The 144,179-nt window shown below is 40.3% G+C and overlaps 1 protein-coding gene and 1 long non-coding RNA gene across 2 annotated transcripts; one reads left to right on the top strand and one right to left on the bottom strand.

Annotated features, from left to right (window-relative positions):
* The first annotated feature begins 54,613 nt into the window (after positions 1–54,613).
* On the top strand, positions 54,614–107,595 carry cntn3b (contactin 3b). Its single transcript, XM_076752890.1, has 23 exons — positions 54,614–54,987; positions 61,921–62,056; positions 64,199–64,334; positions 74,205–74,380; positions 78,249–78,347; positions 80,993–81,196; positions 83,451–83,553; positions 83,935–84,119; positions 84,548–84,684; positions 86,758–86,887; positions 87,525–87,675; positions 90,012–90,139; positions 92,411–92,586; positions 95,655–95,772; positions 96,617–96,775; positions 96,912–97,061; positions 98,292–98,362; positions 98,757–98,991; positions 99,411–99,520; positions 100,841–101,027; positions 102,919–103,031; positions 103,132–103,297; positions 103,830–107,595. Exons 2-23 carry the CDS (start codon positions 62,002–62,004, stop codon positions 103,919–103,921), a joined length of 3,081 nt encoding a protein of 1,026 aa, XP_076609005.1. The 5' UTR covers positions 54,614–54,987; positions 61,921–62,001; the 3' UTR covers positions 103,922–107,595.
* Positions 100,219–104,004, bottom strand: LOC143334224 (uncharacterized). Its single transcript, XR_013078323.1, has 3 exons — positions 103,649–104,004; positions 102,901–102,996; positions 100,219–101,173 (listed from the first exon to the last, which is right to left on the bottom strand). It is a non-coding gene; the product is annotated as an uncharacterized LOC143334224 (long non-coding RNA).
* Positions 107,596–144,179: the final 36,584 nt, after the last annotated feature.

Raw genomic sequence — 144,179 nt, 5'->3', positions numbered from 1 at the left:
TAGAGGGCCCAGATTTAATGAGGCACACCTGGCCCTCATTCATAATGAAAGGCAGATTTCATATTAATTAGGTGGCGGTCTCAGTGTCCAGGGTGATGTCGAACAGATGTACAGATCCAGTTACTGCTGCATAATGTATGATATCTCACATTTATTTAAAACCAAAAGAGTGAAGTCTTCATTGTTCAAGCTGTAAACAACACAAAGGCAGATGATTCAGTCAATGCTGAATTAAAGTCTTAATGCAGCAGCAACAACAACAACAACAACAACAACAAAACTTTAAAAATAAATACATACACCTATAAAGAAAATGTCTTTGAAATCTTCATGTTCTTGGAAAGTATGCTTTTTTTTTTTTTCTTTTTTTTTTTTTTTTTGCCCCTGAACAACTGCTGGGTGACTAGGTGAGTGTTAGTGTAGATGCAGAATTTAGATAGATAGATACTTTATTCATCCCCAAGGGAAATTCATTTAGGCATCACATGTCCTTTGTTGTGCATGTGCACAGATCATGTTTGTTACTCAACAATGTGCAGCAATTTACTGCTCTGGGCAAAGAATTAGTTTGGCACTGAACTCTTGGTCAAACCGCAACTTGACATTTTTACACTTCAATTTCTGATTGAACACAAGACACAACTGGTTAATTGGTGAGCTTTAAAGGTGGATGGGTTCTGCTCCAATTGGACGAAACCAGCCGAACTCTTCATTTTCCCTGTTTCCAGCGTGTGTGCTTATCTAAGCTAAGCTAACCAGCTGCTGGCTGTAGCTTGATATTTACCATACAGACATGAAGAGTATGGTGTCAACCTTCTCAGCTAACGCTCAGCAAGAATATGAATAAGCCTATTTCCTAAAATGTCAAAACAATTTCTTTAATATCACAAAAAATTTGAAACTTTTCCTGTCTTGAAGCTGTAAATGACATTAATTATGTTGACATTTCAGTAAAATAAAGAAATACCTGAAGTTACTGTTTCTTTCTTGTACAGTAAATGCTTCTTCTCTCACAGCCTACCTTCAGTCATAGTCACTTGAGTCTCTGTGAGGTGCAGGTGAGGTCTTGACAGATGGCACACAGCAACTGCAATGCACAATTCAAGTAGGATTAAAAAACGATTTAGTCAAAGCAGAAAATGAGAAGATGAGTGTTTAGTGAATAGACTGATTAGTTTTTCCATCTTAAAGAAGATATGTCTCTAAGTCTTGTAATATTCTATCATTTTCTATCTTGTTAACAAATCACTTGAAAAGTCTAAAACCAACAATGAATGATCTAACAAGAATTGTGTGTGTGTGTGTCCACAGACACAATATATCTTTTTCAACTACAACATATCAGTGAGCAACACGGTTGCACTGGGTGACAATGTATGGACATAAACAAATGTAAACATTACTCTAAAGGGTGGCGAACTTCCAGCCTCCAGGCCATATTGACTGTTTGATCTAGCCTGTGAGGCAATTCAGAAATACAGAAGAGCAATTACTTCTTTTCAGCGATAAAAGAAAGCAACACTAAAAGTAGATTAACCACGTTCTTCTAAGTGGTTTCTAAATGAAACACACGTAGCAGTTCATATCATGTCAATGCATCATAGTGACTGTCAACAAAATGTTGATACAAAGTGTTGTGCTTTCCAAGAAAAAGAGGCAAATCTTTTTTTTTTTTTTTTTTTTTTTTTGTGTGTGGTAGAAGGCAAGCCTGAGCCTGAGTGCCTGAGTGTGCCTGAGTGAATTTGTGTGGATGTACTCAGTGTCAAATGTTAACTTCATCAATAACTAATACTTACACTGAGGACTTAAGACTATGTTTAAAATACATGGGAACATACATTGATGCTAGAACATGTGCATGAAACTAAGGCTAGCAACATCTTAATAACATCTTAAAAATCCTATCGTTGTTATATTATGTTACAATATATTAATTGCCAGGTAATGCCTTCTCAAGGGCTATGAAGAAGGATGGCATACTTGATTTGTGTATGACTTGGTCCCAAAAGGAAATATAAGCAATCCAGATTGTTACTCCAATATCAACAAAGTGGTTAAATTGTCTATGACGCTGCCTTGAGCAGAGCAGCATGTGAGAGGGGATTCTCACACCTGAACCTCAACACAAGTACAGCTCTCATCTGTCACATACTCATGTCATACTCATGTTTCAGCCCTGATGCACATTCACCACATTTGACCCAATGCCAGTTGTCTACCTCTAGATGGAGACGGCCAATAAGAGGCTGAATCTTTCAACAGATTTGATTTTACCCCTGTTCTCACCCCCACCCATCAGAGCCTCGATCTGACAGCGCTAATCTGCACACCCTCTCCTTCCCCCACGAAGCGACCCTGACACCAGCAGCACCCTCCTCACATCACATCAGAAATAACATACTGTAACAGCAGATCAGGTGAGGAAGGAGCTAAGGAAGATGAAGTCGAGGAAGGCTGCAGTCCTTGATTACCTCAACTCCAGACTGCTCAGGGACTGTACAGATCGGCTCTGTGATGTCATTCTGCACATCTTCAACCTGTGTCTGTGACTGGAGAGAGTTCCAGCCCTGTGAAAATTTTCCTATGTGGTTCCAGTCCCAAAGACTGAACATCCCAGAGAGCCAGCCTCTTCAGGCTGATAGCCTTAACTGCCCACCTGATAAAGACCATGGAGAGGATCATACTCAACCACCTCTGCCACCTTGTAAGCAGTGAGCTGAACCCCCTACAGCTCACCTATCAACCAGGCATCTGTGATCTTTTTCCCACCTGGAGAACACTGGAAGCACTGTTAAGGTTAAGTTTTATGCTTTCATCACAATCCAACCATCACTGCTCAGGCTGGAAGCAGCTGGAATAGACTGCCAGCTGGCTGCACGGACCATCAACTACCTTACCAACAGACCACAGAATGAGAGGCTTTGTAACTGTGTGTCTGATGTGGTAGTTGGTAGCACGGCAGGTCCGCAGGGTACAGTGCTCTCTCCTTTTCTCTTCGCACTCTACACATTGGATCTCAGACACAATGCTGACAGCTGTCACGCCAGCAAGAGAAGGAGATGGTGATAGACTTCCGTAGGAAGGTGCCACAGATTACACCGGTGACCATCCAGGCTTTAGACATTGAGATTGTGAGCGAATACAAATACCATTTTGTTCACCTCAACAGTAAACTGGACTGGACAAACAACACAGAAGTCCTGTACAAGAAGGACCAACATTATTTGCATCTGCTAAGAAGACTGAGGTTCTTTGGAGTATGTACAATTACAATTACAACTACATATTTGTAATTGAGTATATAGGACACTGTTAAAAACATTTTATGACTCTGTGGTGGCATCTGCAATTTTCTATGCAGTGGTCTGCTGGGGCTGTGGAAGCTCTGAGCAGGACAGAAAAAGACTGAACAAACTGGTCAGAAGAGCTGCACCATAGCTAGTGTTCTAGAAATAATGTTGACTTCAATCTTAGAATTGACTCCTGTTGGTCAGAGGCCAGTTTAGTGCGATTGTCTTTCAAATGTAATATTTATTTATTTATTTATTTATTTATTTATTTTAATTTTGTTTTTTGGTACTTTGTTAAAGCTGTCACAGTATATTTAAAAATGGCTTCATTTATCATAATCACGAGTTGTGGGTCGTCTTTAATTGACGTGTGTGTTGTGGTGACCTTCTGCTTATATTCACATCATTTTCTGTATCAAGCAGATCCATAAAACTAGTACACATAGAGAAGAGAAGAGAAGAAGAAGAAGAGAAGAATCGGGGGGAGACATTCCCCTTTATTCGTCACACACATGTACATGCAGGACACTGCACACGAGGTGAAATTTATCCTCCGCTTTTCACCCATCCTGGTCGTCCCTCCTCCGCGGCAGACCAGGAGCGGTGGGCAGCCAGACTGGCGCCCGGGGACCCATCTCGTCGTCACCATTGGTCAGGTGGTGATCTCCTTTATGGAGGATACCCCAGGTGAACACGGGGAGAACATGCAAACTCCACACAGAAAAGCCTTTTTCCTCAAGCAGCAGGCACCGAAGGCATGTTGGAGGACACACCCCCGGTGCCCGCAGCAAGATATCGAACCCAGGAGCTTCTTGCTGTGAGGCGACAGTGTTGCCACCGTGCCACCGTACCACCCACTGTGCCACTGTGCCATGCCGTATGACATAAGAAAAAAAATCTTTCACCATGCTCTGAGAGTATTTGTTCATGATGAATCATCCAGAGTCAGTGTAAATACGTAGGAAGAGGTGTACATATTATGAAGGTATTTTTGTAACAAAATGTGTAACTCTACAGTGGAACCTGTAATTGTAACAGAATATCTAAGCTCAAATGAAAGTAGTCACACATGTTAAGTTTAAGGACACAAAGAACATTGTTGGAGGAGGTGTTACTTTTTTTTCCACACAAACATGCAGGAACTCTAAATTGCACCTTCTAATATCCTGCTGCAGCCTCTTAAGATTTGTGTTCACACTCAAGTGCGGCAGTGAATGTGGGACAAAACATTCACATTCGGATGCCCAGATGGTTTGCTGCAGATACAAATTCCAATGTGATTATGAGTGGTTTGTTACACAAACACCTTCAATCATCTATTAATTGCATTCTCAGAAGAATAAGGTATGGAATGTGGCATATTGAGCATATTTTTAGGCACTTAAGCTTCTAGTAACATGCTGTAATAATGCAGCCCTCATTGTGTATATAACACCTCAAGTTTCATGAAATTCCCTTTCTCAGTCAACAAGGACAGACTCTCCATTCAGATCTAGATTGCTTAGGTTGATATAATTCATGCTCATGTATTACAGAAGACTCAAAGTCAAGATGAAAAAAGCAATTGCAGCCTGTATTTATGTAATTTGGGCACTAAAGACATTGTCACACAAATCTCTTGGATGAGTAGATAATCAGACCACAGGCACAGATTCTGGGCAGGGGATGCAGGGGACATGTCCCCCTGAATATTTTGAATATATGCATTTGTTCCCCCCAAATAAAAACACGAAAGTAACAGTTTGTTTTGACGAACCGTGAGAATGCAACTTATAGATGCACCAATGCCTCCAGCAGTCTTGTGAAAATTCAAACTTGAAAAGAGTCAACTAAAAGTTCAGTTCACACAGATGAAAATGAACTAGCTCACATTCATCTCTTCTGTGTTTGTTTGATTGGAGGTGGAGGAACTGCTGACTCATGGTCTCACCCTTGTTAATCATTTCTTGTGATCATCATTCCCTGTATATTCCCTGACTGATTGGAGGCCTCAGCTCGATATGTTGTTTCAAATTCTTTGCTGGTGTGACTGACATTCAGACCCAATGGACGCAATGTGCAAAAACTCTCATATTTTCCATTGGAATCTGTACTGATTTGTTACTAAAGCTCCTTCAAATATTCATAGAAACTACCTTTGGCAGCACTCGTAGATGCCTCTCAGGTGCCAGTAGCACTAGCCATGCTGGATGCTGTCAAACACACTGCATGAGCAATGTTCACTCTCACGGGAGATAAAAATGCTCATGTTCACATGGTTCCAAATGGATATATTCAGTTCTTCATTAATCAAAAGGGTAAACACATTCAATTAACATGCTCGCTTGGCGTGTTAATCCACTCCAGTTTATGAAGACAAATGTATTTTTTTCAAATATATATATTCCATCCTAGTAATTGCAGTATTATTATTAATAACAATGAAAGGGATCCTATGGAAGAGGAAGGCTTTTAGATACAAGATCAAGAGTTGGCAAGTCTTGGAGAGTGTAATGATTGTTGCAGCAGTTCACTTCCACTACAGTTTTTCCCATTTCCTTCATTCATTTACTCATCTAGTCAATCATAATTAAGCAATAGATTTTGTCAATTCCAACACAGATTCACAGGAAAGCATTACTATATTTGACACAGTTATGAGTATTGAGTATTTCTTGACAAGTGAATTAATATTTGAGTTACAGCATGTTGCTTTTCAGCCAGTCAGCTACAACTTAACTACAGTGTGCAATGCGAAACTTTTATAAATACATATATCATATACTAAATTTCCACGGTGTGGGATCAATAAAGTCCTATCTTATCTCTAATCTTATCTTATCTTATACAGTAAGAGAGTAACAATATGAATATTTAACAACAAGCAAATCACAGTGAATGTTTGACACATCAACATATCCAAACATTTACATTTAGCTTAAAAAGATACATTTTGGTTCAAATAATTTGTGGTTAAAACTACGACACATCTGCTCACATTCTCACTGTTTTCTGTTTAGTTTTTTTTTTTTTTTTTTGTTAATCTTAATTAATTTTTCAGCAATATACTGTCCAGCCTTTCCTCATCTGGCCTTCATCTCTGTCTCCTCCAAGTTTGTCTTGACAAGCCAGTCCTTGAAGCAGACTGAAATGAAAGTTCCTGAGTATCAAATACGGTCTAAAGAAACTGATCAGTCCACATGAGCATGGCCACGGCCTCATACAAGGAAAATATGATACATTGGTTTAATTGGTAAAAATTAGTTTTATTTTTCACTTTTTTGAAATTACTTCAAGTAGTAGTTTAATAAATAAGGCCCAGGTTTCTGCAGAAGTGAATGAATGTTGCTTCTGTCACAACAGAACAAAGACAATTTTTACATTCCATATCAAATAACTAAAAAACCCAGTTCTTGGCATTGCAGATGGAAAATGTGCTTACTCCCACCAAGAATGCCATTACCTTTGATGTGTGGAATTGCTGCAGCGTTAAAGACTGCCTGGAATCTCGAGTGTTATTTTTATCTTGGACAAGACTTCTTTATGAACTCAAACTACTCCTCCCAAGAGAATCTGACAGAAATCCATAACAAAAAAATTATCAAGGTACTAGATCATACATATGTATGCAAAACTCAGAACAGCAGCTACAACAGGTGAACCAGAGGGACCAGGTCAAATGACTGGGATAGATGGAAGATGTGGAATTGGAGATGTGGGTTTGCTTCTCCAAAACTTGGAACCTGTTGGGAAGCTGGAGGTCATCAGTAAGACGTGGTGGGGGAATTTCCTCCACTGCAGTTTGACTTGACTTCAACTTGTTTTTCTCTGGCCTCTGATGACGGCCTCAGTTCATGGGATGTGGGGAGTAGAGCTGAGGAGCAGGATCACCCAGAAAATGGTCAACTGCAGATGTTTTGTCTCAAGGGATTGTGTTACAGGGTTAATGTTTGGTTTTTGGATAAATGATAAAAGTGATAGAAGCACTTACCTTTAAATTCCAGCTGGCATGTAACATCCGTCCATGACATGTCCGATGGAGCTCATGGCTGCCATTCTATTCAATTCCTGCACTTCCACCAGGCGTGTTCCACCGTCCTTTCAGAAGCATCCCACAAGCTCTGCTCCACAGAGAATATGCGCAAAGTCTGTTTTTCACAGACGATGTGTCAATCTGCACAGAGCAGATGGAGTGAGACACTAAGTCAGACACAGGAACGGTGTAGAGAATCCTGTAAATTTTCAAAATAAAACACCGTGTGCACCTTGACTCCTGATCGTACATCAACAATAAACGCAATTGAAACAGACAAAAACGGAATCCATTTAACCACGAAACCTTCTTACACATGGTAGAAGCACATAAATCAAGGAAAAAAATGAATAAATGTGCAAAATCTGAGCAAGTCATCAATCTGCAAGGCAGGTGGAAGCAGGGGGTCCAATGTAGCCACTGGCCCACTACTTTTACAACCCTGTTCACATTCTTTTTAAGTCGTGAATCTCTTTATCTCCACAGATGCCCCCATGTAGTGACACCCATTTGCGTCCACCCATTCCTAAAAATGAAAGAATATTTACTTACAGTGAGCATCAGTGTAAACCCTCAGCAGGATGCATCTCCACGCAGCCAGCTCCATCAGACAGACGAACATGATGAGATACTGCTCTGGATTCAAACTCACACAGAACCAGGACAGAGACATCGCTTTAAAGGCTTTAGTATGTGGTGCATGTGGGACCAATTAATTCTTGTGAGTAAAAGGAACCAAAGAGTTCATGCAAGCACAGTAAGGAAATAAACAAAGATATTTCGGTTTGCTTGCTTTTTTTTTTTTTTTTTTTTAAATAACGTTTGTTGCTAAATACGCCACCAAGACCTTTTTCTTGCTTCACTTTCTTCTTTATGCGAGGAACAGCTGCTGTAACTTTATTTTTAAGTGAAAGTTGGATGAAAAGCTTATCAGAGCACAGACAATAGCATCTGTGCATATCGTTTCAATCCAAATCTGGTTTTATTATCTATATCTATTTATTTTCTGTTCTTTTACAGGCTGTGGACTCCACTATGGTGCATGCATAGCTGGGACCTGGCATGCTAGTTTTAGGAGGAATGGAGCCTGGTTTGGTGGTGGTGGGTCTGCTGTATGTTGCTGTGGTGACTGCATTGCTGTGACCAAATGTGCTGGTTTCGGGAGGAATAGTGGGGCAGCTGTGCCTCATGAGGTAGAGTGGGCCATTCACTAATCACAAGGTTGCTATTTTGATCCCCAGCTCCTCCTGTCTGCACGTTGAAGTGTCCTTGGGCAAAATAATGAATTGCAAATTGTGTGAGTGAATGTGTTGTAGTGGTCGGGAGACCACAAAAGAGCTATATAAATGCAGGATATTTACCATTTGTTGAAAAAGTGCATTGACTTTATATTTTGAGTGAGAAGTTGGGTTTTGGACCCATTGACTTGCATTGAGTTGGACATCTTTTTTGTGCATGCAATTTGATTTGCAGTGGCATAAGTCTTAATAGATCCTGATGAGAGTTAGACAATCAATTGTATGCAACAGCATGTTACTTGAAATTAATCAAAAAAAAGTATCATAAAAATAAATAAAAATAAATACATTAATTACTGCCCATCAAAAGTGTAAAACAAAGATATATTTGATAACAGAAGCTGTTAATGTCTGTTGTATTCCAGGTTTGTTCAAGCTCTTTGAAGTCATAGACTCACATTGTTTTCAAAACTACATTAACAAGCAGACATTCAGCTCTATTGACAATCATGATGTGTAGTTTAACAGAATCAGTGCTGTTATTGTTATTGATATGATGTAACGCCACAGTCTTTGTCCTTGTTACACTCGTCTAAAATAGTTCCTTTGTGTCATAACTGAATATTAAGAACTCATTGTGCATACTCTGGCAACAAGCCAAAAAATCAATAATTCATAGTTCACCTGCTTCACGGATACTCACTAAACTTGTCTTAGATGTAGTAGATGTGAGAGGGGTCACTAGGGTTTATTTTTGTTGGCCAGCTGTATTGAGTCTTAAACTGAGTATTTTTGTTTGCTTCAAGGCATCCCGAAGAGAAGGTTTTTGTTGAGATAAGGTATTGTTTCATTGGTAGTTGAACTGTGGCTTTTGTATTGGGTGCTGACTGCGTCCTTGGAGGAGGTCTAAGAGCATTTTCTAGTATGCAAGTATCTAGTTATCATGAATTATCCATGTTTTTGGAGTCTTTGAAAACTGTCTCCTCAAAATACAAAGCTTTTTTTTTTTTTTTTCAAATGTAAGCAGAAGAAGGCTAGCTTAGCTTTAGCTCATCAGGACTAGCACCTTCAGCCTCACCAACGCTCCCTCTTGAGCTGCAAATTTCAAAATTTCATACAGATTAAAAAGACCAAGGAGACACAAATTATTAATTCTATAGTTGTGCATACTGGTTCATTTATTAGCCAGAGTCAAAGTGATAAAAACAAATTCTGTAAACTACATACCAGAATGGTGGCATCATCAAGAAGTTGGGACTTTTTTTCGTTTGTTTGTTTTTTCATGGATGACAGCCACTTTCAGAACTTTGGAAGTTTTTGGAGAGTCTTACATGTTGGGTTTGCGTATTCTCACACAAATTAATTACAAATTTTAAGTCCACTGTAATTTTTTCCAACAGTTTGAGCAGGTCTTTTTTGTGACCATCCAGCCGTTTGTAAATCTTTTGAACAATGATTGCTTGAGAGAGTGAGAGAGACAGATTGGCAGAGAGACGGTGATTGAAAGACACAAATGAGAGGAATCGAGAGTGGCTCTTAAAGGTGTTGCTTTTTGTGCGTATTTATATGTGTGTGTGTGATGTTGGTGTCTAACTGCTGGAATAAAGCTGTAAAGCAGGAAAAAGAAAAACATTATTAGAATGGCCTTTGACATAAATTGGCATTTATTATTCATATTCTTGTAATTATTAATGAAAACTTTATCTTGCCAAATAACCACTATACAATACAATAATACAACACAATATAAATCAACCCTTACTGTAAAAATATCACATCACAGTCACTGTGACAGTCACACACAAGCAAGTACCTACATAAAGATAAGGTATATGTGGGCAGAAAGTCCTGTTCTGTACTGCTGCATGAAGTGCTTTTTATGTTAACCTACAATGGAAGAAATAGCAGCAACATTATTTCGTGTTTTAAACAAATGAACTTCCTTTGTGTTGAGATACTAACTGCAGTCCAGCTGAAATGAGTGAAAGCACCGCAGTGATTATGGGTAAGAAGCTTGATGTGATATTGCCGCGGTAATGACCGAATCTTCTTCTGATTCATTGTTATTATTAAAAATAATATGAGTGCTGTGAAAGAAAATACATTTGAAAAAACTGTACATCAGCGTTGCAATGATGTACAGGCAACCACAAATATTTATTTAACACAAATGATGTTGGCGCTCTTGTATTCATGCGATTTCAAATCAAATCAACATGAATTATATGCAAATTTACAATGAAGCAAAAAGTCACATTAACCCTGGGTAAACACTGTCATCATATTCAGGGAGTGGTCTTCATAATCACCATCATCATCATCATAATCATTGTTCTTTATTTTTATTATTATTATTATTTGAGAAGAAATGATAAAAGAGAAATATAATTGCCTGTTAATTTCATGAAGTTAAGAAAACAATTCAACAATTCAATGTTTCTCGAGAATAAAAAGTCACAAACAAGGCACTGTAATACGTTCAGTCCAATGACAGTAAACACAATGATAAAACAGTCCTCTAAAGTAGAAAACAACAGAGAACAATAAAAACATTCATTTGTGTGTCCACCACATCAAAGGGTCCTTTGACTTTCCATTGGTATTGTTTCTGTGGTGCCACCACATTGCACTGTGGTGTTCAGAGATCCTGGTTATTTTACATATTTCTGTGAGATCAGGTTGGTTATTTGTAATTTTTACTGTAGATTTTATATTTTGATTTTGGTAATTTTACTTAAAGTTATAACTAATTTCTCAGTTTTCAGACCTGAAAAACCAGAAAACTAAAACAATGCGCTGAAAGACACTAAATGCTCAGCATACCAGAGGAAAACTGCAAAGTCAGGTGACAGTTGTGTTGATTCATTGCTACAAGCGCCAACCTTACTACTAATACAAAGTATTGATTTGTAAAGTTTTAAGTAATGCATCTGAATACTCCTTCCTCCACTGTTAACTTCGGACTTTATTGTCTGTGTGCAGTCATGTGTTTGGGTTTGATGTGTGTTGGTCTGTGGTATTGTGACAACGATCCTCAGGCATAAAAGTGTCAGACAGACTGAATCTGAGCAGCAGAAAGAGGACAGAGGGTTACAAATTCTCTACAAATTGGCTACTGTTCAGGACACAGAAGCCTGCTGATGAGAGATGTTCAGCCTTGCGGGCAAACAGGTAGAGAAGCTGACATTTCATGCAGATTTTTTCCACACCTTCTTCTTGTTCTTAATAATAATAATAATAATAATAATAATAATAAACTTTATGTGTATAGTGCAGTATCCTCCTGCCTGTCTCCTTGTGTTTCTTGTGTGTTCTCTCTCTCCCTGTCAGTGTCTCTGGGTGTGGTTCACCTGCTGCTGCCCATCTGCACACCTGGAGTTCATCAAGCAATCAACGCTGTAAGCCCTGGTCCTTCACTCCAGTCTTTATCAGATCTCATGTGGTACTTTGTCTCAGCTACTGTTCTGCTCTTGCTAGTCTGCTCTGTGCTCCTGATTTCACATCTGTGTTTTGTCTCCTCTGCCTAGAAACCTCAGGGCCATTCTCCACCTGGATTCCCTGCCATAAGTCAGGCAAACTCTCTCTGTCTTGTCTCTCTGATCAGCCTCAGTCTCCCTGCCTTGTCTCCCTGATCTTCCTTTGTCGGCCATTGCTCGTCTCCCATCCTGATCAAGCTCCATCAAACTGCACATTCTGAACATTGATATTGTACTAAAAAACTGCTTGCAGTGATTTCTGTCTACCGTCCTGCTTTTGGGTCCTACAAGCTCAGCCTTTATGACGCCTTCATACAAGAATTTTAACTTAAAGTGCTTTACAACAAAGAAATCACATGCACCAAGTGCTTCACATAAGAAAGACATAGAATGAACATAAAAACAGTGACAGAAAGCTAATGGAAAGATGGAGAAGAAAGCCCAGTTGAAAATAAATAAAAGTAGAGAAAGAGAATGCGTAACATAAGATGGAAATGAAAAAACACTAAATAACAGTAATAAAATAAAGTTAAAAATAGAGAGCTGTATCAGGAAATCAAGTAAAAGGTTGAAGTGAAAAGAGAAGTTTTTAGCTTTCTTTTGAAGATATTCAGCGAGCTGCTTCCCTGATATCTGTAGGTAGTGTGTTCCAGAGCTTGGGGTGTAATGGGCAAAGGCTGCAACCTTGATTTTCTTTGGGCTGTTGCTGGAAACCTCCAGCAGACCAGCAGGAGATGATTGCAGTGATCTTGAAGGCAAATGGTGAAAAAGGGATTTAGCAAAGTAGCTTGGTCCTCGTCCATTAAGGGCTTTGTGTACGAGAAAGATGACCTTAAAATCAGTTCTAAATGTTACAGGATGCCAGCGCAGAGCAGCTAAAACTGGACTAATGTGCTCTCTCCTCTCTCAGTGTTGTTGTTCTTTTTTTTGGGGGGGGGGGGGGGTTCCTGCATAGACAGCCTGAATATCCTGATGTAATGATGATGATAACGATGAGCACTGATGATTCTGCTTTCAGTTCAAGAGAAAGATGTTCAAATGATGTAAATTCACCCAGGTCAATGTCATTACACATGAACAGTGTAGAAAAATGGCTGCAATGCCTCCTCCTTTCTTGTTTTGTCTGACAGAGTGATAGAAAGGACGGTTTGGAGGACGAGCCTCTATTGGTATTGACACACCAGCCAGGCCTCAATTAAAAACATAAAGAGCAGGTTCTTCTCAATTATCAGATCATTAATCAAAAAAGATTTGTTAACCAATGATCTGACATTGAAAACAACTAATTTCAGCTGAAGGTTTCTTCTCCTTCCTCTTCTTCCTCTCAGTTTTCAGGGCTCCTCACTTTTGTTTGTTTGATGCTGTGTGCTCAGAAACACTTACCTGTTGTCAGTCTTGATTCAGCTCTCTCTCTCTTATCATTATTTCTTCCTTTAACTCCTTCATTACCTTCTCATTTACATTCTTTCTTTCCGCATTTCCCTTTTTCTTACTCCATGCTTTCTATATTCATTATATCCTCCCTTTTTTCCCTGTTTATTAATCACTTGACACACACCCAAAATGGAAGCAAAAAACACTTCACAACAAATGACCACAATATAAACTAAAACAGTAAAGGTCTTAAAATTACATTTCATAATGTTACTTTTGATTTCATAATGTCACTTTTCATGACAGTGGTGTTGTCACCATCCCTGTACCTTTCAGCCAATGATAGGAGGGCTAATAAATAATAATAATGATAAAGAATAAAACCCTACATATCTCAGATTCTTTTCCTGTACCAAAACACTGACAACATTTGTCTCCTAAAAGTAACACTTTGTCACTCATTACACTAAACAGTAGTTAATAATTGTACCTTGTATGAAAGGCTGCAGTCGGCAACCACGCAGAACACGCACAGCTTGACGAGTGAAATGCAGTGAGACTGGACAGGACGTCAGTGTCATTTAGAGAGAAACAATGACTCAGACGTATCAGCAGGATTACTGACAAGGAAAAGGAGTAGGAGGAACTGCTGTAAAGACGGACGGGTTAACAACAGGAAAGTTGAAATACCTGACAAGTTAAATTGAAGATACATTGTTTTCAGATGAGATCTCTTGGCAGCTAAAGTGACCAACAGTATTTTCAATGTGTCTCTGGAATTGTGAGTGTTGTTTTGAGACACGCTTGGAAAAAGTGAATATTTCCTTTAACTTGGATAGAACTGTGACTAAGCTGTTCGTGTTGGCTAGGGTTTAGGTGGAACGTGACACTTCCATCATCCCAATGAGTATACCAACTTCCAAAAACAATATATTTACTTAGGTAAGCAATATGAAAGTAACGCATTCATTGTGCTGCTAGAAATATTGATTTTAGCATTAACTATCTAACATTGTAAACGTGTCTGCGTCAGCATCTGCAGTTTCCCCTCCTTTTTGCCCTATTGTGCCTTTGTGTTTCCCTTCCCCTCTGTCTCATGTCTGTATCTCCCCTGTCTGTCTTGTGTGTGTGTGTGTGTGTGTGTGTGTGTGTGTGTGTGTGTGTGTGTGTGTGTTAAACTGCAGGGCTTGGCTGACAGGTCTGATCCGGGCTCCTCCTCTCCTGAACACACCTAGGACCAATTATTCAATCAAAACCCATCTGCTGACACAATATAAAAACTAACCCTTTCACGCAGTATTCGTCGAATTGTCCGTTCATCATCAGACTCCTGAGTTCTACCTAGTATTGTGACTATTTTGGCTTGTCTGCTTCTTGCCTTCCTGACTCCTGCCGTCTTGTGCCTGGGTGCTCACCCTGGTGCTCCTGGCTATGCCCTGGCAGTCTGTCATCATGAATAACTTGGAGCTGGACCCTCATCTGGCCTGTTCGCTGTCCGAAGACTCCTGACTCCCTGTGTGGATCTCCTAGACTCACCTGTCACACATTGTTGAATTAAACATTAAAGTTGATATACTACTTTATTGAACTTGACAAATTTGAACTTGACCCTTCCAGCTATTTCATAATCCCAAAACTGTCTGTGAACTTCCAAAAACAATAGTTTTGCTATTGTCAGCAAATTGAAACAAATACATCCACTGTATACAACAATTTTAGCAGTAATTATCTAACAGTGCCATTTATTCAGCAGAAAATATATCTGTCCATCAGTGGCAGCAACCTCTGATTTTTGAAGGTGACATATTACTTGAAGTTGTTGATTTGAATGTGACACTTTCCGGTGTTTCATCATTCCAATTCAGTATACCAACTTGCAAATTACATTGACTTCTATACGCTATATGAACATTCTGTATTCATTGCACTTTTTATTTAGTTTTAGCACATTTATTTTAGAACTAAATATCTATAACAACAGTGTAGTTTATTTGACATGAAACATTTCTATGCACAGGTGGCAGTACCCAAGTTGACATTTTACTTTGACCAATGAAAAGCATCACTGAGCTGGTTGACCTCTTGATATTGTTACCTAACAGTGGAAATGTTGCAGACACCCTCTTGACATTATAGAGTAGGATTTAAAACTCCTGTTGACAAAGCTTGCAGTTTGTGCTTGCTCAGGCTTACCTTGGACCAGCCCCTTGTTATGCTGCTGTAGGCTTAGACTGCCAGGGGACTGCCAATAATACACTGAGCTCCTGTCCGTCCTCTCCCTCTCCATATGTACATTCATGTCCCATTAAAACATGTTATCAATCATGTAGTCATTAGTCATACTATGTCTATTATTATTATAATTATTATTATATTATTGTATATTATTGTCACTGATGTGCATATTACTGTCCCTCTCTCTCTCTGTCTGACTCTCTCCATTTCTATCTCTGAAAACCCAGCCGTGTGAAACAGATGGCTGCCTACCCAGAGCCTGGTTCTGCTCAAGGTTTCTGCCTGTCAAAAGGAAGTTTATCCTCGCCCCTGTTGCCAAGCGCTTGCTCATGGGGGGATTGTTGGGTATCTACATTAAAGAGTATTGTCTAGACCTGCTTGATATGGAAAGCATCCTGAAACAATGTTTGTTTTGATTTGGCGCTATATAAATGAAACTGATTTCAAATGAATTCAAATTATTGAGTCTCTTTGCATAAGTGGCAGTATTCAGCTGTTACTGAAATGTGGCATATATCACTTTGGAATGTTGATTGAAGTTGATGATTTTGAAAGTCACTTTTCCAGGTCTTTCATCTTCTCAAATTAGTCTGTTAAGAGAAAGTTAAGAGAAAGGAAATAAGTAAAGTAAATAAAGCCAAAAAAGTTAGAGACAGGAAGTGTGCCTCTTGTCGGCATGAGAATGAGAATTTCCTCGAGTATGACAGGTTGAAAATATTTGAGCACTTTTGGTCAATGGGAGATTCAGCCTGGCAAAAAGACTTCATCATTAACCATGTACTGAAAACAGAACAAAGAAGGCTGAGAACTACAGGAAGCTCAAGGCACAAAACACAACACATTTGAAAATCATCTCAGTAACGATGGAAAGCAGATTAGAGTTTGCAAAGACTTGGAAAACATTTGAAGTCTCTGAAAAGTTTTCCAGGTGTGTGGGAAATCAGATCACTCATATACTGGAAAATTCCTCTGACAGCAATAGCAGATCATAAGCCCACAAACAAAATCTCTGACAAAAACAAGATCAAAATTCAGTCATTCCCAACCACTGAATCCCACTACAGCAGAAAAGATACAAGAATGACAAGAAAGAACTTCCATGTGCCAACAAACGATGCCTGCAAATATTGAGTGGTATCAACAACTGGAAGATGGACAAGAGGATAAAAACAAAAGAGAGTATGATGTCCACAAAGCATGAAAACTTCTTACTTAAGAGCATAAAGAACATGAAAATGATCTATTCAGGCAAATTGAGCACTTACACTTTAACAGTACATGAACTGGACACTAAAGATGTAGAATGCTACACGTGGCCTGACGGGAAAGGTGATTATGGATCATCCAAAATAAGGACTTGTGTGTTCAAGTATCTTTCTACTCTTTCAGATGTAAATTATGTAGTTCTGTATTCAGACCTTGACCATAAATACCGTAGATGCAGTCTGATCAGAGTCAGATGGGGTGTGACAGTGTCCATGAAAAGTTCTACAACCCACATGGTCACGTGCTTAAAGCACAAGGTTGTTGTTGTTTTTTTCTTGATCAAGTCTTTAAGAGAACATATTTTAGTCAAACGGGATGGATTCATAGATTTCATACTACTTTCCAACATTGCTAAAGTAAGCTGATGATTTTTATGTACTGTACATAGATCTGAAGACAGAACCAGATTCACTTGATGTCAACATGTTGAAACTGTGGATAAATTTAAATACCTTGGCACATTTTTAGACTCCCAGCTGAGCTTCTCTGAAAACACAGAGTTTATCTCTAAGAGATGCTCACATCAACTTCATCTTCTCAGGAAACCTTGTGGCCTTGGAGTCAGTCAGCAAATTTTGGAGCTTGTTTATAAAACTATGGTGGAAAGTGTTTTAGCCTTTTATCATCCTGCTTGGTACAGTCACCTAAATTGCAGACTTAAGAATAAACTTTCTAGGATTGTGTCAATAGCAAGTAAGATAATTGGCAAACCCCAGAAGCCTCTGATTCAACTTTTTACAGAGAGGACGAGGAAGAAGGCGAGGAGCATCCTGTCAGATCGCACTCATCCTCTCTCAAGTCAGTTTGAGCCTTTAAACTCCGGAGTCCCTCTGGCAACTAAAAATGTATTTAAGAAACCCTTTGTCCCTAGTGCTGTTAGTATTCTTAACTCTGCAAAATGACTGATGGGATGTGGACCACAGCCATGACATGAACTGCTCTCGGTACTTAATGGTTAATGTTTATAATGTATCTAATTTTATCTGTGTACATTTTATTTTATTGCATTGTCTTTTTTCTTATTATTTTTAATAATAATAATAATAATAATAATAATAATAATAATAATAATAATAATAATAATAATAATAATGTGTTTGGTGAGCCGAAGACAAATTTCCACCCCCGGTGGACAATAAAGATTTATTCTATTCTATTCTATTCTATTCTATTCTATTCTACTGTGTAAAGCCTTTAAGTTGGGTAGATATCTCAGCTGTTCTGCAGTCATTCACCACTTGATACGTCTACTCATCGCAGCATATTCGCACTAAACCTTTTACAAAATAGCAGTGTACTTAGAGAGTAAGGCTGGTTTTGTTCTGTTTTCTTTTTTTCTTCACCCTCCAGTCACAGCCAAACTTGTTACTGGGGATAGTGTGAACATTTGCCACAGACATTGGTTAGCTAAGTCCTTCCCCTGAAAGTCTTTTTTCTTGTGTTAAAAGTAATACAAACATCTAAGCTAAGCAGACAGTCAGGGTTACTTTAGAGCTATTACGTATATACCTCTCAAATGCAGTTCAAAAACAATGGTCTTCCTTTATTTCCATGTCCTCTACAGACAACCCTTCATGTTTGAGGATACTGACTTTTTGTTAGAGACCTGTTCATTTTAGCCTCAGTATTTGATATCTGTTATCGTGTACACAGCCTGCATATTTGCTGGGGGGGACAGCATTTTCAACCAACTCAAGAAGTTTACTTAGCTAACTACAGCTACTGAGATCTGTTAGAAAAAGAGAAGCCTGCTTTGTTCTGCCTCTGTCTGACATCAAGGACTCATTTAAATGACTGAGGATTTAAAGTGGTATGTATGCTTTTGGGACTGGGGATACTTGAAAGAAATGATCTTTGTAAAGTAGTTGCACCTGTGTTTTTCCACTGACAAGTCAATATGTCTGCTGTGAGAAAGGTCTATTATCTCCATCAATTAGGTTTGCACACACAAAGAGAAGAATTTTCCAAGCAAGGCCAAGTGGTTGTGCTTGGAAATTTGGCTAGTGCCCCATCTCATGTGGCCACTGACAGAAAGGCCAGATGAGAAATATCATTACCCAGCAGTACCAGGAACCTCCCACTTCCCCCAGCCTGTGGCCAGTCACTAATAATTCGCTCCTGACTTATTGTTCTTTGGGCACATAGGAGAAATTGATGCATTGGACACGTAACAGGTAAAACATTTATTTTGTTAGTTTTGCTCTCGGTTTCTGCTGCCAGAGAAGGTTGATGTATTATACAAAGGGCTCCACACAAGCAATGCACGGCAGTGTACAACAAAACACTTAATGTCTCAAAGTGAAATATGATGTTGATTGATGTCGTGGTGTGTTCACCTGACAGTTTGCCAAGGGGTGAATAGGAGAGGGCATCTTCTATTCAGAATAATGGTAACCGTCAGAGACTTGCAGTCAGCAAACACAAACTTACAAACACATTTCCCTGTTAACAATAAACTAGACTTTGTTTTGTAATATAGAACTCAAATGTCTGTTAAAATCTCTGAAAAGTGAGTGTGTGGGACCACTTGTACAAATGCACGTAATGCAGTTTTTGACATGATATTTGATGCTTCCAGTACTATGCGCTTCAGCTGGCAGCAGAGGACTCTTTCTCCATCATAATGAGTCATGTTACTGTATCATAATATGAGAATATTATTCTCGTCTCAACAGCCTCCTCAGCAGGTTGATTCACGTTTAGAGACAAGCTTGTAGAGCTTGAGTTTGCTATATTGTAACTGTTTTATCTGTGTAATAAAAATTGTATTAGCTATGCATACCAACAATATGCAGTACTTTGATGGCAGCTATTACCAACCATTATCTTTACCTGCATATTCCTCTTCAGGTTTATATGAGGTTGGACTCTCTCCCAGCATGCACTAGGTGAATTCAGGAGAATCCAGAGGAAACTTAAGTAACCCACACAGAACAGGCCTCTGGGCTTGGAGTTGAGCCCAGGCCCTTTATGCTGGGAGGCAACAGTGCAAACCAATGAGCCACACTATGGCAGCCCTGGACATTTTTTGATTTTCTTAATTAGCTTTTCTTCATCCATGTCATGGCATATTGTGGCCTACTTAGCATAATTATAAAGATGCACAGTGCCATGAAATACAGTAGGTCATAATGCGATCCTCCTGAAAAGCAGCTGTTTCAGCTGTTTTAATGTTTCAAAATCAAATTAAACTCATGTTGGAAGTGACAGTCAATGCATTCATTTAAAACAATTGCATTTCTGATGTTTTGCCCTGAAGCTGCATTAATGCGTTTCCGCTGCACTTCCAGCTTTAGATCACAATTTTCCTCCCAGTGGAGTTAGAGAATCTAAATCCACCACCTCCCACCATTCTGGCATTGGCTCAGTGATTGAGACAGTGAAAACAAAGCTACAATGCCCTGTTCTCAAGACAACAAAGCAGATCACAAGCAATATTATGATTAGATTGGTTTACATTACCACATATTACTGCTCCTTTGGAGCTTCTGCAGCTCGGAGGAATTACGTTAAGATTGGACGATTCCTTACAGCATGATTTCAGAGCCAACAGTGCAAGGAAGTAGTGTATCCTTTTGTGGCAAGCAGAAGGTACTTGTATGTACTTGTATGTACTTGTACAACACAATCTTTCAACTAACCTAACTTTCCCATACTGTAACCATCATACTGTTACCATGTTGTGCATACCTGCATTAGCCACCATGAGGCAGCAGAAACAACAACAACAATGATATATCACCTTTTAAGTGGATAAGACAAACATGATCGTAAAAAGATCCTTACACATCCTGGAGTAATGATGCAAAATTAGCATTCATTATGTTTCTTTATTCTTTTATACTCTTTTGTCTGCCATTGGATGCTGGGCAGGTAGTGAACAGTGGGTTTTCGGAACTGATTAAAAGATGCTGCAGAAAATTATCTGTGGTTTCATCATTTCAGGCAATCCCCTTTCACATGCATATAATCATTCAATCCATTGTTAATACAAAAACACTGAATGTAGAGGTTTTCGCCATCCTATAGATGCCATTAACAGAAATTGTAGAACTGTTTTTGAAACATTGTGGACTAAAAAGATGATTGAAAGAATTTTATATTTTGAATTGTCCAGCATCAGTGTTTTAATTATTTCTTCTTGCCATAATCTAAGAAAAGCCACTGGCTCCTTTCCTTAGAGGACATCATGCCAGTAATACACATCCACTAAATAATACTCTAACTTCTACTGATAGTGTAAATTCTACAAGGGCTGTGTCTCTGTGATGAGAAGCTCTGGACTGGACCCAAGACATCCTGGTGTTGTCTGGTGCTGTCTGATGCTGTCAGCAGTGCTTATTCAGCACCCTGAGACCAGTAAATCAATGATCCTTTAACTGTTAATCAATCACAACTCACTGCTATTCTCATAAGACCACCGTAGCTTCATTACTGTTCAACAATTAACACTGCCAGGAGAGTGATTCGTACACTGACTGCCATGATTAATGTGACTATAAAATGGGAGGGGGTCCAGTGAATTAAAATGTAGATGTCAATTAATTACAGGTTAGTCATTAATTAATTATAGGATAAGGTTTAGTGTTTGGTTGCTTCCCGCAAACAAATTTCAACGTGACTTTTACTGGCAGCAGCAGGATTAATAAAGATTCATTCAGGATTATGCAATTATGCAAAATTCACTGTCTTTATTTGTTGAAAGTATAACATTCTAGCTGTGTGTTGGCAGGGGAAGTTGTCTGTCTTTTCTGATGTTATTTGGCCTCTGCACAGGCTCTCAAATCACAATAGTGCAAGATCTGTCCTTTTCCGTCCTAAATCTTGTTAAAGTCTGTCACAAATCAGTGAGTCTGGTAATTGGTATTTGTACTCTCTCGTGCCTGGTATCAAACTGTTTTCAAGCCATACACTTTTAGAAGCCTTGGACAGTTGCAATTGATTTTTTAGTAATCAGCTGTTTATAAGCGAATAGACATATGGCTCCAAATGAGATCCTAATTGAAAATAATTAATGGAGTGACTGAAGAATAGCAGGTAGCAGGCAAATGGTAAATTGTGTCCCAAAGATGAGATGGCTCAAGACGAGATCACAGCACCTCCTACACACTGTTGTCCCAGATGGCAGATTTACAGTAGGTCTTTGCAAATACAATGAAATGCCTCTCATAATCTTTGCCTTCCCACTGTCCTCTCCCTTGTGCTAGATTTTGGCATTTGCTGTGCTCCATGTATGTTTGCTCAGTTAGTTATTTATGTCTTCATCTGCAGCAATGTGTCTTGCTAGTTGCTGAGGTTAACGTTACAGTACCTTAAGACTTGAAAGTGATCTAATAATAAAACAGAAAATAAAATACATGTTATGTTATCAGCTGTCATGTTTTCACGTTTTACTGTAATGAGTGAGATTTTATCTGTTTTGTTTGTGTTGGGGGGTGGGGGGGTGGGGTGTGTGTGTGAAGTCAATAAGTCTGGCTCTGTGTTCATATCCTTTTGCATCCAGGCTCAGTTCATTGGCACATTTAGAACTCAGTTTTGCAAATTTGCATCAATTCTCTGCCAAAGGACTAATCACAGGGGAACCTGTAACCACACTTCCTGGCAAAAAATTAAATGCTGATTAAATATTAATACAACATCATGCAACAAGACTGAAAATTCATGTAAAGGTAAATGCCAAAATGAAACAAAGAACAGTCAACAATAGCTGCTGTGTGCCTTGTTTGAAATGGGAATATGTTTCTGATAACAGATTTGATTCATGCAGTTTTTCCATAATACTGTTGACACCAAAAACACTAAGTCAAGGCAAGGAGCAAGAGCAACTACGACAGATGAATTTGATTTATCAATTTAGAAAAACCTCCAAATGTACCCCTCTTTAAGCTTTAACACTCCTGATAACTTGGTTTCAAAACTTAAAAATGTCTCTATAAAATTGTGTATTTATGACTAAATAAGCAACAATCAGTTACAGTTAAAAAGAACATCCACGTTTTGCTTGTTTGGAGTTTAACACTCAGGAACTCAGTAAGCTGAGTAAACTTCAGCAGGACTGTGTGTGTGTGTGGTTTGACTGACACCAGCTTACAACATAAGTAAACAACTGACAGATTTTGATTTAAGCATTGCTAAATCCTGACATCGAGCATGGAAGTGTGACAGCCCTTTTCCCAGCTGAGTTCCACCCAACTCAGAAACAGCACAAATGACACAATAAACATGAAATAACAAAAATTGTTTGAACAACAGGAAAATTTGTGTTCATGTTGCACCTTATCGCTCATCGTAAGGCGCTGATTGAGTAACTTTGCTTGCAGGGCCTTTAAACCTCCATGAAGTTGGAATACAGATGAAGTGGAAAAGGCTGAGATGTGACTTTTATTCTCTTTTAACGATCAAGCTTCAAAACCACTGGGCTCCTTTTCTCAACTAGTGCCTTTTCTCAAGTTCGGTTTGTAACGCAGGCTATCTGTTTTAAATTTGTAGTCTCCAAGCTGAATCTGAGATACCCTGCTATTTCTCAGACTTTAGAAGCTTCTCCACTGCCACTGAAGAGATTTCACAGATGATTTGGCACGGAGGGTACTACCCTTGTTACAAGTTAACTTGAGGTATATTTGCAAAACGTTCTTCGGCTTAAAGTTACTCCTAACTCATTGAGTAAGGAGAAACTGCTATAAATAATTAGTCCTGCCTTTAGGACTGCTAAGTGTGGTCTAAGAGTAATTGCCAGAGCATTTTAGAGGTGGTCCCTATGACTCCAAAGTAACTGAGACCTACTCACAATCAGTCAGTGGCTGCAGGTCATATGCCTTGTTGAGCCAATCTTTAACTTTAGGCATAATGTCGCAGCCTTTTAATAAGGATAGGGTATTTGATGCCTGATCTTCTTAATAAGTCAACATTTTACTTTCTATGAGACAGTTCTTAAAATATAGAAAATATTTCTATTGTTATCATTTTTCAACTTAACCAAACACCTATTCATCTACCCACACCAGTCACCTGTCAAACATCTATCTAACATAAAGTGGCGCGCATTTCAGCAAGTGCCATTGCTAGTTTCCGGCCCATGCAGTTGTTATACATTGTACAAGTAACATGTATGTGCGTCAGTGTGCTGGTCTGACAATGAGGTGTGGTCAGCGTCGTACTATTTTCCGGCTATTTACAGGGAGCATTATTCAGACAGCGAGACCCTCCCACGCCTGCTTCACCTCGAGGAGCTTTGGGGAATTGTTGCAGCTCCTGTAGATGGTCTGCTCACATGCTTTCACATTGTGCATGAGCAGATCTTTTTCCTCAGCAGAAAACTGCTCACTTCTCCAGCTTGCAGACTACACCATTTAAATAGCAGACACACTGAGTATTTAAAGGGAATGGGGGATGACACTCTGATTAATTGGTTTAATTCATGTTACACCCAGAACATACCTATGAATAATTAAGAGACTGCATACAACACCTTTGCGCATTATTTTGCACTCAAGCTGTGAACTGTATGGACACGCCATGTGCGATAGACAGTTTAAATTGGGACCAAGTGTGTTAATACAGCCCCTGAGCTTGTAAACGTAAATGTGTAAAGTCAGTGGAGTGCCACTTCAATGTCCTTTGCTGGAAAAACGATTTCAAAATCAGCAACAATACAGACATAAAGAGGTGAAAAGATCTTCCTCTCTTGTGGAAGGAAAATCATCGGTATTGTTTTGTTTTGAATTTGGAGCCTTTCCTATTGACATTCTGGCCCAAGTCATTCTTGTAGCCAACATCCAGCAGCCATTAGCTGCTTATAGCAAATTACTGGTCATTCTCACACTGCTAATCTGCAACAATATGACTGGCATGCGTTGTACAATGCACCTGTTGTGGGGAGTTTGCTCTGGTTTTGCTTTACAACAAGCCCCTGTGGAGATTGATCACCCTTTTATTCCTTCGCCATCAGATAATTGTTTCTCAGAGCAACCATTTGAGACTGCAAAACCATGTAATCCCCAGTGCTGCTCTGATGGCGCTCTGATGGTGCTACAATAGCAGGAGACTGCTGGAGACTCTAAGGGTCTCATTGTGAGCTTGTTTCTGAAAAGGAATGCTTTTCAGAATTGTTTATTGTTAAGACTGGAACTAAAAGTCATAGTGATCTTTCACAAAGACAAGATGCCTTTTTTCAAATGTTGCACTTTGATCTCGATCTGGAAGGTTGTTTCTGTAAAAGGAAGGAGTTGTATTGTCAGCTTTTGTTGTTGCTATAGTAGCTTGAAATGGATGAAAGGCCAAAATTTGTCTTCAATCAGGACCCAAAAATCTGTTTTTGCTACTATTTGATATCATGTTTGTTGCACAAGCACATTTTCCATCCTACACTGAGTGTCCCCGTCACATTTATCAGTACTATATTACCTGTCATCTCCCTCTGTCTCTGCCTCTGTCATGTCCTTTCTATGTCATGTGGGAATTTCCATACAGCATTTCCATGCATGTTCTACTCAATCCATCCAGTGTTGTCCTGTGTGGGCTGCTTTAATGATACAACTATAACACTACTGCAGATTGGGTGCCAGGATCCTCAGCAATATGGTGGCATTTCTCAGCGAGGAGTATGTGTTACTTGAAATTGTGAAAATCTGAGAAAAGAAAGAAACAAAGAGAAGTGAAGAGGAGAGAAAACAAAAAAGAAGAGAGAGGAACCTTTAGATTGACCTTTGGAGACAGACAGTGTGAAATCACAGTTATGGCATTTCAACTAAGCCAAATTATATTTAGAAATGAAATGACTAATTGCAATAGAGAGCTCCAATTCCCACCTCTCATTATTTATTTCAGCTAAATCATTACTCAGAGTGAAGAATTGATTGAAATGTATCAAGGATTTTTTTTTTCTTCTCAAAGAAACAACCTCCCCAATATATTCAGTTTAGTAGCGTCACTCCCTGAATGCGTCTATTGTGTGATCAAGGAGGAAAAGAACAATGAGAGTTTGCATTCCAGTATAATTTTCCATCAGGCTTCTTGTATGGTGAATAGTCTATTTATAAACTGAGCAAACATGCTGGCTACTTTTCAGCTTTGTTGCAGTTTAAAGTGTTGTTATTCCCCATGGGCAATCAATTTTTCATGAGAGCTTTTGGTTGCAGCCCTTAATGCTTTTAAAAGCATAGAGGGACAAAAAGCTTCCCTGCACACTGCTTTTGTATTCTCATTTAAAATGTAATTTAAAAGAGGGAAATTTGCTGACTACTGGCAGAACAAATGTTTAAAATGATGAGAAGTGTTAGCAGTAATACTACGGGTCTGTGCACAGATCCGGTGGGACTCTTCCGACTTCTGAAAAACATTAAGTTATCCACCCAAATAAATTATTTCCAAACAAGTTATGTCATGGTAAACATGTATTTAATAGAAGCCGACTTTCTTTATGTCCCCCTTTTGTATCTTGCTGAGTGGTCTGAAGTGTTGCATTTATGAAACTATGTGGAAATTTGGGACATGAAGTTAACAATTTACTTCATCCTGATACCTTTGTTTGCTACTGTACTATCCAGATTCCATCTCTGCAGCATCTCTGTAGCACATGAGTTCAAGTGTAAGTGTATTGTCTGTTCGGCAAGTTCTATGACAGATGCCTTACAGGTATTTTGTACTACTACCCATGACCAGGTTTAAATATGCGAACAGACTAAGTTTACTAACTCAAGTGAATGAACTTATCCCCAGCCAAATCCATATTTAGAAGTGCCAATTAGCTAGCTCATTAAGCTAGCTGGCAAGCTAGCTTGCTAGCTAATGCTAGGCCTACATTGATCATCATGGTTCTCCTTTAAGTTGTGCGGCCTCGACCACTGGCATACAAGTAGTTTTTTTCAAATTTCATTCAAATTACCAAAGCTAAAGCTCTATTGTCCCTTAAATGCAACTGTGAGTTTTTGTAATTTGTAACCATCTCTTGATGATTTTGATGCTTGTTGGCCATGACTTGACATTTAAAAAAAAAAAAAAAAAAAAAAAAGTATTTTCTTTTTCAGCTGCAGTCAAAATATACCCTGCATGTCGAACTGAAGCCAAACAATTTCAAAGGCACCACTTTCAAATCAGCCAAGGCCACCGCCTGCAGGTGTTGGTTTGTTCAGCAGTAATGATGAGACACGCAGTGCTGTTTGCACGTCTCAAAGGTGTCATTCATGTTAGAAAAGAACCACTGTCTGGATGAGTCCTATTCCCTGCCTGGAAGCCTTGGGCTCTGTGCCTGCAAGGTTGACAGACAGGTGCTCTGAACATGGAGACAATTAGAATGGCCTCTAATTTCCTCATACGCTTACGATCCCTCTGGATTATTTTGATGTTAACTAAATATTTATCAATAGGAATCAAGGCCACACCTGGGAAAATAAGACCCAAGATTTAATGAACTGGAATTACTTTTAAATATGGTTGGGTGCATATGCAGTAATAGAACTCTTTCTTTTATAAGTCAATGTATAATGGTGGTGTTATCAACTGCCCCCAATGCTGTCAATTCATATGTACGTCACTTTGGATAAAAGTGTCCGCCAAATTACTAATTGTAATTGTAATTGTCAAAGCTTAGCAACACTGACTGGTAGCAGAGTCTATGATCTGCGACTGTTTCCCCACCTCAAGGTTCCAGACGTCCGATGAGGCAGACCATCAGCAACACCAGGCACAGAAGCACAGTGGAAGGACTCAGGGCAACTGGCCTGGAAGCTGAAGAATGGACATCCAGACAGGGGTGGAGTAGGAAACCTTAGGCAGATGGACTGGGGCCTGAATGGAAGGGTGGGGCAGGTCTGCAGGATGACAAGGAGACTGGACAGATTGGTGGAGCTGCTCTGGAGGTTAACCAGTTGCCAGAAGGCATGGCCAGAACCACTAGTTTGGGTTGAGTTTGGGTAGGAGGCTAGACAGGTGGGGGAGACAGGAAGTGAAGGTAGGATCTATGTGAGGACCGGCTAGAAGACCGGCAGTGAAGGCAGATCACCTCTGGAGGCCAGCACAAGAGTTGGAGATCTGAACTGGGTGCCAGTGACACGACAGCAGAGCTGGAGGCAAACAACAGGGCAGCCGAGCTGAAGGCCAGCAAATGGGAGTCAGGGAAACAGGAGGCACTGTGTGCACCACCCCAAGATCTTCGGTGACCCCTCTGAAAAAAAGCACAGACTCAGCGGATTGCAGCAGCACATGAATTGAAGACAGGTGTGGCTCAGAAGCAGGTGCCTGAGTTTGCTTTGGTGCTGTGGTGCGAATTAATGCTAGCATTGACACTGGTGAGGTTGTCAGTATACAAGGTGCAACAGTAGCTCACCTGGTAGAATGCATACCATCCATCAAACTCTGAGTCCTTACTGCAGCAGCTGGGGTTTGATTCCGGCCTGGGCCCTTTGCTACATCCCTCTCCCCTGCCTTTTCTGTCTCTCGCCACATGTCACTATAATAATAAAAGCAGAAATAAAAAAGTACATATTTGTACATCTCATGGACAAGAGTTACCTAACAATTGTCAACACTTTGTTGTTTCACTTCATGATGCTTGCTGAGCAATATCACTTTTCAAGACATCAAGTTCACTGATAGGTTCAAATTTATTTAGCCAGCCCAACCCAAACCCAGCAAATGTTGGAACCACCGGGCTTTGCACCTTGAGGCTTGCAATTGTTTAAGTATGGGTGGAGGAAAGACTTTTGGTAATGTTAGGGAAGTTAATTGTAAGTAAGTGAAAGTGTTGTGTGTCCTGCTTGTTGTTGCTGCTGACATTTTCTATATTGCACCAAGAACACAATATTTTCCTGAGTGCTAACACATTAGCACGTGTGTGTGTGTGTGTGTGTGTGTGTGTGTGTGTGTGTGTGTGTGTGCATGTGTATGTGTGTCTATATATATATATATATATATATATATATATATATATATATATATATATATTATTGATTGATATTGATATTGTAGATCAGATATTTCAGTGGAAAACAAATGGAATACATTCATAGTGAACCTTGTATACATATGTTCAATGTCAACACTTTGCAATTTGCCAAATTCTATAAGAAGTGAAAATGTTTCTTTATTAGATTGAGGATCAGCTCGTCAGGCTAGTCAGCTCTCACATTTTCAGACAAAATTCCTCACTACATTTACAGACCTGTATTGCAGGGGAAAGAGAGACAGACTGAGAGAGAGAGGGAAATGAAACACAGACAATGTCCTGAGTGGTACAAACAAGTTACAGATGCAGCAGTGAAGTCCTGTATTCTCACCTTCACAAAATGTGCCCAGGCACTAAAACTAGCACCATCCTTTCCTGTGAGGAAACCAAGAGACTCAAAGTCTTGATAGGCTGGAATTTGTGTTGCCTGCACATACATACGTGCAATAGTGTATCAAGATGAAGAATTTTGAAATGCAAGCTAAAACTCCGAAAAAAAGACAGAGTATGTGACATCTTCCCATATTCTCTATAGCCCCCTGCTGCACATTGTGCTATAAGGTAATTGACTCACATAAGTGTATATATAGTACATATATGGTATAGTAGATATGCAGGCTATAATATAATCCTATATCGTGTAAAACATTTCATATATTAACTTTTCAAAACATAACTTCAATGTAAAATGTATAAATTCAGTAAGAAAATTCACCTTACAAGCTGCTCTTTCACCAGCTGTTTCTGTGACTTGTGGCTTAATCCAGGAACTCTAGTGTCTAATTTATCCTGTGACTGTGAATGCCACTTTGAGTGGGCGATGATTTGTATCACTTAAAAATGCCAGCAGCACTAAAGCATGCTGTGATTTACATCAGAAACATCTTGAGATGAAAGTGGCGGTAACACTGGGATGTGAGATATCGACATTTGATCAGAAGTGTGGAGGCTCTGAAATGTTTATTTGGAGTTCTGTGTGGGTGTGATATTTGAAAATCCCACTGCAAAAATGAGTTTTGTGTTGTTCTTGTGAATCATTCCAGGCAGGCATTTTTATTCAAATATGCCTATTGAGGCAGTCATATTCAAATGCTAAAATAAATCTTCCTTGATAACATAAAACAGCATGTAACCATCATGATGATGTAAGTGAAAGAGATTTGGCTCCAAGAAAAAGAATCACAGGTGTTTCATTTTTCAGGAATCTTGCCAGATCTTAAGTATGTGTACTGCATGGGCTGTACCTGATAATAAAATGATTAACACAGGTAATACAGTCAGTTGTGATTTATGTGCATTGTGAAAGGAACAGAGCAATGGAAACCATGCTAATCTTTCAAAAAAAAAAAGAAAAAAAAAAAAGACATGGATAATGACAAAGCAACGTGGTGTAAGTAGGCATGGTATATGGTTTCATTTAGAAGTGCTCAAATGGATCTATCATTCCATTCTATTGTCTCTTCCCTCCATCACCTCACTTTTGCTATGAAAAGGAGGACAGCTCTGCAGCAAATGCAGTAAACCAGTGCATGCTACCCAATGCTTACTTTCCTGCTATCCAGTTAAAATTGTAGAGCTGTTCCTCTATTTCGCCTTTCACTGTAAATTCATGTGCATAGATCAGAAGGCTATCTGGCCCCAGCTCTGTGGGTAAAGATTGTTGTCCAGGCCTACCGATCTTATCCGGGCCACTCTACTTGTATGGTAAGAATAATGAGCAGATTCTTGGCTGATGCTGTGAGCATGCCAGAGGCAAATCTGCCTTCCATGTGTCTCTCCAAGCATGAACACTGTGAACAGGGAGACCCCCAAATTTTCCAAGTGCACAGAGGGATTATGGACATAAGGGAGAATGATTAAATGCAGTTGAGACATGTTTAAGTACAGTAAGAAGCTATAACCGGTATATTGCTGCATTATGAGACTTTCTTGGGGTGAGTATAAAAAAAAAAACTGTTTAACCTTGAGGAGCAACTTACAGTATACGCATGTGCCCTTGACAGCTACAATTACAACCTTTGACAGCTAAAGTTAACACTGATAGATTTTATATTGTGGGAGCTACATGCTAATCTTTAAGTGTAGAAAATAATCCTTAAATATCAAAATATTCAATAATTGTTGCAATTTCTCTCCTTGCATAATCCATTGGTTCCCCCAATACTGTATTAAAAAGTAGCACATCATGGGCCTTTAAAACTCCACATTGATTGGCTTGTTATTTGATTGACAACTACCCTGTGGCGATATTGCCTACGAGTGACACTATGAAGCAATATTTGATGACAGGGCTCCCTTCTTATTTGTTCATTGCACGCACAAGGATACATATGTGGGCACACGAGCGTGCAGCTGACACGCTATACAGTTGTAAATTGTAGCCGATGGTTTCAAGCAGTTCAGCTGACTGACCATTGGCGGCGGTAATGCACAAAGTAATGCAGCAATGAACCAGCAAATGAGCAACAAGCCCTCCAATCTAAATGACAAAATCAGTCCAATTCTCCGGGTCTTTTCTGATCTGGCACCATTATGACTAAAAATTGGTCCCAACAATCATTATTCGCTCAACCACAGGGGGTGCTTGTTGGGAAAATGTAAACATCGGTCGTGTTAGTCATGTGAAGCATTGACCAATGTTGTTTTTATGGTGTGGACAGTCTCTGCATTCAACATGTTTCAAGCATTCACACACAACATTTTGAGAAACCTAGAACGAAACTGTCCACCTTCAAAGACCCTGAAAACAGATTTACTTAAGTAGTTTGTTTCCAGAAGCAATGTGGTTTCTCATAGACTCACACGACTCAGTTTTGGTTTCTTCCAGTGAAGGATTTCTGTTTGTTTTCTGCTCAATAAAGTGGGCTGGACAAAGGTGATCTCACAAAATTCTGTTATGTTGCTAGAGACTGTCAATCAGTCATCAAACCACACCTACACAGTCCTGATGAAGCAACACAAACCAATGGATGTTTTTTTGTTTGTTTGTTTATTTTTAACTTTAACTTTTAACTTTACTTGCTGCATATTTGATGTTAGCGGAAAATGCTCAAGATTTGAATCCAAGTTATTCGGAGATTTAAGATGCAGTATGGAACTTACCACACCTCTGTATAATAATAGGACAAATACATTTTAAAAATCCTTTATTGAATGTTCAAATAACAGAAAATTAAGAATACACAGCGTTGACTGGCTGTCACACAAAATGTAATTACATAATGGTAACAGCTTGTTCATGAATAACCCCCAGACAGGCACTGTAGATAGATATTAGCATAAAGATTGCAGGGCTGTATATACTCTCGCACATATAATAAAATCAACCGCTGTCACAGTAAGATGTGATGACAGAGCTGCGATCATGTGAACGTGGGAATATGTTTTGAATGCACTGCTGGGGAGCCTTGGGGTTGGATTTGACGTGCGCTGGATGTGATTGATTGTGTTGTTATTGCTAAGGACTCTCTTCCGGCTGCCTCCGGGACCCTTTTCGATCCATCCACTGTCTGTTTGTACTGCTGCTCATAAATTTTACAGGCTGTGCTGAAACCTAGTGGGAGCTTAAACAATTGCTTTATTGATGAATTTCGCTCATACAAGGAAGAGCACCACACCAGGCTTGCATGGTACTTTGCACCGCAGCAAAATGAATATTGCTGGCCTTTTATATTTATTTAAATCTGGTAAGTGCAGGGCGGTTGTGCAGGTAAGGATTGCCCTTGAAAATGTTTTACTGGTGTTCTTTACTGCTTTTTTCCTGATCTCTAAAAAGGAAATGTAACTTTAGGTGAAATCACGGTCTTTGCAAGGTCTTAGTTGTTTCATTACCTTCCCTGTGGAGAAATAAATGTAAAACTGTGACATTAAACAAAGACAGCCTTAGGAATTAGCATCAGAGGCTTAAGATAGTTCATTATAAACACACACTCTGACTTTTGCATTGCTCTGTGGGCAACATAAATTAATTACAGGGAGTAGTGCTACTGTTATGTAGGTGTTGTATGTGAGTGAGAAAGAGAGAGAGGTAAAAATTGTGGTGTGTGTGTGATGCTATTTACAGGTGCAGAAAGTCAGTGGGGGGACATGATGTTAGTAGGAGGATTATTGGTGTTATTAGTCTTGTGCTACTAACCTACATAAGAGAGAGCTTGGGAGATATATTAGTCATTAAAACGAGCATCTTTAAATGGACACCAGATCAAGACCGGTCACAGTAACCTCTTGAAATCAGCGAATCAGCAAGGCACTGGCTGTTTTTAAAGAATAAATATTGCAAGGAAAACATGTTTAATTCTTGCCCGGATCAGCTCCAGGTTCCTGGTGAGTCAACTGGGGGTTGGGGAAATGGAGTACTGAAAAATTTATCAGAGCGTTGCATATTCAGCTGAGGGTCCTTTGTGCGTGCTCGTGTGATCTTTCACAACACGTTCACAAATTAAATATTTATCGCATTTAAATAAAAAGGCGAGCGCCGGGTCTCGCCGAGTGGGAGTGTGTGTGTGTGTGCGCGTGTGTGTGTGTGTGTGTGTGTGTGTGTGTGTGTGTGTGTGTGTGCCTGAGTGCATGAGGGGAGAAGCGAGTCCTGTGCTATCAGGGATGGTTGGTGTGGAGTCCCGAGAGGCGGGGGTGTGTTGAGCCTGTCAGGATGGAGATATGAGACTCACCTCCCTATCTACTCATTCACAGAGACTGGAATCAGCCTCGGCTTAACCAGCGCACTGTAGCTACTGAGGGGGCTGCAGCAGACAAAAAGAGCACTGTGTCTGACCTGATGCTGCAGTATGCCACTGTGTACACAGTACTACACAGAAAACAAATAACATCCTAAAAGCAAAATGCACATATGCTTATCATAGTTTTGTTGACGTGTAATTTCTGATTTTCCGATAAACTGACTGGGTTCAACGCCTGTTTTCTTATTGGTATTGATTAAAAAAAGGGAAATCAGCGGTGGCTTCTCCTTGATTCTCTCCATCGATGTTGTGAAAAAGGTAGTATCTCTAATTTTTGTACAAAAATTTATAGTGTCTTTGATGATGCTTATTCTCTTGAAACTTAAAATTCAAACATTTTTTGTGAATATCTCTGGTGGAGTTTATGCAGACAGTTCACATTTGGATGTGTGATTGAGTATAATCAGTTGCATGAAATGTGTGTATTTACATTTCCATCGCCGTACCACAGGGGTGGCTTGAGGCGATGTTAAAATTGTATTGGTTCTCCCATGAACCCACTGTCCCTGTTCTGTATGAGTTTGAGCAACTACATGTGTACGCTACCCCTGAGGATTACTGGTACTCGTGATGTGGGTTGTCATATGGAGTCGTCATATTTCTACAACTGACCATGTTCTATCACAATTGACCATCATCTATTGGATTTTAAGATGTTTGACATTTATTCCTTGAGGATCAAAAGCCCTATCTCATAATGTTAATTAACACTTTTTTTTTTTTTTTTTTTTCTGTATCTGCCCCGTAATTCAGATCTGCTCTGTCCTTCTCCCAGACAAATAGACAAACAAGCCAAACCAAAACGATAACCACCTTGGCAGAGCTAATGTTGTGCATGTTAGCAAATATCAGCTAATGTTAGCTAAAGGGGTCAGTACGTGGTGGTTTGGGAAATTCTGGTATTTTCTGGTGTGATGTGGAGAGGTGTGGGGCTTGGTTCCTGTGTGTCCTTTTTTGGCAGAGGCTGGGTGTGGTTCTCCAGGTGGCTTGGGAGCTGGCTCTAACACAGCTGGGACTCATCACAATCAAGCACAGCATAAAGACTGTTGACTGCAGAGGACTCATTGCCAGACTGTTTCCGCTGTGGTAGAGTTGGCAGCGTTACTAGAACTACTTGCAAAAAGGAGTTTATATTTAGTTTGTTGTTTCTCTTGTGCTTGATTTCTTGTGTCTTTTTCTTTGTGCTCAGTCAGTTCTCCTACACCAATCTCCAGCTCCAGCGTCTCTGCCACCACGCTGCTCAGCCTCTTGCTTCCAACTGCCTTGGGCCTCTAGTCCACAGCCATCACCACCTAGTTTCATGAACTCACACCTGAGCTCTGTGCGCTCCAGCGTTTCTCTGAGCTGCTCTCCACCTCAGTGCTCCAGCCTACCTCCATTCATGGCTGTTGATCATCCATCCACAAGCCTCGACCCCCAGGCTTTCTATACTTCAATCCAAATCTCCCATCTCCCCTTTCTTTTCACTATCTGCTCAATAAATTCCTATTTTTCTCTTGTTCCCTGTCTGTGTGGCTGCTCTTGGGTCCAAATCCTGCCTTAACACAACACGCAACAAAGAGGTTGTTGGATTGTCAAACAACTCCTGAAACATCCCTCCACACTGAAGAAAAGTGAAAAAATGAAAAAAATGAAAAAATGAAATGAAAAAACAAGTTGACATGAATAGCCTATTTGCTGTGTTTACTACATCCCCCTCTGCTACAGCAGGTGGCAGTATTTAGAACATTAGCTGTAAGTCATTCACTCAAATGGCACCTGCAAATAAAAAATAAAGAACCAGAAGGATGAATGTGAGAGGGACGGATTACCTGCCAAATGTAGGAACTACTTAACCCAATCGTCACTGCTCTGATTCACTGTATGTTCTCTTGTCTAAATGTAAAGGGGATGTGGACAGTGATCAGGGTGGCGGAACAGACCAGGATGGGAAATTTCCCTTATTTTCAAATCCCAAAGGTATGGTGGGGGGGCGGAAAACAAATGGGAATGGCTGAGAGTTTATGAGATGATCAACATTGTTTTTGCTACTTAATATGTTAAATGACAGCAGTTATCCCAAGAGGCAAACAGTCCAGATAGCTCACAGTGCAGAATTAGCTCCAGAGATCTGTTCAGAGACCTAAATCTTATAAAAGCAGTGGATGGTGTGGCACTGAAACTGCAGGAATAAATATGACCGCGATGGCCGGCTTTTCACGCAGACTTTAAGTTTACAGCCAGATTAGTTTTAGCTTGAGAGGTGGTCCGACAACACAGTATAAACCTACTTTAGAGCCTGTTCCAGCTTTATTGTTAGCTCATGTTTGCATTTTTTACGCAACAATTGCTGTGCTATTGCTTAGTCCGTTTGCTGACTTTATAGCTCTTCTCTATTTGTGCCACTGGTCCATCACCAGGAGACATATTCTTTCCTGCTTGTGACAGTAATCCACTCTTGAGGAACCTTGCAATGCACAGTTAGGAGTCACTGGCACAGGGGTAGCCAAGCTAACACTAGTCACAGCAAACTTCTTCACAGTTTACTTAGTTGCAGTATCATTAGCCTGTTAGCCAGCTAAAAGAAGCCTACAAGGAGTATGCCTTTGATACCTCCACCTGTCACGTGAGCCTCAGTAACTAAGTCCAGCAGCTCTTAGAAATTAAAGGAAATTCAATGTGTCATTAAGCCAAAATTGCCACAGTTAGTGGGCAGAAGCTATAACAGTAATATGTGTGACTAATTGAATTCCTAATTCCTATTTACAGCCAATGAGAATCCACAGTACCGTTTGTAAATAAGGTTACTGCATACTAAGCCAGGTGCCGTTTTTCTAATCCTTGCTGCTAATTTCTAAAGACCAAATGCCATTCTACTACCTCCTTGCTAATGACACAACCAACAATTTAGGTGCTTTAAAACACTATGAAAAGTCCAACAGCCGCCGGGACATTTAATCACAGCATGTCCAGATCACATCCTTTTCTAATGTGGCAGATATTTCATTTAGCTTTCAAACATATGCCCATTCATGTCAGGTGATGAAGCCACCTTCAAAGCATAACAAAGCATGAATATGGCTTTTCACCGTTCCTGGGCTGTACTTGAAGTATGGGTCAGCACATGCTGTGAGGAGATGAGCTGGGTAGAAAAGGCTCAGGTTCTGCTTTCACAGTGGCACGGTGAGTGGAGCCGGCCAACTGCGACAGAGACATCAAAAATGAGCCAAACATAATTAGCATTGAAATAGTCAGCATGTGGGGGTGTTTTATGTGCAAAATAATACCTCATCAACATCAACAACAGCTATTACAACATGACGGAATGCCTCTATTGATGAGCGCAGCCCAGCACGGAGCACACCGTAAATCACTGTATGATCCCTCTGAGGATTAAATTGGCCTTTCTTTTCTGAGAATGCTGTATGGCTATGAATACAACTTAACAAACAGTGTAAACTCAGGTACATTTTCTTTTCATATCCAAAAGCAGCTCTTTAAAGCTATTACTTATGCTGTGTCAGACAAAATTCTTGTTGACAAGGACAGCCTAGCGAGAGGAAATTGACCTCCTGGGAAGGGGAGTTTCTGAACAGCTTTGTCTTGAAAATGCAGCACCAGTTCATTAAAGGTTAATGGTGCAGTGATGATAAGTTTTATCCACCGCCTCTCTTCTGGACTAATGGTGCTCTGCTTGCATGTTGACATCTTTCAGATACAATGGATGTTTGAGTCTTTGCGTAAGATGCCATGGGTTTGCTAGTGGCCAATGCAGCAAACAGTTATTTGCAGGGAAACGCCAGAAGTTCTCAGAGACAGGATTTACAATTGACGACACCTGTTTTCTCACCTCTCCAGACACGTCAGTAAAACTTCTTGTATTGAAGGGATAAATCTGAGACACCATGATATGTTTATAGGCCCGTGTCTCAGCTTGCTCCAGGCACAAGCACTCGGTGTCATAGAATGGTGCAATACTGAGACTTAGACATTCTTGAACTGAGGAATATGTTTCAATATATGCAAAAGTAAGATTATGAACTTAAAAGTTACCTATCCCACTGGGCATTGGAGATGTAGTGGGAGGATGTACCTTCGTATTTCAACAACTGCAATGCCAGTGATTACAAAGAAAAACTGTATGAAAGTCTAACTCATGGAATCATTATTTAGTGGGAGCCAAAGCACCATTTGTTTTCAAATGTTTTTTTAAATGGAAAGTGGTAAGAGATAGGACTTTATAGTGCTTATATATTAGCTCTGGACCCTGCAGTTAACATTCTGGGCCACCAGCCAGTTTGATCAAACGTCTTTATAAAGAGAGAGGTGGGAGTTTCTGATATAGCATAGAAAAATCTACTCTGTGCATACTGTAAACATCAACTCCGACCATGGACACGTTAAACAACAGATGTTCAATTAACATGTGGCAGCTAATGAAAGTATGCCCAAACTTCAATGCACTCAAATAGTTTCTCACCTTCTTCCTGCCCAGAAACCTGCAGTAACATCTTTTAATGGTTCTGCATGGTTGATTACACATGAATTACACATAAATAGTATCTTGATATGTCTCTTGGTGGCTTTGAGCTAAATATTTGATGGTTAAAATTTCATTAGTTTCATTAGTAGACTTTGATTGTGTTTCAGGGCACCACCAGCCTGCTAATCAGACTGAATTATTTTCAGCTGATATGAAAGCTGTGGTAGCAGTCAACAAGAAAAGAAATATGGTTGAAAGGCAGAGGAACACAGTGAATATTTAATTCCCCCCCAGCCAGTCCGAATGGGGCTGAAGTCCCATTGACATTCCCATGACAACTGTGTAATCAAAATTGTCTGTTAAGCATCATATAGAAACACCTAACCCCATTCTGGACACTCTCAAAACTGCATGAGAGACAACTCAGGATGGTTCCAGAGAAAAGCCCAAAGAAAGCGCTGTACATTGCTGTTTTTTGGAGGCTGCGTAATCAAAGACATGTATGTTTCCCAGAACAGCCAGTTCTATTCTTGAAGTCTTTGGCACAAAATAATGATGATTTACTGAAAGTGTTAAAAGAACACTGCTGGTTCAAAATGGCCTGACTGGTCCCTGCCCACAACCTGGCTTTCAATGTGACAGTTGCTATTTTCACTTATTATGTGTGCGTTGGTGGCTATTTTTCAAATTACTGTTTTTGTGAAAACTATATTACAATGTTAGTAAGTACAAATTATATGTTTGATCTTATTTAGTTATTAGTGGAGAAACAGGTTGTGTATGTTTTAAGTCATTTTGTAACACACTGCGGACTTCACACTGTTTCAGCAGTATGCTGTTCTAGATTGCCGTTGCCTGCCCATGCAGCCTGCACTGTAACGTCTGGCAGTGAACCCCCACATTTCAGAGGCCCCCTCAGTGATTTTACTATGGAACTAGGCCTGCTGTGTTATACAGTGAGTTGCTATAAATCTACATTCCATACATAAACGGTGTAGAGGTGACAGGTTTCACCTCCTGTCTCAGATGTCCAATTAATACCAAAACCATTGCTCATTCTGCATAACCATGATCTTTCCCTTAACTGAACCGAGTGGTTTGCTTTTCCCAACCTTAACCTTACTGTAGATGCAATGCATGATTAATGTAGGAAAAACATGTTCAAAAAAACATTGGCTTTGAAGCCTTGAAAACGCTGTCATTGAATGTTGTAATCCAGTACCACTCCCCTAAACTAAGTGCAATAACTACATGACAGTTTCTCACCTTTGTTTTACAATGTACTACTGTGTGACATTATGTACACTGTGCCTTTTTCTGCTGCTGCTTTAAATAGCTTACTTCTGTCAAACTCTCCTGCTGCTCACACTTGGATTTATTCTCCACTTTTTTTTTTTTTCTTTTTTTTTTTAACACATTGCCGGAGCCAGTTTTTTCAGGGTGTATTTGTGGCCAGTTGCATACAGATTGCTGTGCCAAAATTTTGAACGTTCTGAACTTTAAACCTGCCACAGGCTGATGTCTCTAAGAGCACAGCAAATGACTGAAGGCTTCTGCCACCATCAATAATGTGCTGCCCTCAAAACGGAGGAGAAATTAGTAGTCTGAATTTCCAGATTTCTAAACTGATAAGACGGAGATACCCACAATATCTATTTGCATGGTTAGATGTCACCCTTTAAAAGGAAGCTGCCAGATCTGTTACACAAAAGTATTTTTGAGTGTGTAAGTGTAATGCAGCAATGTACAGATAGTACATCAAGTGTGCTGGAGTGGTCAAACATGGAGCTATTTGTGCTTAACCATGTCTCCTCGCACTTTATGTTTGTGTCACATTGTAAGCAGCAGTATGTAATTTTAGTTACATAACCTTTCTTCCGTCATAGTTTCAGTGTCCGTTGGAATCATTTCGGAAGTGGAACGCCTGTTATTCAGCAGCCACATTCATAGTATAGTTTAGTATTGTTCTAACAATGTCCTTCAGATGTGATAACATATCTGGTAACACATGTTTTATGGCTGTGCTTGAAAATGACAACGTTTTTAACCTTGTCTGTCATCGCCAATTTTAAATGCCAGTATAGGCATCATTAACCTGCATTTTGTTTGTCTTCTTTGACAGTGTTGTCCTTAGTACAGCATTATCATTCAATAGGAAGAAACAGTACAAGGAGAAGCAGCAGCAACAACAACAAGAGTAAAAAAAATGCTGTCTTACGAGAAAAGTGAACAATGCGAGCATTTTGATAACAGTTCGTTTGGAGGCCCAAAGGACCCCAGTGTCGCTTTATTTCTCTGAAACTGTGTAACCTTAGAGAGCAACAAGAAGGCAAGTTGTTTGGCACCTAATTGAGGAGCTCTGGGGTTGTGGAAAAGCTGTGTTGAGAAGCTCGTTCTGGTTCTAATTAATACCAGTGGACCTCCAAAGGTCTCTGAGTGAGAAGTCATGGAAGACAGGTGCCCATTCAACCATAGAGCTACAGATGTCTGCACCCACCTGCTCATTGAATTGTTGTTTTGGTGGAATATACTGTGTATGTTTGAATGAGTGCACTGTATTCGTATTTGGGTATTAGAACAAAACTCTTTTGTTTGTCTTTTCAACACTGTTACACTGTCCTCTCTCAAACACTCGTTTGTTGTCTTTTGATGAATGATATAATTGAACACTCCTATTTCAGTAATTACTGCTGAGCCTGAAACCATTTAACAGTTTGAGCTCTGCCTTTGGTCCGTATTGGTTTCATGTGGTTTCTTAACTGACAAATGTGCTGTTTCTAGTACATTCCATTAGCCTACTGTTATTGAGATTAATGTTGTTGTGATTGTTATTACCTGTACCACGGGCTGAGAATGGACCAGAGTGGAGGGGCAGTCAGGCGGCATTTCCTAAGCACCTGCTAAGTTGAAAGGCTGGTACACTTTTTAACCCCATTTGCTGACCCTGACACCCACCCTGCATCTTCCAACAGGCAAGCCAGGTTTCTACGTTTCTACATCATTAAAAAAGCAAATGGCAGAAGGAATAATTACTTTAAATAGGTCTTTTCTGTCCAGCGGTGCAATATTGTCTTGGCTGACTTTGGCCTTGATCAGTCAGCCTTGCTACAGGAAAATGTTTGAGAGTCAGTGTAATGACTGTCTGATCAGTTTTTCTAATTCTCTCTTTCTACAATCGGACACCCAAATTGTACTTCTAATTAGAATTTTTTCAGTGACTGATTGGAAACAAGATAATTTAATTGCCAGTATGTTAGAAGGCTGCTCGCTGTACAGGAAACTAATGTATTGAATTCTTAAAAGTTACTCTCTGAATTCTTGCTTTTCAAACTTTCTTGCTGAAGCTTCACATACCGAGCCGAGCCGAGATCGTGGATAAATAGCTATTCTCAGCTTACAGAGAGCAGTGAGGCCCGGGGGTGAGCATGTGCCTTAATAGATGGGTAGTGATATACATAATATTTCAGTTTTGACAGCAAATCTGTTCTTAAGTTGGCGTGACAGCCACTCAAATTCATGCCAGAGAGCTATCAAATGCAATGGATTATTCCCCGCATTCCCTGTCTACAAACCAAACTGAGTGGGGCATGACACAGTTCCTCTGGCAGTGGTTTGTGGGATGGCATGCTGCCAAGGAACAAAGGCCTTAGCTTGGCAGGGCCATGTGACAGAACAACGGGAACATCTTCATAGCCCCGGCTCAACCTTCAAAATCGCACAGGTAAAGAAAAACATCTGTGCACAGTCACAGCCGCAGAAGATCGCAGTCTCACTCAGATGTGACAACACAGCTGCTTATTGTGCTCGGCACCAGACTGAATCACACCAATTAATGTCTTCATGATCCTTCCTTCCTGGCAAATTTGGGTAAATGCTGCGATCAGTTCTCTCTCAGAATTGCTTCCAGTACATCTCTAAATATCAGTGTATCAACATCTGCAGAAAAGGCCATGTGTGTTCACTGAGAGGCTCTCAGCTTCATGCACTATTTGTATGTCTCCCTAAGAGGTCTCTGCTCTTCCTTACCATTCATTCATGGAAATAAACAGCCACTTCATACTGTTAGGTTTCTCTGTGCCGTAGTCGTGGTTTGACATGTTCTATCATTGCCTGTACAAGACAATTTCATTAACATATGACAGGACTGGAGATATGAGACAAGGCTTCTTATTCAGTTCAATTCACCTCAAAGTTAATTGCCTGCAAAAGAAATCTTGTTTGTAGACAGACTTTACAGCACACATCAGCAGAAAAAACACACAAAATAAATAATAATAACATGGACCAAATGCAAATCAACAACATTAAACAAAAATACTCTAAACAGTGTACAAGGTTCTTTTAGTCCTATATTAACACTGAAAATTGATGCCCGGGGGCAGCAGAGAATAGCGTTAGCTTTCCTCACCACCACCATGCTCCTCCAAGACTTACTTACACCACTAAACATTAACTGACTATTTTCATTAAGTTTCCCCAATGTGTTTATTAGCGCCTCTAAGAGAGAGCAGCTAAAAAACAAGACATCACTACTTACCAAATACAGATATAACTCATTTGTCATTCTTTGTTATTCCTGCAAGGTTGAATTACAACAGTGACCAACACATGAGCTAAAAATCTGAATACTGAATTCATAAGCATGTGGAGATGAAACGAACCACTATGAGAGGACACCACTGACCCAGATACAGTCAGAGCTGTCAGTACAGAACCCCATTATCCTTCCTACTATGATTAAACCTAACTTGACGTGATTTGATCGGATTTATTATTAGAAAAATCACGTTTTAGGCATCTGATTTTCTACATACTATAGCCTGAAACACTTTTTTTTATCCCTCAGAATTTTCTCAGCTCTCCAGAAAGTCTAAAAGATCTTTTCCAAACTTAAGTGATATTTTTTTTCCCTCTGCATTCTACTTTACAGTCTCCCTCCACCAATTCCAGTATCTGCCTGTAGTGAATTAGTTTGTCGAATGCTGCTTGGGGGTGTATAATGGCTAATGTTTTCCAGACAGTCTAATTTGTCCACACTTTATCTCCATCTTTATGCCTCCCTAACCTCCCTCTATAACCTCCCAGCCCCTTTCTTTCTACATTTTGCACTTAATAGAGATGCAGTGTTTGATTGTCACAAGTCTGCAGCACTTTATCAGTTCAGTGGTCACAAAATGTTACTGAAGTTCATGTGCAGGTCAACAAAAGCAGCAATATATGACAGGTTGCTTCACCGGCGGTGTGCGAAGGAGAGATACCGTAGGTCCTTCCTTCCTGCTGCTGTCAGACTTTACAGTCAACACTGCTCCCTGTAGACCACACACACCAAAACTGACTCAATACTTCCTATGTGCAATAATATGAATTCAACCTGTGTCTGTTTTATTTTTTCAATTACTTACTTATTTATCACATCTAGCTTTTTTTTTATTATTATTACTTATTCTTATTCTCACACTATTCCCTTTGCTGCTGTTAACACTGCAAGCTTCCCCACTGTGGCATTAATAAAGGATAATCTTATGTTATTAGGCTACTGAATCAGAGTGGAGCATGAGTAGCCTATATCTTGGCCTAGAGGTTGAGACTAAGAATTTACTCAGTGTATTGTCGCTGCTGTACAGGTTGTATAACACTGCTGTTTGAGTAACTTTTTACAGAACTATGAAATATGATAAATCATGCTTCTCCACAAAGGAAAAATGCAATTGACTAACATGTAAATTAAAGCCATAATCTGACTTAATATCTGTTTTACCATTAAAAAAAAAAAAAAAAAGTTGATGCTATGGAAGCGTATGATTTTTTTTTATTTTTTTTTATGGCATTTAAGATTTTCAGTTACTACAAAACAGAGGTAGGTAGATTTCAGAGTCATGATTGTATATCAGTACACATTATACAGTATGCAAGCCTAGTTTTAGTAGGTGAGTAAGTAGGATACATTTACCTTCATATAACTCATTTTCCAACACAAACTAGATAAACTGGGAGAGGTAAAGTAATCTGCCTAAAAAGGCATGAAGGCACTACAGCCTTTCTTGTTTATTTGTTACATAGTTTACTGGCCAGTCTGAAGACATGATACTATTTTTTTCTGAGCATCACTTGTTTTGTAGTTATTGCTGTCTTAGTAGTGAAGTGCGGTAAATAATAATTTATGAAAGCATTCAAACTACAACATCACATGACTGAGTTTAAAATATGTGTGTGTGTGTGTGTGTGTGTGTGTGTGTGTGTGTGTGTGTGTGTGTGTGCGTGCGTGTGTGTATATATATATATTTTTTTAAACTCATGTAATGAAATAAATAAGAGATTGCTACATGTAGTAAGCATTATGTAATTAAAAAATAATGAGATAATGAGAAATAATGAGTGCAATTAAAATGATTAACATATTAACCGCCCAGGGGCATCATAAACCTATGAATTTACAAGTTTCAAAATAGCCCATGACTCAATGTCATTCCAGCCTATGAACAGATAAGCTACCTTATCAGAAAATGTGTCTTTTTTTTTTTTTGCAGCTCTGCATATTTTGCTTAAATTTTTCCTTCTTGTATGTAGCTGTTCAGATGTCCCAAAGCTAACTACTATATTCTACATGTTACTGAATTAAATTTGCATGACTAGGACATGTTCCAGCATCTACTGTGTGCAATTGTTGGCTTAGTAGTGATGAATAAGTAATGACAATTAAGCTGTTTGTAGAGTGTAGTGTTATTTTACAGTTTGACATAACCTCTTTTTCAAAATTTTGTAGATGAAGTTACATGTCACACAGTTCCTCATATTGATTGAACTTGGTCATATTTCTAACAGAGGTCATAATGAGCAGTTAAAAAAAAATACAATAACCACATGATCAGCTCTGGAGACTGTGGTGTCCCAGATATCCCAGTTGTTTCTATTTTAAAGGGCTGGTAGGTCATATGCCTGTGGATTCATATAACAGAGAAAATTAAAGTTGGTTTTACACGGGTCTTTTGGGGGGTGCAGTGAATTGTGTCCGCTGGTTACCTGGCAACTGTGCTCAAAGAGAAATAGTTATAACACATAACCCCTCATAAAACAACAAATCACTGTTTTTACAGTTTGTTTGTTTCTTGTACAAATTAGACAAACGAGACGTAATGTGTTAATTAGTGATCTTTGGAGGTGCTGTGATGCTGCTTCCTTTGCTTTTTATGCTAAGCTAAGCTAATTATCTGCAGCTTGTTGCTGTATATTTGGTGACTTTCATGACTCAGGAAGAAAGTCAAACTGTCGGACTATTCCTTTAACATGATTACGATGTTGGGTCTCATGAAGCATTGGAGAATATGTAAAATCTATACCTGTTTGCTTTTCATATGATAAATGTCACGAGGCTTCCACCAAAATAGTTCACTTTAAGGAAATGGAAAGAAAGTGATAAACAATTACACAGAGAAGCAGAGGCGTCTCACAGCATCACCTGCACAGATGAAAGTATTCAGATGTACTCGAAGAACAAATGAATATGCAGTAGTTCAGTGAGAACTAACAATGTTCAGCAAGGTTTGATAGAAAGTGGCACAACACCTCAAGCACCAACTGCTGCTACTCAGGCAAACTGAAATGATACAAAACAAATACTCTACGCATTGACTCACAGAATTGGTCAGTGAATGTAGTACAGTGTGTGGAAGCACGATGTGAACATTCAGGCTACTGCAGACTCCTAACTGACTGGATTTGGAGGCAAAACCCCAGTGAATGACATTGTAAAATGTGATAAAAACAGCTCAGAGACTGCTGTTTCCCTCTCAAACCAGAGGCTATTTCAGTATTTTAAGCACATTTCCTGACAGATTTTGCTCATTTCCAGTACCCCGCCCCCGACCGTTTTGTCCAATGGTTGAACGATCTTTGCACACATGTGGGTTTGCTGACAAATTCTGGGGCTCTTGCAAAAATTACAATGTGAAAAGGAACCGCACCAAACCAAAAAAGAAACATTGTATTTTGGTCCAAACCAAAGACAGCGGACCGAAGGACTTTCCTGGTGTGAATACGCCCTAAGAGTGTACATGTAGAGCAGCCATCACAACAGAGGACACAGACAACACAGCTTCATTGTAAAATGTTACATATATTGTTCTTTAACGAAAACGTAAAGCATTAGCTATAGTATGTTGCCAGTGGTGGAGTGTTAATGACGAGGATTGGGTCAAATCCCAGTGGGTTTCAGGCTTACTGTGGGCTAACCAGCAATATTGTCTTGCCGCAGCCTGAGCTAATAGACCCGTGCACTTGCAGTCTCTCTGTCTTCACATACAAATCCAAACACATAAGGGAGGGAATAAAACCCTCGCTAAAATGGACGTTCCAATGGTCAGCATCTAATCAAGTTTGGCAGTATTCTACACATAACGGTGGAGAGCTAAACAGCAGCATGGAAAAGAAAATATTGATTAAAAAGAAAAAAAGAGCAAAACACCGAAGCAAGATGCAGACAAGTGCTCTGTAATAACAGATAGAGTCCATGCTGGGCAGCACATTGCCAGATGTTCATGTTAAGATGCCAAGATGCTGTCTTAACTTTGATGATTGTGCTGCTTTGAACAAGGCCTGTCCACACACAGAAGGCACAGGTCACACATGCACCCACTCAAGATCATGATATAAAACCAACAGCTGCCAAATCAATAACACCGTCTCTCACAACCGCAAGTGAATAAACACAGTGCAGACTGTCTTTAATTTCATTTACTCTCGTATTTATTTTGAAATGATTTATATTCTAACTTTGGATTTATAGAATTATGCATTCACACATTGAAAGAAACCAATTCAAATGCTATTTCTGAGATGTGTCAATAGGTTGAACCAAGGCAGGAAACACATCCACAGTCATGAAGGAAAACATTTTGGCCTACAAGTGGCCTTTGTGCATAATGCTAACAATAGCATGCTAATGTGTACACTTGTTTTCTCACTCTATGTAACGCTGCCTTCAGTGTGTATCTAATGTATGTATTTAAGCCATGTTAGAAACATTTATCAATGATCATAGTGGGTATTGTAGAAATATATACACAACTACACTCATATCAGCATTGGCCAAAGCTTTTCTTCTGCTGTTAGCCAGACAGGTCTTTATTGTATAATGTTTGCATGCAAGGTAAAGTTACTGTATATCATTGTACATGTATCCATGTATTATGAGTAGTATTGCATCGTTCTACTTTTAGACTGAGCTGTCTCCATTTAGATTTCCTTCCTTAGCATCCATTGCGCTGCAGACAGTATGCAACAATGTTGGTTTGTTTTTCTTTGTTTTTTTTTTGCCTTTCTTTCCACTTGTTCCACCTTTGACAAGTTCACGGTGAGGTGTTATCAACATCTCTTGGTTTTTCTTTGCAGCACAGACCCAAAGTGCAGCAATAAAACATAAAGTGTTATTCTCGCCAGTGGATGTTGTTATACCTCCAACTTTAGAGAACTGGCAGTAACAACAATGAGAGCAGTACTGTATGCTGCCAAGCCTGGAGCTTAAAAAACTCACCATTCTCTCAGTCAAAGCTGTATATCTCACTGGAAAGCACTGTACACCTTCAGGTGAATTGCATCTTTCAGATCGCTTTCCACTTGTTTTCTTTTTCCTCTAACTTCTCTCCCCATGCAGTGTCCTTTCAGAAGAACAGCTTCAATCCTAAGTATAAAAACAGAGAGAACATGTAAAGTTGCATGAACCTTTCATAATTAGATATAGAACATTTTCTTTCCATGTGCACTCCGTGCTCCAGGGGTCAGATGAGCCAGTCAGCTACAGAGCAGGATGGGAATCATTGTTGTGCTTAAGAGCAGCAAGCTTAAAAGCTTCCCAGCCTCATGACCTCTTTTTTAAGAATTTTTCAAACTGATTTGCATATATTCATGCCAACAATGGCACATATGAAAGAATCCCTCAAATTGGTGCAACAGCCACTATCAACCCACTACACTGTAGCCCCTCTTGTCAGAATTGTAACTCAGTCAAACAAGAACTCACATTTCTCTAGAGTCTATCAAGGACAAATGTCTGTTATTCTCTTAGAAATTATTTGAAAAGACACCCCATGTAATTTCAGATCTTCCCCCATGTTTATCAAGCATAGACTTTGACAGCACTATCAAGGTGACTGTTGTACCTCCATCAATGCAGTTTTGTATAATATATATAATTCATTATTAGGGAAAAAAATGTAGCTCAGGATTTGCCCAGACTACCCACATAGTATTTGTCAGTGGCCAAGCGCCTACTTTTGCAATGTGGTTCTGGTTACTGCCTGCAGTGGCCAAGAGGTTTAACAGAGCCCAATAAGACATCTTAATGAGGACATCCCGCTACTCACACCGATACAAATTGATGGTTCACTTGAGTTCAGATGATATATTGGCTCGGTGTATTTTCATACAGAAAAAAAAGATGCAATACAATTACAGTTGATGACACTGAAAATCAAATGTTCCATCAGGAGATGAGTAAGATAATTGATAAAGCAGCAAAATTTGTCATTTGAACGCACATGGGTCTAGATAACCAAACTAATACATACAGACGCTTGGTCCGGACCCCTTAACGTGGGTGAAAGTCTTGGGCTTGACCCATCCAACCACCCCAACCTCCTCTATATGTGGACCTTTCGTACTCTTTATATTATGTCATTTGACGCATTGGGAGTGAGAATTGGCTGATGATGCTAAACAGGTACCCAGTGCCTTAAAAGGTGATGCCAAGGGGTCCTGACCAAACAACCGTATGTGCCGAGTTGGAAGTGAGAACGGGTTGTCCAAACCAGCAGATAGGTGAGCTGGACAATTCACAGCTGTAGTGATGATGAATTGTGGGATATTAAAAAGTCTTAATTTACAAACATCTTACAGTTGCTTCTCTGTTGTAGGCATTAGAGTTAGTTCTAAAATGTTTGTATCTGCCTGTGGGCCGTCAGGGTCATAACACATCTGTCAACAGTAAGTGTAGTGACAGTCTATTGTCCTGCAGGAGGCTGTTTGTTTCATTCAGCACCATCTCACCTGTCACATCATCTCATAATGATCAAGTGTCAGTTTGAACAGAAACTTAAATGACTGAATCATTCTAAATTGGTTAATCCAAATGCTGCACTTAGAAGTGCAGACCTCCGCCCTGTAATTTGGATCCACTCCAACATGCAATGGGTTCTTCGTTGGCCGATATTACACCCTTCTGCCAAGTTTCATGAAAAGTAGGTGAGTAGTTTTTCTGGAATACTGAAACACGCAACCAAACTGAATCAAACATACATGTATGAGTCAAATATAAATGTAGATCATATTGTCCCTCCTGGTTTTCCATCATATCTGTTTACGTCCTCCCAAAGCATGATGGGAACCTCAGTGGCAAAATCTAAAAACATCTTAATTTTACATTGAAATCATGCAATAATAATAAAAAACAGTAGGAGTGAAAAATTCATGGTTTTCTTTTCCTCCATCAGTACTTTTTTTAATGTATGTACTCCTGCAGTGTCCTATCGACACAGTTCCTCCTGAAACATTGATATTCTCCTGTCTTCATTCATATTCAGATATCTGCTGTGTTTGGACACACAGGCAACAAAATGAGTACATTTCACATTATGTTAGTTTTTTTTTTGTTTTTTTCTTGTGTGTGTGTGTGTGTGTGTATGTGTGTGTGTGTGTGTGTGTGCTGGAGAGGAACCTGTTTGCTTAGGGTGTGTGTGTAAATATTTTATAACACATATCCTAGACCATGTATGGTACCACTGACACTACAAACTGGCATTCCTGAGTAGCCTTGTTAATTCCAAAAATAGCAATATATGTCATGCCCAAGATAATGACAAAGCCGTACACCTGTAAATAAAGGGGGCGAGAACCAGGCAACAATAGTCTTGGTTTCTTTGCCGCATTTATCAGAAGTGGAAATTTGATGCTTAAAATGGATTTGGAGGCCAGTTATTTGCATACTCTTTAAAATGTGGCCAGACACATTAAGTTTCAAAGTTTGTCCAGAAACTTTGTAGATTAAATCTAACTGAATGTTGTTTTGAAACTTACTGCGTCACCTCAACATTAATTGCAAAATTATTAATTTTCTCTTGCCTCCTTCAAGAAGGTCAGAGTTGAGACTCAGCTCTAAAGCAGCTGCAGACCTGGTTGACCTCCAGTGTTTTACTCCAGGACTTCTGCTCCCTGAAATTCATGCTTGCACTTGCAGAATGGTCTCATTACTCATTTCACCAGCTTACTTACCCGTGGATGAAGGTGGATTATCTGCAGTGGCAGTGTATTCGGTAGCCTCATATCTCTGCTGACCTTGAGTTGTCATTTCTCCAAACACAAACCCCCACTCCCACACACCTCTCCATACCCAATAAGATACCAAATGACCTTAATTAATGGCATTTCACCTCCTCTGTATTTTCCATCAGTCTCTCTGAAAGCCCCCTGGAGTTCTCCTCTGCCCAGAAACATTAAATATTCATATCTCCATCATTTTAATATTTAAGTCAATCAAATGGATTGCACCAGATAAAACTAACAGCAATTATCTATGCAGCGATAGGGAGATTTATTTTGTGTCATGAGTGACAGTTGGTGAAACATGAGGCTGAATGTCTGCCGCTCTCCTTCTTCTTTGCCTATTTTTCATTTTTCATTTTTTTTTTTTTTTTTTGACAACAGTGCGTCGTTCAAGGCTTCCCATAACTTAAAGAGAATTGCTGGCACAGCTTATGAAGAGTTTTGAAAGTGAGATATCCACTTTTAACAAAAAGTGACACAGACCCTTTCACAGAGGCTGACACCATAAGAATTATGACTGTAGAGCCATCCAGTAGATTGTTGTGGATATAATGGCTAAAAGAGCTCAAGTGGCAGCTCCATTTCATTGAGATTTAATGATAGTGAACCTTGCATGTTTCATTCGACTATTTTTGGGGGGCTACTTGGATAAGGACTGCACAGTATCTGCCTGAAAAGAGGCTGAAATGCTGCATTACCTCTGGATTTCTTCACATATCAGAAATCAAAGCATTTCAGTTGTGTGCACTTCTCCTGTGAGAGGAAGTAAGCAATATCTCCACTGGGAGGAAATCTTGGTCAGTTTTGCCGGTTGACCCTGAAAATACAGGCTTCAATCAATTATTCAGTATAATGATGAATTATATCGGTTATCAATACCAGATATATTTCAGTATCTGTACTGATGGTGAAAAGTCTGGTTCACTTCCCTACAGTTATAAATCAAGTACATGACAAATCCTGATGGATTAGATAAAGAACCTCTGTGTGCTGGTGGTTCTGCAGGCTCTTCTAATCCTGGACATTTGCAGATATTTTCACTAAACATATTTCTGTGCATACATGTCAAGATACAGTTAAAGCAGCAACAATTTGTTTTTGTAAACAAAATGTTGATATTAAATGAGTAACGTTGCTTCTGGAGCTGGAAGCAACATTAGTGAGACTGGTGAGCAGTGGCGTAGCACAAAAAAAATCAGGGTAAGAACTGGTCTCCCTTAAAGCCTGGGTGTAGACAATGGTGGAAAGCCATCCACTCTGCCAGCTTCACTGAGAAAGGCTTATTGTATTACTGTATCTCATAATAATAGACATCCGAACAAGACTTCACTGGAATCATGTCTTACTCATAGACAAGCACTAGCCTAGTCTGTTGCAACATAAAAGTCATGTAATAAGACTTTGGAAGCACAATCCCTGCCTGTCCAAAAAAAGGTTGGCACAAAACGGTTGTTAAACTGAAGGTGACGCTGCTTCATTTATCACTTATCTATTATAATATTATCAAGTCAGCCATGTTACATAGCAAAATTTAACTATTCTAAAACCCCACTCGCAAGTTGTGTCATACCTGTCAACACCGGGATTTGAGAATAAGGGATATTTCCCACCCCTCTTACCACATCCCTATTACATTCAGACATCTGAGACACAGTGAATCCTAAAATCACCACAAGCTTTAAAATAACAGAGCAACAAGGATTGGTTTAACTAGTTCCTACATTACCTGACTACAGTTAGGCGGTCAGACTTAGAGACCTGGATGAAAGTGAAACATCCCTGCATTAATTAAATGAAAATATAAGGGGACATATAAATTTAGGACTTACACATTATGATTCAGGTGTGATTTTGAGAGGGGTTGCTGGCAGGTGAGACAATTGGTAGCAGAGGGTGATTATGAAAATGGATTGGAGAGGCGTGATCTGATCTGACCGTGTCTGTGTTGTTCCTACAACATCATAATTATGATCATCATATCATTGCAACTGACCAATCACGCTGTTTTGATTACGCTGTGAAAAAGACCAGAAAAATACACACATGGGAGAAGTTCTATTTGAACCCAAACCACGACATTCTCCTCAATCTAACCAAGTAGCTCTGCTGCCTAAACCAAACAGCAACAAAAAACTGAATTTAAAAAAGAAACCGAAAACAATAAATGAGCAAAGTCTAAAACAACATCAACAACACCAACACAATGACATCAGATAAAATGATGGGAGAGATGCACTGTAAATACAGTCACTGGTGGAGCATGTGTCTATCCCTCTTGGCTGTGCACTTGACAGATTTGTCACTTTTCCCTCCGTGTGATACACTGAAATCTGTGTGGCATATTTTACAAAAAGTGAGACACTTTCAGAACCTTTGAGGCTTTTTGGCTGGTACTCCCTCTCATGTTCATCCTTCTTGTTCTTCGTCTTCTTCTTGTTCCATTGGAATGTGGCGTTTGAGTGAATGACTCCTTGTCAACAGATGTTAAAGCTAATGTTCTACACACTGCAACCTGCTGTACCGGAAGGGAAAGTAGCAAACACATCAACTTGGTTATGCGTCCTGTCAACATTATAGGCAACCTTTTTTAGAAAGGTTAAATATTTAAACAGGAGGACAGCAGGGGAGGAGGGTAAAATATGGGACAATCCTGGAAAAACAAACGGGAGGGTTGACAGGTCTGAGTTGTGTTCACAAAATTCTTTCTTTTGTCGACAACTGCTTTCCCTGATAATTTCTTTCTCACACCTCTATCTCTCTGGCTCTTTTGGAAGCTTGATTTGACTTATTTTTGACATACTTGCTTCAAAGTTCACCTAAAGCTATTACTACATTTGGAGTAGTAATTTTGTCCATCCTACTGCTGGAGTGGACAGAACCATGTGCACCTTTCAGAGGGGGAGGCACTGTGACAGGATCTAATAATGTTTTAGATAAAAAAAAGCCAACAGTAATCGTTTGCTCATAATGCTAATCCAAACAATTGTAGCCAAGAACACATTTTTAATGACAGGCTTTTTGAGAGCCCTCTCCAAGTTGGACCCTTGAGTGTAGTTCCACCATTCCCCTCACTACTCCCCCTGCTGGTGAATGAACCAAACAGTAGTGACAGCATGATTAAAACCAAAACATTGAGCTGAAAAAATTTAAAACCCTAAGATAAAGATTCTCTTTGGATTTGTCACTAAAAGCATCTACTTTCACATTATATATAGTCATTTGATCCACTGTTAATATGAAGATATTGATAAGAGCACCTTTACAAGAGAGGTCACCGTACATATTTATGAGCATGTGTATCCATGTGCCTGGCCAAAACAAGCATCTAGGACTGCAGAGGTGAATAGTAACAATTACCCCATGCCATTAGCACGTATGTTTAAAGCCTATAGTAAGCATGTGACAGAATGCCTTCACAGAACTACACTTAAGACTTTGCAAAGGGCTGTGAGAAAACTCCCCCAAAACACTGTGATTTCGGATGATTGCATCATGAAAACAATGAAATTTCAAGTAGGTGGCACCATATTTTTAGGCCAAAAGGCACCAAAGCACCTGTGTGTGTGGTCGTCTGGTGCACATCTAGCCATGATGTGTTAAAGTGCTGCAGGATGAAACCCAATGACATGCTACAAAGACTCTGGCTGAAATGTGGCCTCAGTCCACATCCAACCAAGATTTTTTTATTTATTTATTTATTTTGAATGTGTAACAAAACAATAAATATTAAAATAAAATTAAAAAAAAAAAAAAAAAACTTCTGGTGGGCCAGTTTGTCTAGTGCTTCATTTTTTTTAAAATCCTCTCCCCCTTCTTTGATACGGATCATCAGCAGTTGGTCAGGAATAGCCAGCAAAGCCAGTTCACTGCATCTACTGCAGAATCCCTGCATCCATTTACCACCAATACACTAGAAAAAAAATAAAAATAAAAAACGAACTAGCCAAGATCAGGCATCAGGCAGTTTGGTTATTGTGATAAATGATCAGTTTTAGTTCGTCTTCATAATGGTCTCCCAAGCGCTTCCTCTCATGTTTAAACAGAAAAGCTTATAATTCCCAAAACATTTCTGGAAATTTCCACCTCATCTGTTGTCTTTATAACGTAAATATCCAGAGATCAAATATGCACTCACTTAAGCAGAGGAATGGCAGGTGCCCACAAGCTGGTGGCGCATTACTGTGCTGCGAAGTGCGATGGGTGTTTTCACGCGTCACCAGTGGGCGCTTCTTCCTGCGCACAAAGAGAGCAGAGCCCGGGGATGCGCACAACGTGAGTCTCCGCTCAGAGGCACCGCTGTCCTCTCTGCGTCTTGGCAGCATCTTGTGGAGTGTAATACGAGGAGGTCGAGGATCATCCCGGCGTAGCGCGCATCTTCCTCAGCCTGCAAACTCACTGACTGTGGAATTTACCGAGGTAGAGGTTACTGTTAGTCCCATCCTTTAAGACCGAGAGACGCACTTAGACGGAGCAGAATTTAAACTGCTGGAGCACAGAACAACCTCCTCTTTGGCTGCTGAGAGGACAAGAGTTGCTGTGAGAAATGTTACCCGCTCACTAGAGCCTGAAAGAGCACATCCGACGGATACTGGAATTACAATCAAAGCAGTTTAATGAAGAGGAAAAAAATTGCATCCTAGAAGAAGTGAGTATCCGGTCAGAAATCATTTTTGCCGTATTTGCACGTTATTTCCCTGCCTTTTAATATTAATGTGGACGGAACTGTGTGCCGCTAAGTTTGCAGCCTTTCCTTTGCAGAAAAATAACAGCGAATGCAACTTCATTTGACTCAGAGCAAAAATGATACAACCTAGTGAGCCGTGCCCCCGTGCCGAGAGATGTCTTTATCTAATTTAGTATAATCTGAGAAAGGAGCACAGAGACTGAGTGTGCGTGCTGATAGTAGTCACACATGCATGATGTTGATGACTGCCTTTCTAGACGAGCCCCAAATGGTTTGGATGGTCCTACTGGGATTTCTACTGTTGGGGCTCATTTCCCTCATCTAGGACAAAGTCCATATGGTGCTGCTCTGCTCAGTCACACAGAGAAACAGCATCAGGACCGTTGCCTGGAGAAAAGCTCCCTCTCTAACTTGTTTAAAGCAATTATTCCTGTCCCTGCAGAGGAAAAGGGTGAGGGTTTTTTTTTTTTCCATTGTGATTTTATGTTGGTGAATTGTATCTGTATGCCAACTGACATCATGATTTTCTGATGTTTGTACAGCGTACTTCTACAAACATTTCACAGGATTAAGATAGTTGCCGCCTGCAGGAGAGTGTTTTTAGAGAAACGAAGGCAACAGCTCAGCTTCACTCATTTTTCTGGAAAACCAAATGTTTGGCCACCAGTGGTCTGCACACAAGTGTTCTTTTTCCCACCCAGACTGCAAAAGGAGAGACCCAACAACAGTGCGAGAAAAATGCTCAGCCTGCTCCATCTTCAAAGTATCCTACTATTCAGCAGGGATTGTAATCGCTCTCCCCTCTATTCATGTTTATTTATAGATCCTTTGCACATATTTTGAGCAATAGCCAAATGAGAGGTGAAACATGTCTTTGAAGCCGTGCAGTGAATTATTCTATAACGCAGCAATTTCCAGCATGGCAGTGCAGGGATGAAAAATCCCTTTTTGATTGAAGCAGATTGGCAATAACATTGTACCGCCAGTTTCGTGTTAGGGAAGCCAGTGAAATGGATTAAATAGCATGAAAAAAAAATTGTAAAGAGCACTCCTGAGTGTCTACTGCTCTCCATCCTTGACCCCCAGTCATGTGTCTGAGGCTGTATCTAGTGTTTGAGGCTGTATCTGGGGTGAGGGTCTGGGGATGTGCCTGGCTGATGATGGGGTTGAGAAATGAATCGCTGCTCCCCTCTCCTTTAAGTGCACTTACTCTCCTGCCCCTGTGTTAGGCAGCAGCTGAGGGATGCAGCCGTGTTTAACACTGAAAGGAGTCACTGGGGGCGTCCTGCTGTCTTCCAGGGATTCAGAGATTTTTCGCATGAATATACACAGCTGTATATTGTCTGCAGAGGGTCCTGCCCAGATGTTTAGTCTGACTGTGGTAAACAGATATTTGATATGTGAAGAAAAAAAAATCTCAGAAGAGGTCAGAAGCGCGTGTGAAATTCCATTTTTTTTATGTTTCATTTGAAAGTCCTCATACTGAATATATGTCCCTGCTTTTCACTTAATATTTAGATTTAATATTTATTTACACGGAGCTCCCTTTTTTAATCCATTGCTGTGTTGTCCTGCAGCATTCAAATGTGACCTGACCCTCAGTTCCAATCATGCTGTCCTGTTCATACATGCACCGTGTCAGTCACACATGTGAAGTGGTTACTGTCTTTTAGCCTGCGAGGATGTGCTTGAAATGAAACGGAAGAAACATCTCAGGAGAGAATATGCATTCAACCAATTCTTTCATGAATGTTAATGTAACAGCTGTTGAGATGGATGGTGGGGGGGCAATTACATGAAATGCCTTTTTATTTGAAACCGTATTGCATAATTTGCCATAGGACGCATTACTCACTCACCTTCGATAATGTAAAAGTTATGGTGCAATCAATAACAAACAATTACTCATACTCTGCTTCCCCTTTTCATTTCACAAGTATTTTGCAGTAGCCTTAGCCATGAAATACAGACATTAAGCTTTGCTTTTATTTGTTAATCATGCCACTTTTTTTTTTTTGTTATCCTCCCTGGCTCATGTAAAATAGACTTGTGCAGGTCTTCAGTCAGTCAGAGTAAATTAGGAGGCATCAGTGCACTGTTGATCGGGAATTCTTCAGTCATTTGCTAAAGCACAGAGCAGCTGTGTGTTCAGATGGAGTCCGTCTCTGGTGGCAGATCCTTGTCTCCCAGGTTGTCTTGCTGACTAATTTAATGGAGATGGCAGCAGATAGTCATAAAGACAATAACTTTGTGGAAATGAATGCATCTTGTACTGTAGCGAGAATTCATTCAATTTCGGCAGAGTGGGGGGGTGAAGGGTGGGGTTGCATGATCAGATGTATCTGGATCTCCCAGCTCTGTGTATCGCCTGTGATCTGAATACAGACCTTGAGCGTGCACACCCCTGTGATAGAAACTCTCTCCTTTCCTCCCTCCCTTATTAGATTCTTTTGCAATTATACTGCCCTCAGGGGGGAAATGGATGCCTTTAACCACCTTTCCTATCAATTATGTGCCAAACAACAGCCCCACTAACCAAGAAGTCATCTCATTTACTCTGGAATGCGTTTAGCCAATGACTTCCATTACGTTTAGCTTCTGTGGAGGTGAAAGTGTGATGCCTCATTACATTTGGCAGAGCAATCTTTTGCTCATCATTTCAGTTGAGAAAGCTGAAGAGAGAAAATGCCATCTCACCTTCAAAGCCCAGACAGTTTTTTTTTTTTTTTTTCCAGTTTTCTCAGCGTCCAGAGTTTGTTTTGTTCTTTTTCTTTTGGATTTGCTAAAGCTGCAGCTCATATGCAGCTCTGTAAGGTTTGACACTGGTGCAGCTTTTTGAAGGTCAAAAGTGATACAGTTCTTTCTTCAAATATAGCAGCTATGAAATGGCTTGTGGAGCATCATGAGACACTTAAGTTCTCCACCAAGAACGACTGAAAATCTGTCCACTGAAAAAGAAATTCTTCAAGGCAGAGTGACACACCCTTCCCACACAATGGCTGCAAGAATGAACATCTTTTGGGCCTTTTAATGAACCATTTATTCAGAAAGAAACCCATGAAGAAAACGCTCAAGAAGGAAAATGTCACTGTATGTTTTACAGACTGCAGAATGAAGCTGTGCCCAGGGACAAACATCCATCATATCAGCAGAGACACTGTGCCATGAACTGTGTTACACCCAACTTGCAGAGAAAGTCTTTTCGAGGAGATTTTCCTCTCAGGATCTTGAAGCTTTTTGGACTGATGGGCTGGGATGACGAAGTCGGATCCTCCAGAAAGTGGATGGCGGTTAATACTGCACTCAAACTGAAAAATGCAGCACACATTTTTTTGCTCCAGTAGAGTCTCAAACCGTGTAATCCAATGTGATGGATTTTTAGAGTGGCAAAACGCCCCCTAAATTTTGAAAGACACCAGGAAATCCACTCTGAATCTCGCTGTGCCTGCAATTACACCAGATGAGGAACAATTACTGGCACCAGGACAGTTGAGCTAAGCCAGCACTGGCCATTAAGTTATGATCAGGCAAATAGGATGATTCCCCCACACACCCCATAGATGCTGCTTCTTTCTCCTCCATAAGATTATGTAGACATGATTTATACGTCAAACCACCGCCACAATCCTACAGTTACAATTTGATGAAACAACCGAGTGGTTAGTACTTAGGTCTGTTTCAAGAAGTCCAAAGATAGCCCTGGGTTAATCCGCATAACAGGGTTGTGTTGTAAGGATGAGGGGTTGGGTTAAATTCTTAATCCTGAGAGGCGTATCAGTTTCCACTTACTGTGATGTAGGTCAGAGCTTGAGCAAAGCCCCTCCTGTGCCACTGATACTACAATTACAGCCTTAGAGCTCTCTGTTCCACCTCCACATAAGAAAAGTTGAATAGCCATTTAGCTCATTGATCACTGGATATCTGATGCAACAATTTGTGGATGATCAGCCTGTGAGTGTAGGTCCTTGTGATGCTGATAGGTGACAGGGGTGGGAGACGCCTGGAACGATAAAATCATCTCTAACATTCTAATTGTATCTCAAGATAGATTAATACTGTGATATAAAGATTGGAAAATCTGATTTTGGCTAGTTCAGGCACTTAAATATCTGTTAAATCAAGGCACACCATCATATTGATGGCCCTATGAAGCAGCTCTGCCTCATTCTTTGCAACATTGCCAGCAATATAACCAGAGATATTAATGGGGTACACCAGCAATTAAGCATTATATTACCACAATGGTGGAGAACCATAGGTGCATCAGAGGCCACGAGATCCTGACAAAACACTGGATCCATTTCATATAATTCACACATCAGCATGTTTTGTGCTGCAGCTTGTTTGAATTAATTTCAACCCAACCATAGCAGGTTAATAGCGTATGTTGTAGAATTTATCTTGTATTTGTCATTCTTCTGCTGCTTCATTCAAATGGTAAGCTAACAGTATCTTACGATCCAAATGTGTCAAATATTTGAACCGAGTTTTAGAGAATCTTCAATAGACAGTGCAAATGAATGCTTGTTTCCATCTACTACTGTTACACAATTATTAGGAGTTAGTTCATAGAGATAAGCAGTATGTGGTGCCAGTTCTCCAGCTGCAAAATCATTATTGCAGAAGATGAAGGTACAACAAGATAATGTAATTAAAAGAGCATCAGTCAAACCTTAAACAGCAAAAAAAAAAAAAAAAAAATGCAGAAAACTTGATGGAAATCTGACATTTCACTTTGTTTCATATATTAACGTAAGGAAGGTTAGATCAGATCTGGGTGGAGTGATGAAGAGATCTTTTAATCTGAGGAAACAGCTTCTTCTTCTTCTTTCTAATTTTATCGTTACATCAGTCTTTTGTAATGTGACACTTCAAAACATGCAGAAAATACATTGATGGAAACACGGCTACTGATGCAAAGCTCCATACCATGGGAAAACTAAAAAACCCTACAGAAGGGCAGGATGGCAAAATGAAACACACATGATCATGATATGTTACTACGGTGATGTTGTATTGTTTCCAAAGCATTATTAATACATTTATTATCAGATGAGTGATTATTCACTATTAGTTTCTCTTTGTTCTCATTGTCATCGCGCATTTTCTCTTTGTGTGAGGGAGCTACGTAACATCTAGTTGTAAATTCAGTCTTGAATGGCTGCAGAAGGTTGAAAGATTTTAACTTTTTATGGAAATGCTGTCCACCATTAGGGTTGCTGTATTCTTTGCTGGAATCAAGTCATTTTCCCGTCCTGCTCTCGTCCACTGAAATGATCGTCCACCAGTTTGCTATCCCCCCATCTGCCTGAATCCAAGACAGCTGCAATTTACAAAATTATCATCTTTAACTTAGTCCACGTTTTTTCCCCACTGTAGTGTTGAATTCAAAATGTTCAGCGCGTCTTTCTGTGTTTACGACAAGAACATCAAATAGGCCGGTTCACTGAAAGAGCAACAGGGTCTGCAACGGGTAAGAGTGAACTGGAACAGATCATCACAGATTCTCTTGTCAGATGGTGGTGTGAGTTTGGAATAAAAAGTGACAGCCATCTGTTTTTCCTGAACATTGTTTGACCAACAGCTAGCTTAACTCTGGTCACTGCAAGTAGCACTTAAAGTCCCGTCCTCACAGTGTAGCTGCTAGTTCACACACCCTCCAGCTCTGAACAAACCTGGCACCTCCTGAATGTAGGCATACTAGAGGCTTGCCAGCTTGTTAAGAAGACTCAAAATGTAAATAGACAATTTTGAAGTTTTGTACCTTTAAGGCATATTCCTCCACTTTGGGCAGAGACGAGATGCCTTCCTGCCTCCAGCTCCTGTCCTGACTTAAAACCTCTCTAAAATGATATTAACTGTCCAGCCCAACTCCTGGTTAAACAGCGAAACAAGCCCACCCCCAAAATGTCAAAGAGGCAGCGTTACAGAGATTTGTTACTGCGCTGTAATTACTGAATTTTAAAATGTGATTCCTTACACTACGTGTTACTGACAGCACTAATTTCGTAGCTGTAGTGCATTCCACTGTGACTGCCCGACACTGTATTCTCCTGATGACAGTAATGCTCATGACATAGTCAGCCATTGTCTCAGACATGACAAAGCTCCTCCATAGCACACAAAGGACATACATCTATTTTCCCATGCTGAGCACTGCTTCCCTCAGCTAGTAAACTGATCTTGATGTGTAAAATTGTTGGAGTGCCCTTTTAAAGAGATAAATACCCTGGTACAAAAGTTCTAAGTTGACAAATTTCTGTCCTCTAACAGTATATATTGTTGTGTCAGCCAACGCTAATAGCTGACAATGAAACGTACCACTTTTATTGCCTTAGTATATGGCCCTCTTGCATTTCGGTTGATCTAAGGGAATGATGCATGGATATAAAATCAAAAACAGTCACTTTGCTCACATTCAGCCTTCCACCAAACCCTTTGTTAAAGAATGAAGTGGCATTTTGTGGAGTGCTGGTACACAGTCTGCCAGCTCCTATTAATAGTCAAATACGGAGAGAGAAGTACTCTATCTTTTGAGGTCAATCATTTCCTTCCCCACTTCTCTTTAAAGCTGCAGAATTGCTTGTTAGGCGGCATGAGAAACACACACGGTAGAAGAAAACATACTCATTTAGCAGATGTTTCTTCTTCTGTGGCACCTGAAAATTGCACTGGTGGGTTGTGTCCTCAGGTTTTTGTCTGCTGCTGTTTCTGCCCCCGTCGCCTCTCAGTTCCTCAAGATTCACTTTCTCTTCGCTCACCATAACTGCTAAATAACAAGAACGAATTATGTAACTTAGCAGTTCTATAATCATGTGTTTTGCTGATGAATGCTTGTCGTATTTGGATCAAAATGTCATATTTTAATAACATCCATAATTACTTTCCCTTCAGATTAAAATTCTTGTATTCAAGGGAGAGAATTCCATTCACAAGCAATTGGATGAGAGTCTTATTAACCCTCGGCAACTCAACATGATGTCACCATGGAAACAAATTGTTCTGCTATCAATCACTGGATGCCTTGCAGGTAAGACATTTTAACACATACTATGGCTGAGTCTCACTGCACTTGTTGTGGTTTATGTCTTGACAACATCTCATTGAATAAATGGTTTTCTAATGCATATTAATTACAGTAGAGTGCTACTGCTGTTGTATTTTGTGTTGTTCTATAATCACACAGACTAAATGCATGCTTGTGAGGTTATGAATACCATTTCATTCTTCACAGTGTTTATAAATATATGGAGTTCGATCCATTAATGTTATAAATAATGTCAGGAATCTCATTTTCTCAAGCAAAAAGCTCGCACTGATTAAGTTGCAGTCATTACATGTACAGCGTTCCAGCATGATGTCCTTCACCGGCGCCTCGAGCTGTGTCCTGCCGCACATTTACAGTACACTATCAGGGACAGCTGGGAGTCCGATCCCATTCCTGTTTATGGCCTGTCCAGATCATTATCAGGATCCATGCAATGAATCCAGCCCTGCATTTTAGCACAATCTACTTGCCACTGTGCCTCATTCTGCCCTTGTGAGGCCACCAGGGATTTGAGCAGGAGAAGCACAGACACTCTACCAGAATGTCAACCCTTGTTCAAATGACATTGTAAATCCCAATGAATGTTATTCAAATTGGCTCATGGGTAATTCACACCCAGTACTCAAGGGAGCAAGATCCAAGCTGTCTCACCTTCCTAGCGGACAAGTGTTTTTAACAGGGCCTTGGTTGCTGCCTAAGGTGCTAGTTCTTATTCGGCGTTGTGTTCATACACTTGGAAACCCTCTAAAATCACTACAGCTGATAACAATCATTTGAACATCTGAAGCGACACATTGTCTGGCTCTATTGTCTGGGACTTCACAAAATACACTGACAGCTTAAATGTTAGCCTGAATGGCATTTTATTCAAATTCACATTAGAGAGAGGCTGATTAAAGTGTGATGTGAATGAAGCAGAAGCTAAATCTAACTTATGACTCCGTATTTCTGAACAGCCACCAAAAGTTGCAGTGATGGTTGTTTTCATAGCTTTTATCACACAGTGAAATATATGTTGATTTCCTTGACATATTATCACCAGATAAAACCACGTGTAGTACTGCTAGCCACATGCTGCAATCTGTTAGCAGTAGGATATTAATTAGGCCTACTCTGGCCGTCTGTTGACTCCGCTTTCGTTTAGTACCAGATTGTGTTCCACATCCTTTCCTTTTAAGCTGCTGGCAGATGAGTGCATCCTTATGGCCTCAATTAACCGGTGCATGCGTAGTATGACATAGATTTTCTGAAAATAGCTCACTCTGCTTTATTTATCAGCCCTGTCACTTTCAGGGAATCATTAATTACTCAGGAAATATGTGAAAATTGGCTTTCTACATCAGCAGACAACTATTGCAGACTTAAGCGCTCAACTTAAATCCTCAACCTTTATTATCTGCTATTATGATGTTGTTCCTGGCGAGTAATAACACTGAACATCTCAGTTTAATTCTGTCACTCAGTATGTGTGAGCTCTCTGCAACTGCATTAAAATTTCTCCAATCCCTGAGCCAGCTAAATATTTACACAGTAATCAAAGCATTAAGAGATAAACTTCCAATGTTTTTATTTACTTGCATTTTTACACAAGAACTTTAAAGCAGGGTGATCATTAATGTCTTGGACAGCATAGCAACAATATGATGATTTATCATGATGATAAAGTTGAGGAGTGGGGCCTGACACTATGGAAAACACACCCTGTGTGCAAAATTGGAGTAAACGTAGGCACCATGGTCCATGTTTTTGTGCGTCAGGTTCATTTAAAAAATGCAGCTGCATAAAGTGCAACAGATGGCGAATATGTCAGCACTGGGAATCAATGCCTAACAAGGGCTGCACTTAGTGCAAGAGGAGCAAAGGGTGTACACAACAAGTCTTGGAGATTGTATTTCTTTGCTTTTCTCTGGAAAAAGCATCGTTCAGAGAATAGGAGACAATATATACATTATACTGAAAAAGTAGTATACACTGCGTGTCAGAAAGTCGCTGTATTTCAACAAGATAAACTATTTTTCCTTACATTGTCTGTGCTTCTGCTTTGTTCTTCCAGTATTTTCTCTTAAGGTCAAAGAGGCAATTTTCCTGGCTTGTACTACTATAGACTTTCTCCCCTTTCCACAGCCTGTACAGAGGATGTCATATTTCAAGGGCCAAGATGGAGGACGGAGCCAAGTGACCTCATTTTACCGATCAACTCCCCAGACCAGCAGGCTACCATCACGTGCGAGGCAGAAGGCAGCCCTCCTCCACAGTACAGGTAAATTACCACATCAAAGTTACATTCCCCACAAGCCTCGGCTCAACTGTCTACCCACTTTGACTCGACATCCACATCCCATGCTGAAAATCCATGGCTGTTTAATTGCTTGTGAATCTTCATTGCTGCTTCCACAGAAATCAAAGAGGGTACCGATAGCGTTGATTGCTATTGATTTGTTAAAGAATGTTTTCTGGACATAAATGCTCGAGAGAGAGATTATGCACGATCCAACTAAAAGACAGGCTTCAAAGAGCAACTGCTTAATTGAGCATCAGTTTCTAATTGAACAAAGCTTATCTATTTTCAGCCTGAGCTACTGTATGATGAAGAGTTAGAGTCAGATTGATGTGGTTGATGAATATGCCAACTCCTCAGATACGAGTGAGGTTAACTTTATTAATGATAAGATTTAAGCCACTGTACGCCTAAAGCTGATAATTTATAACATGGTGCGCAGCTTAAGGAATCATTAGGGGAGAAAAGGAGATCCCAGTGACTCATTTGCACTACAGATCCTTTGATAGCTCCCTGGCTATTTCCTTGCGGTGCAGAGAGCCTGCCTGAAAATGGCAGCTGGCGATGTTTTTTGCGGTAGATTGTGTTTCGGAGCTTGGTCAGCACCATGTAGATGCACAGCAAGCAGGGTAGAGAGGCAATAACCTTGTGAGTGACATTCTGTTAAATGCTTACATTTCCTATAATGTGTCTGCGCTGAAAACATGGCCCGGGCACAGCAACGGAGGGTATCATTATACTTGTTGTGCAGCCTGAGCTATCCCGAGATGAAGCTGAAACCATCACTTGCATTATTTCACCCCCAACTTAAAACACTGTGGCGTTCAGTGATGTTGTTGAAGAGGTTTTCTCTTTCGGGTCCTTTGTGGAGTTAACGCAATAGTGGGAAACGCTGTTGTTGTCAGTATGATCTGCAACTGTTTCTCCAGCTGAGCAAGCACGTAATATTACAAGAGCAGTTATGCACGGATTATCGCTATTATAGTGTGACATGCTAGCCACATATCAAAGCTGCAGCAATCAATATTTTATATGAACGGTGGATGAAATGACTGTGTGGAATGTGAAAGGACAAGCTCGTCATGACAAACCCACAGAGATTCATGGCCAACTCTCCTTTTCCTTTTGCTTTATGGAGTGTTTTAGTGTCCTAAACCTCATTTTTGTTTTATATCCTGCAACTTTTATTGTTTTGGTTTAGTCCCACTGCTTTCAACAACCATGGGTCCAGCAGCAGAAGGCAGCTGTTTTTAGCAAAAAAAGCTCTGATAAATGGACTTCAGGCTACTTGCCCAGCACCAGATGGCAGACAAACAACATTAGCAACCAGCTAGTGAACATAGTGATCCCACTTCCGTCCTGGAAGAAGGATCCTTCCTCTGTTGCTCTTCCTGCGGTTGGTTTCTCTGAGGGGAGTTTTCCTTATCCTTATAGGAAATTTTGCTTCACTGAATGCTAAAGGTCAGTTTTAGACTTTAATTTCTCAGGTCACAGGACCACACCTCCAACTGAATGTCAGAGTTGCTCCATATCTGATGGATGTGTAAATAAGCAATAGTTTGCTAACAAATTAGCTGCTAACACATTAGCCATAGCAACTTTACGAGGGAATAACTGGTCTAGCATGTGATGTTTAGCTTGTTGTGGAGTTCTGACCTTCAGTGACCAGAAACAAACAAACAAACAAACTGGCAGCATTAAGTTCTTTGATTTTAAATTTTGAAATAATGTGATGCACTGCAGTATATGGTTGTTTATTAAAACCTTAATATTTGTTCTTTAGTTGAAACAAACTACAAAATATAGACCATCTACATCTTAAAGAGATCAATCTAATTTTTCTGACCCTTTTCTATTGCTCTGATTTTATATAAACCTATTATTTAACTTCATCCTGCCTCTCTAGTGAGCCTTGTGTAACTCATCTCTTGCTTTGTCTATTTCTAGTGTTTTCTCAGGGCTGCAGCACCTGAAGTTCGTTGATTTTCCTCCATTTCGAAGCACTCAGCTCCTGTTTGTAGTACAAAACAACACATATATCTCTCTGGCAATATTCATCTAGGTCAGAAGTTTTACTGTTTGAAGTCAGTGCCCTCAATTATGGATAAAAAAAAATCTGAAACCAGGTTTAAAAGGAAGAATTGATGTTTGAGTGAGCAAACTCTCACCACTGTGGACTGACATTTCTGATAATGCTTTTAAAGACACTCAATTCCGACCATTAATTTTACTTTGAGGATAGAGTCATCCCTCCTCAAAATATAGAATAAAATTTTGACTTTATTTGGGTTGCATCAGTGTTTCTGACACTGATTGTCCTTGACTTGTTTCCCTTCGGGCAAGGAGAGGACTGTTTTGTCCTGATGATAAAATAGAGAGAATAAATTCTTGGCAATTTCAAACACTGAAATTAGAACCTCAAAATGTCCTAAGCAGCCTGAAAAAAATGCCTTTAGGAAGTGGTCATGCTGTGACTTTCACCGCAGTCTGCAAACTATGCATGGGACTAGACCCTGCAAATGAACAGTATTTGTATAATTAGATATGCCAAGTGAGGGGGTATTATATTCAGAGCTCCACACTTAATTTCCTCACTTACTGCAGCTATTAAGAAAAATTCATCCATTTCGTTTAATATCCATAGAAAAAATTGGGTCACACAATATTGAATTTGTCAGAGAAGATGACGTTAACCCTTGCTGGAGAGCCACTGTAGCGCTGGGTCTGTCAGTTCTTTTGCGTTCTCTCGAGTGTTTCAGATTTGTTGCTGCGTACAGTGTAAAATGCCAATAATTAAACTGTTATTCAGATATTACCTGAATCCAGTGGACAGTGGCCAAATATACCATGCAACAGATTTCCAGCACAGCTGCAATGAGCCATAGCATAGTATGTAACAATACCGGGTAAAACAGTGCTGTGACAGTAGTTGTTTATTTGTGTCATAAACATATTCAGATAATATGTTGAAATGCTGAGGGTAATTACATATTATATTACGCTACCTGCTTTTCGAAATAAAAGTCAAAAATAGAATGTTTATGTTCATTTCTGTACCAAATAAAGTTGTCAGAATGCACACAAAAATTCCCAAACATGAGAGTATTGCATTTGCTGGGGACTATTTTTTGCAGCAGAACACTTTCTCTACTCTAATAATGAGTATTTACAGCAGCAGGACAGTGTATGTATGTAGCCAGAATAAACTACATTGTTCATGTTCAAAGTAATGAAGGTAGTGGCAGATAATGTAGCTCTAGCACAGAGGAATTTATCTATATCAAGATGTGGCTACATAATGTATATAGTGAGTGGAAATCCCTAAAATATAAAAGAAAAACTGTGTGATTTTATCTTGTAATACAGATAAAATTACACACTGGTGCTATCTAACGGTGATATGGCGGTGGATAAGGCGTTTAATAAACTGTTCAAGCTTTAAAACTCTCCCTGGTTGATTTAAATACAAGCGTACAGATAGCAGACATGATAAAATGAGAATGTCAGGTAGTCATTTGTGTTTATGCTCGTAACCTTTGCCAGTTAGTTTCATACTGTCTGATTTTGTTTCCAATACCTCGCGCCGCTCCACCTTGCTCACTCGATGACACCGTGAATATACAAACGGGAGTGCTGACAGTTCTTCAGTTGACAAATAGTCCAGTGTAGCGCCAGAGCACACTCCAGGGCTCAGAGCTGTGCTTTATGAATACACCTGTCACTGTGTTTACTATGAATCTGCTGTAACACAGGATCAAGGGCACAGCAGTGATTGGAAAGGGGGTATAAAAAAAAGTACTCTGGCTGGTGTCTGCTAGCATGTAATGTGACTTCAGGCAGATGTATGACTCTACCTTTGTTCGGTACAGGGTAACAGGGACATAAATAGAACTGGGAGGGTGTGATTAGACGATTTTTTATTTATTTTTTTTGTTATGAATTCAGTGCCAGCGTAGAGATAGATAACAGGACTGAATCTAGAGATTGTTCAATCGATTTTTATCTTTGAGAGGGTCACTTGTCTTTTTATAGGGTGAGAAAATTCTATGACCGTAGGGCTTATGAGATCATCTCAAAACCAATGGGATAAACTAGAAGAAGACAGGCCTGAGGTCTTAAATAAAGCCAAAATTTTGGAATTTCTGGAAGGTCAATATATGGACTTTATATTGTTTAGTCTGTTGGTACTTGGTGAAAATGAATATATTTACTTATTTTACTTTTAATTTGAATAAGAACATCATCCAGGCTATATTGTAATTGTAAATGGTATTCTGCCCGCTGCTAAAGGTTTATAACTGTGTGTGTGTGTGTGTGTGTGTGTGTGTGTGTGTATTTACATATGTGTTTGCATATGTACTGTATACAATATCTGTTCTAATTCCATAGGAGGTTTCAAGCAGACACACACAGAGATAACACCCCGACACACACACACAAACACACACACCGATACGGTGTGGTTTTAGGAATATTTATTGTGCCACATTTGGCTTGAAGGCCAAATGAACATCAATTTATTAAAAAGCAGCAGCAATAACCCACTAAACATAATTGTAGAGAGTACCCTGGTCAGCAGTTGAATTTCCATTATCAGCTCTAAGCTATGCTTGTGTGTGTGTGCCTGTGTGTGTGCGTGTGTGTGTGTGCGTGCGTGTGTGTGTGAACAGTATGTGGTCTGTGTGGTCACTGCCGTCTCTGTGGGTGTCTGGCCTCAAGGAAATCCAGGTGAGCCAGTGCTGCAGTACAATCCCCAGTCTATTTGATGAGGAGACCTCATGCAAAATTGATGTGAACCTCAAGGTCATGGGGAGTTCATTCAGAGCATGCTCAGATCATCCCGCGCCTGCAGCACAGCGCAGCAAATAGGTCTGTTCTCCTGGACTCTGTCGGACTTACTGTAAGCTCCTCTCGGGCTGATGGGGTGGTGGATTCAATATGATTCAGTTTGGGCTGTGCTACCATTAAGACCTCTGCTCCGTCTGCTTCACCTGTCTGTTTTTATCCACCCAGTTTGTGTTTGAGGGGGAATTACAATAAAGGAGCAAGGGAATTATTATTTTTGAAATGAGAACAAATTGCTATGATGTCTGGTGCTCATTAGCAATAAACTGGCCACAAGTATAAATCTGCTTATTGATTATGGTAACAGTTTTTGCCTGAATTTCCTCAAAATGAGTAGGCTGTTGTATTGTGGTTGTTCATGAAGCTGTTTGGCTTGCGGCCCCTTGAAAGAAAGAAAATCCTTGCATGGACATGAGTTGTGAGCAGTTCTACCAAAGAGAGATTAAATCACTTTTTGAGGACTGAAGAAGTGAAAATACCCAGTATTTCAGAAGGAACAGCATGAGCAAAATTAGAGAAATTGCAGAAAAAGTCTTCCGTCTTTAATCCTGTCTTGACGGCTCGGAGTACATCACGCAGTTGTTGGCAGGAAAACGTTTCAGTGTCTAAAGAAGAGAAGAACTCATGTCTTGTGTCTGAAATTCACCTTTCATTATACAGTCCTGAGAATTATTATACTCTATATAGTGGACTCTGACCAAGATGTGCCTTGTAAATGTTTTATACATTGCAACTAATGGCTTTATTCATGGTTAATAAATCATTTAATAGTGTTCTTGGGTCAGTTAAAAGCCATTAATAATCATGTTTTTTACTTCAGCATGACACTGTTTTTATTATTGTTGTTTTGTTTTTGTTTGTTTGTTTTTTAGTTCTTTAATTCATAAGACCCATCTGAATTCATTTATTAATAACTAGTTTATTGCCCTTCATTAATGACTGAACATTTTTAACTGCAGAAACTCTTTATTAATGCCTTTTACTAATCTTAATGTAATTAAATTTTACAACCTACAAAGCCAAAACTTGGTGGTATTAATTATTTTTAACTGCTCTATAAACCATTATGAAATGATTTCTTGACATCATTAAAATCGTGCAGACAGGATACAAAGGCTTTACATAGAATTGCCTACATTGAGAGTGAATAGAGAATCAATAAATGATTTTGGATACAGCTATAATGTTGATTGATCAGTGACATTTTGCAACTACACCGATGATCAGGTGGTGGATGTAGGAGGTCAGTCATGAAGTCGGGCTGCAGCAGATGAGACAGGCGCTGATATTTATCCTATTCCCTCACATTAAAGGTGCTGTATTTAACATTTCCACGTGGTGGAAAAGGAAGCGGCACAGAATTCAAACAGTAACAGCAGTAACAGAGTAATCCATTAAGACAAGGTTTTGGTATGAAGAGATCACAGCCCAGTTTAGTTTATAACCATGTTGTATACAGTGTACTGTGCTGATGTGAATGTTCACATTTCACGTTTTTTCCCCCTTACTTTGCACTGGGTGAGAAATTTATTTGAATATATCAAATTGCAATTAGGTAGTTATTTCTTTTTTTTTTTAAAGAACCCTTGTATTAAACATTGTTAGTGACCTGCAATTATATATAAAAAAAATGTTATTTCAACCAAATTATAATGAAATAATATTGTCTACTGCTGCTTTAGGTATGAGGCCACCTGTGGCAAATGACAGTAGCCCATTTGCTCTTGTTATCTTTCTTTATCTTCAAGTCACATCCACCTTTTCTGGGTTCACATACAAAAAGCAAACAAGAGCTCTCTGATGACAGGTTCCCTGCCTCTTCTAATATCAGAGCCTTTCTCAGGTGTTTCTGCAGTGAGAGTAGGTAGGTGGCTTACTGATTGTGTCTGCGGTGCACACCATCACACCCGGCCATCTGTCTGCTCCAGGGTTTGTGATCTGTCCAGGCTGCCCACCTTCCTCACCCATTAAGTTCAATCATGCTGGGTGGCTGCAAGTCTAACTAGCTTCCCATCCTTTTCCATTTAACCTCCTCCCCTCTTGCACATACAATAATCCTCCCTTCGGCACAAACAGAGGAGGAAAAGGACAGTGGAGAATTCAAATGGACAAATAAAAGGACTTCAAATGTAACAGTAAAGTGTGCGTTGTACTCGAAATGTTCATATTATGCATGAGCGTGTGTTTTCAAATGCATTTTTAGAAACATAAGCTTTGTTAGGACAAGTATAGGGTATTTAAGCGCAATATTGTTGGAATAGTGGCAAAATCAGTCAGAATAAGTGACTGGCACACTGTTAGATGAATAATGCAAGCTACAAGATGAAAGACAGCTTTGTCTTTTGTAGTCTGTCAGGCAAGAGACTGGCGAGAGCCATGACTGGCTGAATGGAGCATCATTCTTACTGCCTGTTAGTGTGCCTGGGAGGGGGAAAAAAAATATTGATTTTATTTATTTATTTTTTTATTTTTGCCTCCTGATAATTGGAATGGCCATTTCACACTCACACAGCATTCCGATAATTCTTTCTCTCTCTAATTCTGGAAGGAACAGGGAAAAGTACATTTTCATCGGTGTGAATGCGAGAAAATCTCTACTCTTTTAAGAAGGAATCACTCAGTTTGCATGTCTGTCAAACATGTCACTGTCAGACTGACACTGTAGATGTCAATGAATCATGTATAAAGGGTTTTCATTGTTCAGCATGAATATTATTCAGTGTTTTGTCTCTTTTGGTAGCTGTGATTAATGGCTGTTACTTTCTGAACTGAGCTTGCATGAGAGAGTATCTCATGACCTTTCCTTGAAGTAAATGGTCTGTAGACAATGCATTATGAAGGTGTCAGAAAGCAGTAAGTCAGAAACACAAAAGCACAAACAAACTAATTATAAAGCACTCAGAGAAGGCATACCTCTGCCAAGGCTGCACAGTCCTTTAGACTTTTAATTTCAAAACCAGAAGATGTTAAGGTATTTTTAATCTGCAGCTGTTTCTGAGCCTGCATCGAAATGTTCATGGATGGATATATGATCATGTCATGCTTGCTTCTTTTTTGTTTCATTTTGTATTCAAGCTTGTGTAGTCTGCAGCCATGCTAGTGTCTCTGTAAGGCTGCACTTGAGCAAAGTGGTGTATTTGAGCCAGTGACTTGCGGTCAGGGGAGGCAGTGCCTCAGCTGTTAAAATATAATTTTAAAAAAAACTTGCTGTGGTTTATAAATTCGTTAAGAGGAGGAAATTCAGACTTAAGCTCATGACTGTTCTATAAATTTGTTTTCTCTATGATTTCAACATTTCTATGGTCAAAATCGCTAAATTTACGCATTTCCTGTTCAAATACATGGGAGAAGGGCGAGGTGAGGCAGCGATGAGCTGTGCCTCACTCCTGACGCCGCTGTGCCACATACACTGACTGACACAGCCCATTGCTGTCTTTCTTTATATCGGCCATGGATGTGAAAATGCTCTGGGTGAGGCAGAAAGTACCGTGCCACGCTGATAGGTGGCAGTGCTGAGCTCCATCGCCGCAATGCACGTCGCTGTGTGCTCTCCTACACAGAGGGCAATAGTGGGTGTTTTAATTAAAAAAAAGAGAGATCAGCCAAAAAAAAAAAAGCATTTACATTTTAAAAAAATCAAATTTGACCTTATATTAAATATTCTTTTGTTTTTCTTGCTATCAGTGTGGAATTGATTAAAGCATAATTAAAAGCTTTTAAAACAACTAATTGTTTCAATTAAGGTCAAAATTGAAATATAAGCTTCTATTTTGGGTTCATATATTTTTACATCTGGCTCCAGAGGAGTCAGTGCCTCATCAGTCATGGACCTCACCGCACGTCACTGATTTGAGCTGAATACTAATATCAGCATGCTAACATCCTCATAATGGCAATGCTAAGATGATAATGTTTAGGATGGCAGCCATGCTAGTTTAGTGTGCTATCAGGGGTGGAAAGCAACTAAGTACATTTACTCATGTACTGTACTGAAGTGAGTTTGAGTTACTTTAGTTTGCAACTGTAGCTACTAATTACTTTGCAAATGAAGATTTTGTAAACATATAAAGAGCATGTAAAATAAAATGCATCGTTACACAGTAAGTCAAACCAATCAACAATGTTTAAAATTAGTAAAATGATCTGTATCACAGCCAGTTGCCACATTTAAATGCAGCTTGAATGTTACTGCATCCATGATCGTAATTGCAGTATTTTTAAACTGTGATATTATTGTTACTTCTTCCACCACTGTGTTCTGCGAATCGGCACAAAAACGGACATGTTTAAATCATTCATCATCAAGTTTGATGGAAAAAGTGAAGGAATCTCCGAAATTATCACAACAGTTGTTCAGTCTAAATCACAGATGTTTACCTCATGGTGCCGCTAAAAGAAAAGTCAGCGGGACTCATCCTTTGGGCACCATTAATGTCTGGACGAAATTTTAATGCTATAGTGTGGATAAAAACACCAAACATGCAAAACATGCTATAAAATTCATAGTGTATTCTTACCTGCACAAAAACACTTCCCTGACGCAAGAGCTAAATATCCACCAAATGTCAACGAGGTCTGTCAACATTTTTCAGACATTCTGCTAACAGACTTACAAACTGCACCAAAAACATAACCTCCATAGTGGAAGTAATTAAAAATTAGATGAAATAAAATCCACTTCACAATGAAAGCAGGAGAAAATCAATACTCACCACAGCAGATTTGCTCTGTTTGGAATTTTGCCTAAATTAATAGCAAAACAAAATACTTCAGTGAAGTCAAACTGTAGCTGTCCTCAATGTGAAGCGTGTTTCTTCATAAATTGCCGTAAGGGATATTCACAACATTCAGATTTCTCTGTTAATAATACAGAACCCAACTCTTATTACTCACCTTTTATCTTCTCAGCATGATGTGGGTGGACTGATCAAATCGATCTCTGTGACAAACACAGTGAGCGTGCATCTCCAGGGGGATCAGCTACTGATTGTGTTTGCATTTTTCCAGATGGTCACTAAACGGAACACTCATTGATCTGGGGAATGACTACCGGCGTCACATGTCTGGGGGCAGCCTGATCATTAGCAACCTGGACAAGGACCAAGACACCGGGGTATACCAGTGCACGGCCTTCAACACATGGGGGTCCATCCTCAGCCGCAGAGCCAGCCTGCAATTTGCATGTAAGTGATCTCACAATTGCTAACACGTTTCTGGCATGACTCTGACACAGTCGTGACATCCTGGCATCTCTTTGTGTGTGCTGTATACCAGTCTGACATGTGTTATATAGTTGTGGCTCAGGCCTTTTTTTTTTTTTTTTTTTTTTCATTTAGTAGTCCAATTTCTCATTCAGATTGCTTGCAAATAGATTTTCGAGAGGGGAAATGGTAATCGAATGAAATGTCAGATGCAACAAACACAGTGGGTGAGGCAGCTTCTGACTGCTTCTGAACTCCATTGATTCTCATTAGTGGTTCCAACTCTGACAGCATCTACGCTCCGTCCGAATTGACTCATATTTTGCCAAGTGATACGCCGGCCCCTGTGATCCAGGCTTTAAAGGAGACAAACACAGATAATGCCTAAGAAGCGCTTGCATCTATGTAATCACCAGCCACTTCTTATTGTACAATATATACAGCAGATTATTTGTGCATCACATAGTGACAGGCTGTCTGCTTCTCTGTCAGCTCTCTGCTTAAAAGACAAAAGGCAGAGTGGAAAGTGATGCTGTGGAGTGGGGCCCTACCTTCCAGACAGGCACTGTAGAGGCACCTCTCTTCTCTTGATCAAGCCTGCTGACTATTGATCATGTCCCAAGGATAGAGAGCCTTTCACTTCCTCTCAGGAGATGGACTGCTATTATCCCTATAGCCCAGTAATGAATCTCACTTCTGGGGACCGGGTGAAGAGCAGAGCTGCTTGACATTTATTGTCTTGCTTAATGCACAGTGAGGGAGGTCTAGGAGATCAGCACGGCTGATACTCTGTTTTTCTGTGTAATGAGGCCACTGCCCTGAGATAGAAATGTCATGCCTCCTTTGCTGTTTTGCTTTCCTTCAGAATTCGGCTGCAACCACTATAAGCTAACATGTCCTCCCACAGCTCACACTTGCAATTAAAGCAACTGGAATAATGGATGGAATTACACACAAATTTGCAATCTACAGCATCAACATCCCGTACTGCTGATAAGTTAATTCAAACTGCCTTAGAGAAATTCTGGTTTCATACAATCTGGGTGTTACTTTTATCGCTTTGGCAATCGTCAAGGGTTATTGATAACATTGTGCTCATCAAGTCAATTGCTGATATCTAGGAGTGTTGCAACATTGGTCGACTGCACATCCACATTAATGTTTCTCTCCTGGAACCGTCCTCTCAGGCCTGCTCACATTACATTGGGATAATGTCACACACAGTCTCAGCTCTCTCATCAGTGTCATTTCCAGCAACAACTGGCAGCTGTGATTCATGAAAAAACTCTGATAAGCCCACTGAACACTTCCTGCATCAGCACTACACAGCAGACACGGCTAGTGACGAGCTGATGAACATGGTGGAACACTATGCAACACGTCTCCATACCTGAAAGACTGAAAAGGTTGATTGCCATTGACTACCAACATAACATGCATGAAGGTTGCAGAGTACCAGGGATATGCTTACTGCACCTTTGTCACATGGTTAACTTTGTGAAATAGTAGCAGTTTGCTTAGGTTTAGGCATCCAAAGTACTTGGTTAGGTTTCGGAAAAGATCATGATTTGAGTTAAAAATGTTACTGTTATGTGCATTATGTCAGTCAAAATAAGTCAACGTTAACTTACAGGACACAAACAGTGGTCTCATGGGTGAAAGTCCTGTGTTTGACCCATCCATTCAACCCACCTCCTCCATCAGCGGAACTTTTTCCACAATAAACTTATTTTAATAACCTATTTGCATAGACGACCTACACAACCATTTTTCACTGGTGCTAATTAGCCAGATGTTTCCGTCAGGAGTGTGTGGAGACCAAAAGAGCTAAAAGACAGCGAGTTTTGGATTTACATTACAATTCCCATTGGTGGCCACAAACATGATAACAAAAGAATGATAATGTTTCTATGTGTCTGCTGGATGTGTAATAAGAAATCACTGGCAAACACTATCTCGTCAAATCAAGCACCATATGAACTTTCAAGGTGATCATATGTCAGCATTGTGTTTACAGCTCATTCTGCTGCTGCCAAGTGGCCAAATAATGAATACTGCTTTAAATAGTTTGGCCACACTATTGGCTTGTTTGCTACCTGTGTGATCGTCTGACAGCAAACATTTCTTGCCCTTGTTGCATTTTATTGTAATTATGTTGTCCTGTTTGCAAGTCTCTGCAATTGCATAGGTGAGTACAGTGTTATCATAACTGATTCTAACAATGGCAACAATGGTAGCAGAAAGGTACAAGAAAAATAGACTCAAGTTGTAATAAGGCAGATTTTTTTTATTATTATTAAAATAGCAGCCGAACATCGAGATGGCTTTATTGTCTTGCCCCTGGAGCAGGTAAAAGTAGGTTTGCTCAGGAACACTGCTGGACAGAATTTATAGCAGCGAATGTCTATACGCCGGCGCCATTGCCCAGACCAATCATATTCGAGCTGTAATGGTTGCTCTCTGTAATATCTAGGCTAGCCATTCTTTTCCGGCAGAGACTGATTATGCTTACAAAGGAATCACTGCAGCTACAGTGAGTTTGGCCTCTAGCTCTCAGAGTTACAGTGTGTGGTCAGTTCACGCCAGTGAAGCCCATTATTCTTCTGCTCAGAGGCCAGAGAAGAGAGGAGTGTATCCCCTCCAGCACTGAGCCCAGCTACATCTCTACCCTCTTCTGTGCCATTTTGCTTGATCTTGGTGAAGGAGTCAGCCTTTCCTCGTCCACTAAGTAATTATCAGTAGCTCTCTGATTCTCCTCCTGCTGTTTCCAAAAGCGTTGCGGTTATAATTATCAACTGCTGTTATGCCAGGCTTTTTCAATCAAACCAAGTGTATGAATCTCACTCCGGCACCGCTCCACAGAATCATAAATGTCTTTAGGAGATGGACTCTGTATTTACCAAGGCAGCCTGGTGAGATCAGAAGGACATCGCCTCTGTCTGTATTTCAAGTCAGCCATCTCCTCCTGTGGCCTCCTCTGTGTCCTGCCGTGACTTGGCTCTGTTTGATTCCACTGCGGTCATCAGAGAGCTGCTCATTAATCTTACCAACACTCTGTCCCACTTCTCTCCATAATCTTCCTTCTCCTAATTTCCCTTATCGGTCACACTGACTTTCTTTTGTTTGTGTTTGGAAGGCTTACTCTAGGCTGTTAGCCAGAGGGTGCAGACAGAGTACAGAGCAGACTGCAGCAGCTTCCCTCCATCAGTCATGAAGCCAGGGGTGGTTTATCATCCCAGGTTTAGGTTTTGTCTGCCAGCAACTGCTCATTCATTTGCAGGGGATAGATTGTGCCGAGAGTATTGATGGTGAAGCTAATGCTTTTAAGTGCAAGATTACACCACATTTAATAATGATGTTACTTATTGCTGCTGGCACAGCAAACTGTTATTTGTCATGCATGCTCCCTATGTTTGCTCAGTCTGTGCACAGCGTTTCCTTCCCCCTGCTCATTTCATCCCTTTTTAGCCTAATCTCTTCCATGTGTTAAAGTGTAGCGTTGCAGGGTAAACGTCACCAAGTCAGGTCCATGTATTTCATCAGCACCCTAGATGCCTTTGAAAGCGTCAGAGGCTGTCAGGAGGTGTCCCAGGGCTATCAATAATGCCCTGTTAAAGTCCCAGTGCTCGAAATGTAGCATCAAACACATGCCTCAGTCAATCAGTGTAGGGCGTTTGGGAGAACTTATGTCTCCTATTTTCAAAACTATCATTTTCAAAGAAACTCTTGAGAATATAGACTACGTAAAAACATACTTTTTGCCTGTCTGATATTCAGTTCTACGCTGTTGATGATTTTAGGTTGTTTCAGCTGCTGTCTAATCCTATTTCAATCTTATTTGACTCATCAGATCTCGATAACTTCAAAACTCAAACAGTGAGGAGTGCTGTCAATGTCCGTGAAGGCCAGGGAGTGGTGCTGTTATGTGGACCACCTGCACATTCCGGAGGTAAGTTTCCTCTCTCTATATATATATACATATATATATATGTGTGTGTGTGTGTGTGTGTGTGTGTTACACACACACATATATATGGCAACCTTTGATTTAAGGATTACCCCTTATTCCTACAGATAGTCTGATAGTATATTTTCCCCCATAGTATCAGCTGGGAGATGTATGTGAGCAGTGAGTTTGCCATGTTTCACATGCTCTCTTAGCTTTTTCAGTCTAATCAATAAACTACACTCACAAAAATGTGTAACTAAAACAAGCTTAATTGTCAAGTTAACATTGTAACACACACTTGATTCAAGCTCCTCAAAAACATAATAAAACTCAACAAAAAACCATCCTCCATCCTCTCTTTCCACTGTTCCAACAATGACCAGCTCTGCCTTGATGTGAAAATATTCTGGCTCTAGATGCTGCCTTTCCACGCTGGTGATAACTGACCTTCCTCTTGCTCCTCTCCTGCTTCATGCCTCTTCTGTCATGTATTCATCATCCCCGTAGTCAGAGTCTTGGTCAGAGCTGCTGATCACCTTGGCAGTGTTTTACTGTGTTTGGTCCTGATCCGACTGTATTAACTGGGAGGCTGCTGAACCCGGTTCTGTTACCAACAAACAACAAACTGTCAAACAACAAACAATCCCCAGCGACTCCAAGCTGCCATTCGAGGCAGACCCTAGTCATCTGACAGGGCTGCCAGCTAGCATCATTCTCTCCAAAATTGACAATATCAACATAGATGTAGCTCTAAAGCTCACTGGTTTACATGGTATATTTCATTTGTTTAGCTGTACAAAACACCAAAGTGTAAAAACAACAAATTTGGTTTTACGAGGGATTATATGCTGATCAACAACTACTGACTTTTTAGTCAGTTGGGGTAACTTTCACAACTCTTCTTTTCTTTTAGGAAAATAAAACAGATATATATTGTGTTAATTAGTGAGCTTTAGAAGCACTACTAGGCAGATTTTGTTACCTTTGGAGAGAGCTAGGCTAGCAGTTTCCACAACTTATGCTAAGCTAATCAGCTGCTAGCTATTGTCTCATACTTCTATAGCTTCACACAATTAAAGAAGATGCTTTCATTGGTTTTCAGAGAAGCTGAATATGTATTTTTTAAATGAGAGGCCACAAATTGGAGATAAAGAAGCAGTCTGCTCACCCCCCCGCGTATCTGCAGGAAACTGAGGACATGGACAATGGCTGCTGCCCAACTTGTCTCCCTCTTGATACAGTAGCTTGCACATTGGAACAACCAATTTTCTTCACAAGAGAACAGTTTGTAGCCCAGTGCATTGTACAGCTGGTCTATGGGATAATGGGTCAGAGTACTTTGTGTGAAATACAGTTTGACAGCTTTCCTCTGACATAGGCTTATATGCGGTTGGCTGCTGTAACCGTAGCGCTATTGTGTTTTCTCACATTTTCAGAAGTGAATGAAAGTAAGCCTGCTGTTCCTTTCTTGCCTTGTTGCTCCCTCTCTGGCTCTGCCTCTTTCTCGCTCTCTCTCTCCTTCCCCTCCTTTTCTTCCCCCTTTCTTTCTTTTTCTCTTGAATTTTGAAAGCATCGATTTGCTACATAGCCCTGAACTCCACTGAAGTTTATCTAACACCTATAAGGCATCCCTTCTGGTTTTCATTATGCTTCATTGACTTTGAATTCTGCAAAAGCTTTTTCCTCCACTACCGCTTCCATTATCACATCACTCAGATATGAAAAATACAATATTGTCACAAACAATGGCGATTGTATCACTTTTGTGCTCCATCACAGACATTTGTTTACTTGAGGGGCTTTTTTGGTGCACAAGTCGCGTTTCTGTTGCATAAAAGCCCTTGTGCTGTATTACCAGTTTTTACTTGACTTTCAATTGTTTGGCAAAATTCTATCAGCGCTCATTACAATCACATAGTTCAGATAGAGGCTATGCTGACTCTGTGTGGCTCATACTTGCCTAATCAGAAAGAGCTTTGTATCTGCATCGCTGCACCCAGCTCGGACTCCCGATCCCATCCAAAGGCGAGAGACTCGCTCCCTCGGGGGGCATCGGATATGATTGACAGTCATTGCATACACCTTTTGACTCGGAGCCCCTCACCTCCAAAGTGGTAGATTACACAGAGCTTCCCCTCGCTCTTGCAAATCTGTGCAGTGTGTGCCTCTCAAAATGACACAGTAATTCACCCTGGCAGGTCTGTCCTTTCTTATGGTAGACCTGCTGCTTGTGAGGGGGCATCAGAACATATTCCTACTTCCATACGTCAATCCATCCATCCCTCAATCCATCCGTCCATTTGTTCGTGCCTCCCATGAACCAACCATGTCACTCAGGGAACCAAGGAATGGAGGCCATGTGTCAGGGGAGGGCCACTGACGCGCTGTAATCCATTTTGTTTCGCTCCCTTTCCTTAGGTCTCCCATTTCTTCTGCACTGATAGCTATTACATTTGCCATGGTATCGCTACCCAAGGAAACTACTAACATTTTTAGGCCACAGTAGGGTATGTTTCTTTCGGTTCAGCCGCCCCAGTCACAGAGGTTGATGTATCTAATACTGCATGTGGAAATCAGTCGTGCTTTGAAAGAGCGACAGTGGACCAACACTGCTCTAAGTTGAACTGTTTTCCTTTTCCTTTCAGAGCTGGCATTTGCCTGGATCTTTAATGAATACCCGTACTTTGTGCAACAAGATAATCGGCGATTCATCTCTCAAGAGACCGGGAGTCTGTACATCGCAAAAGTGGAGCCCTCAGATGTTGGCAACTACACCTGTGTGGTGAACAACACTGTCACAAGGGAGAAGGTGCTCAGCTCTCCTACACCACTCGTCCTCAGAAGTGACGGTAACTGTCTTAAACAAGTTAAATTAGTTTGAGCCCCACTCTTTTACCCCCCTGTCCACTTAAATACAAAGTAGAAAAAGTCTTTTTAGCTCATGCGTCACATAGATTCAAACAGTAATCTGTGATGAGGTAATCCATCTTTGATATATATGGTCATTGCCCTGTATGCATCAATTTGGCGTTTGTCTACAGTAAGTTAGAACTGAGCAAAATTTGCTTGAAAACACGAGACACTTTTTTCGCACCTCTAGGTTACGTATTATTATAACAATATTATAATTGAGATGTGTTGCTATGGCCTTTTAAATTGTGATTGTTTTCCGTAAATTGGTACATGGTTTTGATATCAGACTGATGACACCTAACGATACTGTTGACATGTCACTCAACATGCTTGAGCTGATGTTAAAGTTAGCCTCACAGACTGACAGGGCTTTCATGGTCTCGATCTTAAAGTGATGATATGATTTGGTTAGAGGTTTAACTGGGACATTCTGACAGCTCTGTCCAACATTTAACTGCCAAGCTAACTGCTAGCTACCTGTCTGAGAGTGACACGAGGCAATCACCGAGATTGTTATGTAGGAAAAGATGAGTCTGTTTGTCTTTAAGAAACTTTAAAATGACACACATTCTTTTAAAAATGATACAGAGTGGTGGTTCTTTCACAAAACCATCTTTGGCCAAGTGTGCATGCAGAGAGCCTATTAACCAGACAACCGCCATTATTTCTCATTTGGATTTTGCAGTTGCTGACTTAACCATTCAGTTGCGTCAGACATTGTTAATGATGAAGTTAGAAATTAAATTGCTGGTCTTGCAATTTTAAAATTGTTCCCTTTCAAATTTCAATATAAAAACATTTCATCACTCGGCCCTGTACTGTTATACATATTGTTTCACAGTTGTATGAACAAAATTTCATTGATTATATTTCAACAAGATAGTAGGACCTGCTTTTTGCCAATTATGTTTTTTTAAAAAAAGGTTAAAAAAGACAAAACAGTGTTTCAACCAATCTGGATGTCTTTGACCTGCAAATCACCAACTCTTTGCTGCTGTGCTGTTGCATTTTTCTTCTCAGTCACACAGTGTGGTCAGCACAGTCATGTGTTTTTAGTACCACTTTCTATAAGGCACCCTTTATACCTGTATTTATCAGGCCCCCGAGTTGTTTTTAATGACTTAATAGCACTTATTACTGCAGACATGGTGGCTTAATAGAAAAAAAAACAACTCTTCGCCAACAATTATAATGATATTACTACAAAACACAAAGGGTGAACGTTGGCCATACAGATTTTTCATGCCCATTCAATCCAGATGTTATTAATGGTTTATAGCTAATCGATAAATAAAATAATTGGCTAATCATTAGAAAGCCATTAAAGCTGCATTAGGTAAGATCGAGAAGAAAGCAGACTTAGCCTGAAAATTTGAACCAACACAAGTTCACGTCACCCCCCTCCCTCTCCGCTGCACTCATGCCCTGCCTCCAAGCCCCTCCTCCCTGCGGCATCTGCGCGGCTGCCGTGACAACCAGTAACGTTAGCCTTAGCATTGGAAACAAGCTAACTCTGCCCAGCCCGTACTTAACAGTCGCTTGGGTTTGGGTCGCATCAGTTGGAACTTAAAACGTAAAAATGGCAAAGCTTTCATTAGCTGATTTAGAGTTTGAATTACTGTTGTATTGTGTCAGTCAGAGATGTTTCTAGACAGGAAACTATTGCTGGTCATTACTGACCACGTGTTGAGGGTATGGATAGTTTGTTGAAGGAGATGCAGTTTCCATGTTTTGTGCTGTGTAAGATGCTTGCACTTATCACAGCTTCTCACAGTCATAGTGACCTTTAATCTGAAAACATGCACTGGACCCCAAATCAGCTCGTGCTGACAGACTGGGGTTGTAATTGATAATAGTAAAGGGCATACTACTGTCTCTGTGAAGAAGTCTTTGACCTGTTCTAGTGATGTGAATACAAATACAGTTCTAAATGAAGTCGCATTGCCACAGGTGATAAATCTCTAGTAAACAAGTCTTTTTCATGATGTGTTCTCTGAATCTTTTATAAGCCACCTGATTTTTTGCCCCTCTGTACCAGCCCTTCAGTGGTCACTTTCGCTCCATATGCACAAAGACTATTTGTTCGCTGTCCTACCGTGTTACTGCTCCCCGTTTGATCCAGCGTGTGCGTGATGTGTGTTGTTAATTATTGATATAAAAAGCTTGTCATCTATTGTCTCCCTTTTGTAGGAGTAATGGGTGAATATGAACCCAAAATAGAAGTTCATTTCCCTGATTCAGTTCCAGCTGCGAAGGAATCGGTGGTGAAACTGGAATGCTTCGCTCTGGGAAAGTAAGTCAGCCTGTGTGTGTGTGTGTGTGTGTGTGTGTGTGTGTGTGTGTGTGTGTGTGTGTGTGTGTGTGTGTGTGTGTGAAGTAAGCTGTGGGCTCATCCATGCATAGTGCTACTCAAGATGATTTAAGAATGCTCAAACGTAACATTACTCATGCTGAGATTCATCAATCCATAGGAGAGCAAGGGCCCTAGCATGAAAAGACAAGGGAGCAGGAATCAAAGTTTTTTTAAGAGCTTTGGAAATCTGAGCAATCACAGTTTGATTTGTAGGGAACAATAATTCACAAGGCTCTTGCTTCAACTTCTTTTCTTCTGTGCTTAATCAGACTTTGATCACTGTGACTGACAGTTGCCACCATGGGAACTTTTTGTTCACAGCCCTGTCCCAGAAATAAGCTGGAGGAGAACCAGCGGCATCCCTTTCCCCAGCAAAGTCAAAATGAAGAATTCAAACGCCGTCCTTGAAATCCCTAATTTCCAGCAGGAAGACGCAGGGACGTACGAATGTATGGCAGAGAATCGGCGAGGCAAAAACGCTGCCCGGGGTCGTATTTCATTCCATGGTTAGTGAAGCATTTCAAATTGGGACAGTGAATGGAAGGAGACACAGAAATTAATGTATCTGTAGCAGATATCCACATTTTTACAGGAAACATGCATCCAGCTGCTTTAATCTCATTTGTTTGAGAGAAAATCTGTTTATCTATAGCATGTTACCATGAAGTGACAAGACAGGGTATGGACCCAGGCTTGAAAAGGAAAAAGTGATTATTATTTTAGAGGCTCCAAACTCATTTCCAGTCAATATTCAAATCTGTTTACCAAACTGTGTTCCTCATTCTGCTGATAATCCACTTGCTGAGTTAAAACTTTGATGATTTAATGCAAGGCTGCTTTAACAGCTTTATGATTTCTGATACCACTTTGCTAATCCACTGCTTCTTTAATTAAAACGCATGTTTTAAAAGGTAATCCTCTCATTTATCCTTAGCTAAACCTCACTGGCTCCAGACAGTGACGGACACAGCTCTGTCCATTGAGGAAAACTTCTTTTGGGAGTGGAAAGCCAGTGGAAAGCCTAAACCATCCTACAGCTGGCTGAAGAACGGGGACCAGGTGGTGGCTGAGGTATGGAGATCTGTTAGATTTCTCACTGTAATACAGATGGGTGACAATTTAAAAGCATGAGTAAATGTAAAGATGTGTTCATACAATCCAACTGAACATTTAAAACACAAAATGAAGGAATATCTTTTGCAAGAATGATGCTCATCCCTCCACACGAGTTCCACACACTTGGAAAATCTAGGTTAAGGAGCACTGACGCTGTTCTGAGGCTTACTGAGAAGCTAAGCTGAAGCTCAACTTGTCTCTCCCTACAGAATTGCCGAAGAAGCCTATAATATCTTCTTCACAGCTTTCATATTGCTTAAAACTTGTCCTCGATTTGATGAGGTAACACAGCAAGTTAGGTCTGGTAATGAGTTACACTGAATCCAAACTGTACAGAGACAAAATTAACTATGAATTAACCCTGTTGTGGATGAACGCAGGTTCTGCATCACAATTGTCTTTTCATGGCTAGAATCAGCCTCTCATTTTCCACTTGCAATGTAGAAATACTGTTCATGAAATTCATAGGGTACTCCAGTGATTAAGTACTGTGTTTTCATAATGTTGCAGACATATTTAAAAAGGAGGCAGAGGTATCTGGACACTTTGGCCCTATTTAAAGATAGTGTCTGCATCTATACTCATGATCTGCATAATGGCATCGGACTCGAAGGCCTTTGCCTGTGCGCCCGGTATTAATCAAGTGTTCATGCTACATTGATTCTTCCTGCATTGTGTTTTGATCTCAGTGTGCGTTCTATTTTAAACCACTTTTTGAGCTGCTTCTAGGTGTTTTTGCTGGGCTAGCTTGAGCCAGCGGGAAGGGCCGGAGTTTTGGGCCGATCTGCTCGCATTCTGATCACAATGAATTTTGTGTGCATTTACCATCCGAACCCTTCCTAACAGGTATAAATGGGGTGTGTTCAGACAGCATGCGAGGGAAATTTATGGAGAGAGATTGCATGAAAAAGTAAATGGAAAGACACTAGGGCAGCGTAAATTGATGTGAATTGATGCAAAGAAGCGAGTTGAAAATATTTCAATTTGAGTGAAAAGTTTGTACGTATCCTGGGCTTTTATACTGTAAATCTGCTTGATAAATGTACAGACCAGAGGAAGAGGAGAGAAATAAGGACATAAGAGGAAGAACCAGAGTTTCTCTTGAGTTCGGAGTTTAGTCAGAGACTGAGCTGAACACAAACACACAATCAGTGTGAAAATTGCTTGCAAGCTTACAGCTAAAGTTGATTGGGGCAAATAAACACAAATGTTCAAGCAATCACATTTGTGCAAGTAATGTCAGGTGAAAATCTGCTTTCTCAAGCCCCAAAAATCTCTTACATTTCTCACAATGCAACAATAACATCTTTTCATGACACATGTAGATTCCCACATGTTTCAGACTGCAGTCTTTTTACACAAGGGTTTTGTTAAACCCTAAAACCCAAACCCAAGATGACGTCCTCAGAGTTTTCTCAAATTCCCTTCAGACACTCCCCAAGATACTGTTCAGTTGTTTTCACCTATCATGACTGGTATTGTGCAAACATGCCCCTTTGTATTAGCAAACAAAGCAAAAAAAAGTTCAAAAATGTAATTATCTTTAGAAAAATGCTACAAATCCAAGTTAGATGTTCACTCAGAAGGTTAGCAGTGTTTATGTGACGGCTTTCTATATGTCTGTAATTATCATAGCACCATAAGAAACCAGAGAGTCTCTGACTAGATCATTGAGTTAAAAACCACTCTAAGCCATCATCCAAGCTGTCATCATAGTTTTTCCAATTGAACAACCACAGAAAACAAATGGCTTTTTAATATGCTGCTGGTGCTGTTGTCAACATTGCTTCTTTTCTGTATATCTAAGATGCAGGTTTGCAGTTTTCACCACTGCCTCCTCATTTGTTCCCCTATTACAAGCTGAACATACGTAGAATGCCACAAGGCCCTTTAACTGTTTTTTTCTCTCTTTCTCCTCTCCTGCTGTCCTCCTCCCCTCATGGTGCACCAGTAATTGCTGCTGCGCGTTTGGACGTAATAGACTGGGCTTGCAATGGATATGCAGAACTGTTTCTCTTTCTTCTGCAGGGCCGTGTACAAATCGAAAACGGGGCTCTTTCTATAGCTGCATTAAACCTGTCAGATTCGGGGATGTATCAGTGTGTGGCTGAAAACAAACATGGCATTATTTATTCCAGCGCCCAACTAATGGTGTTAGGTAAGATTGTATCCCTCCCTCTGCTTTTATCCTGCTTATCTGTCTGTGCGTTTGATCATCTTCTCAGATAAAAACCAGCAGCCTGGTATAGCTCTCCTCAGCAATCAGTCTGCAGACTCATTTGGTATCACTATGGGCTCTGCCAGCAAAAATATGAATCTGATAGAGTGTCTCATTTTACTTTGACTCTTTTCATCATATTGATTTGGATACTACAGACACATTGCTTTGTGGCATTGTGCATGCTTTCTCATGTAGATGGGATATTGATTTATTTGCAAAGCTTTGATGACTTCCATCTGACTGGCTCGATGAGAAATAGATTCTGTCTTGATACATGTGATGACACTTGGGGGTCCAAATGATGGCTGACAAAATGTGATAATGAGTGTGGACAACAGCTGAAACCTGTGCAGGTTGAAAGCTTGGTGAGGGTGGATTCTGTGTGTGTAGATGAAAGGTGGGGTGGCAGGTGGGTCCACAGACTTGAGCCCAATAGGCATTGCTGATGCATTCATGTTGAGATTTTGAGCTGCAATGACTGATGCTAGAGGAGAGGTGATCTGCATTCTGGGTTTTTTTTTTTTTTTTTTAATCTGATATCTTTCTCTGTCTCCCCCCAACACACAACACACAGCTTCACCTCCCAGTTTCTCCAAAAGTCCATTAAGGGCCTTGCTAAAAGCTCGCTCAGGCAGCGAAGTCACTCTTGAATGCAAGCCTCAGGCCTCACCCCCAGCAATTAGCCTGTGGAAGAAAGGGAATGAGATCCTGCAGAGAACTGAAAGGTAGGATAAAAGTCCAAGCGCATATTCCTTGCAGCTTTTGTTCACATTCACTGCAAGCTGACTTGTTTGAATAGTGTATTTGGCATTTGTGCAGGTGCATAGAGGGAAAGGCTAATGAGGAGACTGAGAGCAGGGCACCCACCAGGAAAATTGCACATGGCTAATATACTGCGTGCACACTCATGTGCAAATAGCTTGGTGTGAGGAATGAAGATGCTCGCTGGTCGTATCAACACAGCATGCACGGAATATTTAAGAAGATGAAACATCACCAAATAGAGTCATGGCTAAAGATGTCTGTCTGCTTTTAGGTAGACAAAGTTGTTGCACCTGTAATCAAAGCTTTATCATGACATACAAATAGAGTCTTATTCAAAGCTGCAAAGACAAAAACCTTGCTCCAGATTAGAGAGCAGAGTCATCTCAATGAGCAATGAGCAGACTTCAAGCACCACTTTAACCAGCATTAAAATGTGCTCAATTTAGTTTGTTGTCCATCTCTGTCTGATTTCTTATTGGAAACACCAGAAGGAGAATTTGAGCCACTGAAAATATTTCACACAATACTAAAGAACCAATTAAAAGGTGGAGAAATTCAAAAGTAAATCAGAGGCGTGAAGTGACACATTCAAGCAATCCGTCCGCTGACTTTTCATCATCCTGATTGGAGGGAGAAGAAAAGCTTAGACGGTGACTAAACCCTGTTGCAAGTCAACGCATGCACATCAAGAATGCTTAGCACACACACACACACACACACACACACACACAACAGGCAGGACAGACTGAATAAAAACAACTCCAACACAGGCATCCCAGCGCACTGAAGAAATGCTTAACTTTGTGCTGTCTGAATCACTCCCATGCTGCTTATTCAAAAGGAGGTCTAAAAGCGAACAATACGGGCATCAAGCATCTTGTCAAAACAGCGCTGGGGCTCCTTAGTTGGCTCCAGATGGGGAGCTACATCTATAGCTGCAGGAAATTGGTAAAATTCCCATGCTGACTGACATTTAGCGCACTGTATGTGAAGCCTACATACAGTATAGTCTTTGAAGGTGCACAGCGCTGGATGCGTGCAGATGCTGGATGGGGAATGTTTTGTCATGTATGCAGTCGTGCTGTAACTTGGTGCAGTGTTTAGAAAATGATTTGAGTACACGTTGAGTCACTAAATACCACATCAGTTAAAGTTAGTTTCACCCAAATTATGGAAAACATGTTTTCACAGTTATCCCCCATGGTGTCTAGTTTTAATAATAGGTTAATTTACCCAAGTTTTCAGATATCCGTCTCGTAAAAATCTTCCTCCACCCCGCTGTTACTCTGGATAATTTGCAGAATGCATTGGGACTATTTGTTGGACTATTTCTCTCCAATAAAAGTGAAGTCTGTGATTTAGCCAGACAGTATTTTTTATTTATTTATTTTTCTTTACATAGTCTTTGAGTTGTTTTAGCACCACAAACAAAATTCTACTCGCCTTCACGGCATTGGGGATGGAGGCAAAACTCTCAGAGGCAGATATTTTAATCCAAAACCTCAGTAACTAAAATACACCAATGCAGCATGGCTGAGTACTGCATGAGGTGAGTGTGAAAATATGAAATATAAAACAAAATATAAAATTTCATAAGATGAGAAAATTCAGTTAAGCTTAATTCAATTCACATGTAAAAAGATGAAAATCTTTATCACATAATGTTTATTTTTTTAATCTTCTTGAACAAGTCTTGAACATTACTGTGAACATTATTACGACATATTGTGGGTCCTATATATTTTGTACCTGTGCATTTATAGCACTGTATTATCATGTCTTTAACTTACAGAGATATATTGGGCTTTTACTAAATATCCAGCCAGTCAGTGAACTCCCAGCGTGATAGAGTTACCTCACTGACCTTTGCAACATAAAGCCTGTAAAGCACATTTTATTTATACATTGAGTTATTCAGTGTTGCTGTTTGTAAAATATTTCTTCAGTTGGTAATATGTCCCAGAGTTTAGCCCACCACTGAGTCAGGGCAGTAGGTCACCTTGCCTGCTGCTAACCCACCTTTCAGAATTTCATTTTTCTGGGTTTTAGTGGAGTGCTTTAAGGTAGGCTACCACAGGGGTCAAAGTGCTTTAGAAGCTTTCCCATTTTGACAAGAATACTATTCTATGGAAGTACAGAGGACTTGCTGCAGGGAGAATAAGGTGAACCGTCACATGTGAAGATGTTGAGCACAAAATAGTGACTATAGACAGATGCAATACAAAACTCAGTACTTCAGTCTAACTGCTCTCTCTTCCTTAGTCAGTACAGTGAAAAGCTGTTTTGCTTCCCTCAGGATTACTTTGCTTTCCAATGGAACATTAAAGATCGCCAATGTAACCAGACGGGATGCAGCCATCTACACTTGCATCGCTAAGAATCAGTTTGGGACAGCAAGCACATCTGGGAGGCTGCTCATCACTGGTGAGTCCTACTCCTCTGCAACAACAACTCACCCTCAACTGACCCTTCGCTACACCCTCCTTTAGCAATAATATGTTTGTTAATCTTTCCATTCAAGCGCTGAAGGTAGCCAAAAATCACACAAGTGCGGCTTCTAACTGGCAACTGTCGACTTTGACAGCTGAAATGACAGCTCTTGTTAAGTTAAGTCATCCTTGATTGATCCCCGTAGGGAAATGCATTATAATGCAGTGGGCAGCCACTGAGCAGCACCTGAGGACCAACTCCAGTACCAAGCCAGTGCCTTGGTCAAGGGCACTGACAGGAGAATTAACCTAACATACATGCTCAGATCCAGTGCTAACCACTGAGACATCGTTAGCAGATTTTATTAGCTGTGGCTAGCCTGCGTGCATTACATTTGTGAGTTGGTTTAACACTTCTTTTCTGGCCCACTTCTCAATGTTTCCGGCTGACTCAGAATCTGCTTATGTGTTTTTTCGCTGAGAGTTTGATGAGATCAATACCTCTCTCATGTCTGTGCACAAAGTATGAAGCAATTGCCAGCAGCGTGGCTAACTTAAGTGAGCACAAAGACTGGAAACAGGGAAACAGCTAGTCTGGTATTGATCTTCTCATCTGACTCTTGGCAGGAAAAGAAATAAGCAGATTTCCAAAACTTACCTGAACTTTTCTACATACATGATTTCAAACTAATTCAATCCTCAAACAATCCACGAAAGACTGAGGCTGAAGCTTATCGGCTTATATAGCCTAAAAGTCGACATCCTCAGCAGTTAACATGCAGAGGATATGAAAACTAAAAAGAGCAGCATTGTTTTTGTAATGCTGGGTAGCCAGCCAGCCCTACGATTAAATATCAATATCATAAGAAAAAAATGTAATAAATTGTTATAACTTATATATTTCACTTAAACATGAAAAAGAACTTGAGAATGAAACCAATGAGTTTTGCAAAGTCATCTAAACCAAACTGCCCCAAATCTGATACAGAGCCACAAAGTCTGGCTACACCAGCTTTCACCCTTTCAATGTGTTTGTCCTGGAAAGACATCATCAGAGTACCCTGGGATCGCACATAATGTAGTTTATGTAGCCAGCTAATGATATGTTCACTCTTGGAAGTATCGCCAGCTCACAACTGGTGGTACACTAGTTAGCTTGTCATTGTAATATTTCCAAGAATCCCAAACACACAGTTTAATCCATTTTTAACACTTTGCTTTAGTGTTTTGAAAAGGCAATAAAACACAAAAATGCCACACTCTGAGCTCTTTTGGTGCCAAGCATTGCTCTTTCTACGGCCCCATCACCACAGTTTTAGGATATGAAGAAATCCAAAGCTTTAACCAGCAGTGCAGGGCAGACATACAGTACAGAGACAAACATCATTCACGCTCACATTCACGCCTACAGGCTATTCAGTCACCAATTAACTTAACTTGCATGCCTTTGGACTGTGGGAGGAAGCCGGAGAGCCTGGAGGAAATCCACACAGACACGGGAAAACCCAGAACCATCTTTCTGTGAGGCGACAGTGATAACCACTGCAACGCAATGGCGCCCAATTTGCTTTCAGTCATTCAAAAATAAAGGTCAACTGTTTCTTGTCAATCTACGGCTTGAGAATAGCCTCATTTCTATTGCTTTATATTCAAGTCATATTGCATGTGTAACATTAACAGCCAAGGTTATTGTCAAATTAATATGGCTGTTATACATTATGCAAAATAGCAGTTAAGTAAGCAACAAAACATTATCCTTGATTGAGTTAAAGGTCATTATTTATGATTGCAGTGACATAACACGTACATGTAGTCCTCCAGTTTAATCTAATGTGTGTGGAGCCACCTGACTTATTTTTGTCATTAGCATCTATTCTTTTCATACACTGACAGCTGAACCATTTAATGTCATAGAATTTAATTACCGTGACCTTTCCTCAACATACTCTGAGGCCTCCAATCCACCACAGTCAGCAGTGCGGATGTGCTTCCATCTCTGTAATCCTGTTTCAAACACTTTCTTCCAAATTGATCTCGGAACATGAAGTGCAAACTTGTGATGTCATTAAATGTTGCTAATGGACAGGCTTGGAATTTAAGTGCTTATTAAAATCAGGAGAAGCACACATGCCTGGCTTATTTAATGATGGTGACTTGATTTAGCCGTGAATAGAAGTGAGGTGGCAGTTGCAGGGGTCACAGTGGTGTTAAAGGTTCCCGTGGCAGAGATATTAACATGCTACACTGTCATCTGTTGTCTGGCCAGAGCCCACCAGAATCACCATGAGGCCGACTAACATGGAAATTATTGTTGGCGAGAGCATCGTGTTACCCTGCCAGATTGCCTGCGATCCAGCTCTGGATGTGTCTTTCTCGTGGGCATTCAACGGCCAGCTCATCGACTTCCAGCGAGACAGCGATCATTTCGAAAGAGTGGGCGGGGTGAGTCATCTCAAGCATTAAACTCAGCTACTTTCTGCCTATTCTGGGATTAATTGGGACATACTGTGTGATGTGCAAGGGTATGCTCCACTGCCCTGCTGAGGGCTTTTTAGACACCAATAACACCCAAGCAGAGAAATTAATGCCAAGACTGGTCCATTTGAAAGTTTCCCTGTGGTCAGTGGTGGATGGAATATCAAAACGATAGAGATATCTATTAAGAATCAGTCCTATTCATTCATTCACATGCTGTTAAAGCCTCAGTGAATGGCAGTATCAGGTCAGTAATCTTGATCCTTACCTTTTGAATGGGCTGTGTGAGCTGCTGTGTGTTACACTTCCAAAGATATATTGGTGAAATGCCATTTCAGTCATACAGAGGGTCTTCATTTAGAAAGTCTTAATATTTTTTATCCCTTCAACTTCTAATTCCCTTACCTCAAGGGAGAACATTTTCTTATCATCTCCCTCTGCCATAATTGAATTTGCATACCTATTTATGAATCTTGAGCCCCAAAATAATTAAGTAATGAGCTGGTTGGCATTCACCAAGGGCAGGCCTGGCATTAGTAAATGTTCATTTTAAATCCTTGTGCTCTGAAATGATAATAAGTGATGACTCTTTGTTGAATATTTGTTCCTTTTGATGAAGGGCAAAGTCAGTAGTTCAGAGCTTATCAGTATGAAATTACACTCTTTTTGCTTAATATAGCACCATTTATCATCCAAGGTCAGCAGTCTGATCACTGCCATTGACGTGTTAAAGGTCGACATCATATCTGAAGTGTAGTGTTGTGGACATGCCAAATTCATATCTTCGTGAATGCGAATGGCAATTACTAATGACATTGAACTGTGCATAGGCATATAATGAGATATAGTTTTCACAGAATCTGTTTCCCCTGTCCAGAGAGATTACCAGCCCCCCGCTCAACAGCTTCTGATGAATTAATTAACATAATTAAAGCAAATCTGCCTCATCACTTCCTCCCTGCCAAGACGGGACGTCTTGCTCTCGATCGCAAGCTCTCAGGTCGGCCAGGTGGTGGCTGACATTGCGGGGAGAATCAGACGTGGCAGAGCCATGCGTAAAAACTGTCAGGAGAAAGGAGGGGAGATGAAAGGAAGGGGGAAAGCGGAAAAGAGAACAGGAGAGGCAGTCTCTTTAGTTTGTGGCCACCTAAAAGCTCCATTCAGCTCAGCGCTGCTTTGTCAGGTGCTTTAGAGAGGTGGAGATCCACGGCCATTCTGGCCCAGTTGCTGCGGAGTGGAGCTATGATCACTAGCTGCTGGAGGTGATGAAATCTGCGATGACTGCAGCGAGTCTCACCTGACTCGCCCCTCAGGTGACTTGTTTCTAAAGCAATACACCACTCTTCACAGGCTGACATGCTTTGACAGGCCACTTCAAGGCAGCTTTCAGAAGGTGGATTCCCTTATGCGCTCAAAGTGAGATCAGTAATTCTGTGAGGGTAAAATTTGTTAATACAACATTGTAAATTACTCTTGGCATACATGGATGAGGCTGGCGACATTCTATATTTTTGTTATTGTCAGCAAATCCCACCAGAAGGCCAAAACCAGTGATGAATTGATCATACTAAAGGACACTTTGCACTGCACGATGACAGCAATCTAAGAGGCTCAGTGAATGTCACACGATGCATGACTGGTCTAATAATATTTTGTTCGTGACCTCTTTCAGATGATGCGATACCAATTTTTAGACATGTCAGATTGTTCAATAAGTGTTTGGTCAATTGTAACATTATTTTCAAGGTGACAACATATTTATCAATGTGATATCTATGTGTAAATGCGCCCGTGGCTACTTGCAATGTTGTGTGGGCCAGTGTGTTCTGTGTCATTTAGTGGGTGTGATGAAGAGTTGTTCTAAAAATGACATTATGAGAATTGGATCGTAAATTTTGTGTGAACACTCTTCCAGAAGATTTTGCCACGTTTGTCACACAGATGTCAGGTTTATTCTGGGACAGCCCAAATTACACAGTGTTGTCTCTTTATCCAAAGTCTGATTTCTTTTTTTTTTAGCTCTCTGGCCTAAAGCTCCATTGTTGTCCCAAAACTATTTATATATAAAGTACAAGAAAAGCATCAGTGGGCCACACTCTTGCAGTGGATGATCTGTTCCTTCACTACAATGAACATGGCCATCATATAGTTTACATTGAGTCAGTACCACGTGTACCACATATGCAGTCTTGCTGCTGTGGGGTACAAAAGTAGACACAAGAAACAAATATGTGTTAATCCACGGCTGAAAATAGTCCCCAACAAAAGCAATATTTATTCCTGTTTCAATAATCTTCAATAGTCTTCTTAAAAACAACAGTGTCCAACTGTTATAGGACATTATTTCACCTTTTTTAAAAATGAAAACTTATACAGTGTTTATGTGTTTTTAAAAATGTATCTTAATCTTCAGTAGAAGTAGCACAGACAGAGTGATGCAGTGGAAAAGGGCATTGTTGTTTGTGGTGTTTTTCACCGGATTTGTTGTCGGTGAGAAAAATATAGAAAGGAACAGCCTCATCCTTTAAAAGATGCTCCTTAGCACAGCGACTAATAATTCAGCTGTCCTATGTCCTATGGATTAGGAGGTTGACAAAGTTTATTGATTTGATTTGTTCCTTCGTGATCACCACATGCATCCTGCTTATGTAAAATAATATTTGCTATTTACACTGGGAGTTATGCTCATGTCTTGCTTGAGCTTATGTAATTACTGAATAATTAGGATTTTCTTGCCAATTTGCTAGACCTGTTTGTTTTGTGTGTCCTCTGTATAGCTGGTAGCTGTTTGTATGGGGTGGGGGGGGCGGGTTGGTTGGGTAGTGCCTGAAGGGCAGCCAATAGCATTATTTGTACACAGTACATCTGCCATGTCTGTTGTTGGTGTTTGAAGAGATGCAGAAATCGGTGGCCTGGAGACGATGTGATTGTGCAAAGCATTCTAAATGTTTCAGACGTGCCCAGAGCCAGAGTGATGAAATAAAACCGCAGCTCTTACTTAGCTTTATTTTTTCAACGATCATATTCCATTCTAGACTATATCAGGGGATCTGATGATTCGTAACATCCAGCTGAACCACGGAGGGAAATATGTCTGCGTTATTGACACTGATGTGGAGAGCCTGTCCGCCTCTGCCATCTTGGTTGTCAAAGGTAAGAGAACCAATTGATTTCAAGAGCTTGCTGAATACCCTAGTATGTTTACTGTAAAATGATGTGGCATTGAAGCATCTGTACAAGTATCCAAGGAGAAAGAAGTTTGACAGAGAAAAATGTGAGAAGTCCCTGAGGCTTCGTGTAAATACACAGTGAAGCAAAGCAAAAAAGGATGCAGTCAGAGTCATGTCAGCGTCTGTTTACATTCTATACGTGGTGGTTAAATTTGCAACAATAGCACACACACTCAAACTGGCATGTGTGACTTCAGGCTGAGGTTGCTTCGTTGATATGTGCTCAGTGTATCTGGCTCACTGTGTGGGCTTATCTCTGGTGATTTACATTGGTATTCATGCCCTTAACAAACTGTAATAGCTGTCCCAGGTGCTTTGAGAAGGCAATGTTTATCACAGAAAATGACTATAATTGGCTCATTTACACATCGGCAAAATATCATGGAAAGCATCTGAATAATTGAGCAGGAGTGCAAACAACCAGAACATGGTAAAGCCAGAGCGTGTAACAGTCACAAACACCTCCTTTTATTCTTCTCTCTTGTGTCTGATCAGATGTAGTTCCTCTTTCCTTTTTTCATAAATGATCCAATCCACTGTCTCTTTCCACTGCTGGTGTTCCCGTGTTCAGTAATCACTTCCTGCATATCACGCATGCACTGAATCAGAAGTCCCTGCATGCACATATCAAGGACGTAGCCTTTAATTAAAGGGAGCGCAATGGCCTTGATATCTAACATGGTGCAGAAATTTTTATGAGGTTGATGAGGGGAGGCTTCATGGGAAGGGTGATCACCTCTGGTTCACCCATTGTCTGATTGATTTAGGTCCACCAGGTCCTCCAGACAAGGTAGCAGTTGAGGAGATCACAGACAGCACTGCCCAGCTCTCCTGGACTCCCGGAAGGGACAATGGCAGCCCCATCACCGGCTACATCATTCAGGCCCGAACGCCCTTTACTGTGGGCTGGCAGGCTGTTGACACAGGTACCGTGAAACACCTCTCCTGTCCTCATGAAGTATTTATCCAGGTTCTTATGTGGGTTTTTATTTATTAATCATTCAATTTGAGTCCATTTGAAAGGCAGCCTGATTTCCTAAAGAACGCATTTCCACTTCGCAGTGCCGGAGGTGGTCAACGGTAACATGCTGACAGCCACAGTGGTGGGTCTGAACGCCTGGGTGGAGTACGAGTTCAGGGTGGTGGCCCGCAATGCCGTAGGCCTGGGAGAGCCCAGCCCAGCCTCAACCAAGACCAGGACCGAGGATGCCAGTATGTGAACCTAAACACTTCACTGAACACACACATACATACACTTTACAAAATAGTGAAGAATTTGCCTTCATCATAAAATTGTTACACTCTTTCCCGGGACTTGTCACTATATATTTTAACCAGAGTATTGAGGTTAATTACTTCTAAAAAGGATGTTTATTTCAATTTTTCGAATATTCTTCATTTGTAATAATTAGTTGGCACATGATAGTAGAGCAACAATTCCATTACACTACCTTTGAGGTGGAAAAAAACACACTGGCAAGTGTTTGACAGGCTGCTGAAAATAAAAATGTCCTGACAGCTCTGATGGCACTCAGGACTCCGACTGCATTTTAATTGACTTTTCAAGCTGTGATAGATGCAAAATTGTTGAGAAAAGTCAAAGAAGCAAAATTCAACATACATGAGAGATTTTATGATTTTGGAGATGTGCTGTGCTTTCCTTGCTTCCTTGCGTTTTGCTCTCCTGGTAATATTTATAGACCAATCTCAGTGCTGAGACTTTAAACCTGACTTTGAAACATTGTCCTATTTGTGGAGGTCGCTCAAATAACTTGTATAGCTTTATTTTTATCAAGGAGTGGCTTTTACACTTCCTCTTATTTGGTTAAATAATGTTTAAGAGTTACATATATCACTATAATACAATGTAGCTGTGAGAATAACGAGGTTTGGTAAGGCGGGTCATAGTCTTCAGTTAATGAATACACAGCCAGAAACACACATGTTAAGAATCCAGGTGCAGCTATTTTTCCAGGTGAGAATACCCACAAGGTATTGGGATCTCAGTTCCCAATTTCAACCCAAATAGACAACCATACGTGGGCATCAGACATAAATGCTGCAAAAACCATTTGCAGACACTTTAAATGTGATGCTCCGCTTACTAAAGGAGACTATAAGGACATGCACAAATGCTCCTCCGTATCCACAGTCAGCTTTGCCCTCACACTGCCGTGCACAAACGGCTGAGTGGGAATAGGAGTGGAGTGGGCTGAGTCGAATGTCTTTGCGTTTATGGACAGTGACATTTGGCCAATATCAGTAATTCACTATTTTGCGAAAACTTTGTGTTTGCACAGAGTGAGGGATTTGTGGGGTGTAAACTAGAAGACAGTTTCTGCAGCAGGTTCCCTTGTCATATGGCTGCAAGTATAGTTGAGGCTTGTCGTTGAGCTTTGTAAACTGTGTTCTAATTGTTCCCCTCTGGGCTTTACCTCTCAGTTCCTGATACAGCTCCCACTGATGTCGGAGGTGGAGGCGGCACAAAGTCTGAATTAGTGATAACATGGGAGGTAAGTCATCTGTCACATTTTACTGTTCTCCTCATGGCCGAGTAATGGTTTTGCTTAATTGTGCAGAATTGAACGGAGCAATTTTATGACCCACATTAGAGCAAGACACCTCTCCTCCGGCACAGCCTCAGAGTGCCATTTCTCCCTCCGAAAGCAGGGACAGAGAGCACTTCCTCTGAAGAGTTTTGCACTTTAGCCACAATTACAGAGCCGTGCAAGGGGGAAAAGATAAGGCAAAAGGTGATTGCACAGTGTTCTGGGCGGTAAGGACAAAGAAAGAGGCTGTGTCTCTAATCACAGAAGCCTTTGCTGAGGTAGAGCGCGGAGACGGGCCTGTCTGTTTCTTCGTCTGTATGCGTTTTAATATCACTATAGTTTTGTGTTTTGCTCCCAGCCTGTTCCCGAGGAAATGCAGAATGGAGAGGGCTTCGGCTACATCATCGCCTTCAGGCCTGTGGGCACGGTGACATGGACGCGAGCGGTTATCTCCACACCTGGCGTGGCGCGTTACGTCTTCCGCAATGACACCATCCCACCCTTCTCGCCTTTTGATGTGAAAGTGGGGGCGTACAACAACCGAGGGGAGGGGCCCTTCAGCTCCATTGCCACCGTGTTCTCAGCAGAGGAAGGTACGATACACACTTGACAGCCCGGCAGAGAATGATGCTTAAATAAGCTATAATCCCTCTCCTTACAAATATGACCTTGGAATAGTAATGATGAAATGATTTTTTTCCCAGTGCTGTTATTTTCCTCCCCTCTCAAGCTGGGAATGTCAACTTGATATTAGTTATCATGCTGGTAGATTACAAGAAATCCTAGTAGACACTTACCACACCATGCTGTCAGGGAGGTATTCTGTTAATTGAATTTGCTGGGCAGATAGTCTTCCCTTATGTCAGTCACAGATCCCATTAAGAGAGAGCTGGGGAAATAGCTTTTCAGTGAAACTACAGGTCTATCCTGTGCCTTTCCTCTTATTGCTATTAGTGTGTGTGATGGTGTTGGATGAGTCCCTGGGATTCTCACCAGTGCTCTATTTCTGCAGTCCCCAGCGTGGCTCCTAAGAGGGTTAGGACTAGAAGTGTGTCTGCAGTGCAAATTGAAGTGATCTGGGAAGCTCTCCCTGCCATCCCAGAAAGAGTGCTTGGATATGAGGTACGATATGACTCTCTGCAAAATCATCCTTCTCTTTTTTTTCCTCAAAAAACATGATAATTGAGCTTTTCCCTGTGGCTTGTTTATCAGCTCATAACCGTCCTTTCATTGCTCTTAAAATGAGTTTTTCCTCTCTTTTTTAACTTACAATATTCTACTATATCTTCTCATGTATCTCTGGGAAAATTTTGTTTTAAGTGTAATAATATCATGAAATGACCTCAACACTTTGGCACACCAACAGCAAACCAGCTAGAGGAAAATAAAATCCCTCAGCCTTTCAAGAATGCAAAGAGGGCTTTGCTGTTTTTTTCTCCCTCTGTGCTCTTTCAATATCTGTCACCTCTGGCCCTCAGCACAAAGCTCTCAGTTTCCATAGCAGTGGCCACATTGTCCTTTTAGAACAGAGCTTATTCCTCCAAACGCGGCCCTGAAGTGGCTGTAAGCTGCTGAATCTCAATAGGCTACCAACAGTATGGATCCGGAGCTGTGGACGGCACATATATGGCGCTCAGCCTTTAATTAGATGTTAGGATTGCAAATGCAGTCCAGTTTCAGTCGAATGTAATCATCATTATTACTGCTCAAAAGATGACATTACAGCAAACTGAATTCTGGTGCTTATCATACACAGCTTTAAGTGATAACAAATTTGAAATGAAATAATTTATAGCGGTAATGTCCCCGAGGGCAGACTTCACATTTCAGATTAATTATTTATTGACTTAACTCTGAAGTCACTTAATACCAGACACATGAATATTGAAGATGACCCAAAGCAAGCAGCAAATTAGTCCATTTGCTTTATCAAATATCTCTTCACCTACACCTGTAATTGGAGGCTGAAAGCAAACTGTGCAACTTATTTAACAGAGTGCAGAATCCTGCTGTGTCTGTGTAGAAAGTGTTGATTTTTTTAGTAGATGTAAAGCATTTTAAAATATTTGTAAGATTTATCCATGACCTCTTCCCTTTTAATATCCAGTGTCTTCATACTAAAGTAAGAGTTGAGGTTGTTTTCATGATCAAAACAGGCAGTAATCATGAATTTTTCTTCCTAGGTCAGTTATCATATGACCCATTAATGCCCTCTTTATATGGCCGGGATGGTTGAGAAGAGGATGTGCATCAGTAATTGAGACTCAACTAGTGAAAAATGTATTATTCATCATCGCTTCCCTGCCTTCCGTTCTGTAATACAAACAGCATTTCCGATTTCATGATGGAATACGAAATTCAATAATGCAGTGAAATGCACCACTAGAATCTGGCTGTTTGTGGTCATGACTGTGACTTTTTGGTTTGTTTTTTGCCCAACAGGTCGTGTACTGGGAAGATGACACCAAGCCTGACACTGTTGGCAAAGTGCGCATATCTGGAAACTACACGCTGGTTAACATCACGGGGCTGAAAGCTAACACAGTGTACTACCTCTCTGTGGCTGCTTTCAATACAGCTGGCCCCGGGCCACAGTCAGCTCCCATCAACACCACCACAAAGAAACCACGTGAGTGCATCCCAGAGGGGCATTGAAGCCATTTCTAAATGCTTCTCGTTCATGAACCGCGTCTCTCTCAGATGATGTCGTACTGTCCTCAACATGACAAGCGTAGCATTTCTTCAGCTTCAGTGTGATGAGAGCTTTCCATTTACCTTGGGGGGACAAAAGCAAACGGAACAGAAGATAAATCAGTGGGCTGAGGGGAACACAGTGACAGGGACAATTTAGGTTTTTCAAATCGAGAAGTGATGTTAAACTAGATAACTGCTGCACAAGCTAGATTCTTTGACATTTAGGGATTTCACCCCTCAGACATTCTGCAATTTAAGTGAAAAAGTAAGCATAGCATGCTCATGTTTCATGGCACCGTCATTAGGGTCCAGATTTTTTATTTTTTTGCCATATCTCTTTTTCCTGTGGCCAGAGATGTGCTGCCAGTGACCAGACAGCACTTGACACCACAATTTTACTTGGGAAAATAGTGAGAATTCTATGGCAGCCCTGAAAGCTCAATGCACTGCAGTGAAAAAAAGAGGATGAAGAGGGCGTCAACCAATTTGAAAATGCATAGCATTCAGAAAAAATTTGCACAGTGAGAAAACATAACCAATCACCTAAAAGCATAGTTTTTGTATTAAAAGCGTATCTTGGTACTAGAAGCATTATGTTTTGTCTGTAGATCCATCTGCATGAACATACTGTTTAATGCATCCGTCCCATTCTCATGAATGCTATATTTCAGGAGTGCCTGGAGGGATTTTCATTACATGTGACACAAATGCCCACTTGGACTCAAGACTGAACTGATTAGAATTTGGTGGGCCAGTGTCGAAGGTCACGATGACCTCACAAAACACATTTTTCGCCATAACTCAAGAATTCATGCGCTAATTCTGTCAAAAGTTTACATAAATGTCTCATCGGATAAAATGTTGAAGTAATGAGGTTAAAGGTCAGCTTCACTCTGACGTCATGATGTTCTACAGAAACACTTTTTCTGGCCATTATTCAATACAATAGCTCAGGAACAGACGGGGACATTGTGACCGTATTTCACATTTGGTCAGAGACTGAACTGGTGACACTAGTCTTTGGTGTCCACCTTTAAACTGTGGTGACTGTGTAGATCTTCTGTGCTGCAGGGTTGAAGATGTGTGTGAGGCATCCACATTTTACAATTTGTAGCTTCTTTGCAGCAGCATCCATATTTGAAGCATTGAAGTCCATCATCAGCTCATTGGTTCTGCTGATATTGAGCTTCAGATGATTGTCGTTGCACCATGTGATGAAGCTCTTTATCGGTCCTCTGTCCTCCTCTGGAAAAATAGTCTCTCAGTGAAGACAGCATGCTTCTCATTGTAAATTATTCACTGGAATCATACATGTCAATATAGCGATAACTTCCATTTTACCAAAAAATACCCTAAATACCTTTTATTAAATTACTTCAAAGTCTTCACTACATCTATGATTCAGGACAGACATTGATATAAATGCAACTTGACTGGTCGGTGGAGGCATACAACAGGAGGCACACAAGGCGGTAATTGCAGTCTCATTGTGCCACGCTTGCTTCTAAATGCTTGTTGTCAAAGAGGTGAAAATGTTATCTCTATTTTCTTTTGTTTCTTCCAGTGTGTTGAGCTCTCAGAGCCATCTCAGAATTCACTCTGTCTTAATTAGAGAGGGTGCTGTGCTGGAGCCTAAATGTATTATTCTGACAGATAAGATGAGGGTTTTGTTATCAAAATTGTTCCAAGTGGAGCTGCTATACAAAGCAGTAGCTCCACTCTAAATTGTTTTCTATACATGCATTGCTTTAGAAAACCAAACAGAGGAAACAGCATATTATGCAGCATATCCCGTTGTGTACATTTACCTCCGTTTTTTCATCTAGCTCCAGATCGTGCTCCGCTCAACATACAATGGACCATGATTGGCTCCACACTCACGCTGCACTGGGATCCTGTAGTAGCTATGGAGACAGAGTCAAAGGTCACAGGATATTTGGTACGTCCCGATTCACTGCAAAACTCTGATTTATCTCCAGAATCAAGGATGACGGTTTTTGCATTAGCTCATTTTTCTGCGTCGCCCTCTCCTGCCTCAGGTGCTGCTGAAGAGACATCGCTATAATGACATTAACACTTTGCTGACCAACAAAACAACGGTGGAGCTCAGCCTGTCCGCCAGTGACAACTATCTCATTCAGATCAAGGCCATGAGTGAGGGGGGCGAAGGTGTGGGCAGTGAAGCCATCCACATCCATAAATTAAGTGAGTTTACTGTTGTCTTTCCTTCTTTATATCATTTCCTTTTTTTCCGCAAACTTACGTCAGAATTCAATAATTCAGTGACAACACTTAATTTGCCTTCATTGCATCCCTTTCCAACCATGTGTAATAGACTTATTTCAAGTGCGAGAAATGCGACCTTTTTAGAAATGCGTGCACGGTGTCATCCATCTCTGCCATTGGGTTATTATTCCTTGTTGACTGGCTGCACAGCGCTGCAGCATATAAAGCAGGTCTGTGCTCCCATCCCACTGCTGTGCAAAATTGTGAGTCAGTCAGTTTGCTGTTCTCGTCTTTGATGTAATAGGAACTTTATCTTCTCAGGATACTTACATGGTCTCTCCTGTTGAAAGCCAGTAAAAATGTAGATATGTAAAAAATCAGTTGGCTTTTGATTTACGATGACTTGTCAGAAATTTAGAGGATAGCACAGCTGAGTGCAGGTTTCCTTCTTTTGATTGGAGGGGTATTTCGAGTTCTTCACGAGCTGCTCTGCTGGTTTTTTTTGTTGCAGGCATGGGAGCGCGGGGATCAGGAGCGATCCGCCTCAGCCCATTGTACCTCTCTGCAGTCCTCATCAGTGCACTGCTCTGCTCCGTCTGGTGATGTCTAATCAGAGCCCATGGAGCGCCCTCCCTCCCCCGCCATCCCTTCAGACAGCCTGTCCTATGTAAACCCTCTACTGGACTGGCACAAGGCCTGGGCTTCACAGTGGCAGGGCTGGGAAAGACTGGAAAGGACTGGACTCCACCAAACTCTTAAAGGGACCATGCCACTTTCTTTTAAAGGACCATCAGATAGCGACGTGATGATTTGCATGCATGATATCTTTCGGTATTTCTTCCAGCGTCGTTAAGTGCCACCATGCTCTAGGTTTCATTTTAGAAGTTACGATGTCTACATGACTTATCTTCTTAGTATCTTTGGAGATACTACTGCCTTAAAACCCATTTACACGTACAGTCCATACCAAAGTAGGTGACAGAGGCTGCTTGCTTTATGGTTTCTTTAATTCAATATAAAATCTTTTGCAAAAAAGTGTATTCACAAAAATTTATCTTCTTAAGATCAACTTCTAAGCAGGTGATTGGCCATGGGTTGCATCCATATTTTATTGTCTCAAAAATAAATCTTAAACTAAATCAGTTCCACTGATAGAATATTTACTTATATCCACAATTATAGCATTTTTTTTTTTTCTTTTTTTGCAGCTTTTGCCAAACGTAACATCCATTGCGGGCTTAAAAATTTTCCCAGGTTTTGTCAGATTTATGAAAGATACACAGCGAATTGATCAACTGTGCCTCAAACCCACTTATCTCTGTGTACTGAAATAATATTCGGTCTGTCCAAGAGCCACTGGCTGCTGAGCTTAAGGCCTGTCTACAATGCTCTGATAGATCCTGGCATTTGCCCTCTATCTCATGCTCCTCTAAATAATAAATGCCTATCACTCTCTGCATTCTCAGTCTAGCAAAAAAGCCAGGATTGCAGAGAACAGAGACGTGTGGTGTTACTAAGTCAAGCAGATCCCATGTGTGCTGTTCCTCCTCTACATTTAGATGACCTGTGTTCTAGATACGTATATCATATCACTGAACATGTACCATCTACACCCCTGATGACCAGCTGGCCCAGTGCACAATGGACTACAGGATAACAGTGCCTTCACTAGAGCTCACTCAGATTTTTTTCTCTTCCTTTCCTTTTCAAATAGCTTAGGAGATGTTGCAGAAGAGGCATTGTTTGCTTTTCTTTCTGAAGAAATTAGTGAGGAAGGACAGGAAACTCAGAATGTAGAGGAAGCCCATTATTGGAAAGGGTATGTTGATTAAATTTTCATTGAGACAAGTACACCGGGACAAAAAGGGTTGGAAGCTTTAGGAAAGCCGCAATGGATTGAGATTATGTCAGAAATTTTGGTTTTAGTATTTATGGTCTGTGGTATAATAAATGTATGACTCCATCCGTGGCATAATTTATGGGCTATTAAGGCATCAGAATAATTGATGCTAATACCACGGTGAAAGAGCCCTGACTGGAAATGGAGCGAAAGGCATGGCTGTCATTTTCCCCCCTTCCCATTACCGTCTATTGGATACATACCAGACTGAACAGTAACAAAAGAACATTACTACTCTGCTGAGGGAGCTACTTTTCACGCCCTTTTATCACACGGATGAGTCTGTCAAAAGCCACCCAAGTAAGAGCTGAGGTGTGAATACTGGGGTCCTGACAATGTTCATGTGGATGTGGAAGGATACAGTCAACTGAACTGCTACACATTACTGTGCCTTTGCTGAACATGGGGCTGTGTAGGTCATTAGCTCAGAGGCTGTCGTTGTCTGTATTTTGCACTCTCTGCCCCCCCCCCCCCCCACAAAGTCGAATGAAAGCACAAGGAATTGATGCAAGGTGACTGGATGTCCTCACTTAGCCGTCTGAACAGGTGTGCAGACCCCAGAGGCCTCGTAAAAAGTCCAAACGGCCGACATAATCAGGCTGTCCTATCTGCTCCTTGACTGGTTTCATAAAGCTCTGCGCTCGTTGATTAGACTGCTGCAGACCAGTCAATGGGATATTGATTTTCCGGCCCCATTATTACGGCTGTCACAATTCAGCTGCTTGATTGAGTGATGGCTGCTTTCTTATTGCACTCATTCTGTTGTGTTACAGTCAATGATGTTTCAGATGTCCTCCACAACTTTACTCCCTATCAGACAACGTCAAAGGCATTCCTTTTTCAGTTGTGTTTTGGTTTGCTTTTATTAAACATGTCACTGTATTTGCACAGTTTTTTTTTTCCACATATTTTACAAGTATTTTGTAGTGTAGTGGTAGATTGTGACTTTGAATTGGAGTAGTGAGCTGACATTGATTGGCTGGTTGATTCTTTTGAGTTACATGTTGAACACAACTACTGTTGGACCGTTGCGTCAGCGGTAGCAGTACCGTATCTTTCTTTCCAACAGCGTAAAAGCCCAGTCACACCAGCATTTACAAAAGTAACATTTCTTGGCAAAATCAGTTCACTTCAACGGATTTGCTGTGATCAGCGGATTGACTTGTGGGGCTAATCTGTAAATTTTCTGCATGGAGCTCAGCTTTTTGTGCCGTTGAGCAATAGCAAACCATCTTGACATTGCTTAGTTTAGAGGGAACCATAGAATCCAAAATGGAGGAATTCAACGTAGCTTATTTGCTGTGTTGCACAATCCACTTTCATGTAATCCTCCTCTATTTGAGTATAACCTGCTTCCCAAAGCAGATATGGTTTTTAGACCAGTTTTGATGGTACAAATATCTTTTGAATAAACTGTGTGAACTTAATGTCCCATTATTTAGCAAACTAATGAGCTTGCTAACTGATAGTGAGCTGGCTAGCTAGCTAGCGTGGAGAGTTTTAATAAATGATATGTACAATCCTGAGAGCAAAAAAGACAGACTAGAACTAGTATGTTCCCACTGTCTAGCGTGTTTAACCGTGAGCTTGACAGCTTCAGTAGTTCACAAACTAGCCCTGTGAGTATTCACTCTGTCACCAAGCCTCTAGCATAAAGACGTGCGGATGAATATCGCTGTGTCACTTTCTGGTGTGACCTGGCTTCAAAGCAGCTTGTGTTTGCGAATACGTGATTCAAGTGTTAATATTCCTTTAATATCAAAATAAGGTAACCTCATCGCCAGATGGCAGACTCGTGGGTTATTAATTTGCAGTGCTTAAATGTGTGGCAGTTTCAGTTTTCTCATTATTAGGCGACATAGTTGTAATTCAGCCTAATGTTTCTTATCTCTGCTCATGTTGACATATAAACACAAAACTATTGTTTCTGGCCTTGTGCTTTAGTAAACCCTACAAAGTACAATCTAAAGGAAATTGAAGGAAGTGATCGGAGCCACCAGCTGGAATGGTTGAAATGTATTGATCTCAGAACAACATATCTGTTTATATCCATAAGGTCAGTTTGCTTAAATTGGTTTCTGTGGTTGTTGTTGCTAGAAAGGAGTGTACCTGGTGCAGTGTAAATAGCTTCCATATATTTTTTAAACATGGCCATCAAAGACAACCTTATTGCTTTTATATAGTGTGTTCTCCGACCTTAATACTGGTGTATTAATCAATGATCTCTATGAGATACTGACATGTAGAATGGCATTTTCATATTGAAAAGTAACTGTTTTGTCTTGTATACTAAAATTGTGCATGTTAATCATTGTTTGTGAATTTGTGTTGGATTTTTTCTAAAACTATAACTTAATAAAAATGTTTATTCCAGCCATCGGGCTGTTCGCCTGCTTCTGCCTAACTCATACACACACACACACACACACACACACACACACACACACACACACACACACCCAATACTCTCTTTCATTAAAAAACACATCTAAATCCCTATGGCCCAAGTCCAGTTAATGTCAATTGATTTTTGGTTACCTGAGTAATTGCAAATTTGTTGGAGAATTTTCTTCCTTAAATTTCAATATCAACTACTGCAGGTCTGCATTATTAGCCAGTGTTAAGCTTTTCCCTTTTACTTGCCCCCTAGTCTGGTTTTAAGAGTCTGATTAATTTTGTTTTTATTTTTCTCCCATTGTGTATATTTCTAAATTAAGTTGTGTTTAATCTCAATTAACACAAACTGACTGACACATGGAAAACTTTGGGCCCGGAAGTGTTATTACAGCTTGGATAGGTGGTTAGTTTCTGGATCTCTGGGCAAAATTTGCTGTGTGCATGTGCTTAATGAGAATTTGTGGGAAACTACATACATCCTCTGCATACTGCAGAGGAGTGGAGGAGATTGGCTGGTGAACAAAGTCCCAATAGTAATATTTCCTGTGGGGTCTCCTAACAGGTTCATCTGGCTGTGGTGATATTTTTAAATAATTATTGCAATTAAGCATTTGAGACAAAAATCTGGAGTAACATGTAATAGAAGGGTTTTTAAATGTCACCTTATTTGGACAACACAGATGTGCAAACAATTAACAGCTTTATTTCTAAAACATAAATAATGATCCAGCCATAATCAGAAGTCAAGAAAAGTCCAAATCAGACCCAGAGCCAGTGAAGCTGGAGACCAGACCAGGTCCAAAGGACACCAGGACTTCGACCAACTCAGGACTAAATTTGAGAGGGTAAATACCTTTACAGTGTTCGTGGTCTGAGTAGAAATGACACCTGACATCAACAACAGGACCCATTTTAATATCAGAATAGATCTACAGACCCTGCCATTGAATATTTCTTAATTGCCAGGGCTTTGCAGATATCAAGTTAATCCAATGTGTAATTGAGATGAAACATAAATGGTTACATTATAGCGATGCTTGATTGAACTAAAGGTGTCTCCTTCCATAATCCGAGGCATGAACGGCTGACACCCTCTGCTCGTGGGATTCACACATCAATAGCAAGCAGGCTTTTTAGTCAGTGATATCTAAACAGGATTACTTTATGCCACAGCCGTTTGTAGAGCAAAGGAGTGTTTCAGAAAATAATCACCCGATTCATCAAAGCGCAGCTTTGCACTGCCTTCTCCGCTGTGCATTTTACCCATCATTAGCCCCACACAGGCACAGTATCTATGAAGAATAGATGCTTCTTTATTTCTGACCAGAGGTCGTCTCTAAGTAATACGCAATCCATGTGATTTGAACTCGTGCTTATGTGTCTGAAAAGGTTGCTTATTTGCTTTCACCCCTTGCTGACCTCCTTGTTCGTTTTTTACAGAAGAGATGCAATCTATTATGCATGCAAATGAACACTGAATGTCCCGATGTAATGAGAAATAAATGAAAGCTTCTCTTCAGTGGACCTCTGTTGGTGCTCTTGTGGTCTATTGTAGTTTTGATAAGTGATATTTTGTGGACTGTGGGTAGATTATTTTAAAAATATGGTGACAAGCCCAACAGGAGGGATACTTCCTAAATTTTACAAATATTCATGTAAAAGAATGACAGTAAATACTCACAGGGCTCGTTTTTTCTTACTGTAGCTACAGTAATTGCAAGTAATACATTTTTTAGAACTGAGATGTGCATGAACAACTCAAGGCCACTTCATATTTCTTATTTATTCCTAATGCAATATGTGTATCAGGGTTATATAAGAAGTTAAAAAGGTCTTTTTGTCTTTTCACACAGAAATGCAAACTTCAATATAAATGTACATTTCTATGTTATTTCAGCACTTTTGATAAGATATCAAAGCAGTGCGACCTTACACCCATGCAATCACCGCTTTACTTAATAGGTTTAAAAAGACTTAATATTGAATTAGTGGAAAAATATCTATCCAATCATTCTTGACACAAAATCCATCACACTCCCTCTTACATGCTAGAAAAAAAAAACAGGGAGCAAAGGTACATTTAATTCAAAAGTTAGATTAATATGAGAAATAGACATTTTAGGAAATACTTTTATTCACTTACTTGCCAAGAGTTAGATGATCAATCATGACATAAAAGGCTACAGCCAGAGGGTGGTTAGCTTGTCTTAGCTTAGCATAAGTACTGGAAGCAGAAGCAAAGAAAGAGAAGAGCTGTTTTTAAAGCTTGGTTTTTATGGATTAGACAGGTGAAATGTGAAGTGTTGAAGCTCACTGCCCTTGCTAGTAGGCAGATTTTGTTACCTTTGGACAGAGCCAGACTAGTTGCCTCCAGGCTTTATACTAAGCCAAGCTAACTATTTACTTGCTCCACCTTCATATTAAATAGACAGACTTGAGAGCGGTATCAATCTCTTATCTTACTCCAAGCATGGAAAGTGAATTAATGTCCCAAAATGTCAATATTCCTTTCCCACCCTGTGTACTAATAGTCTGCCTCACTGTGATTGTTTCAGCTGAAATGTACAGAGCAACCTTAGATACAGTATGTCTATTTTATCTTTCAGTATAATGGAGTTAAAGTGCAGGAAGCTCACTATATTGTTTCAGCAATAATGGTCACTGTGGTCGTAGGCAGTCAGTAACAGTGCTACAGTACTTAAACTTGAATTTGGCAACAGAAAACAGAGTAAATGAAGATGCCACCAAATTTGAATGATTAAAATCTGTGGCAAATTCTGAATGTTTCTGAAGCCTGTTCTTGGGATCAGGTCTTATCTTATCACAAGGTTACTGTTGCACCAAGTGTCATATAATTAAAGAAGTAAGTGACACAGAGTATTCCACGAATTAAAGAAGAAGAAATAGTAAGTTCATCACACCATGAACAACAGATGATTTTAAGGGAAATAATGAGCTTAGTGTATGTTTAATGCATCAGTTCATCAGGCGCTGTTATGATAAGGTGTCACATAATCTTTGTTGAGTCAAAAATCTGTTAAAATATAAGATTCTGAATAAAAGATATATATATATATATATATAATGATGATAGATGTCATATAATGATATGTATAACTGCAGGTAACATCCACTAGACATGAGGTACAGGTAGAGGGTTCTGGCACAGCGAGTAGATTATTCATGGATTCTTTTCGAGAGCAGTACTGCTCCGTACCTTTGTCACTGTGCATTATAGATGCTCCATCAGTGTTCACTAATTAGGAGGGTGCTTTTTTACAGACAAGGGAAGGGACACAAGAGGGAGGGTTGGAAATTAATCACTGAGGTTTATTAATGAGGGAGTATCTGCCCTGTGTGGCCAGAGAACAATATGAGAAGGAGCAATCAGAGGAGAGCTCCATCCATCACTGTGGAAACTGCATGGAGACACCAACAGAGCAAAGCTTTTAAAGGCAATCTTTAATGTGGGCACAAGTGAAGAAAAGAAAATCATCCCAAATAGCATGTAATTATTTAGACCTCAAATATGCATGTTTGCTATTGTTCAAAAGGAAAATTCAGTTTAAGTGGACCTGGATGAATGTCTGTTTAAAGAGCGCCCGAATGTCATTCTCTGACCTCCCTGGTGCTATTTTCACCTCTCTGACAGAGATATTAAGCATTCAGTATTCAGAATTTTCTGTTACTGAACTACTGGATACACCCAGGAGCTTCATAGTTTGCACTAAGCCTACAGGGACAGAAAACATATTCTATTTTATGTCATGGCAGGTGATTTTTCTACGGAAAGTCAAATCAAATAAATTCATTTTGGACAAATTCTGGTTGATTCTGGCTTCTGCTGTCGGTTTCATCACCACAAAATCATTAGGTTGGAGTACATAAAATGTGGTGCATAGACTTCATCAGCAGGGTCTGAACTTACATAGATTGTCTTCCTACTCCAATACTGTCACATCAGAAAAGATATAAAAAAGAATGACCCATTCTCAGTGTGTGAGCTACTTCAGCACACCTGACATTGGTAAAAATAAAACTCGCCTGTGGTGTTTCTGTGACATTGTACAGCACAGCTTAGGCTTTAAGTTGCACCGTCTTACTATTTTATAAAGCCTAAGAGCCTACAGCCATGCTAGCAGCTCTGTGAGCCTGTACTTATGGCACAGCTGTGCTTTGAGCTAAATGCTAACATCAGCGTGCTGATATGCTTACAATGACCGTGTTAACATGCTGATATTTAGCAGGCAATGTTTACCATGTTCAACAAATTACTTTAGCCTGTTATCTTGCATTTGCCAACCAGCACTGAACACACGCTAACAGAGGGCGATAGGAGCCTGCTGGTAGCAGAACAGTAGATGAAAAGTCACAAAATCATGATGACAAACAGTAAATAGCTATATAATCAATATAAGAATTTTATTTATTGTGATGTCAGGACTAAAGTGGTAGATCAACCAGAGAACACTGCTACCCCCAAAAGCACTGCACTAGCATGGCTAAAAATAGTCAAAAACCTCAAACATGTCCCTGGGTGTTAAAGCCCAAGCACAATTAACACAGATTTTGTTGAACCGTTGCCATTATCTATTTGTATGCAGGATATTCTTTAGAGAAAATGAAAATATAAATTGTTGTGCAGTTCAAGGAAAATATGGAGATGGTGGACCATATGAAGATAACAGAAAATGAAATCAATCTAGATGAAAGAAAGCAATAGCGCTGTGGTGATATATTGCACATAGTGAGTAAGGAGAAATGTAAATTATGGTTTCCATCTTTGTTGCACCACATGAAATTTGTGAGAAATCTACTTTGTGTGCCATGGACTGAACATTTGCAGCTCCAGAGAGGATAGGCTTTATTGGAAAACAGTCTGGAAATAATTTCAATAAATGTGGTCAGAGCTGTCAGATTTAGATGTCTTTTACATTTGAGAAATGACTCATATACAGAATTTCAATGTAACCATAAGTGGTAAAGTCCTGTTTGTAAAAAAAAAAAAAAAAAGATGTTGACATGAGAGGGACAAACTGGGACAAGGTCCTCCCTCCCAGTCCATTGAGGTCAAGGGAACCTCACATGGGAGCTTTGACTCATAGGGGGCTCCAGCCAAACCACCTCAACTAGGTCCCAGATCTCTCTGAGCACTGTAGGATAAATTCAAGACTCCTTCCAGGAGGCAGCCGGTCAGGCATCGAGGGCCAGGAGACAGTGGCTGTGCGCTGGTGGTTTCTGCGGGTGACTTCATAACCACTGGCAAGTCCTTCCTTCCAGGAGGCAGCTGGTCAGGCACACAGGGCCACCTCAGAGGAGAACTAGGCCATTGCTTTCTGTCTTACGCACCAGTGATTTCAGATGACTGTTGGAAGCTCTACAGCACTGACGTGGGAAGGATCTGACGGTAAAAGTGGAACAAACATTATAACATTTTCTACGTTGTAGAGATCAAGACTGATTAAAATGCACCAGAAGAGGACAGCTTGTCAATACTGGTCTTTCTGTGCTTTTTCTAGTGGTGGGGGTGAGGGTAGACAGGCAGGTTTCTAACTGAAGTTTCCACTTCAAATTCCAGACCAGCTGGGAAAATCTGAGGCGGTAAAGTGTATGGGGAATGTTTTTTTCCTCCCCCAACGACATCGAACTACCCTTGATATAGGCATTTAACCCCCATTTGCCCTTGTAGCTCTGCTCTGTGGTCAGCAGCAGAGGACTGTGACTGTGTTTGGCAGCTTGTGGCTGTAGATGTAGCTGTGTGAGTGGGAAGCCTGGCATCTGCCATCTTGCAATAGATAAGGGTTAGCAAATTCGAAAAAAACAAGGTTAGCTTGTGCCTCTGAATACTAACAGCAATTTATTTTCAAAGGGCGACCTAGATCAGATTCAGATCAAGCTCAGAGTGTGACCACACAAGGATGTTAAAGGGATTAAAATCAGTCTCTGCTACCTTTTTCTCTGAATTCCTGAAGGTACAGCAATTTCAAGAAAACCCATAACCAGAGGGAGAAGCTAACATTTTACCTAAATTTTAACTTCAGAGGCTGACTTTATTATATGTTGGATCTTTCAGATTGAAAGTTTTTTATTGACATGGAAACCAGCTGACAAAACACTCTGACCACACGACAATGATCTACACGTAGCTGCTCTGACCATCTGCTGTCCCTGTTACCAGAATGACATTATTTGTCTATTTCTTCCAACACTATCACTGTGACTTAACTCAATCATACAGTAAGTGTTTCTGATCTGCCATTGCAATGGCTATGGTTTGGTTAGGTCCAGGCAACTTCAGCTACTTAGTTAAGGTTGAGGACCAATTATGATTAAGGATAATACCGAAAAAAAAAAGAAAAAAAAAAAAAGATGTTTTCCATTCATTATTTACCTTTCATTTGTATGAACTGCAGCTCTAAACCATGTTGGAGACCTCCAGCTCTAAGCCACTTTAGCCTGACTTTATAGCTGCTAATGTTAACAAGCTGTCACAGACCAGGCAGAGTGACACCACTCGGAGTTGGACATGAACTAGAATTTTATTCCTCCTCTGTGGCAGTAAGAACAACACTTGGGACCTGCAACTGTGCTACTCAACTTTATACAAACAGTAGCCTCGTCTTAGCCACTATAAATGGCAGGGCTACGACTATTTCCTGGCACTCCCTCACACACGCTGGGAGAGCCTCTTGTAGTAGGGCTGCTCGGCCAGCTACCCACACAGGGACTTTGCCAGACTTTGGTGCCCTTCCAGTGGAGGCATGAAGAGCTCTAAAGTAGCTGTTCACCATGTCTCTGACTAGCGCTGCTATCCACACATTCGCATGCCAGCACACAATGTAGCCACAAAGTCACACCTCACACAGATTGTTAGCCCCCATGACTCTATTGCATTTTTTAAATATACTGGAAGGGAGGGTCCCATCAGCATTTAAGGGTGGACTTCCTCTTTAGTAGGAGAAAGGATGCAAACAGGGGTCCCAAATATCAAGGTTTGACCCCAGTCACCCCCCAACCTCCATCCAAGAGGATTTGCAGTACTAAAAGAATGTCATACTACACGCACAGCCACAAAGGTCCTCGTTAAGAAATATTATTATCAAATGAAAATACTCCTGGCTCTGTCTTTGTTCAAAACTGTACTCACACCATGTGCTGTCTACAATTACCTGCTTTTTTGACATCCCTTGTCTCTTATGTTTCTGTTGAATGGCATCCTAGCCTTTTCTCTCTTCTCTGTGTTGCTGGTCCCCTTGAGTACTGCGTCTTGTGTGCAAGACACAGTACTCCTCTTGTATTACTCTTCCTGAGGTCTCTCTTTGCTGTGGATATTCGTGTGGACTTTTTCCTTATCTGTACTGAGAGCCTCAGGACAGAGAGTGTCAAACATTGCTGATTGTAAACGCCTTTGAAGGCAAATTTCTGGTCTTTGGATATACAACTAAAATTGACAAGACTTGACTATATGTTTTGGCGAGAACAGTCAGGATGTTATTATTACCAAAATGAACAGAAAGTGCCAGGCTGTTTTAAACCAGAATAAACCTGTACTTCTACTGTATGTCAAGCTCACATCAATATACAGTGCATGGTTGTTACTAGGGAAACAAATGACATTGAGTTTGATCAGTCTTGGAGTGTAGTTTCCATCAGGATCTGCGTGAGGAAAATAATAAGCTGTTGAATTCATTGATGATTAAATCAATTTCATCAGCCATAGTTGCTGTAAGTGTTAATCCTTTGAGTCTGGATTCATTATCACTCGACAGTGGTCGAACACAAGCAGCTGTCATTTACAACTGCTCAAGTAGTTTACTCCAACATGGGAGCTGATATGTAGCACAAAGGTGCATGTTTGGATTCTTCTGGATTATACTGTCACTGATATTTAAAATTGGATGTTATTTTGTTGGAAACCTGTGTAGTGTAACACTGGATGTGCCTTTTTGAAAAGAGCAAAGGTAGAAAAAAGCACCTGATATTTGTAACATATGTACCTGTGGACATTTTTTCCTGCCCCTGTCTAATTGCATTTTGGTGAATCTTTTTTGATTCATATTTCCATTGCCAGTTTTATTACAAAGTAGTGCATGGAAGCAAATTATACCGGTACATGCAGCTTGGTGATCAAGACAGTGATAGATGATCTTCTTCATGCTTTATAATTTTTCCTATACCATGAAGAATTTTCTGCTAAAAGAACTTAAAAGGATTATGCCAAAGCTCAAATAATAAACCTTAATGATAAATCTTACCCTGGATCCAAGCAATAAGGTGCTGAAACTGAATTACAGATAGACTTTAGACACGTTACACTTTTTTCAGCATACTTAGTGATAAGAGTGGAGTTTTAAGTTTGCAACCTGAAAGTCTTGAAACGATGAACAATTTTAGTTTATTCTCTTTCCTCTGGACATTAGGAAAAAATGTATCCGCAGAACTCAGAGACATTGTTGGTCGCAACAAAATAATTTTTACATTCATTTCACCAGCCCAATTTAAAAAAAAAAAAAAAAAAAAGGAAAAGAAAAGAAAAGAAAAGAAAATGGACAAACTGCTACAATGAGTGCCAAAAAGTATTACTTATGTAGGCAAGCTGAGCAGTCTGCACAGCCAGCAGACACAGACCAACGGTGATTTGGCTTCATGTTTCTGGCCACCTGGTGAATGTAAATCCAATATTCACCCTGTTCAGCTTTTTCTTTGGTCTCCACCAATTCCTGAAAAAAAATATCTGGCTCTTTAGAGGCTACAGAAAATGCTCCATTATGTTCACCAGCTACTTGCTAACTTCCTGCTAGTTGTGCGGGGCAGATGAATGCTCTGTAGAGCTGAGAGCAGCTGTGGAGTTGGTCGGTCACATTCACAGTCTTTTTGTTGCTACAAGTGACCCCTCTCTCACAATACATCTGAACCATTGTTAATAATAATAACACTTTTCCTTTGCACCTTTCATACAAGAACTGCGGCTCAAAGTGCTTTACAACAAAGAAACTACATGCACTGAGTGCTTTGCATGAAAACAAAAAGACAGAATGGATATAAAAACAGGGACAGGACAGTCACATAAAATAAGATGGAAAATAAAACAGACTTTGAATAAAATATTAATTAGTGCAACTTTAACATTTTTGCATTTGTGTTGTGAAAAAGGTTTGCCTTGGCTAACCACTGAATAGCAGACTATTGACATGCCATAATTGATGGTCACAGTTATTCCAACTGTGATAGTTTTCAGTGAAAACGGCCTCGCTAGATGTGCGATAACCCTATCTTCATTTGCATGAGAAGCTCTAAAACAGAAGTAGAAAAAGCATCAATCACTGTTTTTGCAGTCTACACATGGTAAATCTGTAGCCCTGGTGTATACATTATTGAGGAGGAGCAGGTCAACCATGGCATGGACTACAGCAGCTATATGTGTAGGCCCTTAATGCATAAGCATAGATAAGACTTGATTGACACATCCTAATGCCTAGAACACAGAATTTCTACACAATTTCCTCAAAGTTATCTACACATGTACATTTAGTACTACATGGTAAATACATGTATTACAGTTTATCCCTGTAAATTGCATGCATCATGGCAAGCCATTAATGCAGTCTGAGTGTAACTGTGGCAGCTTTAAGAGATGCGCACGGAGAATTTAAACAAGCATTTAATTGAGCAGCTAGCATAAAACCAGAGCTTGGCAGATGACATATGTTAATATGTCAGTTCTTTTTCTGCACTGTAATTTGTTCTTTTGCACACAAGCCTGGAGCAAATTAAATATGTATTTGAATTGTTTGAATTATACATTTGTATCAGCAGCACGCTAAAGCAATGGATGATTTGGTGATTAACATTCCTAAACTGCTGTTATGTTAAATCAACCAGTACCGACACAAGTGCAATTTCATTGTGTTCTTGAATGATCATCTGTGTCCAATGATAAATATTTTCAAGGGGAAATTAGAGAAAAAGTCTCAGCAATATTTTCTTGTTTTTCACCACTGGATCTCTCCGTTATTTCTCAGTTTGTAAGTTTGAGGTATTCCGTCTTCCTTGGAGCTTGCAGTCCTGTGAAACATAATTTCTTCAGTCTGCTCCTGGTGTTCATGTTGCCCTGAGGTTTCCTGAAGACCGAGGTGCCAATCAGCCTAGTGGTATAAATAAGGTCTGACACTGGGCATCAGAAATCCCTGAGCTAGATGTAGCATCCCCAGCTCTTCATTATAGCTTAATTAAGCCACTCAAACACAGATGTGGGCTCTGTATGCTGATGGTGTGGAAATTCTCAGTTAAATATACTCACAGGAGTTTTTTGCTGTGAGAAGGACATGGGGGCTTTGCAGCTTTTGTGTGCATCTGCCAAGATGTGTATATCAGCACAAATATCATGCTGCTGCTGGTTCTGCTTCTGCTGCTGATAACTGTTGAAGAGATTCAGCTACACTGGGTGGCATGAACTCACACGCCTCTCTAGGCTGTGGCAAAAGGACACTGCAGTGTGATGTTGCGTATCATTACACTAATTTAATCCCCAACAACCCCTCAGAGTTTAATTTTGATATCACTGAAATACAATTTGCTCAAGAAAAACGCAGAGAGGAAGTTATTATATGTGTCACACACATCTGCTACATTCTGAATAAGCCATGAACAGAAAAGATATGTCTTAATTTTCTCTTCTACAGTGTGAGAATTCATGCACGGGCACACACTGAACTGCTGTGGAAAGCCACATACCAATTATTGGTGCCAATATCATCTGATGGGGAGGCAGGGCGAGTCGATCATTGCTAATCTAGTTCATAGCGTAGTGGCTCTCCTGTGGTTGTGACACAGGGCCTCCTTGATCAGACGCCAGCTTTTCATGGCAGGACCTGGATTTAGTGAGGCCTGTCGGGGCAGGAGAATGTGAATTACGGCTCAATGTTCCTCGACAGTGCTGAGCCGGTGGCTTCATCTGTTCTGACAGGCTCTTGACTGTGTGTGATGATGAGAGACAGCTCCGGGTTGGCGCTCGGCACTGGCTCTTCAGCTGACAATGTGAATTATGGAGACCCGAAGGAGCAAGAGCATGCATCAGCAGACCCCGACTCCTATTAATCCTTCCCTCAAAGGTTCCACTGCAGAGACCCCAGACGTACCTCAACGTGGCTTGCACGCACTTCAAACACTGGCTGAAACACGATGGAGGTAATGGACCCCAGTGCTCCATTGACTTCTTTGTCAGTATCTTTTCTCTTGCATTGATACATAATCCTGGATTGGATTATGGATTCTCTTACCTTTTGCTGAATTAAGAAATTATCAGTGGACATATAATATACTATCTGACTTTTTGATTATACAGGCAGTTATGCTTCCGTAGCTTTGTAATGTCCATCTTTGTTTTATGGTGCCCCAACGTGTTCAATGTTCAATAAAAGACAACATGAAATAATAATCACAAGTGTAAAACACATGAAGGAACAAATAAATTGTGAAATCTGAGATAATCTGAGAAGTCATTAAAACTCAACCTCATTATTTCTAAATTGTATTTAATCATTCTTATTTTCATATTGTTTATTTAATATAATTGTCATTTATGTACAGAAATTTTCTATTTCACAATGGCCTTTTTCAGAAGCCTGTTTTTATGTCATGATGGCATTTTTCCTGAAGGCGCCTTTATTTCATGTAAATTTTCATGACTGTGGAGATCTTATTGCTCAGTAACTGACCACTCCATTCATTTTGGAAACAAGGCTGCTAATGCTACCTAGCTAGTTGGTTAACTATCTAGGCCAAGTGACCACAGATTATTAGCTCTTTTGCATCACAGAGAGAAGACATTGTTAGCAGTGTTAGCTAGCCCCTGCTGACTAGAGCGATCACAGTGAAAGACAGATTGCTCTTGTTGAGTGTGTCTTTGAGGAACCACCAAAATGCAGCTGAAGTAACTGAGGTAGCCTAACCAGGTAGCAAACTGCTGCTGTTAACACAGCTCACAACCCAGCCTATAGTCAGCCAGCTGGGTAGTCAGTACATAGAGTCTTCTGAAACCAAATATATGACGATACCAGTTTGGCCACTGTTGTTCAGTGCAGCGATGCTTCAGTGTGTTGGCTGTATTGGTATATTGGCACCAACTTTGTATGCTATATTGTAAAATAAAGCATACAATGTCAAATATATGAAATTAATGAATGCCATTATGAAATAAAACATAAATTAAGAATTATTTATTTATTCATTTAATAATGAACACTTTGGGGTGCCATACCCTCCACTATGAAAGCACCATTTTAACACGTGCAAATCCCTGATGCTCAATATTTCTTCAAAGGTAAGCTCACAATTCCAATATATTATTTCACAAGGTCATGGACTGAGCGACTGTTTTGTCAGCCAACATCAGAAATAAATGCTATCTGCTGCAGCCGATTTATTCAATAATATCTCTCTCACATTTCCGTTTATTTAAGAATCCATTCATGCCGTTTTGCAATTTCGACCATTTGTTGAACCCTAACTTGAGCCTCTGCTGAAGGAGATATGAAAATTGAGCCATTCCAGAGAAAAGACAAATCCTGTTGCGTGTTCCTCGCTAATCCTGCCTTTGGACGGTAAATGCAGCACAGAGCTTAGAAACACACCACCCAGGCTGAACTGTGATGTACAATCTCCAGGAGACAATAGAATTGGTGAGTGTATTTTCTCATCTCATGTCTCTGCCAAGTTCACATGCCCACACACACACACACAGAGGCACTCCAGTGCCAACTGCATCCCTCCCTCTGCCCCCGGCCCTCACAACCCATCCGCCACCGCAAACCACCATAATATGACAGATTTTTATGCCGGAAGGCATTGGTAAGAATATATAGAAAAGAAGCAAACTTTATATGAAAAATCTTGTACTTAGGGACTGTTTCCTCCATAAAATGAGGTGGTGAATAATCACAATTGTTACAGCCAATAAGATGGAGTTTGTTCTTATCTTGTTATGATGTAAAATTAATCCACTGTGTCTACTGAAATGACTCTTAATTCAGAGGTAATATGAAAGCTAATGGATACTACATTACAATACTGGCAAGCCATTGGCATCTTGGAACAGTAAATCTGACCAGCATGTGGAGTCTGTGAAGAGTGCATTGCAACAGAGACTATCCTGTTGCACATATGCTGTCAGCTAATCTCATTACTTGGAAAGAGCAGTCTCCACGGTTGGCATGTTGTGTAAGGTTAACACAACACACACACACAGAATGTGTTGTTGAATATATCCATTTCACTTTCAGTACATTTGTATGTGTCGATAGAGATCTTTGCTTGACTCTAATGAAGGTTGCGATTGATTTTACATTCCGGGCATGCTGTGTTTTCCTAGACGTTGGATTGGGATGTTCCAGCATCAAAATGTATACTGTTGCACTAATGAATGCAATTGTGTGAACAATTCCTAGCTGACTGGAATTGAGATGAAGTCCATGACATCATGAAATGTATTCCATTAATGTTTTCTTTTGTACAATGTACATAACAGTTTTGAGGTTGGAATTTAAGAGTTCAAAGCAAAGTTAATACTTATTCGTTCCTACAATTCAAACTGGCTATACACATAGTATGACTGCACATTTCTTTGCTCAGCTGAAAAGGCAGTAGGTATTTATTCCTCTTATTGTTTTGTTGTATGTCATTTCGAAGCCATCTTACCTGGCTGTCAGGAACAATAAGATTTCTACGGGAGAATTGTCTGGTCATATCATCAGGTTTTAACCTCTGCTGAATTGAATAAGATTCTGCACTTTGAAGGACGTATTATTGAAATGACAGCTCCATATTAGTGCAAGCTAAATTTTCCCCCTTTACACAGCCCTATATGCATTTTATTCCACACAATTAGGTTACTTTTAATATCAGTCACATTTCTTCCAGTCACTGTTTTCACACAACATCGTCATCTTCTTTCATTATTTGCTTCTACTTTGGAGGTCCTCCATGGCACTCATAAATACTCAGGATTATTCAGTTGCTCTGAGTATGTCTGCTGCCTCATAAATTTACTGGCATAACAGAGGATCTTGGGATTGAAGGGGACTGAAGCTCCTGAATATCAGAGTGATCTCTGTGAGGGATGAGGGGTGTGGTATACTGTGCACTCTCCAGCTGCAACCCCCCATGCACTGACACAGGATTCACTTGCCCAGGGCTGTACCTGATCTGTGCAGTAGTGGTCACATAGATGCCACCGGCCTTAAACATGCAACCTTGCTGAATTATTCACACTGTAGCAGAGGTGGGCGGCGGAGATAGAAAAGACATGCTATGACAACACATCTACCGAGTGAGCTGCTCCAGTTTGACAGTGGGTCAACACTTGACTAAAACCTCTCCTACTTAGCATTTATAAGCAGAATATAAAAACTTGGTGGTTTATAACACACTGTAATGCAGTTGCAAGCAAACGTAAGGACATTTTAAGGGAATACTCTTGTAACAAAGAAGTTAAAATCATATTTAACAATGTATGATTACACACCAACAAATCCTCACTAAAATAAACTAAAATAATTAGCAACCCTTCATGTACATGCTATGCTAATGTCAGCATGCTAACAATGTGTGAATGTCTACACAGAATTTTGTGTCCATGCTTCTAATAGAAATTTAGGCAGAGTGAAGTTAAAACTTTGACCTGCTTGTGGTGCCAGAGGAGAAGTAAAGGATCATCCTTCAGGGACCATGAATGTCATAGCAATCCATGCAACAGTTGTTGTATGGTATTTCTTCTTTTACGAGACAGAAGTAGTGGACCGTCCAAGAGACCAACATTGTATCTACAGATGTCATTAGTATGGCTAGAAATATCTTAAAGTTCCTCTGCTCGCATTCATCAAACTCCCCCCCAATTTTTTTTTTTTTTTTTTTTTTTTTTTCATGAAAAAACTCTTTTTGTGTCTTAAAGGGGCTTAGGTGTAACTTTACACCCTTACCTGCATTTAGTATGCACAGATCTATGAATATGAAAATAGTTCCTTTATCTCCACCCACTCGCCTGCAGCTTTAGCATACCCGCTCACCTTCGACTGGGCTCATCAAACATAAAAATGGCGCTTTCTGACAGAAAACGGAAAACTTCATCATATAGTAGAGAAGTAAGTAATCACTAGCAATTCATCCTCTATACTGGGGCCTATATATCTATCCATCTATCTATATATAGATATAGATATAGATATATGTTGTTGTTTCTTTTCTAAAAGCAAGTAATATATTAATAAGAGTTGACTAACACCCTCTAGGTGGTTGCTTCCAGTTGTATGTCTGTCCAGGTCATGGTCAGGGTGAACGTGATATGTGGCAGTCGTCCATGACATTCATTATGGCAACTGTAAAGAAACGTGGATGCAGAGTGTCGACCTTTCCAAGAGAAAAAGACAAACAATAGATTTTTTGTTGAAGTAAAAGGCAAACCATTGTGCTAGCCTGTGGAAATGCACAGTGATGGGTCAATCTCGAGCATCATTACAGCTCAAAACAGGCTTAACTGGATGACTTGCACAGAAAAGCACGCTTGGAGAGTCAACACTCTTCTGAGGTGTTTGGGTGCCCAACAAGCAGCTTTCACAAGACCACATTGTCACAGAACCAATGGGATAGCTCCAAGCAAACTGTGGCGTTAGCAGCCAGTTTCTGGTCTGCCCCGCTGGTCTTTTTAGCCTCAGAGGTAAATGCAACAGGGCTAGCATTGCAACACAGGGAAGTTAGTGTTGCAAGATTTGCAGGTGATACAAAGTTTGTAGGGAATATCTATGCACCTAAAATTACCCAAGATACTTGAAAACCCAGTGTCTCATGTAATTCCTCTCCTGTAACCTTGGCTACCAAATAGATTTTACCTGCATGCTGGGGTGGTGATGGACTCATTTTGTTTTTGCAAAGACTTTCTCATTGCCTACATGTGAGGTATTCACTCTTGACAGACATGAATTATTATGTACAATTTTAAGTGCTGTCAAAGTCAGCCATGCTAATACTGCTTTTCTATTCTTAACTCAACAGGACATCTGAATATCTTAAACTGAAAAACAGTTTAAGAACTCGTAGTGTATAATATTCACGCTGGATGAGACACTTAACCTTTTATTTGAACTGCTGGTTGCTAAAACCCCACAGATACCACACGTAATACTGTATGAAACTTGCTTTCTTTCACATGCTCGTTCTCTTTTCTTTTTTAACAATTTAAAACTGTATCATTATGTGGAAAAATGAACAGTTCACCCATGGGAATTAAGCTGTGGCTCAGATTTGGTTGGTTCATGTCTGCCGGTCAATTGTCTCTTTCATAAAAATATTACAAGGTCAAACAAAATATCAGCTGCAGACACAAAACATTGTTCTGTACAGTATTGTGCTGCTGTCCGAGTGTGATTTCAAAAGCCTTGGCCCAAATTTATTCCATATGTCATGCTCAAATGCATGTGTCAAATTTGGAGCTTGCAGAGATTTAAGATTATAGACTAAGTGAGATGAAATATGTGTACTATACAGCTCCACCCCCCCATCATTTCACCTCTCATCTCTCCTGTTTTAGAGAGACCTGAGGACTTTGGCAAACAGGACCAGCTTTAAGACTTTTCCACTGAACTAAGGCACAGTGTTTGTTTTGCTGTGGCCGCTTCTCCCCACTTGGCAAACACTGCTGCTGTCACATCAGGTCCTGAACCTCGCTGAGCTCTGAATACAGACATGGCCTGTCTATCAGAATGGCTCAGTCAGCACAATTCCTGCCGTGCAAAGAGGCTTCGTCCCAAGGCACCAACCCCCACCCTTCTTCACCCCACATATTCTCTAATAGCACTCCACTTGATGTGTGAGAAGCACAGCTTGTGGTACACCACAAAGCATTGAATCATTGTTTGCTGATAAAACACTCAACACAGTGAATGCGCACAGGGAGTCCATCTCCAGTGTGACAGCAATGACTGCAGATGAGGCGGGGTAGTCCGTGCTGTTCGATTTCATTACAGGCAGATATAATGGCATTGTGTTTACTGGAGAGAATGGCAACTTCAGTGGATACTGTTTCCCAGGTTTCATTTAATATTTCTTAAGCCAGCACAGGTAGGGGTTATCAACAAATAGGATTGGGAAGGATTTTGGTTCATGACTATAAAAGGATAATCGCATGACTTCTGCAACAGTTCCCGGTGAAGGGCTCACATTTAGTAATTGGGCTGGCTTCCCAAATGAGATGCAGAAATCCAGAGGTGAACGTTTGATGCAATGCCTGGTTTCTATGTGTTTCAATTTTCTCCATCTCTTGAAACACCATTCTCTACCACTATAAAATAATACAGTAAATAAAAACAATTTCGTGACCTTATTCTTTTTCACCATTCCATTCCCACCATCCCCTCCTCAGTAAAAAGAAATAGATTGCAATACCATGCGAGGCTCTCAGACTCTGATGGTGATGAGAAGAAGGGTTTCAACAATTACCTCAACAAGGGATGTGCACTCAGGTAAAAATAGCTTGCTATACATGCAGAGCTTGTTCTGCTGACTGAGAACCTACAGGCAAAACAGGCTGAAGTGAAGACTGTCAAATTAGGCACCAAATTATGCATTAAATAGCAAAGGCATGGCTGGTGACTGGTGTGCTGTAAAGCAGCACAAGTGCTCCAGGAGGTGAGGTTGGAAGATTGTCTCCCACTGTAATAGAGCCTGACAACCCTTTAAAAGAGCAGAGTGCAAGGAAAAGCAAATCTTATATGTTTTAAATAACATGCTACTGATTTTTTTAAGTTTTTTAATCTCCTTCTTAAATTGCGTTTTTTCTTGACAACTGCCACCTAATTTAAGCTGCATCTACATCTATATTTGGTAGATATATTGTATCTTTGATATAATATGCTGTAGCCAAGTTTATGAAATGTCTTAATGAATGTTTCAAAACTTTTAATTGGAAGAGTTTCGGAGGTCGTAGAGTATGTGAAACTGCCAGAAAATCCTGTTTTCGATTCCACCTATACTTTTATAAATTTTATTTTGTAAGCATCCATGTGATCTTCACGAACAACATGTTGTAAAGAATTAGGTGTTTAATTGTTGTGCGTCTGTATAACACGCAATGGGCTTTCAGCTAACTGCACTTTAATTCCATCTGTGGGAATATTAGATGCCCAAACCAAATGCTCCTGCTGCAAAGACTTTTTAACATGTGGTCATTGTTATAAAATGGCACAGGTTAGGTTTAGGCACCAAAACTACTTGGTTAGTTTGAGGAAAAGATTGTTCACTTTTTGGTCTCTCAGGAGACATGAGCCCTGGTCTCCTGGGTGAATATCATGTCCTTGTTTGACCCATCCATCCACCTCACTTTCCTCGATTTGAGGACTTTCTTGGTCTTTATGACATGTCTCCCTTTTTGTCTCTCTGTCTCTCTGTTTTCTGCTGTCCCTTTGTGTCTTGTGAGTCCTCCCCTTGTGTTTTTGCATGTTTGTGTGTGTGTGTGTGTGTGTCTAGACTGACCAGTTCCTCCTCAACCATGATTCACCTACACCTGTTCCTTGTGCCAATCAGTCATCACAGCTGCAGCCAATCGACTAACCACCAGTCACAGCATAAATATCTGGTTCTCCTTGCCAGTCTTTGCCAGATTGTTATACTCATCAGTCTGTTAACATGTCTCAGCCATTTAGCTGTCCTAGTGCCTTTGTCTTTCCCAGTGACTAAACTGTGCTCTCCCTGTGTCTCAGGATCATCTCCCTCTTATGTAATTTTTTTTTTTTTTTTTTTTTTTAATTAGTCCATCTGAATCTGTGCCCTGCATTTGGAGTCCAGCTTTCAAAATTGGTGCATCTCATACAGATGCCACAGGAGGGCTGGGGAACCTCTCCTTTGATGCAACCCACCACTCAATTCATAAATGCATAATAGGAATTACTCAGTGATAAAAGAAAATATTAAATGTCGACTAGCACATTCATCTGAGTCGTCCCTGAATGCTATATGTACGTAGTGGCTGATATCACGCCAATGCATCATGGCATCTGCTGAAAAACAATGTGGAGTGTCACACTTTCCAAGAGACATGGACAAACTTTTTGTTTAAGTAAAAGGCAAACCAGTATGTCTTAGTCATTAAAGCTCAAAACATACTAATACTGGCTGAGCTACAAGGACAATTGTGCTTGGATAAAGTTCTTGGGCTGAGTTTGGATGCCCAACATTCAACTTTCCTTAGATCATATTCTGACAGAGTTTTGTGTTGAGTGAGCTATGAGCCAAAAAGCTGAAGCCTCATTCAGAAGGAGAATTTATGAAGGAGTGCCTTGTTGCTGCTGTGGAGCTGCTAGCACTGGACAAAATAAAATTGCTCCAGTGTTAGTTTGTCTGGGATAATTCAGAAATGACGGAAAATCTGATGTGGAAACTCAGTGATAGGAAGTGTCTGTGTGATTTGGCCTTCATGGTGGACATTACCAAGAACCTCTCAGAGCTGAACCTCAAACTCCAGCAGCTTCTCAGCTCTGTGCTTTCAAATGTGAAATCAAAGGTTCTCTACCCCTGGCCTAAAGGGTACTTTGTGTCTGTTTGAGACAACGGGTCAACGGGCATGAAAAAGCATTGGTATTTGACATGCACTTTCACTTTGTGTATGAGCAGAGCATCTACAAGAGCAGCAGGAATCCACCAAGACTCCCTAGGGTGAAGCACTTTGAGGTATCAGTGAGTGTGTCCTCATCTTTTGGCATCACCAGCACGGCTGCATAATGCCAAAAGGGCTATAACGATGTGCAAGAATTCACTACTGGGCACAAGGGGTCTTGTCCCACAAAATATGTAAAAAATTGAAATTTGACACATCAGATTCCCCCAGAAGGCTGAAAGACAACTGATTTTTTTCCACTCAATATTTAGTTAAACCAACTCCAAAAGGCACTGGATGTGCAGTTCATGTCAGCAGCAACAGTGAACATGGCGGCTGTGTGCACAGTGCCAAAGTTTTGGATCCCTCCTGTTGGTCCTGTGAGCCACCACAGTTTCAGCCCTGAATGTTTTGAGCCTTGCCCTGCATATTTCTGGTTCTCAGAACTGGTGCTTTAAAACAGAGTGGAACTTGGCATGGAGTGGCAGAGGAAGGGGGAGAATATAGTGCTATGTATAACCAGACACATGGACAGGCCAATGATGTAGTTATAATAAGATCAGTAAAGTTCCTTTTACAATGAGCAGAGTTGTCACCAGTGCCTTTCTCCACCTTTCAGCACAGAGATTACTCCATAATGAAAACTGCAGAGCACAAAAGCTTCAGTTTGCTTGGCTTGAGTCAGTAGAGGTGCACACAAAGCTCCAACATCACAAATCAACTCTCAAGTATTTTCCTTCCTTTACTTTTCTGTAGTATTATATCTCATAATCTACTGAAACATCCATCAAAACACAGCTTTCAATGGGATTCTGGCAGGTCTGAAACATGTTACAATAATATCTGAGTCTTACAATACTGCCATTCAGATGTCAACGAATGTATCCAGGATTCTGCACACGTGAGCAGTGTTCTGTCAGTTGTCCACAGCTGGCTGTATGTCAGATTCTTTACTTTCAGTTTATTAAACACCTGCCGCATCACACAGGAGCTGAAACAATAAGTTCATCTTGAAATTGAGAAAGTGATGTGCGCATTTACACACAGGGCACAGTAGTCGTAACTTTGGTCAGGATCTGACGGCAATTAATGTTCTGTGTTCTGCTACACAAGTCAGCTGCCAGACGCCAGTTTTATACAGTGAAATTGTTTGTAATAAAGCAGCCCTTATGTATGAATGCTGCGCTCCATCAGAGCTGTCACAACATTTTTATTTTAATTAGCTAAAAGTCCAAGATAAGCCTACCACCTTATACCATCTTGGCCCCCCCCCCATGTCTGACTGAACATTTCATCCCTGTATAATGACGTCAAGAGACGCGGAAAACAAAAGCTCACCACTCACTGAAAACATTAAGTGGAAATGGGAAGTGGACCACCTACTAAGGCTACTGAGGATCTGACTTAAACTGAGGACATCGCTGCCTCTATCCTCTGAGAGCTGAGTGCTGAGAGCATGGAGGGATTTGGGGGACTAGTGGTGGGCATTGAAAGTAATGCACTGATAACTGTAGTACATGTAATACACAATGTAATTTGTGTACTGAGATTTCAGAACAAAAAGCCTTTTATTCAGTGAAATGCACAATGAAATGTCTGATTGATCAAAGCAATTGCTGCCTTTCTCCCACAGAATAAACAGACCCAGCCAGCAGCAGCAGGGGGTAGTTGTGAAGGGAGAGGAGATGGTAGAAGAAACATCATCGAGGTCAAGAGAAGAGACAGGTCGACCCAAATCACAGCATAAAATCATCTGCCCGAAAGACCACCCATTCCTGGAAATGCAGCATCCCACTCTGAGTAAACATGTGCACTAATGCCTCTTTGTGCTTTATCTGACAAATCTGATCAAATTGACAAAGACAAAAACTAAAGACATCTCCTGTATATTTTTATTTTAGTTAGTTTTGTAAGTCTACAAAATTCTTGTTAGTTTTCTCTTTTCTAAAGTTAAATTGTTATTTTTATTTCAATTAACTAAAATATTTTTTCATACCTTTTGAATGAAAATCTAAATTAAATGCAGTAATCCCTCCACAAAGGCAGTCAGTTTGCTTACCAGGCTGCAGATGATGCAGCTCTTCTGCCAGCTGATCCCTCAGTGCCTGTGTCGCTGCTGGCATATTTGAGTTCACTGGCAGTGGCACACGCAGCTCAGCATGACTCCTTCCTAAGTCCTATAATGTGTCCTCATTTATGTCCAAGAGGCATACATGATTCAATGCAATGTTATGCAACACGTAACATGCCACAAAGAATGCTCCGACCTCTTGAGGACTTTACTGTAATGTTCCACCTGACCTATCTAAACATCTGAGTCCATACACTGTTTTTACTTTTACTTTTGTCTGTCTCACAATTGAACGAAACACCACCCACTGTTGTTGGCATGGTATTCGGTGTAATTAGCCTTGTTTTTACCAGATAGCCACTGTCCCCCAAAAGCCATCCCCCCAAGGGTGGATCCCTCTGGAAGACTGTAATGATGACAGTGTTGGCCAGTGTAAAAGAGTCTTTGCTTGGTCCAGAATAACTTGCGAATACATGTACATCCTTACACATGGTATTGCAAATCACCTGGCTGTTGAAGGAATGGGTTCCCTTACATTCACATATATCAGAGTGTTCTCTGATGTTGCACATCGTTGCACATTCCTGTTGTACCCAGGACCCCAGGGAACTCAGATTTTGCCTAAAACTCCTGCTTAACCCTTCCTTGGCTCGCAGGTGTCATAGGAATCCACTTAAATCATTGACATGCCAAACGAGGCTTCATGTAACTGTGTATATGGCCGAACTTACAGTAGACTGTGTAAACTCAGGGAACGCTGGAAAGACCCACTTTCAAAGAAATGCAGCACAGCAGTGGTTTTGACAGCAATGCGGGGTGCATAGGGACAGCTGGCATTAGTCTCCAAATCATTTGACAGGAGATTACAGATGTCCGTTACAGTCTGGCAGAATAAGCAAAGTCTGCAGTCATACTCGATCATCTTCGTTGAGGCACAAGTTTGTGGTTCTTATTTTCTGAATAATGCACCCTTTCAATAGCAGAGCAATATTACACCATTGTCTTTAGACCAGGTTTTTTTTGGTTAATGATGCAATCTTCTTACGCTGCACCAACAATGTGCCTCACCACACCTCATTTTAAGAACACGTCTGTAGGCACACCGATACACTTGCAGTGCAACGTGGATTCTGGGCATGAAAATGAATCCTGAGGTGGTCAGAAACTAGCAATGACGCTATGTATGACAGTAAATATTCATCTACTGTTGCATTAAAAATAACTTTGACTGTCAGGACCTTCCCATAAAAAAACAATGTCCAGCAAATTATGGCACTGGTACTGAGACTGGAGCAACACAATCTGTCGAAGTTTGGGATTTAGATGTCAGTTTCAAGCAAAAACTGTATCATTCCTGGTAGAAAGAAAACATTTGTGAGATCATAAAATACAGATACAAAGACCCTGTGGGACAAAAGTAATCACAAAGCAACACATGGGTCACAAATAGGACTACTTAGCATGCAATGTTGGCATTAATTACGCAGTGCAGCCGAGGCTGCCTGAAATGCAATAATTTAGAGAGAGTATATATATTTCATAGTTATAGAGATGATTTCTCTCTGAACTCAGTTGGACCGATGCATCGACACGCCGAGGGACCAACACTGCCATCCCCAGAGCACCTCTGCTAGATTAGCTAAGAATTCCCACGTGTGATGAAAGCACTGATTCTATTATCACCTCTCATCTGTTTTCTGTGTAACTGAGGTCTGTATTAATTTTGGTTTCTTTGATTGTCTTTTTTAACATTTTGTTGATGCTTTATCACTGATGTGTCTTTTTTTTAATTTGGAGAATTCATTCTATTGTACTTGAAACTACTTTTAACACACCCATCCCAAACCCCAAACAATGCCATCACTATTCCTTATCTCTGCTTAATACTTCTTGACCCTTGTTTCTTGCGACTAACTAATCTCTACATTGCCATTTCTCCCCATGGTTCTTCAAAAAAAGTGCCAAACTAATTAGTTAATCTTTCGTGCTGTAGTAGTCTCTGAAGAATTTTCAATCTGCCTTTAGTGCGACTCATAGCAGAAAGACAGCTCCTCTCAAGGTGATGAATGACTTGCTTTTAGTAACTAAGGTGGAAAATCCTGTTTTAGTTCTCCTACATCTCAGAGCAGGTTTTGACACAGACGATCATTCACTCCTACTCTCTGGGCTGGCATCTCTGCCACTGCTTTAGGCTGCTTTCTCTCTATCTGCTGAACAGAACTTTATCTGATGCCATTGGAGAGTTCAGGTCATCCCTGTGATATCCTCCATGGGTCCATTGTGGGTTCAGTTCTTTTCCAAATATATACTATCCTTATATTAGATAACATGCTATGAAACAGCACTGTTTTGGAATTCTTCGCTCTCCACTAAAACACTTTCAAATGATTTGAATCTTGGTGTTCACACTTGAGCAAATGTGTTAAGATATTTTAATTACACATCAGTGGTTTCCAAGGCATTTTAACTCTATTTAAAGTTGCATGGACCACCTTGTATAATTCTGACTAGCAGATAACCATATCTCTGTGTCTTAACTTATGGGCTTGGGCAGCACACTGCTGGGGACAGATGCATAAAACCATGCATGTTCATGACTCTTTTGGTCAGATGTCTAAAACTATAGCTTTGTTTCTGTTTTAAAATCTGAATCATTGTGAAACAAAGCGAGCGTACGGATCCCCTTTGCTTAACACTTCTACATTAGTAATAAATTGATGTAGCTTAACCAACTGTTTTTAGAAATACCTCTGTCCACGCCACCAGCCTTTAAGACCCCTGGCTATTTAGAGCACCTGTATTATCACTAAATCAGCATGTGTATGATGTCTCATCATTATCACACATCAAAAATACAATCAAAATGTCCATAATGGGACTGAAACAGACTTTACAAAATGCTTCATATTATGGAGAAAATGAAAAGAACATAAATACAGGAAATAAAAAGCACCTGCAACATAAACACTAAGAATCACAGCATTAAGCGCACAAAGTAATTACATGAAATTGGCTATTAAACATGACTTCAAGCGACACACAGTGGTGTGTTTGTCTAACCATCCATCCACCCCTTATTCCTCCATCTGTGGACTTTCTTGCTTTTTATTCCATGTCACCTTGCTCTGAGCATCTGATGTTGCAGCTGAAAGGTTTGCACTGGAGCTGGTTGAAAGCCTGGTGCCCAGGTTACCTGTGAGACACCGAGTGGCGTGACAAAGCATCGGTATTTGATGCCCCTGCAATCAGACCACGCTGCACCAGGATTTTGTACATATGCACTGTTTGGCACACGCTATGAAACTGTTAAGGTTTGTTATTTGGAGTTTATTTTGTTTCCCTTTACTGTCTTTGTTTGCATATTTATTTGGCACCTACAGTGCAATTCAACTTTTAAAGCACTTAGTAACATTGATAAGCCCTGAAAATACTAAAGCATGTCGTTATTTAAACAGCATATGTAATATGGAACCTCACCTCAAGTCATATGTTCTACTCTAAAGTTCAGCATGTCATCATTAAATAAGAAACCTAAATAATAAATTACCTACAGGTACGCGGTACTTTAGGTTGTTATCTGACTCACTTCTTAAGGATTCTTGTGTTCCAACATGAAATTTAGAAGAAAAATAATTCTCATTCTGTATCACACCTTCAGCCGTCCTCACGGGAAAAACCGCCTTACAGGTCAACTGTGCAAGCAGGTTATTACGGCCTTAACTTTAATGTTAGGCTGCAGCTTCTAGTGGCAGCAGTGACGGGAGCACAGGAGGAACTCAGGTGATGTAGTGTAAAGAGCAAGAAAGTGAGCATATGGAGGAAGGTGTGGTGGATGGGTGGACCAAACAAACAGGACTTTCACCCTGGAAGCGGCGTGCGCCTGTATGGTGTATGCCTGGATGTAACGTTACGTCTGACTTAAAACTGAAAGTTACAACCAACTTAAGGTTGTGACTCATGAACCATTTAGACTTGAGCCATGTTGGTGTTATGCCTGGGTGTAACTTTTACAACTGGCATAAGTTGGAAATCAGACTAGCATCCATGGTAATAACGATGTGAGAACCAGAAAAGAAAAACAATGACGACAGTGAGTCTTGTTTACAGAATAAATAAGTAAAGGGCATTACAGCAAGAGAGTCACCTGTGATCAGGCAAATCCACTGGACATCTATTCAGACAGTGAGGTGAGTGAGAGGTTTCACTGAACGTTACAGTGGCGTTTACAAATGGTAAGTGTAACTTGTAAGTCTCTGAACTGATTTTCAGGTAGTTCCTTCTCCCTACCTTTCACACGGTTGTGACATTAATGAGACGAGTACATCAGTAGTGATTCAGTTTCTCCGGTCTGCTAATGTTGTCCTGATATAGCCACGTAAGGCATCAGCTTGTATGTCTGAAAACTGAAAGTTCAGTTTTGCCCTAAAGCCATGAAAGATTACAGTTGCTCTGATTGTCCAGTCTATTTTGTATCAGTGCAGCTCGATCCTATTTTGATGTCTGCTGCTCAAGCTCACACTCTCACTGTCTGTAAATTGTGGATTATGATTATTACAGGTGCTGGTGATAATAGCATGCCACTTCTTTACTCCTGATAAGAGATAAATAGAAAATCCAGTGCAATGTCTCCACTTGTTAATCAGATGCCTATTACTTCCACATAGAAGTGCTGCCTGTGCTATTGTTAACATTGCACTATTCTCTCATGTTCCTGCAGTCTCTGATTGCACATCAACAAGGCATCATTTTCCTATTACATCAGTCATAGGCCTTGATATCATCCCCAAATCATATGATACATGGGTTCATCATGATAATCATAATTCTTTTTGCTGTTCTTATTTAATCTGAACAATAATGTGCAGCACACTGCAAGCTTATTTCATTGCAGCAGAGGAACAGCTTTGATGTCAGCTTATCAGAACTTGTTTTTGTTTGTTTGTTTGTTTGTTTTTAGCATACAGGCTAATTGTCTTATTGTATCAGTACATGCTATCATGTACAGCATACCATATAATTCAGATTAGTCATTTGGAGTTAATTCAGAGGAAAGAAGAACCCAGGGTTTGCATAATGCATTTTTGTGTCTTTGTTTTTTGGTGGATTGCTTTGAACATTTGATGACTTAAGAGCCTTAAATTTTAAAATGAGCCCAGAAAAAGGTCCTATTTGTTCATCATTGTTAACGTTGGCCTACTTGGGGACTAACCATCAACTAGACCTTTATGAAGCCAGTTTGTGTATGTTTTAGCCTATTATTAGTAGAATATAAATGCACACAAAAAATTCTTGTACTGTATGTGCACATTAACAACGTGTTGTGGCCATCTGTAGACAATTCCTTTGTCTCAAATGATGATATATTTCAGCAGTAGTCATATATGTTGTTTTGGGAGTCACTGGCAATCAATCTGTTCAGTCATTTAGTTGTGAGACTGTGTTGCATCCTTGTCTGTAGTCTATACAGCAACTTCACAATGTGCTCTGTAATTGAATACAAAATATAAAGATGCTGTCAAAGGTCTCCCATTAAAATTTTCAGAACAAAAGTCACAACAGCTCCTTTGACATGACATGACATAAACAACATTCTGTGTTCCTGATGCCATCAGCACTCAGCTTAATGGTCTCCAATCATTGTCTCTTTTAATGTATAGAAATTGACATTGCAATACACCGAGGGAGCTGTTGGATATTTATTGAATCGCCCTCCCTCTGTGTTCAAATCAATACTGGGATTTATGAGCAAGTCAGCTACATATTTTTACCCTCACCTCCAGACTGGAGGACACTTTAATTGGTGAAATCTATTCCTCTGATTAGACATAATTCACATTGGGTATTGTTTAATTCACTTGTAATTGAAGAGCAGAGTAAAGAGATGGGGCTCTTTAATTAATTAACACTTGGATCACTCACATGTAGACAATATCAATGGCACATTCCTCCATTTATAATTCAGACACAAAAGTGAAACATTTGCTGCTTGTCCTTAAAGTGATAACATTTACTCAGACAAGACACAGTGTCTTAGACTGTGCTAGGCTGTGTGAGCTTGACAAGTGAGCTGATTGGATATCAGTCATATGAAGAACCAGTCTGCAGTCTTGTTAATTAAAGTTAGATACATTTGCATAAAAGCCTACCTTATTGTATGACCCTGGTCACATTGTTATGAACATAAGATCATGATTTATATCCATATGGTTATCCAAATTAGAATGCAATCCGATCCACACTGGCATGCTTCTCCACTAGCTCAGATTAACTTTTTACAGCATCAGTAATGTTAGCGTCAAAACAGCCTGAAGTAGGGGGTCCAAGGGGCCACTGAGGCCCCACTTTACGCTCCTGTCTCACGTTCCTTTTATGCAACGAATCACTGTATGCCCTCAAATGCCCCCATGTTGGAATACTTCCAGTAAAAAGACCAGACCTTTCAAACCCCCCCCCCCCCCTTTTTTTTCCAGGATCCATTGACAGGAGGCCTAACTGCCTAAATGCCTATTTGAAGCCATACTGCCACCCTCAGCACAGCAGGTGGCAGTATGTAGAGCTGCAACATCTGTTGTCGAGTAGTTGTTCTCTAAAAACAGCAACCACCAATGAAACAAGAGCAAGGAGAAGAACAATAACAAGAACAAGACGGATGAACGTGAGAGGGATGGAGCACCTGCCAAAACGGCTAAAAGTTTGTGCACGTATCTCACCAACTGGGAGGAGGCATACCCGTTCATCAAAGTCATGGTTTTTGTAAAATATGTCACACAGATTTTAGTGTATCACACTGAGAGAAAATGGACGTGAGCCAGCAGGACAAATCTGCCAAGTATACGCTCACCGAAGAGGCTCAGAAACAAATGCTCCTCCAATGACTGTATTTATACTATCGCTGCCATCCATTTTCATAATCACCCTCTGCTACCAATTGTCTCACCTGCCAGCAAGCTCTCTCAAAATCACAACTGAATCATAATGCGTGAGTGATGTGTGCATATCCTACGAGTGATGTGTACAAAATTATACTGTGCTGAATTTATAGTTTGTGTTTTAATTTGTATAATGCAGGGATGTTCACAGTATCTCACTTTCAGGCAGGTATCTGATTCTGACCACCGAACTCTAGTCACTTAATATAGGAACTTGTGAACACAATCCTTGCTGCTCAGATATTTTAAAGCGAGTGGTTGCCTATTATTTTAGGATTCATTGTGTCTGGCCTTTGAGGGCTATGTGGACAGTGGTCAGGGTGGTGCGATGAACCAGGGCGGGGCACCAGATGTTGACAGGTTTGAAAGATTTCAACCATTCCTATCTACTTGAAGACATTAGGTCAAATAAAGCAGACAAACATAAAAAAAAGTTTTAGTTTTTGCAGCAGTAAAAACACATTTTATTCTGAGCAGTACCAGCACCTCAAAGTGACTCCTTGTATTTCCAGAATTTGATCTAGTCAGTCAAATTTAAAAAGTCTTGATGTGCTGCATCAGTGATTTTTACGTGGCCAGAGAAGGACTAACACTTCTTCAATTCTTCAATTCTTTGCCATGCCCTCCTTCACTTCCCCTCAGCACCTGATATTGTGCCACCATTATGTCATATAAATGGAAAGAGCAAGGCAGCTGGGAAGATTTTGAATGGAACGCATTCCAACCATCTAAACAGCCATTTCCTTAACTGTCTACGCACGGCATTGTGTCTAGTGACGACTAAAAATCCGCCTTTCTGATATGTTTGTGAGTCCAATTTGAGGCAGGTTTGCACTGGCATGAACTGCCCCCAGGAAACATCCCTCTGCTTCCAACAAAGGCTCTCGCCTTCTCCCACGTGCTGTGCTTTTATAGGTGACCATTGATCAAAATGGAAGTATTTCAAACTCAGTCATTGGTGACAACATTTAACTTGCCTTGAGCGGCGCAGGTGGTGACTGTCAGATTCATGTTTTCCCCTCGGGGCTCAATGTAGCTGTATCGCTGCTGAGACCGTTCTGTGCTACTGGACTCGACTCGGCTGCAGCTGATACCAGCTCTCACACAAACTCGCTGCCCTCGACATGTTGAACTGCTATCTGTATGTGGAAGAGACCTTTCTGCGGCTCAGCGGATTCATGCATGTACCAAACAGAAGATTCAGTGTTTGTTAGCCGGTGGATACGATTCCTGCTGCACAACTCACTGCTGAAGTTTGGGTGATCTACAACTTTTCGTGCCTGCTCGTGTTATTAATTATTTTGCATTTTGATTTAAATAATTTTCACTGTCTCCAGGTCATTTCTTATATCTGCTACTGTCACGATACAATGTGCATCCGAGTTGGTGGATTTTTGTTTATTTACTGTAAAAATGATGCTCACATAGTGTCAACACAATTATCACAGTGAGTAAACCACTTCTTAAATTTATCAATTTTGTGTAGCCTACAGCTTATTTTGGAAGGAAAATTAAACATAAACTTCTTTACTTCCACTTGATACTCACACATCATAGCCCGCCCTGCACTTAAATACTTGAAAACCCAACAAATTCAGGGCATCCCAGTAGTCTGATGGCTAAGGCACATGCAACCTCTACGGCTCTGCTGGGGGACCATTGTTGTATGCCATGCCCCCCTCTCTCTCCCCATATTACCTGTCTGTATCCCCACTACCCCTGTCAGATAAAGGCCAAAGTGCCAAAATGCCAAAATGCCAAAAAAAAAAAAAAAAGAATCTGTAAAAAAGAAAACCCAAAAGACTTGAAAGCTGGATGTATTTGGAGGTCTGGACCCAGGTACATAAAAGCAGCACAACACTCAAACTTACATCACACTTTTCAGTGGGAAAAAGTATGAGAGGTTTAAAACACAGAAGCAAAAACAACAACGCTGGCTTTACCAACCACGCAGTGCTGGGCAGTATGCATGATGTGAGTCATCATTGTTCACTCACTCTCTTCTTCTCAGAAGGTCGATCTCAAGTCAACTTGAGTCAACTGTATTCCCACGAGGGCAAGTGGAGAAAAAACTCTATGGATGCACACCAAGGTGCCTTGGCTATACGGGCCAAAAAACCTTAGGAAGCCTGAAAAACTTTTTTAGTGTGTGCGCCCAGTGAGCAACTTTTATTGGAATGAATGGACACAATCCTGGAACATACTATCCACTTGTCTTAATGTCCATGGTCATAGCAGTCCCTAAAGAGGATCCTGCATTGTGTCCTTAGACCTGAGTTGACCGTTGAGTCTGCCCGCTCTGCCTGCATAATTGGCATACGGTGTTTAGATTTGATCACAGAGCAGGCACGGTTTCAATATTGATAATGTTATTGATAGCAGGTGTAATTGCAAAGACCCCATGATTAGATGCTTTATCCAGATAATGCATGTTAATACAGGGTGAAATTTGCAATCTGCCTCAGTAAACATGAACATGAGAAAAACATGCAAGCATAACTGAGAGAAAAACGATCAGAGCATCAGCCACAGCTCCAGGATCTGTTAGTTAGAGCAATCTCTGCTGATTTATATTTATGTGCTTTTAAAAATGATCTGACACAGCTCTAAACACATCAAATGGGATTGTGCTTTGGAGGAGGGAATCAGAACAATATCAGCATTGTCCCTGATCGTAGCTCAGTTACAAAAATCTGTGCTGATTCATATTTATGTGATTTTGAAAAGGTTCTGACAGTGTGCTGAAAACACAAGATGGAACTATACTTCAGAGGACGGCAGAAGATATTTACCATTACCTTTGAAAATTGATTTCTTTCGGCCTGTAAATAATTTAATATGAGATAAGCTTCTGGGTTTGAAGTTTGCCTCTGTCAGGTCTTGATATCCTTCTGCCTGTTGATTCGCTCACTCCGCCCCAGTGCAGTGAGGACGCTTTTCCAGGCACTGATGACGGTCACATTAAAATGCTCAGTGGGGTTTTAAAGCAGGCAAGTCTGTAGGAAAAAAAAATGCAAAATCAATCTTCAGATGATTAACTACCATTTTCAGCTGCAGTGAACTGAGTAATGTGCACCCTGGAAAATAACTTGTGTTAAAAATCCCTTTTCTCCACCCAAAAGAGGGCATTATATTACATCACCAACACAGCATGCAAAGTGACAATACATATTGCTTGGGCAGCTATGTGCCTGATTTTATGTTGCTGCATGTATGCTAAATGATGAATGAATGGAGTGAAGAAGGCTTCGGCTCATAACCATGTTCAGAGATGAAGAGGTTGAAATGATGAAGGAACCCGAGCGCAGCCATTAGGTGGCCGTCACCTGGTAATGATGTTAGTCAACAGAATTGAGTGTCCATGTTAAAGCAATGCTTTTCATTACATCATCATTGCTGCTTTAACTGATTACTGTCAAGCATGGTCAAGGCTTTTTTCCTTCACCACTGCTGCTCCATTAGAACCGTGCAATGCTCCAGGGACTGCCTTTTCTAATCACATGTATCACAGGCACCAGCATGTATTTGTCATGCAGAGTGCACCATAAGCCCAGTGTTCAGGCATTATGCTGCTAGCTCTGGCGTGCATTAGGATAACTCGTATTCCGTAAATATTAGTCTTGCAACACATTTTCAGCTTGAGTGACTCTGTTCATATTAAGAGGTGACAAACAGATGGGATGTGCAAGCTACAGAAAGAGGCAGGCTTAGTGCTGTCAAATCAATTCTGGGAGAAGTTGTAATGCTGCCTATGTTAAGCGATCCTTTAATTAAATACAAAGACCGATGCAGCTCCGTCTTTTCTGCATTGAGTATATTAGGAAAAGATATCCACACTGTTGAAAAGGCTCCTTATTATTGTTATTAACAAGCTGTGTGGGATAACTGAAATCGAATTCACTCAACCAACGTTTCAAAATTGCCGCAGCAGGTGAATCAGCGTAAAATTTGTTTCTGATTGTTGCATTGTTAAAGCTGCACTTCATAACTTTAACTAGTTGAGCCCGAGTAGTAAAAACTGTTTATTTTTCAAGCATGAAGCTCTTTTTTGAGAGGGGGAAATAAAATTCAATTACAAAATATAGATCATCTGTAGCACAAAAGAAGTTAAATCAACTTTAGACACAAAGACAGAAAATTATCAGAAAGAATATCTGGATAAAAGCAAAGCCAACAGACGGATGTGGGAACAGGACAAAACACTGTAATGCAACAACAAAAGAACCATTAGTCAGAATGGTGAATCTATAAAAATATGTTTTGAAGCACAGTTTAAAAATAGACAACAGAGTGAATACTAAATGTACAGTTTCACATCCCGCACAACAACACCTCCATCCCCCGTGACTTTAACCTGGACTCCTCGACAGCTACAAGACTTGAACTGCTGGATCTTAACACTGAAGGTGCTAAAAGTTCACCAAAATAATCCATCGTCAGGCCGCATAAAGTCTGGTATGTAATTTTGAAATTGGCAGGTACTGCAAAGGAGTTGAGGTGATGTTGGAAAAAATGTCTTAGTCAGTTTCTTGGCTGCAGAACTCTGCACAAACGTTTCAAGGCTCCGGCAGAAAAATGCATGAATCATTTTATCAGTCCTGCTGGAGACTGCTGATGCTGAAATATTCATAAATTTGGCAAAACATGACTGAACAAATTTACAAAACCACCAAGTTCAGGGAAGATATTTGATACTGATTGTTTTCAGGTATAGATGAATATTGAAAATTGTGTCCTGCAAAACCATGTAGTATGACTGAAGCTGGGAGTATGTAACAAATAAATGTCATTTGCATAACTGCATGTTTCTAAGGAAATGCTATGATGATGAATTATATGTGCTAATGCTAGGACAGAGAGTAGAGCAGAGATTCATTGGGACTACTTCTTTAATTCAAAGTAGTGTCAATTAAAAGTGAGAGGTCTGTGGATTATCTTGTGTAACCAGGACATTGTTCTGGACATGTTACTTCTTCTAGCAATGTCTTTTTTCAGTCCATCTGAGTGGCAGCAGGAATCTCAGGCATGTCAGAACCTGGTCATCTAAAATCAAATGCACAACAGACAACAAAAGAAATGACCCCACTTGTCTGTACTCTGTACTCCCTGGAGCATTGATGGTGGTTAATGTTAACAGCTCCATAATACACATACACATACATTATACTTATATATATTTCTAATAAAAACGGACAACCAAACAAATTCCTGGGAAGAAAACATTCATATAAGCCCACCCTTCATAATTACAGGAAGACAATATAGGATTCAAATGTGATCCTCTGTAAACTGAGCCCTGCAGGTTTTAACTGGAACCATCTAATCAGTGCACATGGTTGCAATTAAACCTAAAACCTGTGTTCTGAGTTCTGTGGGCCAGAATGTTATTTAAAAAAAAAAAAAAAAAAAAAAAAAAAAAAAAGCTCAACATATTTACATGAGTATAACCTTCCTAAAAATGCAAGCGATGTTTACTGAACTTTGTTTATGCTTCATTTCAGGTTAAAAAATAAAATCAAATATTTAGGCTGTGGGTGTTCCAGCAACTTAGACATGCACATGCTACCAAATCCAAATTGTGAGCGTTTGTAAAGCTAGTGGCAAGTTGGCTTTGTGACAATGAAATAAAACACCACCACTTGAGATTCAGAGTTGTCAAAGTTATTTTATTTTCAGTTGGTAGCAGCTTTACGTGCTTTTTGATTTAAAGGTATTAATATGTATCATTTCCACATTAGAATGTCCTGTACTTTACAACTTTATCTCAAATCTTTCCAACGTTCAAACCCAGAGAAATCCATAATTTTATTCAAGGTAAAGCTTCACTTGGTCGCCTGTCAAGGGCGACATATCCTAGTTACACCTCTAGCTGCTATAATTTCTGGGAAAACATGGCAAACATTAGACGATATGTCAGAGAGTGAGGACTAAATGTAACTTGAATAATACGTTAAGGCATTACCTCATCTGTGAACGTTTCTGCCTGTCTGAGTCATGTAAGGGTAGATTTTCAGTGGTGGCAACAATGAAGACAGCAAGCCCCATGATCTCACACTCCTTCACGACATCATCAAATTACACCTTTTGTTTTCGGTGTTTTGACCGAGAGATCCCCAGGATGGTCACATCATAAATAAAACCGGCTTCATTCATTCACATTTAAAGCGTTCATTCAGGACTCATTAAGCATTATGACAATCTCACTTCCTGCATTTTCAAAAACAAACTTTGTATGATACCACTCCTGCTATATTTACACTCACACAATAATGCCCTCAACATTTCCCACATGAACTAAAACAGTAGTCATAATGGCATACACACTACTTTCTGCTAACAATCCCACAATGCAGTGTGTCACATCATATAAATGAGAACAGTTGTCAGTGATTAGGCAAAATGTCACAACTTCAAGCGTCCATAATGTTACACAGTATGTGCATCATTTGCTTATTTACTGGATTTTTCCGAAGACATTGTCATCGACAGTGTATGGGCAGGTACATGAATTATTCTTTGCTGTCACATTCAAGTTTGGTCCTGCGATATGACTCAATTTGGACTGTGATTCAGGCTTGAGTTGATTATACTAAAGGACTGTAAGGTTTTTTTGAACAAAGATCAAATTAAGCTGAGCTGCATAACACACAGTCCAAACACATCTGGGCTGATGTTAGGTTAAATGAATTGGGATCTCTAAGGCCCGTGCATGAGAATGTGAGCGTGGCTGTGTTGTCGGTCTATTTAAAACATATGTCACATACTGCACTGTTATTCCAAGGTGTGGACTATCCTGCCAGACCCCTGCAGCCCTGAACAGGATAAGACAGCATGGATGGATAGATGCATAACAGACTTTGCAATCCTCCTCCTGTTTTCTGATACAGTTGCTTGGTGACAGCTGGAAAACATATTTAAGGTCTACACTCCTCAAACAGGTTCATATAAGTGACAAAAACACATTTTCAGCCCCTTCTCCTCATTTTCTCGCTCTCCCCATAGTCATTCCAGCTCATCACTTTCTTCATATTCATCTGAAAATCACCAGCAGGTAGATAAATATATAAATGATGGGAGGTTTGCTTCTGTCCCCACATATGTATCCTCGTTCACTCACAGGGATCTGTTTTGGCAGAGGTGGTATGGTGCTTGAAGGGCTTTGGAAGTAGGAGTTCTGAAGTCTCTGAGGAGAGAGGGTAGAGAGAAACAGAGAGGAGGAGGGCTCTTATCACTGTGCTAGCAATTAATCCTTGTGTGCTGCACTCCCACATATACTGTACACTGCTCCTGTGTTGCACCCTCTAATTTACAGGCTGAGAGATGGCAGGTGTTCAGGACAAAGTAAACAGAGGGGAAGTTGGAGGGAGGGATCTTTCGACCTGTTCCAGTCTGCTATAATGTGGCTCCCTGCTGGAGTGAAAACAAGGAGGCACCTCTCTTGGTATGCAAAACCTGTTTAGCTTTCCCTGTCTAAGTACTAGGCCAGGGCCCAAGGTCACACTTCCAGAGTAGGCCTCGCAAATGTTGTTCTACCCCCGAGGCGTCAGCCAGCGAGAAAATTAACAGACACTTTGTGTTTTTCAGTGTGTTCCTGTGGGAGAGATGGCTGACTGCCACACTTATCCTGTCTTGATCTCCTCAGCTGAACACTCCATTATTCAAAACAACAGTTTACCCTCTACCCAAAGTTATGTTGCGGGATAAATAACTTGTTTCTCAATTAAAGCTGTACGTGACAACTTGGAACAATTACATCACCTTGGACAAAAGGTCCAGTTTTGCAAATGCAGTCTGTTGTATTTGTTAGACAATAACCAAGAGTGAGCTGCCTGGTGATTGCAAATCATGGTGGATCAAGACACAAATGTTAACATTTTTTATCATTGTTCAACAAAAACAAACATTTGTATTGTAACCAGTGCTAA

This window comes from Chaetodon auriga, chromosome 2 (genome assembly GCF_051107435.1).
Source record: "Chaetodon auriga isolate fChaAug3 chromosome 2, fChaAug3.hap1, whole genome shotgun sequence".
NCBI classification, from domain to species: domain Eukaryota; kingdom Metazoa; phylum Chordata; class Actinopteri; order Chaetodontiformes; family Chaetodontidae; genus Chaetodon; species Chaetodon auriga.
This window is presented reverse-complemented; position numbering and strand designations above follow the sequence as displayed.

Bases quoted from the DNA above. Each gene is read 5' to 3' on its own strand.
- cntn3b (XM_076752890.1), top strand. From the start codon at position 62,002: ATGATGTCACCATGGAAACAAATTGTTCTGCTATCAATCACTGGATGC. The intron at 95,773-96,616 runs GTAAGAGAACCA...TGATTGATTTAG, and splicing joins TGCCATCTTGGTTGTCAAAG to GTCCACCAGGTCCTCCAGAC. The intron at 103,298-103,829 runs GTGAGTTTACTG...TTTTTGTTGCAG, and splicing joins CATCCACATCCATAAATTAA to GCATGGGAGCGCGGGGATCA.